The 139,195-nt window shown below is 40.7% G+C and overlaps 3 protein-coding genes and 1 long non-coding RNA gene across 7 annotated transcripts; 1 reads left to right on the top strand and 3 right to left on the bottom strand.

The window, feature by feature from the left end:
• Positions 1–3,820: 3,820 nt before the first annotated feature.
• cdkn1bb (cyclin dependent kinase inhibitor 1Bb) lies at positions 3,821–8,181 on the bottom strand. The gene is made up of 3 exons (XM_028035746.1): positions 7,172–8,181; positions 6,874–7,003; positions 3,821–5,347 (listed from the first exon to the last, which is right to left on the bottom strand). The coding sequence occupies exons 1-2, from the start codon at positions 7,638–7,640 to the stop codon at positions 6,888–6,890; spliced, it is 585 nt and encodes a 194-aa protein (XP_027891547.1). The 5' UTR covers positions 7,641–8,181; the 3' UTR covers positions 3,821–5,347; positions 6,874–6,887.
• A 526-nt stretch (positions 8,182–8,707) lies between these two features.
• Positions 8,708–16,547, bottom strand: yars2 (tyrosyl-tRNA synthetase 2, mitochondrial). The gene is made up of 5 exons (XM_028035656.1): positions 15,196–16,547; positions 12,263–12,430; positions 12,019–12,174; positions 10,523–10,693; positions 8,708–9,645 (listed from the first exon to the last, which is right to left on the bottom strand). Exons 1-5 carry the CDS (start codon positions 15,981–15,983, stop codon positions 9,486–9,488), a joined length of 1,443 nt encoding a protein of 480 aa, XP_027891457.1. The 5' UTR covers positions 15,984–16,547; the 3' UTR covers positions 8,708–9,485.
• A 116-nt stretch (positions 16,548–16,663) lies between these two features.
• pparab (peroxisome proliferator-activated receptor alpha b) lies at positions 16,664–92,534 on the bottom strand. 4 transcript variants are annotated; one of them, XM_028035668.1, is made up of 11 exons: positions 90,915–92,534; positions 90,645–90,725; positions 82,401–82,477; positions 69,805–69,904; positions 56,677–57,264; positions 37,254–37,502; positions 32,864–33,027; positions 29,560–29,698; positions 24,907–25,106; positions 22,321–22,774; positions 21,876–22,120 (listed from the first exon to the last, which is right to left on the bottom strand). In XM_028035668.1, exons 6-11 carry the CDS (start codon positions 37,459–37,461, stop codon positions 21,876–21,878), a joined length of 1,410 nt encoding a protein of 469 aa, XP_027891469.1. In that variant the 5' UTR covers positions 37,462–37,502; positions 56,677–57,264; positions 69,805–69,904; positions 82,401–82,477; positions 90,645–90,725; positions 90,915–92,534. The 4 variants fall into 4 exon arrangements, with proteins under 4 accessions (XP_027891486.1, XP_027891494.1, XP_027891469.1 ...); XM_028035676.1 differs by lacking the exons at positions 56,677–57,264; positions 69,805–69,904; positions 82,401–82,477; positions 90,645–90,725; positions 90,915–92,534 and adding an exon at positions 46,065–46,133; XM_028035685.1 differs by lacking the exons at positions 32,864–33,027; positions 56,677–57,264; positions 69,805–69,904; ... (1 more) ...; positions 90,645–90,725; positions 90,915–92,534 and having other exon boundaries at positions 16,664–22,120; positions 37,254–37,353.
• Positions 92,535–93,516: 982 nt separating this feature from the next.
• On the top strand, positions 93,517–98,314 carry LOC114155725 (uncharacterized). The gene is made up of 2 exons (XR_003597812.1): positions 93,517–93,942; positions 97,722–98,314. It is a non-coding gene; the product is annotated as an uncharacterized LOC114155725 (long non-coding RNA).
• Positions 98,315–139,195: the final 40,881 nt, after the last annotated feature.

Below are 139,195 nucleotides of genomic sequence, written 5' to 3' on the forward strand. Positions count from 1 at the left end.
TATTTAATTTTTAAACGTGTGATTTGCAATTATTGCATTTTATATAAGAGCCACAGGTCCACAATAGGAGAGTTGTAATAATATTTTGGGAATGTATGAATATAAACAATACTAAACAATACTTACAACAATATTTGAAAACAATGAAGTTGTAGTATTTCCTTATTGGAAGGGGTAGAATAACATGAAGCTACAGGCCAAGGGACATAACATTAACCTACCACCATCATTTATTATCATTAGTTCATCCATAGTTTATGTGCATTACTTGTAACTGTAATTTGCATTCGAGAAAGAGCTTTTATCCATAAATCCGGCCCTGCAAGGACACCAGCGACTGAAAACTGAAAAGTTTCGGCTGGGAAAAAGTTCCACATTTAGAGTCAGCTGTAGTTGCCATGCCAGGCCACTGTACGGCGCTGTGATTGTATCGTGTCACCGAACGCTCATGCGCGCTTGATCTTTAGCTTCCGCCTTTTATTGTAAATCACCTTCTTCCCGTTTTCCCCTTGCACCGAGAGAAGTGCTCCATGTAACACACATATTCCTTATCATCGATGGCGTTATGCTGAGCAGGTTAACGACGCACCTGCACGACGCAGCACATCCGCCATTGTTTTTGTTGTTATCTGCCCGCGCAGATAACAACACCATTCTGCGCATGTGCGCTTTCACACCTCTGGAAGTAGCTGCTTTCACACCTCAGAGGGTGTTAGAATAAGTGTCATTGTGACACCTGGTTTCAAAAAGTGTTTTAAATGCAGTTTTGTGACTTTTAAAATAAAAAGCTAGTAAATATAAAAATTACAGCCAAGTGTGTCTGGATCCAGCTCGAGGAGAAGAAGAAGAAGCGGAGGCAGAAAGAGGCGAGGCGCTTGCCGTCTCGTGCTTTGTCGGAGGCCGGGGTACCATGGGACTAGTAGTTCAATGACGTATGTTGTGGCTCGACAGGAAACTCAGGGAGGAACTTGTGGCTTTATATTAAGTGTCGGGGCGGTTAACAGGAAAAGATAACCTGTTTGTGTTGATGTAGCACGGAAGCGTGAACTCTTGGCACACGGAGGAAAACGGAGCAAGAGTTTAAACCGAGTGTCTGGCTGGAGTTTCCTAGAGTTCGGATCAGTGCGGGTTTGGTTTGGGCTGGCTGCGTTCAGGCTGTTGTCTCACAGTGGCCCGGTGCTGTGCGAACCGCTCGATTTAGGAAGTTGCATAAAACGAGTTGGCCGGCGAATGTCCCAGTAAGGCACCTGACGGGAATTAGCCGGGAATGATAAGGAATTGTATGAATTTGCAAGGCGAATCGAGTTGTGTGTGTAATCGTCATTCCAACTGTGTAGCAAGGGGAGAAAGTGAGTGGAATACATTCACAGAAACCAGGCTCAAAACAATGAGAGTTCAGCAAGTGTGGGAGTTATAAATATGAAGAAATAAAACAAGAGAGAGAGAGAGAGAGAAAACGCCTCAGAAAACGGGTCATGATTCATAAGCAAATTGGTCGGACTTTCACAAACAATGCAACGTTTTGTAAGCGTGTAAATTATTCCTGCAGTACTGCGAGATTACAGGCCGACCTGCTTTAGCCCAGAAGTAAACGCCCAGTTTGCACTTATGAAATAACAGGTTGTTGACTCGCATCTTGCGCGTATTTGTGCGCTGATCTTACGGGCAGAAATAAAATATGGCTGCGGCAAAGCGAAGCGGTCCGACGTGAAACACAACGACAGATTCGAGCGAACCCACTTCCGCTAACACCTGGAATAACAGTTTGTGGGGGAACATATTGACAGAAAGTTGAGTGGAAGGAAAATCTCCAGCAGAAAGGACTGCGAAGCGCTTTTTGCTAAGCTTCACAACGCTTGTTACTAGATATCACAACACCAACATAACCAGAGCAAACACCAAATACGTTGTGAAAGAAAGAGTGCCATATCAAAATATACTACCTTAAAGTTAAGTGGAAGGAAAAATGGTTGGCGTAAAATTGTGAACCAAAGCCAACCAGACACAGCCGCATAGCCTACAACTTTCGCCTTCCTTATGTTGAGCCACTTCTGTACCAGAGACGAGGCATTCCCGTTGCTTGAGGTCAAGTGGAAAGTGACTGTAGTCGCCATGTCATCGGCGGTTTGTCCCTCTGTGTTTTATCAAGTCCAAAGTCATATTTCTATGCACTTTATGCCTGACAAACTTCACCGAGATGCTGATTTCATTTTCCAGCACTTACACTGTCAAAAGTACCAATATCTACTTTAATGAGCCATTTATCACTGTGACTGACTGACGGCAAAACTGGTGAGACCCGAGTGCATATACTGTACAGAACATAGAAATACCAGTAATAAAATGTATTTTGTATAAATATCGTCACATTTAAATTTTTGAATCGAACTAATTGATGTTTTGCCCATTCTAAGCGGGTAATACTGATGCGAACTCAGCATTTCGGGCACAATGCCACAATATTTCCCTCCTTTACTTTATCACCTAGTCAGTCAGTCAGTCAGTCAATCAGTCAATCAGTCAGGCAGTCTGCTGTTTGGGCGGGGTGGAGGATTGTAGACGGGCCCTTTGTTTGAACAGAGGAGCCCCAGACACAACAGTGGCCAGCCCGGGCCCCTACACAATGGCCTTCGGCATAAAGGCCCACACACTGGGACAATGGGGCCCGAGCTCGGAGGTGGGGGCCGGGGGGAGGTTTGATGGAACGGCTGGGTTGAGGTTGTCCACCTGCACGCTTCGGGAACCGGACAGTCCCCACCGTTCCCGCCCGCCCACCCACACACACACACACAGAGAGACCACTTCCACCCCTCATAACACACCGGCGTTTAAGGATATGAATGGAAACAAGCTGCTGCAGGTGTCCTCCTGCCTGCGCTGGAGGCACGAGGAGGAGGCAGGGAAATTCTGCGCAGTGAAAACGTTTATTTGGGTTTTTACAGCCAAAGATGTGCAGTGACTGAAACTGAGACACTCGGCAGTCTGGTTTCAGACGGCAAGGGGCGGGAGATCAAAACAAGATGAAATCAAGACTCCACGTACAAAGTAATAAAATATATAAATATGTGTGTGTGTGCATTGTATTTCCTACATTTTACATTGGGGAAAAAAATATTTAAATGTATTTAAGTGCTAAAATACAATCATTTTATATAATATACAAATTTTATATAATATAATATACAATAGTACTCTTTAATTTCTCTCAAACACACACCTGCTTGTATTTCTATAGATTAGGGCATTGTACGGATTTCCATTCATTTGTGTCAAAAGCTAATTTACACTGTAACGGCTGTTAGGATTAGAATTAGACATACATTTTCCCTTTTTCTTTTAATAGACATGAATGTGTCCAGAATAAATATTGATTGAACCCAAAAAGTGACATTACACCACATTTGGATGATTAAACCAGAAAAGGACGTAAAGAAGGACTATAAACAACTACGCACAGTTAAGAACGTAATAAAAAATAAAATGTTTCCTGTCTATATTTTTCAGGCCAGATAAGTAATGTTTTCTAAACATAAATTCTTATTTTTTTAAGTAACTACTCCATGTGTAAGTTGCTGAACACTATTGGCTGCTCTCAGTGGTCTGCTTCTCTAAACTGCTCTCTCATTGGATGAACTGAGCGTCAATCATTCAGCCTCGACCCGCTGATTTTTCACCCAGCTGCTTAAAGAAAACAGCCCAAATGTTGTCTGAATGGTAAAAATGTTTTATGAAAATGTACATATAACTTTAATTCCTTTTTCCAACATAGAGAAGCTTTTTACACTCTGTAAAAAGTCAAAAAAAAAAAAAAAAGTCCAACTTTAGTTTTCTCTTTTATTGATTGCAACATCTTTTTATCCACACATTACAAAAATGCACAACAAATAACAGGCTCAGTCTGCAACCTTATAAGGGAAGAAAAAAAAAAAAATCTACCAAGTAAAATATGCTTTAACAAAATAAAAACAATTATAGTAACGTAAATGCCACTTTGGATAACCGTAATCAAGAACCCTTTTTTTTTTTAAAACTCTACATTAAAAAAAAAAAAATTCTTGACATAAATAAGTTAGTATAATTTCTCAGTGTTTTTTGTTTTGATTTTTTTTTTTTTTTTACAAAATATGTACAGATGTACATTGCAAAAAATAAAAAAATAAAAAAAAAATAAAAAATGTCTACACAATTACACAGGCGTGGCGACTGCATTTGTGGGACGAGCCGTTAATTCGTCAAATACAGGAGAAGCTTTGAGATCCTCACAGTTGCATCCTCAGCAGGTTTAAAATATCGGGGCAGGAGGGAGGCGGGGATTGGGAGAGAAGAAAAAAAATAAAATAAAGCGTCCAAGTTATCACAAAGAAATACAATGTGAAGTCATCTACATAAAAGCAACCATGTATTTGGTATTGTAGGAGATATAACCGCTTTCTAAAGTAAAAGCCCTTCCATCTGCGAAGCAGTAAGGCACATCAGGGTAGAGTCAACAAGTTTGCATGTCCTTCAGAAAATATCTCAGCTTGTCCAACGCACCTGAGGAGTGCAGAACTACAACAGGGAGGGGAAGGGTCCAAACAACTGTAAAAATCAAAAAATAAATACAATCTCCTCACTGATTTGTTTTTTTTTTTTAAAGTTTCCTCCTCTTAAAAGAGCTAAAGATTGTGGCCAAAAAGAAAAAAAAACAAAATTAAAAATTAATTGCGCTACATTTGTACCATTCTTCAATGTCAGGTTAGGAAAAATGACGGAGTGAAGTCACGCTGCAAAGAAACCGTAAGAAGCCATGATTTGGGTTTTTTTTTTTTTTTTTTTTAAAGTGTAGCAATTAGGGACCGTGTCAACTTCGCACGAGCAGAACGGCATTTCCAGAAAAACAAAGCAAAAAAAAAAAAAAAAAAAAGTCAAACTACACTGCAATTCTTCAAGTCAAATCAAATTTCACACTTTTAGCATAAAGGATTTGTTTTAAAAAATAATAATGTTTATTATGTGCTACATATGAAGAGCAATATATATTTATTTATTAATTTATATACACAGGTAGTAAAAAAAAATAAAAAATAAAGGAAAGAAAAAATAAGGAGCAAAAAAGGAAATGCAACCTAATTGCACACTGCTACATCGACTGCTGTTAGAGGCAGTAACATTTAACTGAGTGCCAAAAAACTTTAGTGTTTCTATTCAGTGCTTCAACAGCGTCCTCCCCAGTCTTCAGGAGAGCTGATATGTTTCTGATGCTGCGTAGATCCTCGTCCAAAAGGAGAAAGAAAAAAACAAAACAGAAAAAAGCCAACACTGAGGTCTCCCACGTTTAGGGAAAAACAAGGGGGAGGGGGCATCTTCTCTGTGGGGCGAGAACAAGGGAGAGAGAGAGAGAGAGAGAGAGAGAGAGAGAGAGAGAGAGAGAGAGAGAGAGAGAGAGGAAAAACATGCAAGTTAATACAACAGAACATTGTGTAACATTTTCTGTAACAACAAACAAAAAGAAAAAGAAGTCGAGTTTTTCCCCGAGGATGCGTTTCCTGATGTGAAAAAACTGTTTAGAGCCTCGAAGTGAAATAAAAATTATTATTATTTTTTGGTAAACATCATAAAGTATGTATTTTTTTTTTTTTTTCGTTTCTGTAGTTTTTATTTCTAGAAGCTACTTTTACATTTTAAGTCATATTTTGTGAGCCTCTCCATCAAGTGTTGTGTTTTTTTTTTTTTAGCTCATACAATTACGATGTAGGTTAAGCTTCCGATTTTAAAAATATATAGAAGAAAAAAAAAGTAAAGTCAGAAATTAATCTAAAAGAAATAATATATACACAAAATGTTAAGATAGCATTAAAAATTACACCTGGTGGAAGTCCTAAATTTCTTACCGCATTTATAAAAGATTACAAATTTCTTATTTAAAAGGAAAATAAAAAGGAGGGGCTGCACAGTGGCGCAGTTGGTAGCACTGTTGCCTTGCAGCAAGAAGGTCCTGGGTTCGATTCCCGGCCCGGGGTCTTTCTGCATGGAGTTTGCATGTTCTCCCTGTGCATGCGTGGGTTCTCTCCGGGTTCTCCAGCTTCCTCCCACAGTAAAAACATGACTGTCAGGTTAATTGGTTTCTCTAAACTCTCTCTAGGTGTGTGTGTCTCGTCTGTCTCTGTGTTGATGGATAATTTAAAAGAAATTCAAAAAATATTTTACCTGCTCTAGTTTCATTATTTTTTTGTTCTCTTCTTCAACGTGGTAAAAAATTTTTTTAAACCAGACCCTCTTCACTGAGACCCACTTGATTTTTGATTTCAGACCTGCGCTCTCTTCTCCCCCTGCAGGGATAGATGAGCGTGTGTGTGTGTGTGTGTGTGTGTGTGTGTGTGTGTGAGTGTTGTAACAGGCGTGTGCGTGTGTGTTTTTGCAGCTCTCGGCGAGACCAGCCCCTTTCCGTCCCTGCTCTGCTGTGAGGGCAGTGGCTGCTGACGTGTTACTACTACACTGTTGTTCAGCACTTGTTTACAGTTAAGTAGGAAACGAGCAGCACCGAAACACCTGCAGTTAAAGGGCTAAAAATAATGTCCAGCTCGGTTTTGTTTTCCTTTTTCTTGTTTTCACTCGCAACGTTTGTCTGTCTGGTGTTAATGGGGCAGATCGTTTATCGATAAAACTCTATGAGTCGGCGAAACGTTCCGTTTGGTTGTCCAAAAAATAAAAATAAAAATAAAAATTATTAATTGCAATTGAAATTTATAAAGTAAAAACAGTGTATTTTTTGCCACGGATAGAAAGGTGTTTTTGTTTTTTGGTTTGGTTTTTAAACCACGTTTACCTAATGTTCGTTTCTCTGATATCGTGTGTGATGAAAAAGGGGGGCAAAATATAATTTTATTTTCTTACCGTTTTTCTAGTCCTCACGTTTGCCTCCTGGGACTGGACTTTCTGGGTGTGTGTTCAACAGAGTGGCTCAGCGCTGGACAACTAACTTCATCTGGGCTGCTGCGTGACCTCTTACTCTGCGCCGTGGTGTCTGCGAAAAATATATATATTTTCTTAAATTATTATTTTTTTCATTTGACTACTTTCCACATTTATGCATTTATGAAAGTAATATGCCAACACCGTGAGCCGCAGGACTATCTGTTACACAGCAGCGAACTCGGGCTGAAAACAGGTTTAAAAAGAAGAAAAGTAGTACCGTGACACGGTCTCTTCCTCAGCCCGGTGCACTGCTCCGTACACTCAGTCAGTACGTCCGACATGCTCGAATCGCAGCTATGATTCCCGTTTAGATCCACATTGTTATTCCCAGAGCAGACGCCTTTCTCCCTCCGCGGGGGCCGCGCGTAGAAATCCGGGACCTGAGCGGGGTCCACTAGTTCCCATGTGAACCTGGCGTTAGGCAGCGGCTTGTCACTGGCAAAGTCGAAGCCCCACTTGGCGGACGCAGCCTCCTGCAGCTCCCGCATATGTCCCTTAAAATCCCTCTTCAACTCTTCGTGGTCCACCGAGCCGAAGAGGCTTCGGCAGGCTGGCGGCTTCGGGTGTTCCGTAACCCGGGGCTCCGTCCGTTCCAACGTCGGGCTTCCGTTTGAAAGTCGAACGTCAGACATTTTACCCCCTAAAACAGCTGAATCTTCGAGCAGCCAGGAGCGTCCGGTTTTCATAAGAAAAAAAAAAAAAAACACGTCGCCGGAGAGTGAGAGAGAAGAAGAAGAAAAAAAGATATAGAAAAAACAACAACAACAACGGGTATCTCCTCGTCACGGGGGAAAAGATCCGAAACAGGCGTGAAACGGCTTATGCCATGCGCATGTCGAGCTGGAGGCGCAAACGGCTTCTGCGGTGTTCTGACGCCGAAGATAGTCCCCGCGAATCATCAAAACAAGCTGCAGAGGAACCGAAGGAGCTCTTGTCAATTCCGTCCCGGACTGAGTGAAACTGCAGAGTAACCTCAGTACCCAATATGGCGATTCAGAGGCGTTGTGGGGACTGAGAGAAGGCTGGGCTCGGATGGAGGAGGGCCGGAGCATGTGATTGACACACAGGGCTATTTAAATCCCAGCGAGGCCGTTCATTCGCTGAACGCAGAGGCCACGCCCATTTCTTTCTATTTTTTTTGGTTGTTTTTTTAAAGCGCCAGCATCTTTAGGTAATCTGGGCCAACTTTGTAAATAAGCTTACATTTCGACACAATTTCAATCTTGATGAGCCGGGAGGTATTAATTAAAATATATTTAATTGTAAGACAGTTAACTAGTGTGTGTATGTTTTATGAACATTCTGTTTAGATTTGATCTGTAAAGATGCATTTTCAAATAGTTTTATTTCACAGTAAGCTGTTTTAAGTTATTGCTACGAAAACACTAAATAAATTACAAAGGAGATTGAGTATTACATACACTGCAAAATTAAATTTAATGTTACAACAACAGTGAAATGGCTGCTTTGAGTTTTGACAGCTGACTGAACTTTGGTAATTGCTAAAACTTGAAAGGTTTCCAGCTTGAGACAGAAAGCTGTGTAGTGGTCACTTGGTTCTGGTTTTGATGTTATTTGAATGACCTTTTCAGCTCCCCTTACTGATTAACTATAAGCCTGTAGCTGTTAGTTTCAAATTTGTTCCCCAAAAAAAAAATACATACGTATTCCATGATTATGGTACAGTTAATAGATCTAGGTTGCATTTTATATATGATAAACACTAAACATGATGCATAGAAAACCACATAAATTTGATAGTATCCTTGTTCTTTAATTTTGTGTGTATTCTTGCCTTTTTTTTTTGTTCTTTGCCAGTAACACACTTTGAAAGCACTTGATAAATGTATTATTAAATATTGGTGAATGTAAAATTGAAATTATAACCTGCAAAAACAAATACCAAAAACAGAGATGTAAAAAAAAAGAACGATCACATTTGCAGAAAAGCAAGAATTTCTTCTTAAACAACAATATTGGACAGGAAAAAAAAAAACAAGCTTATATAAACAGTATTTAAGTAAAACTTGTTTTTGAACTCATGAGATTGTTGTCTCCCAATGTGTGTAAGTTGTGCTACACTCTACAGAAGTAAAAAGAAGAAAAAAAAAATTAAACTGCAACAAAACAAATGCACCATAATTAAACAATTTTTAAAAACAATAATTTGCATAAAATAGGACCGTAAGCTTTTTGGGAGAAATGATGCAATTTAGTTTAGCGGTGAGCAGCTGTTTACTTGAAAGCTTACAGGAGGATAAATGGCCCATTAGGTTCTCTGTGGACGGCCACACAGGCAATGTCGCCCCCTAGTGTTCACTGCCCCAAAAGTCTGCTGCAGAGGTAAGTCAACAGAAAAAGATCTCTTTACCAAATGTTGTTTTAATAGCAAATCTTTAGATAAACAGCACATCTACATATACATGTATATATAACACTAAATGACCAGCCATTTATCGGTCCGTCAACATCTCCCACAGACTCTTCTCAAGTTTTTCCTCCTACCTTCCCTGTAAGTCAATGGGGCAGCCTCAGAGGCTGAGCCACTTGACGATGTGAAAGTTTTTCTTGCCCACTCTGAGCAGGGTGAGTCCATTAGACAGTATGTGGATGTTGGGGATGAGGACCTGCTCTGGTTTGTCTTCCCTTTTGTGGTTGATCCATACGGCTCCTTCTGAAATCATCCGATACCTGAACGCAAGCGATCACACGGTAAGATTCAGGTAACTACTTAAACTTGTATGCCTGATAAGCTACAACAGTCTGATCATTCAGTATATTCAGGTAGTCAGCGGACCTCATTCTTTGGGTTCATGATGTTGCTGGACCTACTAGACCCGATCAACTCCAGCAACTCTGGATCACTGCATTGCCCCTAAAGGCTGGTACAGTAGACACCAGCTCTCTTGGAAAGTGAAACTTTCTTCCCACTTAGCTTCACTGATTAAAAGTTTTCTTATGGCTAGACAGCAGTTCAGTTAAAATTCCTTGAGTGCTCTTACTTTCCCCATTAAACACGTCCCTGAGTCCTACTGTTCTTCCCATTATTTTCACCAAACATTTAGGTGATTGTCAGACACAATTGTTCAGGATTTTTTTTACCCCCCCAACCACATCTCTTCCTCGAAGACGATGGTTTCCCACTTTCCTTCCGGTGTTTATTTAGTCAAGCACTTTTTGACCAAAACTTTCAAGAAAATGCCATCAGCTCTGGCGTTTCCTCTACTTCACGCACGCCAGTGACCCTTCTAGTCTAAAACAGACCAACATCTTTTCCACAACGACTTGGTTAGTTAAGAAATTCTGGGTAAATACAACCAAAGCAAACCTGGGTGTGTGTAGCGCCAGTGGGAGAAATAACTCCTGATCTTTTACAAACGACAAAACTGAGATCCTACGACTAAAATCTGACGCCCATCCCAGTTGTGCTTCGTGAAGAAGAAAGTTGCACCCATTTTCTTCTTCAGAGCTTTCCCTTCAGTGGACCAGCTTCCCTAACTGCTGATAAAAAGCAACCCCACAAACAACAGCAGAGCTCTATTACAGTAGATGCCCATGAGGAACCTACCCCTTAGGCCCATCAGGGATGGCGCTGGCCTTACGGCAGACGTCTAGCACCGTGGTCCCCGGCTCCAAAAGCATTTCTTGGAAAGGAGCCTCCCTGAAGAGTTCCTGAAGCTCCTCGTCACTCATTTGCGCCAGCGCCTGAATGCTGCTGTGATACAACGCATTGGTACATCTGCAGGGACAAACAATACAGCGTTTAGACAGCTCCTCCAGGATTTTGCAAATCGTTTTGTGATTTACAGTTGTCAAAATCCCGTATTCTGTGGGGCTACTTTAGAAATATTTCCTCATTAAACCTCATCCAAAATCTACATAAAAGAAGAAAAATACATATACATTTATTGACCACGGACTATAACTTGACATCAGGCAAAGGTTGAGGCAGCAATGCAGCACAAGGAGAAGTTCAGCTAGACTTTTTCCTTGTCCGTCATTTTGGCCAACGAGATGAAAAGAAATTCCATTATAATTATTTTTACCAGTAAAATTTTTTTTATGTCAACATGTTCAGTTGCATTTAAATTTAATTTGGTTTAATTAATATTCATCAAGCTGAACAGAGAATCCACATTATGCCATCACACATCGGAAAAACTTCTTCCCAATCTGCGGGGACCTGAAGTGCTCGAGAGTAATCAGGGTTTTGATAATGATCCAAAAGATGAAACAAGTACTTAAGCCAAAGTTTTGAAATAAAAAAAAAAATTCAATTGGAGTCTTTTGACTGATTTAGTAACCAGTACTTGTTGACAATGTCTGGGCGTGGCGTGCGGTGGTGGCGGCGTAGTGGTTAGCGCGACCCACGTTTGGAGGCCTGGAGTCCTCAACGCGGCCGTCGCGGGTTCGATTCCCGGACCAGGCGATATTTGCCACATGGCCTCCCCCCTCTCCTGTCAGCCTACTTTCATATAAGGGACACTAGAGCCCACAAAAGACCCACTGGATGGGAGAAAAGGAAAAGAAAATGTCTGGGCGTCCGCAGCGAGCGGTCGGGTGTGTGAACTGTCATAATGACGGTTGGCCTTCAAATTTTTCCGTCACCGTTTAAAAATATGGATGATTAAGACGTTTTGAAGAGCAAATTTGTTTACAGAGACTTCAAAATCCATTTTATTTATGGTTTCAGGTTGTGTGTGTTGTTTTTTTTTAGTTTTGGGGTATTTAAAATGTCTTCCAGTCCCATTGTGGAGAGTTCTGTGCAAACCTAAAAGTTTGTAAGTCTTTGAGACTTGCATTATTATGCCATTATCAATACACTGTTCAAAAATTGTGTCAAAACAACATTACTGTTTATTACAATAATTATGACCAAACAAAATACGTTATTGCGACAGGTCCAGTCAAAGATGGAAAATGTTCCTATAACACGACCTGTGAGAAATGCTGTCACCTGCAGGTGGGAGTTAGAGGTCACCTAAACTGAATTTTTTTTGACCGTCTTTGGGGAAAATTTGGTGCAGCGCTTAAAAAGAAAAACCTCCGCGGACCAACTCTGACCTCTTGGCGCTCTCGAGGCCCTCCTTTCCGTGCACCAGTTTGGTCACCTCTGCAGCCAGTCGTTTGTGGGCGAGACGTTTGCTCGGATCCTCCCTCTGCTGCTCCATCAGCGTCTCCACCTCCACCAGGGGCAAAAAGGTAAACAGCTTCAAGTATCTGCAAAACGCCCGCACAATACACGTCAGCTTCCTTGTCGCTGCGATTCAGGGCTCAACAGAACCGGTGAGCGTTCTTCTCTGCGTACCGCTCCACGCTGGCATCTGGCTGTCGGAGGAAGAACTGGTAGAGCTGGAAGGGGGACGTCTTGTCTCTGTTGAGCCACACTGCGTTGCCGGCGGTTTTCCCCAGCTTGTCACCGGTGGTGCTGGTCACCAGCGGGATGGTCAGGCCATACACCTCCTCACCCTTTACTCTTAAAAAATAAATTATTTGAATGGTTACATGGGAGAATATGGTAAAACTTAATTGCAGAGCTGGTCATTACAAGAGATTGGGTCAAGCAGAAACATGGGGAGACGATTATTTCACTCTCCGCACAGTTAAAAATGATGTGGCGAAAGTGGTATCATAATATTTTAGAGTCAGATAACGTAAAAAAAAATAAAAATAATAATTCAAGTGTGAGGAAAAATTGACATATGAGATTTTCATTGCCTTTCTGTTTGGGATAAGTCATTTTTAACAAACACCTTCACACCTCAAACAAAATCATGCCTACTAAGACAGGAAGCAGTGGTACATATGGATGACGACGTAGCAGCTGGAAACATCTCATGGTAATGAAAGAGCGGATTGTTTTGACTAAAATAAAAAAAGGTTGTGGCCACTTGTTGGCAAAAGAGAGAGAAAAATGTACAGTCAGCACATCTGCTACAAAATTCAACAGCGCAGGAAACATCAATGATGTGTAGGCCTGTCGCGATAAACGATAAATCGTACGATAAATTAAAACTATCGATGTCATTTTAATTATCGGCATTATCGTCTCTTCCAGCCTTTTTCTCTTCCTGTTGATGACACTGAATGAAAAAAAGGCTCAACTCCGGTGCTCTCCACTGACCCTCCCTTCCTCATTTCCTCAGTGTAAAGCCCAGCGCACACAACACGATCTTACAGCTGTCGGCCGATTGTCGGCCCATTTTCAAAACCTGACAGATCAAACATTAGCCGACAGAAATCCTGGGTTTAACGGTTCGATCGGGTTCGTTCCTGCCGTGTGGTGTCCAACAATGGGCACAAAATAATGGCTACACGTCCAGTGAACTAATTTTAAAACCAGGTATTAATCAATGCTTTACTACAATCTACCTGCAATGCATGTAGCTAGTGTCAGCGTAAAGTCCTGACTGAATGAAAATCATTAGAACCTATTTACGTCACGTTAACGAAGAACAGCTGAAAAGTTACCGGGTTTATCATCTGCGGTAGCAATTTCGCTCCAACTCCTCCTCTTGTCATTTCTATAATCTTTGCATGTTGAATAAACATTAATGTTGTTTCCACGTCGGCTGGACTTCGGGTTGCGCCGTTTCAGCTGTTTGGGATTCCCCTCCGTAATTTCACCTCAGAAAGCTTGGAGGAGAATCCGCGCTTTCTGATTGGCTACCTGTCACATTCAACAGGCTGCGTTAAGCTCCCAGTCGGGGAAAAACCCTGATTTGGATCAGAGCGGCAACGACGATCTACCGTAACACACCACACAATCTTAGAAAGATCAACGTTTTAAGATTGTTGTAAGGGGAAAAATAGGAGCAAAAAATCATGTAGTGTGAACTATTGCATCAGGAAGTCGATGTGCCCATCTTCTCTATTTAAATCTAATTATTACTGAAGGGCAACATAGTATACAGACTTCATAATCTGCACTCTTTTGGTTGAAAGCAGTATTTATTTCCACTTTTACTTTATGTTGTTTAGTTTTTTTTTTCAAGTGCGTTTTTTGTTAATGGAGACTGAGAATCCATTTTATTTTCGTTTTTGGTTGTTTTGTTTATTTTGTTTATCAGTTCCAGTGTTAAGTGTTCTTTTGAAAATAAAGTGTATCTATCTTTGGCAGGAAATCGCATGCATTATTACGTCATTTCCATTAAATCAGTGTAAAAAGGTCTTCAAACAATATTATCGTTTATCGCAATAATTTTTGAGACAATTAATCGCTCAGCAAAATTTGCTATCGTGACAGGCCTAACGATGTGGAAGTAAACGGGTGAAAAAGAAAATCAAACAGGTCCTGAACAATGAAACAATTACGATCTTGTTTGGAAGCCAACAAACAGCCCAAACTTTAAGAATGAGGTTGGCTCAAGCTATAGATAGCTTGGTCAGGGAATAAACACTGAAGTGGACTACGGTTGTTGTTTGTGAGCATAAAGTTTATCAACCAGAAATAATTTTTAAAAAAAGCTTTCTTTTACAGTGATTTTTACTATTGCTCTCTGTCAGTACAAAATATCCACCGACGTCCATCGATTTCTCTCCAAACTGTCCTCGGTACATTCAGCTACAATTATTAGCTTCAGGTATGACTCCCCTTCCATCCACGTCATCAGCTTACAACATTTTAGGACTAAACTCTTTTGTGTACCTGTTGGTAGAATTACAGCCCTGAATGCTTAAGTGTACTTTTAAAAAAATGCTAAAGCATCTCATGATTAAAATGTAGAACTTTTTTAAAATGTGAGACTGGAACAACTGCTGAATAGGTAATTAGTCTACTTAGGCCATACAACGTGTTGTAGCTTGCCTGTGTAGATCAATGTAAAAATGCTGGTCAGAACTGGAGCACAAATGGAGAGATCCGTTTGAATGGTGCCAGAGGTTTGGGAAATCTACATGGGATGAATTACAGGCAGGTAAAACTGGTTTTGGATGTGAAAAGCTTTAAACTGATATAGAATTTAGAAATTTACTTCTCAGGAGGAAAAAAAATATAGCCATATAGTCTGTGTTAGAATGGCCCAGTCAAGGTCAAGGGCTGAATCCAATTGAGAACTTGTAGCTGGCCCCTAATTAGGTGATAATGAGCTGTGCCTCATTAAAGTTAGTTTCCACTTGTGAAACCTGCAACTAATTCTTTGGAGATCTTTGGATATCAAAAACACACAGCTAGGCATATTCGGTCATTTCTTATTCCGATTTCCAAATTCAGCCTGGAACAAAGCTGGAAGGGAGATTTACTTGTGAATGTACTCATGTCCGGACATCAAATTGCCCAGCTGGTCGGTGCCTCCGAGCTGAATCCTGCAGCCGTATATTTGGTGGAGGTGGTAGAAGTCATAAGCTTGGAACACCTGGTAGGTGAACTCTGTCAGGCTCATACCGTCTGCGCTCCTCAGCCGGGACTGCACGCTGTGGCGGCTGAGCATGGTCCCCATCCGGAAGTGCCTGCCGGTCTCGGACAGAAAGTCCACCACCCCCCGGCTCTTATACCAGCTCCGGTTGTTCAGCACGTTCACCGTGCCCAGCGGCCACGAGCGGTCGTGGAAAAGCGCCTCGTGGTTGATGAAAATCCTCTGAATGCTCTCCCGGATGCCGCGGGTGTTCTCCTCCACCACATCCGCGGACAGCCGCTCGCGCTCGCTCGTTTTCCCGCTCGGGTCCCCGATTTGCGCCGTGGCCCCTCCGAGCAGCGCGACGACGTTGTGCCCGGCGCTCCGGAAGTGCAGCAGGCCGATAATGGCGAGCAGGTTGCCCACATGGAGGCTGTCGGCCGTGGGGTCGAAGCCGCAGTATACAGTCTGAGGAGCGGACTGGAGCAGCCGGGGAAGCTGGTCCTGTGCCGCGTTTTCTGGGAAAGAATCCTTCAGAACACCGCGCTTGTGCAGCGAGAGGAGCAGTCCGCCGGGCGCAGCGGCGGAGCGGTGAAATTTAGACCCGGGTGTGAGGAAGAGACGCGCTCGTCTCAGGAGGCTACAGGACGCGTGTCGCGAAACACAACAGCAGAACCCGAGCATGGACACCGCCATGTTGGACAATGTGACGAGGAGGAGGAAGAGCGTCAGATAATTTGATAAATGTAGACTGCCCCCTGCTGGAGTGGTTCTGAATCAGAGTAACCGCGGACATGGCAGTGGCTGCTTATTTACTCGACCAAGGGTCAAGGTCATAATACTCGTCTGTCGTCATTTTGTGGGTCAGACTGGGAACTGCTGAATTAAAGAGGAAGTTCTGGATTTATGAAGTGGGATTCTATTAATAGATTCTCATTCAAATGTAAATTTTTTATTAGTATCAGTGTACTTTCATAGAAATGAGGATCAAGCATTTTTGTCTTTTTGTGGAAAATATTTAAGCTTTCATCTTCAAAGTTAACTTTTTGCATTTCCAAATGTTTTAAGCTCATGTCTTCCTCATAACACAAGGGTATTTATCTCTCTTCTGATTCTACTTTGTAGAATCTACTTCTGATTTATTTATTACAGATAAGAACTATACAAATCTACACACATATCTTTACCATATGCAAGCTACACTGGAGCCCAGCTTGGCCCCAGAGTTTCAGTCTAAGAAACTATTTGTCAGAGAAACCATTACTCTAAATTAACTGTAAAAGCTCAAATTTGGTGTTCAAAAGAAGAAGAAAGTAAAAAAAATAATATATTCAAACAGACTCAAGTTGTTCTTTCAGATGTCAACAAACAAGGTAGAGGATTTCAAAATCATTTTATTTATTTTTTTTAAATTCATTCAATGTCAATTTGCTTTTTTGCAAAGGACTAACTATGCATGACTAAATATTCAGTACATTCAAACATTTACAGTATTATTATCCAAGCCACAAAGCACACGGACAATGCATCCAAAGATGCTTTCTGTCTCTGAAGTAGACTAGAGCTGCAAAAATAAAGAAATAAACAAGTTGAAGGTCACAAAAAACCCTAATTCCTATGACTGCTGGCCCTGGAAAATAATAATCTGTATATACTGGAAAAGAAAAGAAAATATTAAAATTTTTCTGTATTGTTGCTTCTGTTCATGTGCTCTAGAGCAGAGCAGAACAGACTTACTGTATTAGATTGAATAAGAAAAACAGGGACGGAGAAATAGTACCTTTCTATATCCTGAGCTAGTGCAAAAAGGAAGACTAAGAATCCCTGATACAAGTTAAAAAGTCCCTTGTCAATTCTACATCAAACAAAATGCCCCCAAGAGTAAACCAACTTCACCTCTTGGGCCTTTTTGTAGTGTTTCATTCATTTTCAGTTTCGCTTTTAAAAACCCTTTTGAGCAAATCCTTCATTTTCATTGACTGACGATCAATTTCTGTTGAAAAAATCCGATCACACGACGCACCGTTCTATAGGTTTCCATTAGATCACATGAACAGGTCAGTGGTTTACAATTTTTCAATCACGCGAGTCTTCGACGTTGGCATGTAGACGTCCACACACACACACACACACACACACACACACACACACACACACACACACACACACACACATCAAGGCACATATTGTTGGTAGTTGATCGCCAAGCATGAGCTGCAAGGTGAAAAACTGAGCTGCGTTGGGAGAATTCTTTGCAATCCGAGACAAGATATACAGTTGAAGCCAGATATGTACATACTCTGAAAGAAATTTTTTTTTTCCCCTGTTTGACATTAAATCAGTTTTTTTCTGTTGTAAATCAGTTAAGATTACAAACATTATTTCCATTTGCTTAACTCTAGAATCACGAGTAAGATCTTTTTATTTGAGAAAAGTATTTGTTTCTTGAAATCCAAACTGTTTTCTTTGCCTTTATGCCACTGGGAGAAGACCAAGATGAGATTGTTTTTTGCTTTATAAGATTCTGATAAGTAATTCACAATATTTAAGTAAAGCCCTATCTGTGGATATATTTTAAGACAACACCTCAAACGCACTTCTTCCTTGTGTGACATCATTCTATGATTAAAAAAGAAAAAAAAAAAAAACAGGAAAAAGATTGTGATTGCCAACATATCTTGTAAATCCTTGGGTAGAATCTCCAGATGTACTATCTGCTTAAATAATTATATGAAGGCATAAACAACATCCAGCCGATATAGTCAAGGTAGGAGACGCATTTCCTAGAGACGAACGTGTTTTGGTATGAAAGATGCTAGCTGAAGCTGGTACGATTAAACAAGTCGATTGTGGGCTGAAAGGCCCCTCGGAGACGAAGAAACCATTACTTAAAATGCCAGATAATAGTTTGCAGATGAACTCAGGGATAAATACCTGCGGGTGACATGTTGATCTGTTGAAGCAAACATTGAAATGTTTGACCATAATGATCATTGCTACGTTTGGAGGCAAAAGTGGGATGAGAACACCATCCCAACTGTGAAGCACGGCGTTGGCAGTATTAGTTTGTGTGACTGTTTTGCTTCAGGAGGGACTGGGGCGCTTAACAGAAAAGATGACATAGTGAGAAAATAAAAACAATATGTGGAGATGCTGAAGTAAATATGGACAATGACAATCTCAGCATACCCACAAAATAAATGTGAAAAGTTACTTTTATTACGGTGGCCATCATAAAGCACTGATCTCGCTCCTACAGAAAGTTTGTGGGTAAATATGAAAATTCATACAGTTTTAAAGGCGACCGTCAAATACTAAAATGTATGCAAATGTCAGAATTTTAATAATTATTCTGGTATTTAGCAAGCAGAAATAATTTTGAGTAATCTTAACTGGCCTAAAACAGAAAAGTTTAGTTTGGTGAAATTAGTTTGAGGGATGTCAAAACAACGAGGCAAAAAGAAAAAAAAAATTAATTAACTGAAGGTTTATGGAAATATCTGGTTTCAACTCTGAGTGAGTAAGTTAGAGGCAGCTTGGAGGTTGGTAATCTATCCGTGGCAGAGCCCATGTTTGATTTAGTACAACATAGCAGCAAGTCTGGAGAGAAAAGTCAGACAGAAACGAGCTTGGAAAGCAATCTGTTCTAAATTTACATAACTGCATCATCTATACTCTGATAGCATTTGACGTGATGGCTAATTATGAGTGCATTTAGACTCTGATAGCAAACAGAGATTTAATCTGTCAAAAACAAACAAAACCAAAAAATTAAAAGACAAACCATTTTGCAGTTGAGGCTGCTAAGGAGCATTTGATATTGATAAAAAAAAATCTCTGTGCATATATTATCTCTATTTGTATTCTGATGTGCGACCTGAGAAAGCAGTATCAAAAGACACGCTATTTCAACGTATGATCAATACTATATCGTAGCTAAACATTAACAAGATATCTCCTTATCATTAAACTATAGTCAGAGACGACGGAGTCGAGCTTTTATCAATCACAAAACGTTATAAGCCGGAACAGTCCGAAGCCGCCTTCGGTTCAGGTCAAAAGGATTCGGTTCAGTTGCGAAATGACAAACAGCTGGAAGCAACAGTTTTGATGGTTTAAACCAAAGGAATGTCCCCAGCAGGGTTCAGATTTGTGGATATTCCGATCGCTATTTACACTTTCGACCCGTGCCACTTCTGAATAAAACGTCATCAGATATAGTCGTACGTACACGTGCTTAAGTATAAAAATATGATCTAATTCAAGTGAAAACAGAAACATTAAAGCAACACGAACACGCAGTGCACATTTTTTAAACGTAAAAGTCTTTAGCAAAATTAGGGATGTGCACAGTCCATTGCCATAATGTGACTTCAAGACTTAGCTTTTAGTAGGGGTAAATGGTAATGCAATTAGATATGTACAAACACAATGCGATGTCATTAGGGCATGAAAAAAAGATTTTAAAAAAACCCTCCCAAAAAACAATGACTATTCTGCAATAGTCAGAAAAAAGGTTCCACAAGATGAATCCAATTTATGTTACTTTTAAAGCACCAAAATAATTATAAGAGTAGTAGAGCTGCACATATGTTGAAAAGAGCTGTAAAATAGTCAAATAATTTGAGTTAAACCTTTGTGCATAATTGCTTTCCATACACCATGCATTTGAAGATTTCTTATACGACTGAAGAGAACCTGCTCTGATTGTTGGAGGTCTCCTAGTCAAAGCTGTTAGTCCAAATTCACTTTAAAGAAATAAAATGTCTACAAAACATCTTTTTGTCCTAGAAAACGTTGATGTAAAATCTTGTTGGAACTGCTTTATCCGACAGAAGCTACACAGAGATTAAAACTACTTACACAAATTTGAATTGTGACGAGCTGGAGGTAACTTTGCCTGTCCTCTTTAGTAAAATTACATCTCAGCAGTCAAAAGACACGCAATCCTCACCAAAAATTACGTTTTCTTTTTTAATCAAGGTACACTAAATAATTTCATGGTTATTTATAGGGGTGTTTTGTTTTTCTTGGGCGGATATTAAACAGATGATCATATGCTTCTCATATTATTCCGCATGTATGTTTTTATGTTACAAAATCCAAGTTGATATTTCCCTTCCTTCTGGTGTCTAAGCTAGCATGTTCTTCACATACAAATGGCTGGATGACAGCAAAATGCGAGAGTTGCCTTTTTATAAGCATGCATTGAGACATTGGGTTACAACTGGGACTGGATGATTTGTGGCTAAACCGCCGCCGATCGGGCTCCGGTCTTTTTCCGAACAGTAAACTCATACGGTAGCGCAACCAGGACAAGCCAACACTCTTTAAGCTAAGGTGAGTTAGCTAAAGGCTAAGTTTGAAATTAAGCGAAAGGAAACAACGTTTAGGAAATCTCAGAGTTGAGGTAAGGATCTACACTATGTAGGGAGTACGCAGAAAGATCGCTGTTTACACTTAATGCTAATCATGCTAATGGCTAAAACAAAGTTAAAATCAAGTTAAAATGTTAACTCTGTCATCATTTTGTCCTTCTTTGAGAATAATAGTAAAACTGATGTGATGGCATCTCTTCTATGAACATAAAAATCTATAAACAGTTGACAAAAAAAAAAAAAAAAAAAAATCGGTATTGGCAGGTTTTCAAAAATATGAAATAGCTTACAAACCGCTGAAAAACTGCTGATAAACTGATTGGGTGCATGTATAAAGACTACATTAAGCAAAAATGTGAAAACACAGAAAACAGGGGGAGGGAGGTGCTATGGCTGAGGCAATGTGACACAAAGTAAAAGAAAACATAAATCTCTATATTTAGGCGTGCTGCTGTTAAGATTCTAGTGCGGCTCAAGTTGGAGTCGGACCATAAACCACGAGCGTTCAGCGCGGGACGGAGTGTCAAACGTGCGTTTTTGTTAGGAAAACGGCTCAGACATTTGTGAACAAATCACAGAAAGTTTGTGCTTCCTCTGTGCAACAAGATGCATTTTCAAGTCAAAGCCCGGTAATCACAATTCAGCTTGCGATTGCGTTCGTACGTTTGGCGACTCCTGGGATGTGTCCGGTTGTATGAAGAAGAACATGGAAGGCTTTGAAGCAGCAGGATTGTTTTAAACCCAAATAGCTTCTTCAGTCGCTGCCAGGTCGAGGTGGTTTAATTGATGCTGACATTATATGGCTCTTTAACTTCAGTATAAAAACCTCTTTTCGAAACGCACAACTGCAATCATTAAGTTCCGTCTTCCCTCCTTTTCAGGGCTCACCGTAGGTTAAAAGCCGAGTTTGGTCAGAAATGCTACACAGATTTCTACAAAGTGGCTTTGATCAGACGGTGTTTCACATCTGATCCAGTTCTTTTTTTTTTCTGTCTTAGAAGGTTCCAAGCAAAGGAGTGGTGAGAAGCCAGACCAACCGAAGGAACCGTCCGCCAGAGAAGGGTTCCTTCAAGCTGACCGGAAGCCACAAGCGAATTCCGCCGCGTCGGAGACGACACGGCTCAAAGTGGTTGAACCCTAGCTTAACGGAGAGCTCCGTGTCTTCTCTGAACGGTTTTGTTTCTGTTCGTCGGCCGGTTGCTGCAGTCCCTCAGTACATATCTCTATAGATCTCCTGTAGGAGCGGGTGCAGGGACGTGTCCTCCGTCTTTTTGATCTCCTGCACCAGCTGCGCGTGCTCCGTGACCAGCTGCCGGAGGTCGGCCAGTTTCTGCAGCAGTTTGGGGAACAGGAAGGTGTCGTCGGGGTGGTTGGCCAGCAGGTGGAGCTGGAGGACGTGGACGATGCTCTCCTGCATCACCTCTATGTGCGACACGTTCACCAGGCCCGGTCGGTCTGAGGGCAGAGGGAGTCAGAGGAGACGTCATGATTGTCTCTTTCAATTAAAAATAAAATCCAGGGTTCAATTTCTCAGAAAATAATGTGATACGGATGAGTGAAAAGGAATGAATCACTGTGTGTGTGGTGAATCTGTGTAACGTACGGTCATAAGGCGCAGAACAAACCCAACTGTTCAAATTTCCCTTTAGCCTTACCTCCACAGCAGATGATGGCCGCGACAAACAGCGCCATGTCGCTGTCGTCCAGCTCCAGCGCGTTGAACTTCATGGCAAACTGGAACTTGGGCTCCATCATGTCGCTGAACGGCCGCCGCAGGCTCTTGAGAAACTCCCGGGTGATGAACCCCGAGCCGTACGCCACGAGGAGGCCGTCTTTGTTCATGCTGGAGGCGAGCATGGCGAAGAGCGCTTCGTACACGCCGTACTTCAGGAGCGTCACCTGGTCGTTCAGGTCCAGGCTCGAGAAGCCCGGCACGGACTTCGCGAACTCGGTGAGCTCCGTGACGGTTTCCACCGACGTGCACTGGCAGCAGTGGAAAATCCGAACCTCGGCCTCTCTGTCCTTGAGGGCCCCCGCCGAGCCGACCATCTTGGCCACCAGCGTTTGCTCCGCCAGCTGCAGCGTCTCCATGTCGTGAATCACAAACGGCTGCAAAGGGAGAGCCGAAAGTTCACTCGGTTATTATCGTTTAATCGTGATTAATCGGTTGTTGAAATTTAGTAATCGATTAATAATTAACTGGAGTATATAATCTCTAAAAATGGCCATTTGCTGACAGAACAACACTGTTAGAGCAGTAATTAATCCAAAACTGTACAAAAATATATACATTTTCCATTTAAGATGAAAAACCTTTGTCTATAAAAATGTTCTACCCAGAACATTATCATTTTCCCCCTAATCCAAAATTCTGTATTCTTTTGCTATCCATTGATTAATCAAAAAAAAAAAAAAAAAAAGATTAGTAAGCAGTATTTTTAGCTGCCAATGCATCCATTGCTACAAATGACCTAGCATGCACTAAATGAATGTTGTTACTGCATTTTAGGCAATATATATATATTTTTTAAATCAAATAATTGAATTGTTTGCATATTTGGATCTGTTGTTGTATGTAAAAAAAAAAGTGGCTAAACGAAAAACCTGCAGAATGTGGCACTTCTTTTATCTGATTAATCGATTAATCGTCAGAATAAGCAATAGAATGCAGTCCTAATGACAATACGTTCAAACTGAAATGCGGCCGTCTTTACAGTGCGTATGGTTCAGAGCTAACAGGTAGCTGACGAACATGGAAAATGCTGACTCGGCACAAACACTGGACTGTTTATACATAATTTCTAGTAAGGCAAAAGTCAGAACCCTCAGTCCTTATTGATACGTTGAAAATTACTGTCCTGGGCTCATTTATGTGGACGATCGTCTAAATCCCCTCACAACAAACAGAAGAGCTTTGAAGGCAGAACTAAACATCAACTTGAAAAGTAAAATTGTAGCCAGTTGTTAAAAAAAAAAAAATGATGTAAAGAGGGAGAGGGACCGTCTTTACATCCCTCCTCTAGTGGAAGCAGAGAGGAAAAGCCAAGCGCTGATGCGGGGCTACACCTGCTGCTGAAGAACTCGGGGTGATGAAGGCTGATTTAACAGAAGGCCAAAGGAGACAAGGGGAAAGTATGCACACATCTCCATCCCCCAATTACTGCCTCGCACCTACAGTCTTTATGCAGGCAGAGAGGGAAGACGGAGAAAATGCAACAAAGTTCCAGCAGACCTGAAATGAAATGGCCACAGCTGAGTAGAAAGACATTTACAACTTTGGCCTGTGCCGCTATTTACAGAAATGATGTTCCAGGACGTAATGGGCGTTCTTTGGTTCTATTTAAGCTTCGCAGCTGTTTGCGTAGCATACCAGCATTTTATGCTAGTTCAAAACAACGCGCGCCTATGAAACGAGGGGAAAATTTCAGGGGCTCACCAGACATTTTGATCCCCAAAGGCTCCGAGTAACATCTACTGTATGTTTGAACACGGATGGAGACTCGCCCTGTCCTTCCCGACCCATTTTACGCCCACAAACATCCATCTGAGGAGTTTTCAACCAGCTCTGGGCTTTGGCTTCTAGCCTGAATTCAACCACTTTTTCCCCACTTCAATGAACAAAGAAGAAAAAAAAAAGGGAACGTTTGTAGAGACCACCCAGAGAGAAAGTCCGTTTTGTCATTTCTTGTGGTATAAAAGATACTTTACAAACTCAAATTTAAGACATTTTAAGACCTCGTTAAGACTAATGCGAATTAAATTTAAGACACGTATCCACGTGAAAGTGAACAAACTTTGTCTAGCTAACTGGTGATAAATTTCCATTTACCCATGATAGGCAAAAATGCTAGCTAGCTAGCTAGGAAGGCTATGTTAGCAGTCATACGCAATGAAGGTGTCTGTGAGTGACTCAAACGTTTGCCGGACAGAAAAGTCCAGAGAGAAAAAGAAGAAAAAAAACATACCATATATGAAATTAAGACAACATTTAAGACTTGTGATTAACATATGTAAGGCCAACTTACTTTTTAAAAATAACTTTAAGGCCTTAATTTAAGATACGTTAAATTGAAGGCATTTTATGGATGCGTGGACACCTTGTATCACACCCAGACGATTCTTTGATTGCAGATTTCTACAGTTGTCCGAAATCATTTCTTTAGGGAGAAACTACCGTAATCGATGTTTCCTGTGCAGTCAACGCCTTTCACTCACCAACCCACCACTTTAAATTAACGTACAGGGTTGCTGGTCTTTCCGGTGAGTATGGTCCGAGCCTTGGCCTTGTTCATGCTGAAGTTCTTCAGGTAGGCCTCGTATATCTGCCTGGCCAGCGTCTTCTGGTCAGCGAGCTGGGGGTTCACCACCTCCCTCTCCCCCGTCACCATCTCCGCCTTGAGCTTCAGCTTCTCCGACTGGGGCATCCTGCCAAATCGAATGGCTGCGGAGAGTGGATTTAGAGACAGACGGAGGTTATTTTACTGTTTTTAGCCTCAAAACGCATTTTAAAAAAACCAGTAGATGGTCTAAAGATGTTTGAATCTGATGACAGTAAGAACGTAGTAACAGAGACTTTGAATCATGAATGCTAAATAATCAGACAAAATTAAAAGCGGTCTGTTTTGTTTCAGTGTCGCTTTTCTGCACATTGACGCTCTGCATGAGTTCAGGTGTGAAACTGCTTTATTTGTTTGGTACGTGTTCGTAGTGAACCGACATACCGGGTGTTTTCGGTATAAATACGTGTTACTGCTACATCCCAACTGATGATTGTCTGAAACTTGAAATTGAAGCAGTCATATAGTGTAAAAGACAGCTGTACCGGATACTGACCAAACACATGTAAACTTCTGAATTTGAGGGACGAATTCAGAAGAGATAATTGTCTAAAAAATGATCTCGCTCAGTTTTCTGGCATTTAGCGAGTAGAAATAATTTTGGAAATTCAAACTAATCCAAAACAAAGAAAATTTTGGTCCGATTTCACTTCAGACGGTGAGAAAAAAAATGTGCTTGTGTCGTTTTATTCAGTGAACATAAATATCTGGTTTCAACCGTTTAAAAATGCCGTTTTAGCAACAGGTTTTTAAAGTGTTTCTAAACACTGAGCAGATTTTTTTTTTTATCTTTCCATTTTATATTTTAGTTATTTATGTTTTTTGATGTGCTCCAAGTCTTCGAGGTTAGAACGCTTCCTTTCAGTCATCGTAATCTTTAGGAGCCTCCTTAAAAAATTGCTTCCAGGCAGAAGATTATAGAAAATTAACAATTTTAATCACAGATATAATTGACAATTTTAGCAGTAGTGGTAAGAATAGATCATTTTTAGGTAAATCACTTTATTTCCCCTCTTTTTTAACCTTTAAACAGTGTTCGTGTCGAAATCTTGTATTTTCACACAATAAAATATCCTTGTAACCTTGTAAAGTAATGAATAAAGGCGGCACAAAATAAAGTGGGCTTCCTTTGAGTTAAACACACTTCTACTGATCCCTTATGAAAGTGCGATGGCATCTCTCAGACAGGTTGATCCCATTTAGCTAATAATGGTGATTAGAGGTCACCTGTCTTTCACCCCCACCTCTGTGGTTTAACCCTATAAGAACCTAATGCAGCATATAAGTCTCTCTTTACCCATGTTGAGACGGGTGTCTCAGGTTTTAATGGATTTGATGAGGCCAAGCTGTTGACCACGTATGGATAAACAAACACACATACACCCGCATATCTCCCTGAGAACACACAGCGTTCAGCTGCACCCTGCCTTTATTGTACCATAAAGCCATAAAGGAGGACCTGATCTCTCTGTTGACCCGCCTCATGTTTGAGTACAGAGTGGGACCGAGCCGGGACGCGACTCCCGACCCAGATAACGACACCGGGGATGGGGAGGCCTCGTTTTATTACCGCTCACAAAGCGAGATCACCTGAAGGCGCTTGGAAAGGAGCCGAGTCTAATCAAGATGTGGACAAGTGATTGGTATTAAGCCCACTCCCGGCGAGCCGACATGAGCAGATGAAGCGTGTGAGGGGGGAGCGGGTAAGGAAGCTAGACGCCGTATTGGTTCTGTCCAATCGTCCGTTTCAGCAGCGGTCCGTCTCGTTAGCGGCCGAGACGCGGGGTATTGTTGTTACCCACATTTGCGATGTGAAAAAACATGTTGGTCTAAAATGGCCTTTTATTCTATTAGCATAATCTCCCAAAACAAATCAGCGTTTCCCCCGCCGTCCTTCATCAGACAGACACTTGGGCCTTTGATGAGCCTCGTTTATATTTTCTAGCTCTGACTGCAGACATGGCAACGTTAAGAGAGAAGGCATTCCCTCGAATCAACTTACTGATTTATGAAGATCGGCACTTACTTTCTTTACCGTCTTTCCCATTTTGAGGAGTCACCAATAGAAATGGGAATCTATGCCACGTATTTAATTAAATTCAATCCAAAAAGACCTTACTAATCCCAGAAGGAAATCAAATGTTGTTGTAACTCATATTCTACAGCTTCCTTCAAAGAGAGAGTTATAGATGCCGATGGATCTCCTGTAGCAGTCTGTATTACAGCGGTTTTGAAGAAGCCTCTGAATGAAGACGCTCTGTTGTTGAGTCGTCCGACAGTTTGCTGATGATGAGTTTGTTTTTGCACAGTGCCCTGTGGGATCCCCCCAAAAAACCAAAAACTCTTGGCTTATAAATGAACTTTCTCGAAACAACAACAACAACCACCGAATTAGAAAACTATAGTTTGCTTTTAAAGAACGCTTCTGTTATGATCATTTAGAAGGGATTCCTAATTTTGCAGAGGGACGTCAAGTTTTCATGCAACACAGAGATTCAACTGTGGAATCAATCAGTAGTCGATGTAAAATTAGCTGCATGTGCCGAGGACAGAATCAGTTCGCTCTCATCTAAAATGTCTTTCCCCTCTGGTTACATTCATGAAACTTTATACACAGGCTGCAAGCAGGACCACAGCTGACTCAAATACTACTACAAGTTGCAGAGTATTAAAATATCATCATTTGCCGGCAACATTTACCAGAAGCTCCTGCTTTTGATTCCCCCCCCAATCCTAAACAGTGACTGACTGCACTTTCGGAGGATAAAAATGTACTTTTATAAGCCTTTCTGTCGCAGTGCCAATACCAACAGGTATAATAAAAATAAAAAAACGAGTAATCAGCAGTAGAGTGCAATACACCAGGAGGTGACAACAGGGACGGGAGCTGAGGAACGACCGGTGAAATGCTGGGAAAAGATACAGTTTGTTGCCAGTGATGACGACTGATGTACTTTCCGAGTTAACGCCTCGCGCTCGGTCAGATATGATGTTTTACAAAGTCGCTACTATGATGACAAACTTTTAATAACAAACTCTGGCTTTCAAAAACTCGGGACGTTGCACAAAATGTTGCAATTTTATTTTCAATTCGAAGGTTAAGGAGATAAATTACAATTATTATTACAATTGTTGGATTCAGCAACGTAAGGTGTTAAACACTCCAGTGTAATAGCAGGACACGTCTACATTAATGATTATTTTTATTTTTTTAAACATAATATGTACTTTTTTTAAGCTTCAAAAATCCTGCCTGGCAGCTCTGTATCCAAGCATTTTTATAGAAAGTTGAGTGGAGAGAAAAAGTGTACAAAAAGGTGTGCAAGCACTTCATGCTTCCCTCTGCTGACAAACCTGGTAGTGATTCCACTTTCCAGCAGGACTTTAGGTCTGAACATGCTGCAGATATTACCAACACCCGCCTTAATCGCCATGGGAACATTGTGACAAAGCAGAGAGGATGAATGTTGAACTTCCAGAGCGTCTTCAGCAGAACCACAGACTAACCACATCTACACCACACTGAGAATTCACAATATGTCGCAAAGGTGTCATCATTGCAATATCAGTGTGTGATGGTGTGTTTGGAGTGCGACGACAGCACAGCAACTTTTCGGACTAAAAATGTGCATTGGCCAAAATCGGAAACATAAGGAAAGACGTTTTAAATTGGTATCAAACGTTTGTGCAGCAGAAATGTCTTTTTTGCCGCCATCATTTTAAAGATATTAATAAATGTTTCCAGAGGTCATCAAAGGTCAACCAGCCCCGACACCTTTACGAAATCAAAGACTCCGTGGTGTCGGTCAACTTTGCTACGTCTGTGCGGTAAAGTTTTTTGTTTGTGCCGTTATAATTTTTAAGATTTTACAAAACAAAAAAAAGAGTTGTCAGAGGTCACCAGAGGTCAACTCGCCCATCCATCCGCCCATCCATCCATCCATCCATCCATTTTCCGTACACCCTTGTCCCTAGTGAGGCCTACGAATGTTTCGGGCGAGAGGCGGGGTCACCCTGGACACATTGCCAGTCTGTCGCAGGGCTTTAACATTATAATAAATCATCTGTTGCATGTTTGTGCAGCTGATAGACCTTTGATGACCTCTGGAAACATTTATTTACATCATTAAAATGTTAGCGACACAAACGAAAACTTTCTCCTGTTCCAACCGGCGGAAATGTGGCACTAAAGTTTGACACCGATTTCTTTTCATTTGTGGAAGGCGTAGCTGTGAGCTATAAAAATCAGTCAAAAGAAATAAAGTCCTGAAATATATCGCTTGTGTATATTATATATATATATATATTTTATAATATACGAGTTTCATTTGAACTGTTATAAAACTATAAGATGGTTGAGGTTACCAAGGTGCACAGCTTTACAACTATAACATTAAACTGCTTTTAACTACTGTTCATGCTTGTAGAGGGCTGTTAAAGTTTCCATGGCAACAGCACAACAGCCCCAGCCTGCTCAGTTCTCTTAGCCGGGTTAGTGTGTTTAGTTTTCTGCATTGTGTTGGCATTGCCCAAACATGTACCGTCTGCAGGACTCACCGTTGTGGGACATGCCCACGGCCAGGCACTTCTGGAAGCGGCAGTATTGGCACTTATTGCGGTTCTTTTTTTGGATCTTGCAGCGACGCTCACATCTGTCGTACTCCAGCTTCAGACGGATGGTCCGCCGAAAGAAACCCTGCAGGAAAACAGACCCAAAGCAGAAACGAGAAATATGTAGATATATTGTTTTTAAATTCGAAGAGTGAATTCATGTTTGGACTGGAGAGAGAAAAAAAATGTTTTTTTAAATCAAGCAGACCTCGAGAAAGCAAATTCCTCGCAACGTTTTGAAAGAAACACTTTTGCAAGAGGAGTTACTTTTATGTGAGTTGTAACAGAAAACACTGTTTCTAAGCGAGGTTTTCCTGAGTTACATCACCTTGAAAAGAGAAACTTTTCACTCAGTGGAGAGCAGATGAAACATTTATGTGTTTGGAAAATGGAAAATAAGTCAACCTCACCAAACAAAACGGTTATCTTGTCCTCAATATTCACAAAGCAACATTGAACTGGTTCAATGGATCACATTAAATCCATTTTAGTCACGGGTGACACCAACGCGCTAAGGCCCAGAAACGGACAGAAAGCGAGAGGTTACCCCGGGTTACCGAGACATTCGACCAGCGTGTTCAGCCCACGTTGAATGACTTTCCCCCACTAACCCCGGCGGGTGACATGCGAACCCAGACTGACACAAGACAAAGGCGCCGGGGCAGTACTTCGGCCCCGCCCCTAGAAGACGGCGAGAAAACGCTGCTCGTGTCAGGTGTCATAACCGGTCGGTGTGCTGACATCACAGGGGGTCGCATTTCTCCGCTGCGGTCAAAAAACCAAACCAGGGGCGTCTATTTGTGGGACCGCCGGCTCGTTTTACACAGGAATGTTCTTCCTGCAGATGTCAAACTTTCACCTACCTACCGGCTGTGTGCAGAAGCGCTAGTAGAAGTTGGAGTGAAGCGGGCAGGCCCAAATCTCTTGGACCACTTCAGCTTTTTAATTTGTTTTTTTTTTTTTTTTTTGCATTTTTGTCACAATCGACCCAAAACGTCAGTGTTTAGTTGAGATTTTTTATGAGAAGGAAACAGCAGGTGGTGCTAAATGGCCCAAGTCAAAGTCCAAATGACGATTTGTGGCGAGTCTTGAAATCGAATGTTAACGATCGAGCTCCGTTCAATCTGATCAAGTTTGAACAATTTTACAAAGAAGAAGCAACTTGAAGCTGATTATGTGGGAAAGGGTGGCTTTAAAAAGTGTCGACTTGTAGCGGTAAATGTAGAGGCATTCCACACTTAAAAGATCTGAAAAATAATTTAAAAAATAATCTGAAAACCAGTTATTCTTTACCTCAGACTATAAGACTTTACCTTGCATTGGTCTGTGAGATAAAAATCCCGTTAAAAAACTAACATTTGTGATGTTTGCACATGCTTTTCTATTGCTTATAATTACAAATCTGCATGAAATCAGGGCTTCAATCAAACCTGCCTGTCAGATGAAACTGTTTGACCTGCAGTTGTAAGTTTAAAACCCTAAAGAAAGAAGGTTTTCTGACTGATCTGACTCAGCCCGGGTATCGGCTGATGGAAAAAGAAGGCGTGTGGGTTTATTTAGCAACAAAACAATGTCATGTCAATGATTGTTAGACGTCGCTGAAGGTTTGGTGTGCACAAACAAGCCACAGAGTGACGGTTTGGTTAAGATCAACTGCACTTCTGCCTTTGCTGGCTTTGATCAGGTCAGGTTTACTTCAGCAAAGCGAAGGTGTTGTTGCTTCTGCAGCGTCACACAAACATATTTCCTACACGTGACTTTCTACTATAGGAAGAGGTTAACGTGATCAAGTTGACCTATGGCTTCTGTGATAAGCTGTTTTACAACACGAAAACACACATGCTCACGCCTACACACACCCACACACACGCATTCCTTGCACACCTCTTGAACATTTTCCACAATAAGAAACTTTAGTTTATTGTAATGGGTGTAGAGTGATACAAATACATCTTTTTAAACTGTTTTTATATATAAATTTCATCAGTGCTTTGCAGAAACTGAACAGAACAACTGCAAGTAATTTTTGGAATTTATAGATGGAAGTTTATCCCCCATTTTACATTGTAATGTAAATGACGCCCAGTCAGATTGGATGAGAAGTCTGTCGGAACATCAGTTTTCAAGTCTTGCCACAAACTCATCTCAGAGTGATGGAGGCAGTGGTTCCCAAATTGTGGGGAGCAGTATGGATGAATTAAAAAAACAAAAAACAAAACCAGTTAGTTTGTTTTGTTACAACCTGAAGTGTGAAATAAATTCAGTGGAGTTTGAAAACAAAATATGTGTATAGGTTTATGTCTGCTTGAACGACGTGTGTGCCGATGTGTTGATTTCTTTTTTTCTTTGTTGGGAAGGATTTTATTTAATCCACTGGGGGGCCCAGAAGAAAATCTTTGGGAACCACTGGGTAGAAATATAGACCAAAGGTCTGCAACCTTTATAATTCAATAAGATATTTTTGGCCTTAATCTGGTAAAGTAAAACCTATTTAGAGCCACACATATTACCTTACCTTTTTGACAAAAGACCTAATTTTTGACTACTATCATAGGGAATTTGTCATAGTTAAAGAACCATAATTTTATTCATATTTTTAGGTTTTAAAATAAAGAAAAACCAAACTTTTGCAAAAAGGATTATGCATTTATTACATAATTTGGGATTACGGCATTTGTTTCAAGTTTTGTAGAAAAAGAAAAAGAGAAATTGCGAAAATGTTGTGGAAATATATTGCAATTATTCCACGAAACATAAACCCCGCTGCTAATCGCTAATGCCAGCATTCGTCTGTATTTGTCTATATTCACACATATTAGTTGTAAATAGTTATAAAGATCCCTTTTATTAACTGACACATTTCACATAGAAACCTGAACACAAAACCGTCTCACTGAAACTAAAGCTCTAAAAGACTGAACGATTTCTTATTGTTGTCCTTTGTTTTCTCTCAGAAATAGCCCTGGGTCGTTCTTCAGCGAGACTAGTGAACAATTAACTGAAAGATTAGCGAGCGAGTCCAAGTGAAGCTGAGCCCGATATTTTAGAAGTTGCATCAACACACGAGTCACAGGACAGGACACGGCAGAGCGGTCGATAACGCTCTGCTATTCAGCTTTCCTAATGTTCTTTGTCGCTTCATTGGGTTTGATCATTTAGCAAAAAAACAAAAAAAAACAAAGAGGAAGTTCAGTCAGGACTCAGTTTCTAATGTTTCACTAACGTCTTCGCTAACGATGCAGTGACTCACCTTGCAGCCCTCGCAGGCGTGAACGCCGTAGTGGTAACCCGAGGCCCGGTCAGAACACACGCGGCACTCCAGATTGAGCGAAGAGGAGGAGGACAAGAGCTCCTCCTGGGTGGGAGCCATCCCGCAAACAACGGAGGACGGGCTGGACGCCGGTGTCAAAGCGTCTGCAAAACACACAAACAGTGACTGTGGCGCTGCACCGCAGCTTTGACAACAAATGTTTTTAAAAAAAAAAAAAAAAAAGTGGGAGAGAAACTGATTTCTAAAAGACGATATATCCAAAGTAGGACAGAAACGATTTAGTGATGAATCGATTACTGATGTAGAAGTCAACTAATTTAATAATAGATTAATCATTAACGGGAGCATACAGTCGGAAAAAAGGCTATTTGCTAAAAAAAACCCAACAAAAATTCATAGCAGAAATTAAGCGAAAATTGTGCAAAACAGAATTTAATTGTTTATTTGCGTCTAATATATTTCTAACTTGGTGTAAAACGGCTTAAGTGGTTAAAAGTAACATCTGAAGAATTTTTTATTTGATTAAATCGATTAACCATCATGATAACCGATAGAGTAATCGCTTACTAAAATAACCGTTAGCTGCAGCCATAAATATTTCAGTTGAAATAAAAAAAAAAGAGCAGAAAAGGAAAGAGCAACAGTCTGCAAAAAGTTAACATTGCTTTTGATTTTGTTGGTAATCTGTAGAAATCGGCCAATCATACTGAAGCTCAATCAGCCTGATAAAAAACCCAAAGAGTAAGATCTTTAGCAGGTAACAGGAAGGCTGAAGAGTGTACAGCAAAGTTGCTCTGTTTTATCGTTTAGCTCTTTAGGAAAGTCTGATTTCAGAAAAGCGGGCCACGCAAACAATATTTACATAAACACTAACATAAAGACGCTACGAACAGTTTACAATTTAAACTCTGTAATGTCTACGTATGTTTTAAAACAGCAAAAGTGTTTTACAGTGTGTGATGTCAACTGTGCTCCTAATATAAAATAGGGCTGAAACGTTTAATCGGATTATCCATCCATCCATTTTCTGTTCACCTTTGTCCCTAATGGGGTCGGGAGGGTTGCTGGTGCCTATCTCCAGCTACGTTCCGGGCGGGAGGCGGGGTTCACCCTGGACAGGTCGCCAGTCTGTCGCAGGGCAACACAAAGACATACAGGACAAACAACCATGCACACACACACTCACACCTAGGGAGAATTTAGATAGACCAATTAACCTAACAGTCATGTTTTTGGACTGTGGGAGGAAGCCGGAGTACCCGGAGAGAACCCACGCATGCACAGGGAGAACATGCAAACTCCATGCAGAAAGACCCCGGGCCGGGAATCGAACCCAGGACCTTCTTGCTGCAAGGCAACAGTGCTACCAACTGCGCCACTGAGCAGCCCTTAATCGGATTAACAGCGATTAATTGTGATGAATTAATTATTGAAATAGCTGTCAGCTCATTTTTATAATCGATTAATTGTTAACCAGAGAATATAGACTCAAAAGAAGACGATTTACTGAAAGAATAACATAATCAGAGCAAAACATTACATAAACATTTTGCAAGCAAGATAAAAACTCTTCTTTGTCTGTAAATATGTTCTACCCAGAACTGATTCTGTGAAAAGGTTCACCGAGTTCAAATTCTGTAAAGAAACTAAATCTATCAAGCACCCTTTGATATTGAAATATTAATCAGTTAATCCAAAAAACAGCCAATAGATTAGCGCTACACTGTACTGATGTTAAGACAAGCAGGAAAGGCTGAGCTTTTCGCATGCCGACGTTGATTTCTTTAGCCACAAACACGCAAAAAGAAATACCAGGTTACTGCGTTTCAGGCAATAAAATGCTCATTTTCGTATTTGAAAAAGGATTTGAAGGATTTGTTTGGTTGCATCATTTAATACATTTCTAATATTGCATATAAAAAGGGGACTAAATGGTTAAATGAAAAATCGTCATCATGTACCAATTTTTTTTTTATCCAATTAATCGTCAGAATAATCAATTACCACAATTGTTAGAGTAATTATTTATTCCACATTACAGTACAACTGACTAATGTTCCCAAATTTTCTCATTTTGTACTTCTAAAAGAGAAATTGGCTAAATCTGTATCAGCAGGTCACAGCAAATTAAATAAAAAGAAACCCCACAAAACTGCCCAAAGCAACTCCATATGAAACAATATTTAACATGACAATCGTGTTTTTGCCTTAATCCACAGACAAACGTCACTACACCCAGTACATTAATTCAGTAATAACCTCAAAATATTTTGAAACAAACAAACAAAAAAAACTATTTCCACTTTAGTGAAAGCATTTGCTGTTCTGTTCTACCAGAAAAAAAAACAAAAAACTGTGAAACTCAAAGATTATTGACCTCTTTCCCCCAAACAAAGAAACTTTGTTCCATGATAGCAACTATTTATACTGAGATCTCAGCATGCTAGCTGCAACAGCCATTACAGTGTTAAACAGAGAGCAGCGATCATCAAGTCACAGGACTTTACCGTGGGTTGCCAAAAACACTCATCTATTTGCACCGCCTGAGAGGAACGTGGTTGGCAGAGTCTCCTCGGTGCCCATAAAGCACCGGCGAAGTGGTGCAAATCAGTAGCTCTAAGTCAAGCCACATGAGTTTAGGTGAGTGCTGCCAGGCTGGGGATAAGCAGCATTTGGCAGCGGCCTGCGTTCCAGCCTTGTGCAAATCCACATGTTTCATCTGAGCGAGGACATGGAGAACACACCAGCTCCGATCCTTCACCGTCTCTCCACAGATACATCATAAAAGCTGCCGAACCCCCTCCCGGTGACTCTTCCATGACCTCACCGGCATTTCTGCCATTGCTTCCACCGTCTCCACTGCGTTGGCTGGCCTGCGCTGACCTTACACCTGCAGTGTGCCGACAACTTTTTTCTACAGATTCGCCAGACTTCCGACGTCTTTTAGTAGGGAAACGCAGCAGCGAAGGGGATGTTTCCTGAGAGATTGTGCAGGGTGGCAGAGGAATGTGTGAATTCCTCACAGAAGAAGGGGGAGGAAGAAAGAGTAAGAGATGAGAAAGGAAGCTGTGAGCACAGGAGAGAGAAGGCACACAACAGGAACGAGGGGGACTGGGCCAGGAGAGCGACTCATTGGGTGATTCAGAAAAAAGACTGCAGTTAATCTAAACCCTTTTTGCTAACAGGCATTAAGATGTAGGTCAGTAGAAGAGGCTGAGCAAGAAAAAATAATGGACTGGGAACGAATTGTAGTGCAATCTTAATATAGATTGCACTACTGGTGCGTGTTTTCCCTGAGGTAAATCAACTTTAAGACTTTTTAAAACCTTACAAATGCCTGAGTGACATTTTTTAAAAAACTATAAATACAAGGGCTTTCTACAATCAGTGTAGTGCCAAGTTTACATTTTTTTATTTATTTATTTTTTTAATGAACCTAGGCTCATATGGGTTGACAACAGAAGTGAGCCAGTGGTGAAAACGAGCTTGTATAGGTAGATATGCTAACAAGTGGGCTAGCGACGCGAGATAAGAAAGTTGAAAATGTCAACCTTTTTTTTTTTTTTCCACTGTCGATGCTATTGGGTCACATGAGTGGCGTCGGCTTTTACCTGTCGCAGTCGTTCGTCGTCTCTCGGACGTTGAGCCTATTATGGAGCACCTATGATGGAGCTAGCTCTTCTAGCTAGCTAACTATTGAGGGTGGGGATATTAGCCACTGACGGCAGACTCAATCGCTTCAAAACACACAACGCAATGAAGATGTCGGGACACGACTCAAAACTTTTCCCTGACAGCACAGTTCCATGAGAAAAAAGGAAAAAAAACTACATAAGATTAAATAGTCCTGATTAATTTAAGACCTGTGATTAATGTATTTAAGGCCAGTTATTTTATTGAAAGTAAAACATTTTAAAGCCTTAAGTTTAGATACATGAACTTAAAACTTTTTAAGAATGCCGCCCTGTTCTATGAACATTTAATTGGCATAGATAAGGGAAAAATGGGGAACATTTTAAAAAACTGCTGTTTCAATAATGTTATCAAAAATATTACAAGGGACCAGAACAAGGGCCATTTATACCCCTTGAACAAGCCCACAACCATGTTTTTTGTGTATTTTAATTGGATTTGACCAACCAACTCAAAGTAGTGCATAATTGTGAAACTGTGAAAAAGAAGAATGCATGTTTTTTTTAGTATAAAAATAAAAACCTAAAGAGATGCTAAAGCCATGGGAAGTCCCGTTTGCATTTTTTCACCTCCCGTGTAGGTATGAAAAAGGTGCTAAGGTCAGAAGAGAGGAATATTGAACTTCTTGACCATCGTGCAAAAACGTAAGTGTGGAGGACTCTTCTGCTTGCGTTACCTAGGATACTGGAACCTTCAGACCCATTGTGGGAGGATTGGTATTCTGGGACGTCGAGGGAGCTGAGGGCATCCTCGTCAATGGATGAGGGAATGTCCTGAAGCGCCTCCATGCTGCCCATGAAATCGTCATCACCACACAGGGGACCATCCAGCACCGAATCCTCCAGCGGAGACGGGGGCTGGTAGTGGCTCTCTATGTCGACCATTGTGATGGAGGAGCGTGCTGGTGGCGCCGTCACACATGAGACTAAAGGCCAGAAATCAGAAGAGAGGAGAAAGAAAGATTATTCAGACAGATAAGACTAAAACATACTGGCACGTACACCAATGATGATGTATTCGATGTTTATTTTCGCCATCTCATGGGATTGTGGGATTTTCTCTTTGTCTTGCAGGACAATTTTATACCTGGAAAAATAGAGGAAGGGAATTTCTTTTCTTTTCACATCTTGAATTTTTCTAGATAAAGTTAGATGAATTCCTGTGTGGTAATGTGATAGAAAGTCACCTGCACATTAAATCCAGTCAACAACGTACTCACTACCAATCATACAACAGCCAAATGTTATTTGTATTATAGCAAATAGGAAACCAATGGGAACAACAGCAACAACAGCAAATCAGTCACCTAACAGCCATGGAAACCACACTGCATTGTCGATGGACGACGAGGTGAAGACGGTTCGTTGACAATGCGCCGTCATTGTCAACGCCAGTAGCTACAAATCAGACTAGCTCAAGAACATTGCATGGGGAACTACATAGAATAGGTTTTCATGGCCAAGCATCTGTAGCGAAGGCTTAAATCACCAAGAGCAATGAAAAATCAATCTTGCTTTGCATGACGCCATTGGACTTTACAGCAGTGGGAGACGTACTCTCTCTCTCAATTGCCTCTCTGTCTGGCAATCAAATGGACGAGTCTACGAGACAGACCTTCCTCGTCCAACATCAGTGTCTGGCTTCACAAATGCAACTCTGGAAAACAAATCATAAATTCCTATCAAAACAAGCCTAAACCTTGTGGGAAGGCGTCCAAAAAGAGTTGAAGCTGTTACAGCTATAAAGAGTCGGCTAACATCATATAAAACACTACCTGGGTTTTCTCCAGTGTGTTATAAGCCTGGTGGGCCACCAGGCTTTACTTGCATCCCCACTAGGCCAAGCATTGTTTGTTTGTTTTAGATGGAGTTTTTAATACAAAGTGACAGTGAAGATGGGTTCAGTTAAGTTTATAGCTGATGCATTACACTGGGCACGAGGGGGATGCGCACCAATCGTCCCTGCCCATTGGCCTCGCACGCTATTATTTCCAGATTATGATGCCTGCCCGTGAACCTCTGAACTTTTGTAACTTTTAACATTTCTTTTGTACAAAAACGCAGTGGGCCGCTGGTGGACTGCCTTAGCGTCCCTACCACCTGGCTTGGTAGGTTTTATGGGGGAAATTCTGCCTATGGAGTAAGAATGGGATGTCACTCAATTTCATTTGGGTGTGAAGGTAAGTGACCAATATCTTTATCAGCATTAACGGCACAGAGTATTGCATTTTTATCTACAAGTGCTCATGAACTAATACCGTACTGGTTAATTCAGCCCTAGTGAGTAAGACACCAAATGGTGATGAACCTGAATCGGCAGAGCACAGAGAAATCTAATCTGCATTATTAGTATCATATAATGGTTTTATACTTCTGTAAGATGTTCAATCTATGTATAAGATCTACACAGTGAAGTGTGTCAAAGCATAGACAACAGACAGAATGAGGAACTGATGCATAATGCACTAAGACTTTGTATACCAGAACATAATACCATTTCTTAAATGTTAATAAATATAACCAATGATGAATGACATCATGCGCTGTGGTACTTCCCATTTTAATATGACACTATGACTGTATTTAGGTATACATGTCACTGGCCCAGTGACATGTATACTGCGACATCGGTTTGACGAGACTTGATAGGTTGGTATGTTTAGCTGACGAACTCTGCCGAACAGCTCGACGTGAAGATGGAGAGAGCTACAGAGAGCACTGGACATCCATGAAGAAGTGGCAGCAGGAATACTCCGTAGATAAATAAGTGTAGCCCCTAAACATTTGCTTGTTAGTCTTAAGTTATCCATTTTCATCAGACACTGCAAAGAAAATCAAATGAGAGAAGTGTGAAACCAAAAGATGTTGTTAAAATTACTGTCTGTCATGTCACCACGTTTAGATGAACCTTAGCTTGTCCTGTAATTTGTCGCAGTTCAAATTTATTTCCTCTTTTATCCACAATTGAGCTGTTGTCCTCATTTTTTCCCTTTCCCTCCACCTCCGTCTTTTTTTACTTTTAAGCACTTATGGGGAACAGTGGCAAAGCATGAAACTGCTCTCACATATTCAGCATTTCTGTGAAAGTCGGGCGCTGGCGGCAGACGGCTGAGATTTCATAAAGGAGCGAGTGTACCGGTTGACGGGATTTCTCCTGACTAATTCCTTCCTTCCCCACTATCCTAATGATTACCAAGCTTTATGAGCGAGTTGGGTTTCTAGCCCAAATAGGTCCAGGAGACATAATAAATTTAATATTTAATGCATCATATTTATAAGTGTGTCAATGAGCAAGCGTTCGCGGTTGTGTAAAAAAAAAAAAAGTTTACCTTTTCGCACAAATTGTCCGGTGGACATTCGCTTTGAGTCCGCCTCGAGCAGGCGCAGTCCTCCGAAGGAAGCATGTCCGAGTATGTTGGAGGCAACATGAAACTGCTACTGCGCATGTTACGCAACAGGTCGTTGCTAGGTAACCAAAGAGCGAGTGATTGACGCCATAGAGATGAAACGCATCATTATCGTTTTATTGCCCAGCCCTCTCTGCCGGTACTTCTTCAAGGGACGAAAAATAAAGAGTTTTGACTAAAATTCATAAATATAACTGTCCATTAATAATCAACTGATTGGGACGAGACAAATAAATAAACATTTTTTCACATTACCACAGCAAACTTCGATTCATTCAATTTTATTGGAATTTTATGTGACAAAATGCAAAAGGACAACTAGCTTTTATCGCCATGTGTCACAGCGGGGATGTTTCACCGCATGAAACATCGGCAGTATCAGATAAAAGAGCATTGAATAGAAATCCATGCCAAAAATAAATAAATACAAAAAATAAATAGGAAGTAAACAAAGGAGTAAGTAATGGGCCATCACATAGTGATGTGAAATTGAAAAAACTTTAAGGGGTATGAAAATGTTGTTTCATAATAACCGTTTTCACCTGAAAATTTATACAAAACACATGTTCATAACTGAACTCATGACACCTCCCACCACCTGATAACAGACCAAGCTAGCCTCATGTTTCCACCAACATGCAGAGGAATGTAAACACACACAGAGCAGATTAGCTGGAGTCCGGAGAGGTTTAGTTGATGTGGTTTGAAGACAGACACACATATGGAGAGGAATGTCATCCAATGTCATTTAGTAGCAGGACAGTGAGTGATTGGTTAAGGTTGCATAAAGGTTTTTGCCTAACAGATTTACATGTTTGTGCCAACTAAGCCAAGACTGCTAAGGGATGCAGTGCTCACTGATTAGCTTAGAATTTGACAAAGAGTAGGCACGACTCCAACAAATACATCGAGTGAGTTCAAAACCAGAGGTGAGAGGCTTGATTTGGCACACTTAAAGAATAATTGACCAATTATCAATTCTGGAATCATGTATAGAAAAAAAAATACTCACAAAGGCCTGTGGATGGTTTACTGTACAACAGGTTAAACTTTGAATTGGCAGTCTAAACCGATAATCATATCGCTGTCCGTGCAAGCAAAGGCTAAATTTGATGGGTTTCTATGTATAGCCCACACAATATTCATCTACAGACGAAACAGGACAGCTTTTAAACTCTACTACAGATAGAAGTAGTCATAGTGTGACACTGGCATGAAGACAGCTGCTTGGTTCCCCAGCACAAAGAGACACAAACTAGCTCAAAATGTGAATGTGGACCTTTAGGAAAGTAAACGTCTTCAACAAGGATTGCACCCTCAGTTTAAAGAGTAATTGTAGATCACTTTAAATCTCTACAGATGGCCATATGTCTAGAGAGGTTGATGATTATAGATTATTTCATCATCTCCAAGAACTGATGAATTTAAGGCACTTTGGTAACGCCGTAATTCTGAACTTCTGTCACCGGCGTTTGCTCGTGTTTTTTCTTCAAAAAACGAGCACTATTCAACTCAAATAAATACTACTCACTTCAGGTATATTGCTGAAATGTTCTTGAGATTGAGAAATAAAAACAATGCTGACACTGTTGCATATGTTTTTGATGTGAAGTTTGTAAAACCCTAAAAGGCGATGCACCCTTCCGATTCTTGACTTTCTTGATTCATCGACTTGAGTTGAATCAAAGTATTTACTCAACGCTAAACATCCACGCACGTAATGCACACCGGCATATTTAAAGTGTGAGCTTCCCCCGTGAACACAGTCATTCCACCCTGGGCAAAGACAACCTATTTTGGCAAACGAGAAGCGATAAAAGGCGCGTCGGGAAGTACAACCATCTTACCTTAGTTAATCAAAGAGTTTCACGTTTTCTATCCAGCGTTAAATCCCTGACTGCATGACGTCTACATGCTTAGAAGAGCTTGTACAATGCTTCATTGTCGGTCCATATGTCTGACTGCATGAAGGGGCCACAAGTTAATGTTCAATCCATCTATCTTGTGGCCTGAGTCCCACCAAGCCTGTGAGAGGAAGGACCCCGAGGGACAAAACAGAAGGAAGAGGGGCCGATAGGGCTGTCCATGTGTCTGAAGAGTCCACAGTATGAGTTCAGTCTGGACAGTAAACATTCAACCCAAGCCTTATCACTTCACTTTGATATACTGGCAAGCAGGCCCTTTTATCGTTATGGAGACTGAGCAAAGTACAGCCAGGGTAATTGACACTTGGCTTTATTATGTGTGGGGTGTTTTTTATGGGGTTTTTTTGTGGCAAATGAGCCACAATACAAAAAAGAGATGATAGAATCCTTTCAATAGGAAATGTATGGTTTAAACACACGGCGAAGAGCTGATATTACACTTGAAGACCCCATGCTTGTTAGTTATAATATGAACTACATGTATTTTACTTTTAAGGACTCAAAATGGAAGTTATTTGATGCTGAGGAATCAGTGTAACGATGGGTATACTTTAATGCCCCCCTGGCCAAGTTGGTGCCTTATTCCTGTCTTGAAGTGTTTAGTGACAGAGGCTTCAGGAGCCGCCACTCACAACATGAGCTACATTTCTTGCGTAAAGCCGCTCCTTCACCAGCGTGGTCAGAAGTTTCTCACCTGGTTTGATGAGGAAAATAGCAGTGGTGCTACCAAGTGGGTTTCATTTTGAAATGAAGTTCTCAAAGTCGGGAGGAAAGTGGAAAAGTGTCCTCGGCGAAAAGCCTTCACTGAATCACTGTATGGAAATGCTCTTTTTATTTTCCTGCAAAACTTGTAACTTGTTCACACCGATAAAGGAACCAATACCTGCTTTAGTGAAAAACACTATCCCGGTTCTTAATTGGCCAGCTGTTCTAATCGAAAACCCCTTAGAGAAGCAATGCAGTGTTGAGTCCAGGAAGATTAGAGCCACAAGACCCGACAATGCAGACAGTAAAGGCTGTCATAAAACCAACCTGGGCTTCCTTAACATCTCAACACTGCAACAGACCACACTGATGCAGCAAAGGGACCAAATATTACGCCCAGCACATACTTTTATGTTGCATCTTGCACAATTTCCTTTTTTTGTTAAACTAATTTTGCCTTTATATTACTTGTAAACCAAACTCGTCACAAAGAACATAAAACAAAATTTAAGAAGTGCATCCCTCTGTGAGTGACGAATGGAAATAAAATGAATAATTCTTTTACCAAATTACGGAATTGATTTATCTTCTAATAATATCCCAGTTTATGGACCACCATTTAACACTTGGGACAATTGAAATGATGTGAGAAAAGTTTTCAAAAACTTCTACCAACACTTCAAAGATGCATCAAAAATGATGCATTTGAATTGTGACAATTATGTCACGTCAAGCCTCGCCTGCCACATAAATCAACAAGCTGGTTTTAACTAGCGTCCAACACGTGTTTTCGAAGTGCTAGCTGAGAGTAGCGGTCTTATTGCCTGTCAATATGACCTGCATCCACCGCCGCCCTCAGCGGAGAAATAAACAGAGTTACATAAACGCCCCCACCCCACCAACCTCACCGCCGGTGGACCCTGACCTCTGCGCTGACAACGTGTTCACTGCCCGAAATGTTCTCACCAGTGGGGTGAGCGTACAAGCTGACTGGGCTGTCAGAGGACAGGCCGCGGTGTGACCGTGTCAGGTTACCTGAGGGGTCTGCGGTGACCTGCCCGTCGCTCCCCTCCGTTGCCACCCACTCCCTCCCCCCCAACGCCGCCTGTTTATAGCACATCATTACGTGGTGGAAAGTTGGCCTGCGTGTGCCACTGTTGTGGACTCACAACAGCAGATGAATGAAAATCTCAGATTGCCGTTATCAAGAGTAGGAAATTGTTTTGGAGCAGCAGCCGGCCCAGACCGTAGGGGTTTGTTTTTGGGGAAGCGGGCAAAGTGTTTCAATAAAGAGCAAATAAAGTGGGAAATGTGGCAGGAAGACAGAGCTGGTCAACAATCTCAGCTCAGACTTACAGCGACAGACATTTGTTTACAGAGACGTCACAAATTCATTTGATTTGTTGTTTCTGTTGTTTTATTTATTTATTTTGGATGTTTAAGATCTCTTTCAGTTTCACGTTTTAATGTTCATTAGAATTGAAAGATTAATGACCTTTGAGAATGTGTTCTTGCTTTATTATACCATTAACGCCACGTTACTTGGAAATGGTCTCGAATCAGCAATATTCTCGCTTACCGCAATAACCCATCCATCCATCCATCCATCCATCTTCTTCCGCTTATCCGAGGTCGGGTCGCGGGGGTAGCAGCTTCAGAAGGGAGGCCCAGACTTCCCTCTCCCCAGCCACTTCTTCCAGTTCCTCCGGGGGAATCCCGAGGCGTTCCCAGGCCAGCCGAGAGACATAGTCCCTCCAGCGTGTCCTGGGTCTTCCCCGGGGCCTCCTCCCGGTGGGACGTGCCCGGAACACCTCACCAGGGAGGCGTCCAGGAGGCATCCTGACCAGATGCCCAAGCCACCTCAACTGGCTCCTCTCGATGTGAAGGAGCAGCAGCTCTACTCTGAGTCCCTCCCGGATGACTGAGCTTCTCACCCTATCTCTAAGGGAGAGCCCAGCCACCCTACGGAGAAAACCCATTTCGGCCGCTTGTATCCGCAATCTCGTTCTTTCGGTCATGACCCAAAGCTCATGACCATAGATGAGGGTGGGAACGTAGATCGACCGGTAAATCGAGAGCTTCGCTTTTTGGCTCAGCTCTCTCTTCACCACGACGGACCGGTACAGCGCCCGCTTGACAGCAGACGCTGCGCCAATCCGCCTGTCGATCTCCCGCTCCCTTCTTCCCCCATTCGTGAACAAGATCCCGAGATACTTAAACTCCTCCACTTGGGGCAGGACACCCCCCCTGACCCGGAGAAGGCACTCTACCCTTTTCCGGCTCAAGACCATGGCCTCGGATTTGGAGGCACTGACCGCAATAACCTCTGGGACAATTTATCGTCCAGCAAAATGTGTTTCAGTGACGAGCCTAATTATTACAGACAGGGACAAAATAAATGTTTAGGTTTTACAAAAAGAGTAGAGATTTAATAAACCTCAAATTGTGTTTGAAATACTTTTTAACGATCTTTTGATGACTGAAATGTTCCCAGTCTCTAAAAAATTTTTCATTTACCACTATTTAACAAACTCCAATTTGACTAAGTGGAGATATTACAAACAATAGAAAACTTGTTTGGGACGCAAACGTCTCAAGGTCATGGCAGAGAACTTTTATACCAGCTGATGCCTGGCCTTGCTATGTGCAATTACTAGCAGTAAGATTACAGAACAATCCTGCTACAAATCTACCCTCATTAACACTTTCCCCTAGTTTAATATCAAAATAAGTACCTACTTAAAAACTGAGAACTTGTGAAAGTGAAGAAAAAAAACTATTTCCTTCCAAGAAAACAGTTTGGGTTGAAGAGATGGAAAGCTACTGATGCACTCGTGTAATTTAGCCAGAGCAGCTAGCAGGAATCTTGGGCCCCATGACAAAAAATTAAAGTGGCCCCCCCTTCGCAGCTGTTGTTACTATTTCTTGAGTCTATCTGACCCATCAGAAGAGACACAATTTTAAAGGATTGCAACAGCCTTGCTTTCTTTGGTCCAATACTGATAACTAGCACAATATTTACTGCTAGTGAATTTAAATGCAACAGTATGCATACAGTATGCAAGTAGGTTGCTTAATTTTTAATTAGTTTTAGCGTCTCTCCCCACCAGCAACAGTCATAGGCAACATGCAAAATAAACATAAAGCAATCCAGACTTCTCAAAACTGATATGCATTTTGTTCAAGCAGCAGAAATATAACTTTAACAAAAAAGTATGTTTTCTCCATATTTGTTAAAAAGTTGTCAGCATGTTATGTAGGACTATCTGGACTGACAGGAGGCTATTTTTTAAATGATCTTTTTATAAAGATAATAATTTCTGTCAGTAATAAATATATTTTTGTTGTTGTGTAATCCTAAAAAGAGCAGAAAGACAGAAGAAGAAAAAAATCCACATAGCCTCTCTGGAATGATGCTAACTAGGTTGTCATTGAACAGAGCGTTGCTCACCTTTTTCACTGGGACAGGGGGAGCAAGAGGGAGTTATGCTGGTATCAGAGCTGCTGCTCACTGACTCACCTGTTGTTACGTGGAATAAAAAGTACAGGGACAAGTTAAACATATGAATATGTTGGTAGATTTGTTCCTTCATTCATTAAATGAATGGAGGCAAACAGTAGTCTGTAGCTAAGCTAACTATGCTAAATGGATGATAATCTCACACAGTCTACCCACCTCTCAGAGAAAAACGGGGTTACAGATTGAGGATAGAGAACGTTCCTTTTCTCTCTCCTTCTCTCTGTTTTTTTGAAAACCTGACTATCATTTTTCTTAGCAGCATAGAAACAGCCAAACTAGTTCTTGTCTCCTACTGACTGCTGCTGAACACCGTCACGTCACGCGCGCTGAGCAGGAACGAACCATTTTGTGCAGATCCAGGGGGGGTTCAGGGAAATATAGACGTGTGCTCTTTGGTCTGGGATGGGAAAATTATATTTTACTGCTAAAAAAAAATATTTTAAAAACATGATATTAATATTAATTTTGTTATTAACAGGGCCCTCGATTTTTTTCTATTTCTAGAAACCCCCCCCCACCCAAACAAATTTCCAGGGGTCCTTGGAATTGTCCTAACTTTTCAGCTCCGGGCAGCTAGCATAGCAACCGCATGTTTGATTGAGGAAATGGGGACAAAATGCAAACAAATGTGTGCAAAAACAACAAATACAACATTTCCTACTAAACCTTATGAACAGGTACTAGAAAACCTGTTACTTTTTTTTCTGAAATGTAGGGGGGTTTTTTAGACAAAAAAAGTCTGCAGTAGATAAGACAAAAAAAGTAAGAGTAAATTTGTGCCAAAAAAAGAAGACATTTTTAGATTAATTGCAGAAATTTTCTGAGTTTCAAAAGTTGAGCACTTTCAAATTTTGATGGAAATATACTCCATTTCCCCCCCCCATCTACAATTACCCTAATACGCTGTCATAAGTTTAAGCTAGTTAAAATGTCCTTAAAAAATTAGCTTTCCCACGAGACACATTTTTCTAATTCCTAAAACTAACATGGCTGTCGCTGCTATTTATTACAACAATAAAAACTCCATACTTGACTCCAGTTTTCTCCCCTGCTCTTTGCAGATGTTTCACCAGATGTTCAGTTAAAAAAAAAAAAAAAAAAAAAAACTCCCAACATTTTAGTTCTGAGCCAAGTGCTGTCTGCCTTTTGCAACTTTCTATTTATTTTTTTTCCAACTCATTTCCAAATCAGTCCGGAGGATCAAGCAGACCACCACTACAAAAAGTCCCAAAGTTCATCCAAGTTATAAACGTCCGAGTGAAGAAATCGCTGCGAGCTTTATCACTTCACAGATGTGGGGCTAAAGTAACAAGACTGGAAGGAAGAATTGCACATATGTCACAAAACTGACAAAAAAACTGACTCCTATTACCTTTAAACCAACACATTTCAGCTATAAAAACTATTTAAGTTGAAGAGATGAAACAGCAATAAAAAAAAGACAACGACACAACAATAAATCAATGACTTCAGGAGGGTTTTGGGTGACAAAACAGGTTAAAAAAAAGAAGAAGAAAGAAACAGGGGCTCCTAAATTTCACAAACCAGTAAGGAATTTCCTGCACCGCTGAACAACAGAGTACGAAGTGGCCTGATTGGTCCGATCTCTAAAACAAAGACAGGAACAACATGAAGCAGAGAGAGAGATTTGTCCTCTCAAAGACAGCTGTGTGTATCTTGTTTCATTTTCCAGCGTGACGCTGGAGCACCGAGTTCCCCCTATCGGGCTGCCAAACCGGCCCACGTGTTCGCGGAGAGGCATGCAGCACACGGGCTTGGTGACGGAAAAGCACTAATTTGCCACCCAGCTAAGTTCACAGAGTACAACAAAAGGCCCAAATGTTCCTGCACACTAAAAAGAAAAGGGGCTCGAAACAGAAGCTGCCGTTAGCGTGTTCTTTCACGAAGCGGCTGCAGGCCAAAGGGACAAATCTGCTGACTCAACTGGAAAGCAGAACTCACATTTCAGATCAGAAACGTCATTTCACTCAATCGCTGGTCTGCGTTTTATAACGTCATTGTCAAAGTTAAATTATTGACGCGTTACAAACTTATGCACATTTGTGACTTTCTTATCACGGACTAGAATGGGTTAGAATGCGTTAGACCAACACAAAGTGGTGCAAAGATTTTTTGAGGTGGAGGAAAATAGATGGGTTAGGTTTTTATGGATAAAAATCTGAAATGTGTGGCATGCATTTGTGTCCAGCATCCCTGTGCTTGCAAAAGAATGATGTTGATATGTCACAGCGGGCCTGGTGTCCTTGGGAGGTTCTTCTCCTAGTAGCCACATAAAAATTGTCAACTTAAAGGACTCAAATTGAACTTCCAAAAAATAAGAGTTTAAAAAGAATTAAACTTTTGTCCTCAAAAATGCAAAAGAAATTAGTGATTTCTTTTTATTTGACTGCTCGACAATAAACTAAATAATACATTTTAAATAATCAGAAAAGTTGTTTGATTTTTGCCGAAAACAGCGACTTTTGTAAATCATTGTGCATCAACAACATATGACAAGACAAACTAAGGTGCATAGAAAAAAAAAAAAAGACAGAAAACTTCTAACATTTTCTGAGTCTACTGTTCTCAACTGTCTTGGTATAAAAGGGCCAAACAAAAACCACTCGGCGGAGTTCAAATTCAATTCGATTCAAAAATACTTAAATTAATTCAAAAGGGAAATTAAATTTTGCCCTAACTCATAGCAAGCATCTTTAGAGAGCTGCTGTGGATGGTGATGTTGTGGGGCAGTAAGGTATCTCCAGTAGCAGTCAGATTTGCAACGACTTTAAAGGAGCCTCTGACTGAAGAATGTTGCTGTCTGACAGTCTTATTCCTGTCATAGCAACGGCTCAATTTGCCCCAAAGTGTCCGTCAATTTACCATCCGTTTCCATTTTGGATAAACTCTTTGCCACAAACTTAAGCCATTTTTTCAACAGAGTCCGGTTTTGTGAAAGGCAGCATCAGAAACAAACAAACCAAAAAGTAAAAAAAAGCTCTCTATTATTTTCTATAAAACAATCAACATGAGCCATTTATTGTCACGGCCGATGCTGCTGAATGCGGTACTCTGTCTTTGTTTTTGAATCGGTTCTGTTCAGGAGAATCATTACATCTGATCAAAAAAAAGTCCAGCAATCTGTCCTACATTGAGTGTCAAAGGTAAAACGTGACGTTCGTCAATTGAGGAAGAACTTCCTCTTAGTAGCATCTGCAGCTCCTTCAGAGTTACCATCAACATTTGCTTCTCTCATTGAATGGCCTACTGTTACGAGGTTCTGATAGGAGTTGATATGTATTATTTTAAAAAATGTACCACAGATCAAGCTAGGACAGTTTCCACAGGTTAACTAACTCAGTGGGCTATGTACTATATGCAACAAATGTGGGTGCTACATTAGCGGGAGCGCCAAAACGACGGTGGAAAAATTATTTCTAGTCAGTATTTTCCATATTTAACAGCTTTTTTGGGGAGGGTGGGAATATAATGCAACCACATACATCTCAAAAAGTGCATAATTGCTCCCCTGAACTGATTCCCACTCAACTATTACACCAGTAAAAGCAAAACCCGTTTGAAAATGTAGCTTACATACTGCATCCCTTCCTGATTATTAACCCAGACAATCTCCTGTTCAGAGCTGCTTACTGTAAGTCTGGCTGCAGGGCCACAATCCTGTCCAAGTCAGAGGGACTTTACCATGAGGAAGGCTCAGAGGGGGGTTGGGCCGGCCAGGGCGGGTCAGACGAAGGTCAAAGCTGGCCGATGTCGGGTACGAGTTGGAAAACAAAAGGATCAGAGAGGTGAGCACAAGCAGCCCCGGGGTGTTTTGGTAAGAGAGAAAATGTTCTCTGCTTCTGTGTGTTAGCACAGGTTCAGAGTGTGTACACACCTCTGGTGAAAAGACTGAATTTATTTTTTAAGTAAAAGCGGCGCCTCTTTGAACTACTATGGTGCTAAAATATACAAAACAAATAGACTTGACTATGGTGTTTCTGACATTTGCTCATTTGCATCTTTAAAAAAAAAGAAAAGAAAAGATCCAGGTCTTGCTAACATCTCCAAATGTCGTTGGAGGGGTCGGATCAAACCCGAATTAAAGTTTGATTCAGAGTCCCGAAAGTAAAAGTTTGTTACTAAGACAACAATAAATAGCGGCGCAGGATCATCACACCCCCAGTGAAGCAAGGCGGTGGCAGCATCATGATCTGAGGCTACCGTTACTTTGAAACTTATCTTTTATGTTACACTTTATCAAACAACAGTTAACATATGCAATGTCTAGTCGTTGACATTTTTGGCAGTATGTTCCTGTCTCTCACATTCCAATTTGCAATCCTCTGTCTATTTTTCAGAAGACAGAAAAAAAATTATATATATATGTAAATATATATATACAGCTTTAATCAAAAATTTGGTAACAGAAAAAAAAATGTCGTCACCTTCCTATAATAATGATGTCATTTCTGCCAAAAGTGACTTTGGCAGAAAATCAGTTTGGGCAAAACAATAAAAAAATAAAAGAAAATAAAAACCCCCAACTTATGCCATTAATTTAGGAAGGTGACGATATCCAAATGTTTATTTTCAAAGAGGATCCGATTGGTTTCATATAGTTCAACCAGAGTTTCTCACATTTATTCAAGTCAACTCTAAAGAAAGAAGCTGGTGTCTCCATGAAATGAATATTATGAACCACGTCCCTCTGAGACTTCTTTGTAACTAAAATTAATCAAATCAACCAATATGTTCAGTTAAGCTGGACTGGATACATTTCCCATTAAAAACTCAATTATGAAAATATTCATCTTTTTTTTTTTTTAATGTTGCATCGTAAAGACCTGAATTTTTTGTCCACTTTAGAGCCCTCGTAGAAGGAGAAGATGATGTTAATGAAGATTGTTCTGTGTGTGCCGTCCATGCAAGTGCGATCAAACTCATCCTAATCTAATCTATTCCAGGCATGTGGGCGTGGCTTCAACAAGTCCTCAGACCTCGTCTTTGCACTTACTCTTCACATCAACAAAAGCTTCCAGCGTTAAAACCTCAATCAACAAAAAATAACAGGAATTTCTGCTGCCGTCACTCATTCTGCTCACGTTTCTGTAACCGGGACAGATGGTGAACCCTCGAATGTGTTCGCCCGGGGTGGAGAACCGGAAAGTCCAGTTTGAGGAGCCCGGCTGGGGCAGCTGTGCTTTATACCGTGTTCTCATCTACGCTCTCCCTGGAGGAGGATTGCAGGGGCAGAGCTGGATGCCTGTCTGAAGGCAAAGCTGCCGAGAAATATTCGGCAGAAGCTGTTGAAGAAGAAAAATGCGACGACGGTCGCCGTAGGGTGAAAATAACGAGGCAGTAACGTCTGCGCAGTGTTTTGAGACTACGTGCTCACATTTTTCTTTTCTTCTGGTTATTTGGGAGATCAATAAGTTCATTATTTTCAACCGAGGTGTAAAGTTAAAAAACAAAACAAAAGAGAAACCTTTTTCTTTTTTCACATCAGTGTGACGTTTGTCCTGCAGAATTCAACAACACACAAATTTGAGGGAAAAATTGTATGGTCACCCCTCAGGTCACATATTTTTATATTTACCATTAGCCACTTAAATTTCAGGATGAAAATCTCTTAAACCAGTTATTGCCATGAAATGTTTCCCATTTCCACGACCTCCATGAACTTTATGCCACATCACGCGTTTCCAACTCATCCTGTTCGTACAATTTCAACGTAACAATATGGAGCACAATCAGAAACTGAAGACTTTGCTGTTCGTGATTCTCAAACCAGTCGTCAACTGGAAGGAGATGAAGATGAGTGACAGACTGAGACAATCGTCTTAACGGTTAGCATTAGCTTAAACGAATTGTTTTCTGGGTTTAGCGTTTTAACATTCGCATCTGAAAATTATTTTATTTGTTCAGCGGTTTAGCGTTCGATTTTGCCGGTTGTTTTAAGCACTTAGATTCTACTAAATATTTTATGTGTTTAGCGGTTTAGCGTTAGCTTCCGCAAATTGTTTTACGTATTTAGGGCCATTAGCGTTAGCGTCTGCTAATGGTTGTGCGAGTTACGTGATTTTAGCTTTAGCAGAGCATTCTACTGTAATAGATATTGGCAGTTTTAGTGCCAAAAATAAATTTCCCTTGACGACCATGTCGGCCATATTGAATGTTTTAGTGGCTAACTGTATATTCTTCTTTTCCTTTTCAAAAAAAAAGCAAGCTCCTGGGAACCCAGATAGTTTCTTGTATCTACATGTGAAAGAATTTGTTGAAATATTCAATTATCTGCTGTACTTTAAAAAAAAATGTATTAAAAGAACGTTAGATTCAACTTTCTAGCATGAAGTTCAGGAGCCAAAGCTGACGGCTGTTTGAAAGTTTACTTGGCGAAACCCAGTAACTCCGCATCCTCATGATACCGCCACCATTTCTCGGTGACCAGGATGTCACGCGACTAAAAACCCATACGCTACGGTTCGGTTTCGTCCAATCACAACACTTTCTCCTTCTCTCCAGGTTCTGGGAGACATTACACAAGCCTGAGTGTTTTCTTTGGAAGAAAAGGCTTCTGTATTGCAACCTTCACCCCTTCACCTAGACATATGCAGCAGACAGGAGAGTGTTGTGTCACGGAGAACCCAATCCACCTCCTACAGCAGCGCCTCATGACAACCTCCCTAAAAGCTTTTTTGCAAGATTGCTTTGGAAGTTTATGTAATGTCGCTGTTGTCCAACTTTTCTCTCCGGTTATTGTGCCATCATGGTATATAAATAATGCTCTGCAGGCCGGTAGGGAGTGATTGTGAAAGCCAGTTGGATTCCCAGTGGGCTTTTTTTTGTCATAAAGCATCGATGTAAAAGTCAAGTTGGAGACTGAGCCGCTTCCTTCTGTGATTAAAAAAAAAAAAAAAGGAGCAGCCAAACGATTGCGCTGCAGCTCCGACCCTCATGTGCGAACGATCAGCATCCAAGAGGAGCCTGAAGAGAGGTATGAATAAAAAAAATTTTAAAAAAGGGAGAGTGTTCACACCAAACTACTGCACTTTTTCTAATAAAGGCTCAGATATGGTGAGTTAAATGGTAAACTGTGTAGTGGTGTCACAATTTTCTGCCACAAGGGCCAAAATCACAGACTTATAAAACTTTTTTTTTTGGATTAAATAGAATAATTCGTGAGAAATGGCTTTCGTCAAATATGAAAGAAAAACCCTACAACCGCTAAAATCTCACGCCATCTCAGTTTGGTTCACACTTTGTGAAGAAGAAAGTTACGTTCAGGGTCTTCTTCAGAGGTTTTTGAGTCGTTCCCTTCAGCGGTTGTCGGCGCGGCGCCACCAGAGGCGAGGGGAGTGCACTGCTTTCTCAAAGGGCTTCGATCGTTTTGACAATTATTCCCTCTGGTTTTGGAAGCTTCTGAGAGGATTTTTCTGCTCTTACTAGATTAGTTATGATGCGTAACCATGGCAAGTGTTTTTTTTGTTGTTTTTCTTAATGCAGCTCATTCCCTAACCCTATTAACATCCCTAATATTCAAATTATACCTGAATTACGACCCCAAATCCAATCATTTCATTTAGATGTGTTTGATTCCTTTGGGTGTCACTCTAAACTACGACTTTAGCTAAAGGAAGCTGCACTAACTCAGAATAAAGAGTTTCAACGTAGTGGAAATAAGGAAGTCACAATGTTGAAAATAAATCAGAAGGTGCTTTGACAAAGTATTTTTGGCAAACAGTTTAATTCATCAATCTTCTTTTTTGAACTATTTCACATTTTAAAAAAAAAACAAACTTGATAGCACAAAGACGTCGTCCAACATGACGATGTTGAATCTAAACTAATCAGACTTTAGTAAAATAAAAGGAGAACCTTTTTTTAGCTTATGCCCGCTACTATTGTAGTCCAGGGCTCTGAATTGATACTGTTAGGACACACGGTAAAGTCTGATGGTTGCTTAGACACAAAACAGCCCCCCAAAAATTTAAAATAATAATTTTTAAAAATCACAAAAGTGTGAACAAAAAAAAATCTTTCAAAACTGCCAGTAAAACGTCCAGGAAACAAAAAATAAACAAGTTTCACGTCTCACCTTCTGCCGTAACGCCACCTACTCGGTTATCACTGGTTAGTTAAAAATAAACAGAATTTGACCTTAGTACTTGATCGGGGCTTGGTTCGGAGATTCTGTCACATTTCCAGGACAGTAAACGTGTTTGGTTTAATAACAGCAGAGAACAGAAAGGAAGAAAAAAAAAAAACAACAACCAACCAATAAATAACGCCACCTCTTTAATAGATGACACAAGTCCAAATGGATTTCTAACAACGCTCAGTTTTAGACAAGGTGATCTTTGAAACGCAGGCCGACACAACGCCAGCATGGAGTCTGACTTTCAGACTACGCAAACCTCATGGGACTAAATGTAAAGAACATTTCTGATTTCTGAGTTGAAGCTGATCTACCGTCTTATTTCTAAGTATATTTCAGTATTTAGTTCGTCTATTTCTTACATTTCATGTAAGTTTTGCGACTTCATTTTTACTTGGACCCTTCTGTCAGTTTCCATTTTATGTGAAATGTAATCATAAATTGAACTGAATTTTATATCCCGTCTCTGTACTATTTGTTTGTACTACTTACTGGTCGCCGTTTACATGTTTGCTTCTTCGCTACTAGCCTGCGGAGAACCGGCTGTGCAACATTCAGTTCTATGAAAGGCTGTAAGCTAATTATGTTTATTATGTTTAATTGGACGTCAGGGTGAAAAACATTGTCAGAGCTTTTTTTTCTTCTTCTTCTTCTTGAAAACGGGGCATGGGTATAGAAAAAACATATTAATATTCAATTTATTGGCAAAATGTCTCTCTAATAACTTCCATTCGATCTAAAAATTTAATTGCGGCTGGTCGCAACTGAAAAAGTATACGGACTTTCTCCCTCCACTTATCGTGCATTAATGCAGCACTCTGTAAACAAACAGCTTCTTCAGAAATTAGTTTTGTTTTTCTTCTCGTTTGTCCCACTTGTCGGCCGTGCTCAAACCTGTATGCGATTGCTTGTTTGCGACCAACACAAGAAGGGTTTTCCTTCCACTCAACTTTACAGCACAGCACAGGGTGTCAGAAACTGTCTGGTGGACCAAGGCAGCACTGCTTTCAGCGATTACAAAAAATAACAGAAAAAAACCCCTAACATTTCTGCAATAAAAATCTGTTTGTTGTTACTCTTCAGCAGTACTGCATTTTTCTGAGACATTTAGTTTTTTGGGGGGGGGGTTTCTATGGTGGAAGATAGCAAGTAATCCCCTGAAATCTATTTTTGTGTTTAATGAATATGTTCGAACGTATACGCAACTGCATGTACTTTCTGTAATTCAGTCCTTTGAAGGACTGAATTACAGAAAGTACTTTTTTTTAAAAAAGATGTGCAAATGTATTGCACCTGAATGTGTCAGAGATGAACACGAGTGACTTAAGAGAGAAAGTTGGGTCGGTCTTAGGGTTATGAAGGCGTTGCCAACCAGAAGCTACACATTAACCAGCGTTATTCCCAAGGATTTTATTTATTTTCTTTAGATTAGTCATCGCTTGTCACCGTTCCTCAGGACCAAAAGTGGAAAAACAGACATTAAGGTGGTAAAAAGTAAACACAGAAATGTCGAAAACGCGAGTACACGTGCAAAACAACAACAAAAAAAAAAACACCAACAAAATTTCCACCTGATGTAACGTGTGAGTTTTGAAAACATCTTCCACCTGCCGTTACCTAAAGCACAGATCAATCTTTTTCAAGGTAAACGCCACTTTTGTTTCCCCCCCCCAAAAGGAAATAAAGTCAAACCAAACAAAACCAGCATGTGACCTGATTTTCTTGAAACTAAAACAAAACAAAAAGTGTATCAAAGTACAAGCTGATTACGGACAGAAAGATAAAGAACTCCGAGCTTTGGATCAAGAGAAACAACATTTTCAAACCTTAATTGACAATTAAGGCTGATGGAGGAACAGAAATTTCATGGCACCTTTTGTTTTCCTGTCCAGTTTACAGGAGTTTTCTCTGCTGTATGAATGTGTGAATTTAAACAGCGTTTTGGTTCCTCTTGCTTCATTGCAACAGTTAGTTGCTCTGTTTTTAACAGACATCCACAGACTGTTGAGCAGAGCAACAATAAGCCTGTAAACAGTGTTTGCGGTGATTGTTTGGCTCTATAACCAACAGCTTGGATCACAGAGTGTCGTGCCTATTGATGAGCAAGCTGCGCAGGCGCACTGAGCAGAACCTGTTTAGCCTAGAGCTGCAACATTAATGCCATTTGCTTTCAGGTTCCTGCAGCAGCAGGGATTTTTTTTTTTTTTTTTGGTTTGTTTTTTATTTGGCAAAGTGCAGAAGTCAGAGCCGGACGAACTGGCAAGTCGATCGGTGCATTTGTTTGGTGTGCAACCAAAATAATAAATAAATAAATTCCCTAAGTTGATGGAAGCGTCTTAGCTCCTGCAGGAGGAGGGCGGACTGATTGGATAAAATGTGGATTTGTACCTTAGAGCGGACAGCGCGGTCCAACGCAGCCATCATCCCCTGGGTTGGAAAACCTCGCTAGGCTCACGCGGGGTCGTTGAGTGGAGAAGTAGAAGAAGAAGAAGAAGAAGAAGAAGAGGACGAGGGAGGTGAAGGGGGCGGGGGAGGCCACTGTCCCTGACGCCGGTCACGTCCCACGTTTTCTCCCCGTTGTGCCGCCGCTGCCTCTCCTGTCAAAGACCCCCCAACACATCCACGCGCAGCAGAGACATGGTGCTCCCACCCCGCCGGAAGTGGCGTCACGAGTGACGGCGCGCCAGGGAAAGACGAGAAAACACACACACACACACGCGCACACACACCCCTCCGTCGACACACCTACAGTTTCAGCGAATGGGAGGAGAGCAGCTGCTTCCTTTGTGAAGGACGCCCCCTAACCACGAAGACGAGCCACTGACGAACCCGCCGCTCGCTGCGGGGATCCTGGGTTCACTGCTCAGCAAGGAGGGCTGCACAACAGCAGGCGTTTAACCAACTGCACAAGGAGCCATGAACACTTTAGAGCGCAGGCAGAGAGAGAAGCCTCCATGTCCGACTGCGTGAATTTGTCTGGAGGAAGATGAAGCCGGAAGTCAGTTGGCCAAAAAAAAACAAACAACAAAAAACTATAAAGAACCAACTACATAAAGATGTCATTTAAAATCCAAGCTTTAGCAGTTTAAAAAAAAAATTATTTTTTTTGATTGAGTAATTGGATGAAATTATCCAATGACTCCAAAACAACCTTTTCTTTTTTTTTTTTTTTTTTTGTCATTAGGTTGGATGTGCTTCTTTTCACGATTCCCAGCGCCATCAGCCTACAGATACAAACTTAAGAAAATTAAAGATTTTAATAGCAATTTATACAAATATAAACATTCTTTAAAATATATTGCAATATTTTTGGGGTATTCTCTCTCTCTCTCTCTTTTTTAAGAAAAACGAAATAAAGTGATGGTTGAAACGTAATAACACATTTTTTACAGTAGATATTTATCAGAAATTATTAGCTACTTTTTTTTTTTCTTCCAAAAGATTATGTAACATTTGTGGCCCTAAACAGGTTTTATTTAGCTGGACCGAGGGCCGCGGATCCCTGCGCGCCTTTCAGCTGTCAGTTTAAATTTATTCTCCTCTCCGGGATAAATTCGGCAGGTTGGTTTAGGTTTCAGCTACAGGCGGAGCAAAAAGGACACATTGTGCAACCTAAAACCGATCTTCTAGTTGTGGGCTGTCTTTCCTTTCCTCTCTTTGAACAAACGTCAGAGAACTCGGGCCTCTAACCTGCAGAGCTGTAGAAATGTTGAAATGGCTCCAGTGAAGTCACTTTTCCAGATGCCTTTGGCAGGAGGCACTGAGATTCATGTGTTGAGATAATCAGTCTGCAGGTCTGCTGTTCTTGTGTAAAAAAAAAAAAAAAAAAAATCTGGACAAAGTCATAGCCGGAGAGTTAATTCCTCTCCACTCTGGCAGCAGAGCCAGATTATGAGGACTTCCAGTCAAACTGTTGCAATGAGCTGCCTCCTAATGAAGCGGCCCTGATTTCTCAACTCAGACCAGATGCTGACAGTGCAGCCCCGCCTGTCAGTCTGTCCGGCCGTGTGACCTCACTGCGTCCCCTCTCTGAGCTCCATGCTCTGTGTTGTGGCTGCTGGCCTGACGTTTGGCACGAAGCCATCAGACTGACGGTTCAGAGTGAACGCAGAGAATCTGCTCTTAAACCTGCAGTATGTAACTTATATTAACATTATGTACACATATGTATATATATATATATATATATATAACATATTATATATTTATTAAAGCTGCCACTAAGTCAGCACAGAATATATTATGAGACGGATCATCTGTGAAAAAAATCTCCTCTGCCTTCCTCTGTGGTTCTACTGCCATCTGCAGAAATACACAACTCAGTCAGAAACAACCAATCAGAGCAAGGGGGAGGGCCTTAACGCTGTCAATCACCGTTGTGCATGTATTTCTCCCTTGCCGTTACATTACAGCTACTTCGCCACACTGGACACCCCGTAGCTACTCAGGCCAGTTTTTTTTCTTTCAGAAATAGTCTTTGAAAATAGCTCAATATAAGTTTGAGGAATTATTATTATTATTATTAGTTAGCATGTCCACTGACGATGGCGGATAAAGTTTCCTATAGCGGTATGCCGTTTCTCCACCATTACCACACTTTTCAGCGCGTACATCAGCATGATTGGCAGCACTGAGACCCTTCCTCCGTCTCTGATTGGCTGTTTTCTGACTGACTACTTATGAACTCTGTGACCTTTGAGATGCATCTGAGGTCGCCTCAGGAGGTCGCCTTACTCTTCAGTCTCTTTCTGCATCGATCATTTCCTCGTCTGCAGCCCAGAATCCGTTTATGAGTTTAACACACCATATGCAAACTTTCAGTCGTTACGTCCAACTTCTGTCTGGTTATTGGTTTTCTTCTTTTTGTCTTGACGTCTGTTGTTTGTTTTATTGCGTTTCTGCTGCCACTCACCTGTTTACTCGTCCTCCTCCTGCATCGTGTTCGTCTCTCTGTTCGTTTATCACCGGGTTAAATTCTCTCCTTGGTTATCAAATCTGTAGCAGCCAGATTTTCTGGTTTTCTGTTTCAGGATCAATAAATGTTATACATGCCGTCCGTTGGTCGACTTCCTTGCTCGTTCAGCCCTTCCCTGAGTTTATCCAGACCAACCAGGCATAGCATTATGACCAGACATGTCGAGATGACTGGGTCAGAGTAGCTCCAAAACTGCAAGTCTTGTTCTGCATTCGAAAGTTTTGGAATGTAGGGCATCTAAACGGGCATCTTTCCTGAACATGTGTAGTTCTCCAAAATTGTCATTTTGGAATTAAAGTTCACTTAGCTTAAAAGACCCTTTTAAAGCAAAGTAAAAAAATAACCCGACATCATGGCAGTCATTTAAATTTCTGACTTTTTGGGAGCAAGTGTCAGTCTAAAAAATTTACTTTCAAGACTGTTATATATTTTTTGGTTTTGATTTATTCATATGATATATATATATATATATATATATATATATTTGGTGGACTATGATTTGTCAATACTTTTCAATCCTGAACCATTTGCAGAGGAATGCATTTTGCTAAGCTAAGCCACTAAATCATAACTGTTACACATATGAAAACGAATCAGAAAATCCCACCAAAGCTCAAGAAACGTACAACTGTTCTATTAAAATCTGTTTATATTTTGTAAGGTGAACAAATGAAGGTGATGTGGTGTGAAGGAAACAACACAGCATTTCACACAATGTTCAATTCAAATTCAAAAAACTCTATTAACCTTAACGGGAAATGAAACGTTGTAACTTACATTACACAGCTTTCCTAAATGAACTGACGTAGATGCTAATGCTGCTGATAGGGTCTCCTGTAGCAGTCTGTTTCACAACGGTGCCTCTGACTGAACACATTGTTGTGTAATACGGTGATTTTCAAAGAGGTTTTGGGTGAAAATCTGATGCTTCCCTCGGGTCCTGTCGCAGATTATACCTTTTAACCACTTTGAACTACTTTTTGTCATCCAGTTCACTTCATTTTTGAGGTGCATGTTTGCCGCAGAGAAGGAAAAAATAAACAGAAGAATGAAGAAACGAAAGACTTCCAAAACTCTGGAGGGAGACGGAGTTTTATAAGTGAAACGTTACAGAGAATTTATGGCCGGTTTCGATTATCAGTCAGGCATCAACACGTTTACGCTGCGTGAATAATTTCCCCAGCCGGTGGATGTTTGTCAGTTTTGGAGCGAATCGCCACACGGCGTCCTTTCTGAAAAGTGAAACGTGATTAGCATCTGTTGGCCTTTGTATTTTAGTGCTCTTCCAAACCGTTCCCGTAGTTTCTGCCCCTGAGGGGAGCGCTGCTGTTTACCTTACGATCCTCCTCAAGATTACTTGAAGAATGAATTGAAATAAAGCCAGAATAAGATCAAGCTGGGAGATGAACAGCGTCGTCTGGTTTCAATCTCTCACTTCAGTTCACTAAAAGGAGGGATGTTTTTTTTGTGTTTTTTGAAACACTTGTTCTGTCTCCTTCTGCACTCAAAGACCTTCTTCTTCTTCTTCTTCTTCTTCTTTTGCCAGCGATTAAATATTTTGCAACATCATCGGGGGGAATAAACGTCTCAGTTGTGCTCCATCTCAGGGTTCGCTGTGCGTTTCCAGGCAGTTTTTGAGCTTATGACGAGCGGCGAGGCGGAGCGACCTGCGAACAGGGTCTCCTGTTAGCCTGGTCGATGATGATGATGATGATTTCAATCATTTCTCACTCACAAATGAAGAAACTGTGCATCTCCTTCCAGCGGTTGTACCTCACCTCATCAGTAAATCCTTTTCAATAAATTTTGATTGCAATCCTGCAGACGATTTTAAAGATTTATGAAAAAATATTCTATTCTTCTGGTTAATATTTCTCCATCCCAACTTTTTTTTTTTTTTTTTTCTGGATGTGTTCAGGTGCTTGAATGTGGTAGCAGCAAAACAAAGGTTAAACAAAATGTCTAAAGTGTTAAAGTATTGTTTTTTTGTTGTTGTTTTTTTACAGATCGCATGTATTTGTAAGACACCATACATCAGTTACAGCTGAAAGGATGTCAAGATGGCGTCCTCTCGGACATTATGGAACATTTGAAAAAAAAATGTAATTTCATTAAAAACAACGAACTGTAAGGAATATGAAACTCCTCGCTTTTGTTGCCAAGCATAAATGTTGCGGAAACAAAAGTCTATTCAACATTATGGTTTCTCTGTCGCATTTTCACGAGCAAACTGTTCCCTAAATAACAATACAAAGTTCAGTGAAACAGCATGAAACTCATCCTCAACCATGTTAATAAAAAATAAATTAAAAACTCACGTAGACGTTTACACAGATCTTTGTCTATTTTTAATTTTATTTGATTTTTTTTACATTTTAAAAATATTTATTCCGGTTACACTTTATTTGACGGAGTGTCCATAAGACTGACACAGCACCTGTCATGAACATGAACGAGTCTTTATGAATGTCTGTGACTGTTGTCGGGAAGTGTCATTCGGTAAGTAGTGACACTTTTAAAGAAAAGTTGCTCTAAAAGTCCATTAAAAGTGCCAACTTTGCATTATTTTGTAAATTATGACACTTTGATGCAAATTTGGCACTTCTAGTGAACTTTCAGTGCAACTTTTAGAGCAACTTTGCATTAAAAGTGTCTTTACTTACCGAATGACACTTCCTGACAACAGTCATAAAGACTCTTTCAGGTGCTATGTCATGCTTATGACAGCGTCATGTCCGCCAAATAAAGTGTTACCTTTATTTCTAACTTCATAAATATCTCGGTTTGAAACTCATCCTGATTTACGTTCTCAGTTTGGATTTTCTGGCACTTTTCCTGCCACTGCTGATCTTTGGAGTAGAACAGAAAACAGGCTTTAGTGTCCTGCAAAAAGGGAAATGATCAGCCATCAGGCATAAAGATTTACATAAGAAAAGTTCTTAAAGTGATAAAAACAATATTTATAACATAAACAATGACAACAATGTAACAAGGCGGCCTTTTGCGGCTGGATTTCAGAGTGAGGATGAAATTCACAGTAAGTGAATTTTGGAGTTTTACGTTGTAAAACGCCAGTCAGGAAAGGTGATTCTCAACTGCGTGACAAAGAAAGTGCCGTGTCAAGAAAGAGTTACGGTTCTTAACGCACGGTAGCAGAGATATCAGCTGCACTGCATCCATTTTCTCAATCTTTGCAGCGCTTGGAAAAACATCAAGACTTGTGAGGATACGGCTTGTTGCACCACTCCTGCCGAGGGCAGACAGTCCGCATGCAGTAATAATCTCTGGTCAAGACCGACTGTCTGGACAGCAGCTGCTTTCATAATTAAGGGAGACCTCAGAGAGCTTTCCACATCCAGATGATATAGGGACAGCTGCACCCCTCCTCCCTCTCCATCCACTCGGCTTGCTTGCAACACATCTCTGCCTGAGCTGAACCTGAGAGCAATCAGGCAAAAAAAATAAAAATTCTGGAGAAGCAGCATATGAGAAGAAGTCATGATTGGTTTTGAAAGGAGAGATCGCCGAACTGCAGGGATTTTCCAGAAACTGCTGCAGCAGACTGACTCACACCAAGGCAGTTAAAAACAAAAAAGTGCAAAAAAAAAAAAAAAAAAAAAAAAAACTAAATAAAGACAGTGGACGGCTGTCAATGTGTCAACCGTTTGGACGTCTTCCTCTGTCCTAATCCTTAAATTATTTTGAGCATGTGGAGGGTCACTGCAGGTCACAGTGTGAACCGGGTTCAGCAGAGACGCTTCTGCTGCCCACTGGTGGTGCCAAGGATACCGACTGCTTAAGTTGACCCCTTTGAGTACTTTTTCCAACAAACAAGACCTTTATTAATAATCAAGAAGGAAACCCAATGACTGACATGTCACTCAAACAACAACAAAAGTTAATTGAGTATTATTATTTTTTTGGTTATCACATTTCATAGGGATAAGAAAATTTGCATATTTGAACATATCACAGCATTAAAGAGTCTAAAATCTTATAATTACAGAAAATGTCCAACTTTTGTTCTAGTTTCTAGTGCAAATACCTTAGTGGACTTAAAATAAGACAAGCTTGACATACAAGTGAATCTTCAGCAAGATATAGGAGCTTGTTTCAAATAAATAATTCCTTAAAAAGTGCAAGTTCCACTGGTAGGTTATTTTATTTATAACAATCTGCTTAACTTAACCACTTAGCTAATTTTACACACAGTATTAAGAATATGTAAGAAATGCAAATAAATAATACTCCTTTTTTCTAAATAAGAAAACTCAACATTTTATTGCCTAACATGCACTAACAGAGCATTCTTTTAGTGTATGATTCATCATTTATAGCAAAGGATGCATCTGCAGCTAAAAATAATAAATATTTAAATAAACCCTTTCTGCTTCACTTAACACCAGTACAGTGTATGCCTGATTTTTTTTTTTATTATTAAAAATGATTAATAAATCATTTTTAATAATAAAATGGTACTTCATAGGAGAATTTTACAGAATTGAGGTGAAGCAAAAACTACGAACACTTGAGGCATTCTGGGTAGAAATCATTTGCTGACAAAATAAAGTGCAAAATGTATAGATTCTTTGCACAGCTTTGGCTTAATTACTGCTCTAACAGTGTTGCTTTTCCAGCGAATAGCCAATTAATTGATTACTGATTACTAATGAATCGCTTATCATGACAAATAATCGTTTCATCACGATAAATCAGATTGTTTCATTCCTATATTCATTCAAGATTTTAAAAAACTCCATGGGTGACCTTAACTGATTATCCTCTAGGTGGTGCTCTTGCCATGTATACGGAAGTGAACCGGTCTTGGAAGGTGATGATGGCACTGAAGTTATACTTTGCATATATTAACTGGTTCGTATAAACGCACTTGGTGTTTTTAACTGGCATGTCGTCGTGGCCGAACATTTCTGGGAGCAGCGTGTCAAACCGCGCTCGTCTCTCTCTGCTCTGCTGGTTTATTTCGACCTGCCCACACAGAGGCTTCAGTCCTATCCACTTACATTCAATCAATAGCACTTCTCTGTTTCTACAGCTCTGACATCATAGAGGCGTTCAAGAAGAAGAAGAAGAAAGAAGAAGCAGCACTGCTGTGGAGATTACTCTCTTCGATTTCCAGGCAGAAAGAAAAACCCTGGTCTCATTATTAAATTGTGACTCATGTATTTCATATTGAGTATCGAGTGCATTTCATTAGTTCCTCGCCGTACAAAGAGGGGAAGAGAAGAAGAGCACATCCCAAGGTGGACTTCTCGGAGCGACGAGGCAGGAGAGGAGGTCATGGATGGAGGATGGCCTTTAGAGATGCAGCCCCAGAGGCCGGATGCACACTGAGTCTTTGTTTCACACGGTTTCAGCGGCTCGGCTCCCTCCGCTCTATCGCCGTGGCTCAGGCTCAAATCGATTCAATATGGTCGCTGGTGGGTTGGTGATGAGGGGCGGGAGGAGGACAGCTCTACGGAGGGTGCAGCACTCACGCAAAACACACCCAGGACCGGTCTAGACACAAAAGCAGAATGCAAACTTCACGCTCCGCTAGCAGCGGTGTGGTGTTAAATAAATCCTCTCGTTGCATCAGATCCTTAAGGAGATTGCGCAACTTTCTCAGCTTGTACAAATGAGCTCAAAGGGAAGGATTAAAAATAAAAAAAAATTTAAAAGTGTATTTTTAAGTGTTTATCTCTGACCCAAAGGTTATTTGAGCGATAAGTGAAAGAAGACGGGGTGAACGAGGGCTCAACCTTGATACGAGATATGGGGCTGCGCTCTCAGACGGTGAGGCAGGTGTGATGCCAAACTTGGCCCAACACCGTCTGGCAGCCGCCTCGCTATCTATGCGTGCGAGAGAGAGAGTGTGTATTTATGTGAGGCACTGGCCAGAGGGACAACGAACACTGTAACCCTCATCTGCTGTCATATGAATCACGCTGGAGCCCGGGAGGTGAGACTGGGCCGAGGCTAATGTTTCCATCTGCTCTGCTGGAAGGTTTTAGGACACGACTTGGCTGCTGCTTCGTGTCTGAACTGGATCGGGGTCGTATCCTGACTTACCCCCACATCTTCTCAACAGTTCTATACAGTCCAGGGTGTTTTAAAGTGAGGCTGTGTTAAAAGATTTCCACCTAAGTTGTGATAACCTACCTTCATTTACTGCAAATCCAGATCCGGTAGTTCTGGAGGCTGAAGCTAATGGCCAAGATGAAAGCAGACTTCCACTGGACCGAATAATGTCGTAAAGCAAACACGATTTTACAAAGTTTTTAACCACCATTACATTTGCAGTAGGTGGTTATTTACAAGGAATGGTGGGGTGGATCACTGACAGGAAATTGAAGTTGGAGGCGGTGCGCCACTAATGATCTTCCTATGTAGAAAAAAAAATGCAATGAGAGCGAAACACTTGACGCATTTGCCAAAAAATTTAATTAAAGCAACTTACAACGCAATTAAATTCCCTCTGCTGAAACCGCAACGTCTTCGCTTTTTCTGATGTAAATAATATCAGAAACTTCTTGTACTAAGGATAATGTACTAAGGGTTTCCAGTCCAAGTTACTGTTTTACAGAAAAGGCAAAGCAGTGTAAAAGTACATAAAATAGCCTTCCTTATACAACATTACTTGCATTTACATATTTTCACTGTTTCTGTAACCAGAAACACAAACTGTTTTGTTTCTGGGTTTAGCCAACAGCAGTGCCGGGTGGCTCGTGGCACGTTAAGAGCAGGTGCACCACGAATGGAGACAAAGAGCGTTTGCTACACAACTTCCCGCTACAACGCAAAGTCTTTACAAGAAAACCCAACACTTACCCTTCTTTATACTATAAATTTACTCTGAGCAGACCAGACGTTTTAGACGTCTCAGTGTTTGTTTGACACAGGAAGATCATCAGTGGCGCACCGACTCCAACTGACATTAACAGCCCAATGCAATGTGAAAAGGCTTAAAAGGTTTAAAAAAAAAAGTTTCACATGATGTCTTCTCTGATTAATCATTACCTTTTTAAGCTAGTTGTTAACTTCAGGCTGCAGGTTAGCATAGTGAACCGTGTATAACATGTTCATAGTATGTGTTTAAGGTTCGGTTTCAACGTTTACGTTATGTTTAAGGCGAGAGAGCAAATTTGTTTCATTATAAAGGCTGAAAATGAATTAAGAACTGGATGGACAGCTAATCTAGATTTATATCAAATTAAGAAGAAATTAGGAAGTTACCTCGCCTAAAAACCCTGAACTTAACCTTCAGGCAAGGTACTTTTAGTTGCATAGCACAATTTCAACATTAATTCAAAGTGCTTAAACATTATATTGACATGGCAAAGTAAGTGGAAAACGATGACGGGTTAAACACAGACCAGAGTATACGACGTTCCAGTTATTATTGATCAAAGGCAGCTCTAAACAAAATTGTTTTTAGCCTTGATTTAAAGAGAACTCGGTGTTTCATCAGTTTTCCGGTAGTTTATTCCAGATTAGTGGAACATTTAAGGAATGTTATGGATGATGCATGACAAGAGGAGCTTTAATGTCAGCAGTAGTTTAGAAATCCATCTTGTACACACTTGTGCATGTAGGGTCACATGAGATCTGTTGCCATTGGGCGAGAGAGGTGCAACTATGCACAAACACCCACAGTTTAGAGAGACTAACTAACCTAAGAGTCCCTGCCTAGATTTGAACTCAGGACATTTTTGCTGCAAAGCTACGGCGCCATCAACTGCTCCACCGTGTAGCCCTGGCTTAAAAACCATTACCAGCAACACACAACAGTGAATGTTAAATAAGCACACAGAGCACCTGAGATTTATTATCTATTTTCTTTTTATTTTGGGTCGTAACAAAAAGTTGAAAAAAAAAATATCTTTAACCTGCTGCTACCTTTGCACTGCTGACAATCAAAAGCTGCTCTCCAAGAATAGGCGGCTCAGTGACTCAAACTGGTTGGGTTTGTTGGTTTCTGTATGGTGTAGGATTGCTGCCCTTCGGGGAAGGCAGTAGGTTGTATAGTTATCTCCTGATTGGGCAAAATCACTACCCTGAAACCACACAACCTACTACCTCACCCCGTACGAACATCAGAAAAGGCCCTACGTGTTTGCCACTGAACTCAGCGATTTCTAACAAACGTGTGTTCTCTCAGCAACAGGAAACCGACATCCTCAAACGGTCTTTTTGTGACGCTTTGATTTCTATATTTCACATATCACAAAAGTAGTGGTGAAGGAACAGTTTTACACACTGCAGAGGAAGACAAAAGGTAAAATTGCAACGATTGTCTAAAACAAGAGCTTAAACTTGAGAGCAAAACCACCAAAAGTTACTACAAACCGTTTGCAACTAAGGTTCAAATTCCGCGTCCCGGTTAGATCCTGTGTCCAGTCTGTCCGTAAGCTTGTCATTTCCGGCGTTGAGCCGGTTTCAGAGTTCTCCGGCGCTGGTGTCTGACGACATTACAGCCACTTCAGGAAAGACAGTAAGTTGTATAGTTATCTGACAGAAAGGGTGTGACCCCTAAAACTATACAACCTACTACCTCACCCCAAAGGACAGTCTTGATGTAAAAAAAAACAACAACAAAAAAAACAAAACAAAAATAAAAAGACAAAAAAACCCCACAGCTTTCTCTCCTTCGCTCTGCTCCCGCCTGAGTTCATGCCTGTAATCCGCTTCGACACACCTCGCTGAATGCAAAGCAGCAGTTATGATTCACAGAAACACAAACACGCGCGGCGCTCTCCTCTGGGACACCGCGCCGTGAAAGGAGCCTGTGTGTGGAGAGCACAATGTGACAACTGGGTCTTGGAGTTCATGGCTCAGGCCTGAAGGGGAATTCAAATGATCGGACTGGGGCACCCATTTCCCAAACAAATTGCATGGGCAAAGATATTTTCACATTCAAATGCAGCCTGTAGGTAACTTGTATGCTGCAGGCGTAATTGGAACTAACAGGTTTAACCACAAAAGTATGACAATGTGCTGCTACATTTAATCAGCATTACCTCCTGATTGTCCCACTTTGAGTTTACGTATAAAAAGTCGGTGGAGCTGATTTAAATCACAATTAAATCAAATCAACACAAGATGATTGAGAATGTTTTAAATATATTCATACCTGCTGTCATGTCGCAAACACAAACCTCAATGGACTGATGATATTTTGTGTGATAGATCCACATAAAGTAGCGTGTAATTAAGGAAAATTAAGGAAATTAATTCATGATTTTTACAAATAAAAAACCTAGTGGTGTGATGTTAGCATGACTTTACTCCAATACCTCTTAAAATGTTCTTTTTAAAAGTCACTTAAGTCCATTTAAATATTTACCAAATGAACAATTATTAGTTTGTAATTTGATTGTGAACAGATATTTTATTAGCTTGTTAATTTCTTAATTGCTCACGTTGCCGTGTTTGTAATTTTAGTCGTTTTGTTTAATTGAAACAGGTCCGTCTTGTAAATGAGATTTTGGATCTCAATGAGACGACCTGTAGAAACAAAGGTAAAAAAACCCCAACAAAAAACAAAAACATTTAAATAAAACTATAAGAAGTGCTGTTTGTACACAAGCCACATGTGGAAAAAGAAGCTCTGGTTTGATGAGAACAAAACTGAACGTTTTCCACTGTAAAACACGGCTGTGGGGGTATCATGCTGTGGGCGAGCCAGTTCTCCAGCAAGAACAGGCCTAAGGCAGAGCCGTGCACAGTTGTGAAGTAAAACCTCAGTCCAGGTTGGATGGAGAGCAATTTTGAAGTCTTGTCACAGATTCTCATATGGTTTTAGGTCTGGCCTTTGACTAGGCCATTCACATGAATATGCAATAATGGAAATCATTCCGTTGTAGTTCCATCTATCGTAGGACCAACTTTGACCAACTTTCTTGTCGTTGCTGAAGAAAAGTGTCCCCACAGCATCACGGAGCCACTGCCGCGTTTCACAGTGGGGATGGTGAGGTCGGGGAGATGTGTAGGATTAATTTACCGCTTTGGATACAAAAATAAGCTCACTACTGGGTTCACCTGACCACAGGACAACGTTTTCACGGCGCCCCCTGCAGGGCAGGTGGCAAACTGCAAAACAACGATGGCTGCATTTACGCTGAGATTAAATTACACACAGATGGGCTCCATTTATTTACTAAGTGGCACTAATTGGTGGTTCAACGCAAATGCACACCACACTTTTCAGATTTTTATTTGTAAAGAAAACCAAGAGTCATGCATCTTTCTTTGTATCATTTCAGGAGTCGCTATAATAAAAACACATTAAAGTTTGTGTTTGTAACACAACGAAAGGTGTGAACGGTCAGGAGGTGCGAACACGTCTGCGAGGCGTTGTCGGAGCGGCGCAACATGCACAATGCTCTGTAGGGTTTCTTGTTTCCTGAGCTGTTTTTCTTTGTTTCCAAGACAAGAAGAGCGTGAACATTACTGAGAGTGGCTGAGCCCAACAAAGCGCTCATCCCGGTCCACATGTGTGGAACACAGGGCCACAGCTGCTGCTTTCTGTTAATGCTTCTCACCTGCTCCGTAACATGCGGCGAGGAGCACCGACGGGGGCGAACGGGGTCGGCTGGCCTCCCGCCCCGTCACGGTGTCAGTAGCACATCAGGTAGTCTTCACCTAAAAAAATTAATAAAAAAAAAAGAGGGAAGAAAAACCCAAGAGGGAAAATCCGTTACTTCTGTAACAAAGGAAAAGGCGAAATATTTCAACATGATGACTTTTAGATTTGACGTCTGTGAGATCAATTACAAACACCCCAGAGGTTGTCAGCTCATACATGGGGGTCGAGTGGGGGAAGTGTGATTTGTTTTTTCTTTCTTTCTTTCTTAGGAGTGAACATACTTTTCAACTTTCCTCGCAGCCCGATTGATTTTAATTTTTTATTCTTTTGTGGTAAGAAAGATCAGGCATGGCCGATATCCTATATGCTGCTTGACAAACACCACGGCATTCTCCGTGTTTACTCTCCGCACAAACACACCGCCAAACAAAAAGTCACGCGAGGGCGGCCTCGGCCGGCACGTACTCCTGGAGAACTAGTACCTATATGCGAGGGAACAAACGTACAGCACAGCACGTTTACGGAACGGTATGTCTTGAGCCGAGAGGCCCCATTGTGTCTGCTCAGTGGCGAGCCTGAGCCTCCCTGCATTATTCAACGGCGCCTTACTTACACCATAGCATTGTGGATTGTAAGTATGCACAAGCACAGACCCGTAGAGACACAAAAGGAGCGTGCTGATACTCTGCAGATGGAGATAAGCTGACAGGGGACGAATGGAAACACAGAGTACGCGCACACTTAAAAATAAATCAACAGGAGACGGGGATCCGTTTCAAGATCTTGCTGCTAATTCACGATATGTGTTGATCTACTAACTATAGTATAAATAGAAGAGCTGATAGTTTAAGGAGGTGAGATGCAAATGTTATTTAGACTGTAACGAGCGCAGCACACTGCACAATAAGTGCGTTAGGCGGCCACGCCCTGCTTCGCTTCTATCAGTTGCACATCCCAGATGATCTGCACCTGACTCACCCTGCGGTTACAACGAGCACCAAAATGGAGCTGGAAGATGCTAAACAGAAGCTAGAAGCAGGAGGAGTTACACCGCTTAATCAAATTAAGCTCTACAATTGAAAGCAGTAAACGTTTATTTAACATAGTATGTATGGCTTACTTTGGCCCTCTAATTAAAGTTAATCAGTCGGGTCAGATCAGGTTCGGCTGGATGTTTTAGGCCCAATCTAAACTCTAACTAGAATTCTTGCTTGGTTTTCTATGTGCTGTATGTATTGAAGGCTTATTGTTATTGGCTCTGGCCATAAATCTAAACTCTAAATCTACTTTGAAAATTTAATTTAAAAAAGTAAACAAAGAAATTGGCATAGTTTTTCTGAAAAAGGTTTTAGAACCTGCCGATATCCTGCTTCAGCAGATGCAACAAGAATCATCCGTTGGCCGGAATATGTCAATTATTAGCTTGAGCGGCTAAATAAAAAAAATCCAACATCGGCTCCAATCAGTGAATAGACCGTACTAGAGCTGCACGATATATTCAATTGAAATCATCATCGCAATATCAGCATGTGTAATATTCCAAAGTAATGAATTCATAAAATGTATCCCAACAATATTTATGACCAGTTGAACTCCTCATCGCTGTCCATTCCAGACAGAAAATATAGGTTTACTACAACCTATATCATTCCTGAAATATCTAAAAACAAATTTGCAAATTCATGTTTTTCTAATATCATGAAGACTTGCGCCATGTTGCGTTCTTCAGCGTGGATGCTGTCACTGAGGTAGCTACTTTCAGTGTCGGTAATTATTGCAAGATGTCATTGCTATATTCTTTGCTTTATTTCTTAATAAAATAATAATCAAAATGCATTTTGACTCGTTCTTGATTGACTCAGTGTTTCACCTTAGATAAGACTTATTTATTTCCTTAACAATAATTTTTCCTGAATGCCAAAGTTAATGGCGAGTCCAAAAGGGGCAAAGACCATAGTTGACTATCGACCAACTTAAAACAACTCTGATCTATAGTATGAAACATTAGTTCAAACAGATGGCATTTTGTGCACCTTTATAGTTTTATAAAATCTTTATAGTTTTATAAAGGTGCACCACTAAACATTGGACATTGCAATTTTTTGGCTGATTGCTGTATACGACCTTTAAAAAGTCTTACCTGCCAATTCCGATTTTGGCCAGTACCAATTTTTTCTGTCTGAAAAGTTGCTAAATATAGCAAGAAGTTTCTGAGTTGTTAACTGCAAACATGCAGACATGACCTGGTGGACCGGTCCATCAGTCAACCCTCTCTTACAGCAAAGCAAAACAGGTCAGTGGTGGATTTTTAGACTTTTGCCAAATTAGATAAGATTGGTGGATAACATCGATTTCACATTTAGTTATCGGCTGATCACCAATCTCTCAAAATTAAGGGAATCTTAGCTAATTTATCGCCTGGTGCACCTCTACTTATTTACAATCATAATTGCGCTTATTTTTTTTTTACAGGAAATTGAAGTAGGAGACAGTGCATTGCCAATGAACTTCCAGTGCGAAAACATCTACGGAAGTCTGAACATGCAACAGTTTGTGGTCCAAGTAATTACCTAATGTAAAAGCATTGCAGGGTAAAATAAAGGTAAAAATTATACAATTTACGTTTACTGTTTACCCCACTGTTAAATCAGACAATTACTTAAACTAAAAACATGTTACAAGTAAAATCATTGTTGATGCACTACTTTCTGTCTTCATTTCCTGTGCAAATAATCATCGACACGGCAAACGTGATGACTGCTTACAGGTTCATAAAACCACCCTTAGACCCTCTTGAATTATCTTTAACCTCTTGGTCCAACCTCTCTGGATTTACACACTAAATGAGGACGCCAAGAGAGTCGCCTACTTCAACTATTGTGAGCTATTGTGCCACTCGATGCATAAATGGTTTGGGCTCTAAGTAAGGAATCTCTGCTAGAAAAATGTAAATCACGTTTGAGTCCTGTAAAACGCTCAGCGACATGTGGCCCTGACTTCATAAGGCAGGGTCAAGGCGCACTCCTCCCAGTCTGCTGACTGGACATACTTCAGTCTAATATAGTTTATGGCTGCAGGGTCCTGGCCAGCTGAGTGCATGTTCAGAAAAGCTACTGCTTTCAAGTGAAGCCAGGTCTTATACTGCAGTGACAGAGAGACATTCACACCTACACGCAGCAGAGGACACGAGCGCCCACACGCTTTTTCACCCGAACGTTGTCCACCTTACAAAGTTCAGCCTTCTCAGAAGTGTGCAATCGCGGCAAAGCATTCCCTTCAGCTGTGCCACCGACACGCCGCTTCCATCGGCTCCTCGGAGGCTCTGCGGTGCAAAATGTCTTGCTTTCCACACCTCACCGTCTCGTAATGTCACACGAACGCATGAGCAACTAAACAAAGTCAACAGACGGGCTTCGCGAGGACACGGTTTCAAGACAGGCGTCCACTCGCAGCGGCTCGGCGACCCCCCCCCCCCCGAGGGAGCCAGGCACAACATGATCTTTGTTTACGTCATCTTATTTTCACAACGACGTTTGCAGCAAAAAAAAAAAGAAAGAAAAAAGCGCACACTGCCTAAAAAGTCGCTGCAATTCAATCACACTTGAGTCTTGAGTGCCTCGGCGCCGATCAATCAATACCCGAGCATAGTTTGACTGAAGTGACAGTGGAGGTGGAGTGCTGTAACCCTGTAACCTGATCTGTGGGCTCTCAAATCTCTGTGGTCAGTGGGTGTAAGGACTGTTCAGGAAAAAAACAGGTCCTTGTACAATCTGTGACCACTCTTTGCATGTATCTGGTTATGATTTAAGCCATCCTGATTAGATCAGTTGTCCAGTTGAACTGCAGATTTGTAGTTGTGTTCATATTGAGTCGTACATCTAGGGCAAATTTGCTAAATTGTGCAAAGTTCAGCAGGTTTTGCACACTCTATTCCCACTTTTTATCCTTGAAGTATTTTACATTTTCTCAGGTTGCAACCACAAACATGGTTTGAATTTTTTTATTATTAATATATTTTTTTAATACATTTGTATTTATCGTAATATACTCTGACTCCCCCAGACATTAGAAAGAGCTTACTAGGGCTGCAGCCCAGGGCCAAAATTCTTGGAGAACCCACAGATTTTTTTTTTTTTTTTTTGATAAATGTATGTTTAGCAAACATTGTACTTTATACAATACTAATAGGCCCATATCAGGCGAGATGCAGTGGCGGCTCCAGCTAAGCTAAGCATTTTACTGAGGATGCTATGACTGATTTTTTTCTCCCTATAGTTATCAACACACACGCATCAGTATTGTTATTTTAATCAGATTGATTTGCATTTATTTGACGCTTAGACGTCAGCACAAAGCCTTCAGCCATTAGCAAGATTACTTCCAGATAATATTACATTGTTTAGGTTAAAACAGCATTCATGACAAAGGGGATAGACAAAGGAAAAAGGAGAGCATTGGCTTGAACATCCATCGTGGTGGAGACATGGATTTAAACATATTTATTTTTTTGAATTAACTTGTGTTTATTTAATTGCCTAATTAACCGCTACAGGGCTTGATTTGACTATCACTATTATGATAAAAACATGTTATGCTTACTACCGGTTATCTTTGAGCTGACTAACATGGTAGTTTGGTATCATAAACACTGTCAATATTGCTGAATATTGTTATCACCTAGATAAGAGACGTACACTTTCTGACAAATTGCGACCGCCGATTGGTCAGTTGCTGACAAATACCCTGGAATGATTGGGGGAGGATGGCTCCAGGTCTGCATGTGGGCGGAGCCGGCATCATGTCAACTGTTTCCTGGAAGTGATAGTATGCATAGACAAAGTTTAAATCCTCTTGTGGGATGTGTTTTTAATTTTTACTCAGTATATAATAATTTCTTTGTATTTTGCATCTTTTGATAAAAATGCCGCAACAACTACATATAGGTAATGTTAAATCAGATAAAAATAATAAATGCAATATTTTCTGGGGGTGCTATGACTTTTCCAGGGGGGGCTATAGCACCCCCTAACGCCGCCACTGGCGAGTTGCATAAGCATTTTTGGATTTTTATGGATATAAACAAAACTTGCATATTTGAAAATTGTAAAGTCATGGTAAATTTGTTTGGGAACAACAAGGAGCCACAAGTCAGGGAACGTATGAAACCCACAAAGCATCGCTTCATAGCAGCTGATATATTACTTAATAATGTACTGTAATTTGAATTGGCAAAATATTTTGTCCTCAGTGGATAGGGCACCAAAACTGGCCCACATCCTTGTAAATCGGGCCCTGCTGACACTCCTAAACAAATCAAGTGCCTTTTACAAAAGTCTCCATACTTTTTGATTCCATGTTTTTCCAGAATAAAATTTCCTCTGCAGACTTTTATACACCTGAAATCTATATCTGAAAGTTTAATTTCAAAACATTCGCACAGAACTGTGTTCAAATTAAAGACTGAATTGGAACAAAGTACACAAAGTAAATCAGTGTATAATTTAATCTCTATAAATCCAGCTGCTCTGCGAAGGACTCACAGGTTTGAATGTGAGCGCCCTATCCGACTCTGGTGTGGTTTGAATGCATATGTGGAGCCAAGCAGACAGGAAACTGTCGCAAACGCAGGAAGCAGACTATAACGCAGTGCATTATGGGTAAATGTGACCAAAACAAATGAACGAGTTTAGCGCTAGTGTGCGGAATGGCTCGAGATCTTTTCCCAACAGCAAAAGAGAAATTGAATAATCACTGAAATCTGACGGCACTCTATTTCTATGTAGATTTCTCGAAGAAGAAAGTTGCGCTCATGTCTTCTTCAGAGGTTTTAATGTTGTTTCCCTCAGTGGTTCTTGGTGCAGCGCCACCACAGGCAAGATGGGAAACAGGTTTTTTAATTAGTTTGGAGCGTTTGACACAACGCAGTGTGAAAATGTAACAGAGGTTGCAATCAAACCGAGTCTACCAACCAGATGTGAAAACACTCTTACATTTAAATTTGGGGATTTAAAGCCTGTCCATTGTGGTTGCTTTTAACAACTTCTGTATTACATTAGTTCTTCTATTTATTTGGAAAACAAATAAGTAATGCTCCTTTCATAATGTAAGGGATTTGGTTTCTGCCTGCTTTAGACAAAAGATGTCTGAGCGAGGATGGGAGGAATCCAGATAGCAATGGCAGGGGCATTTATAAAGTGAAGCATGGTTACTGTGTACCCCCCCCCCCCCCCGCCTCTGCCCAGACCCCCCCATCTATTTATACCAAGGCCAAGGGGCAGGCAGCAGGAGGAGGCAGGATAGGAGCTGGGGGGTGGAGGGGTGGTGTGGAGGGTGTGGGCAGGTTCTGTTACACATGCCAGGGGCAATGGCTGGGGCAAGCCGCAGGGGGATTCTGCTCAAAGTCAGACAGGCTGACCTCCCTGTCACCTTTGCATGAGGCAGATATTATGCTTGCAAACCATGTGTGAGCGTGTGTGATATACAGAACAAGAGTTTTTTACGGGAGCACGCGCGCCGGTCCGATTGTGCGTTGCAGCTTCACCTGCGCGCCTAAGCTCGGGTTTCGCCTGCGAGTTCGTCGCTGCCGATCAACATGTGTCCTGACGTGTGTGACAGAGCGAGGCAGCGAGCGCGCGCATGAGCTCGTAACGCTGTTTGTGTGTTTGCCTGTCAGGATAAACTGTCCCCTGGTGATTTAGCTCTCCACTCCGCCCCCGGCAGAGCCATAAAAACATGCCAGGAGAAGAGGGCGGGGATTAGGCAGACTTAGCTGATCCCTAGCCTTGCAGCCCCATCTTTTAGTGTAAAAATGTGACCCTAATCATTGTAATGACAGGGTGAGCAGCAGGGGTTTGCTCAGACCACTCTGTCCAACCTTGCCAGCTGCCTCTCATTTCTCACACATGCAGTATTTTGACATTACGTGCGCAGAGGAGCAGAAAGGGTTTTGCATGCGCACAGGCGGGAGACTCAGTTCTGCAAAGAAGCGGCTTTGTTTAGGTTTAGACATCACATTTTGGAAGACATTGCTTCAGGGGAGACTTAGAAACTTATTTTTGTGAACTGCATCCTTCAGTGCGAGAACCAGAAGGAAGCTGCGATTCTTGTGTTCTGCGTTAACACCAGGGGTGCATTCACACCAGCCCTGTTTAGCTTAGTAATTGAACTCTAGTTCGTTTGTCTACAAAGTCCGGTTCATTTTGGGAGTAATCATAATCAAACTCTGACGTGGACCAAAAAAGCAAACTCCGATCCGACTAAAAACTAAGGTCTCTGTTTGATTAATGTGAAATCTGGTGTGGTTCGAAAGCAGGACCATCGTAAAGGGAATTCTGGGTAAAAACAACCAAAACAAACAAGCAAATGTAGCGCCAGAGGAACAAATGGCTGATGGTGTTTTACCAAAGACAATAGTGAATTTCTATTACAGCTACAATCTGACTATACTCCATTTTTGTTGAAAAGAAGCTTAGCTCATGTCTTCTTCTGAGGTTTTTGTGTTTCCCTCAGTAGGTTCTTAGTGCAGTGCCATCAGAGGCAACACGGTAAGGAGTTTGGTTCGTGCATCATGAAAGAGAATCGCAGCAGCTGAAAATGTAACAAATGTTGAAACTTTGGTCCCCAATCAACTGGAGTCTACCGGACTATGAGGTGTGAAAACACACTGAAGCCACACAGGAGCCTGAAAGTAAATGTAAAACCTAGTAGGGGGAAAGGTTTTCCTTTGCTAGGGAAGGAAAACCTGTCACAGGATGCAAAATACTTGACTGAGGTGGAGGTTCACATTCTAGTAAGACAGCAACCAAGAACATACAGCCAAGCTTGAACGGAATGGTTTGGAATCAAAGCTTGCTAATGCTCTGAAATGGCCTAGCCAAAGCCTGGACCTAAACCAAAGCCAGGGACTGTGAGAAAACTGAAACTGTTGCTCACAGATGCTTTTTGTTCAAGTTTTGACCAAATAAATCAGTCTTTTGATGAACAAACAAAACCAGGTGTCTCTTTTCCTCCACATTTATAAACTTTTTAACATCCATTGTCTTCATGTCAGCAGTCATCTACATTTGTTTTTTTGCATATTTCAGCACTGATGTTGGAGAGCCGCGTGCCGTGAGCCGCCTGTTGGGTCTCTGGCCATTACCACAGGTTTATAGTCCTTTTGCTTCACCCAGCCTACAGGCATCTCTCTCCCTTCACCTTAACCAGCGCCTCATCAGGCTGCATCTGTTGCCAGCTATATTTAGATTGGGACACATGGATTTAAACTCCGACTTACAGATGAGAGGGAGAGACGCGTAACCTTTGAGAGGTTGTTTCTTCCAGGCAACAGCGGAGTTAAGTCAGCAGTTCTAGCTGAAAGCTGCAGCCGTAAATATAGCCCAGTTAGCCGCAGATAGAACCGAAAACACGGATTTGGCAGCGGTTATTAGCGAATGTGCAGTTTTTTTGCGACAGCTGCCAGAGTGAAAGCGAGCGTACAGTAATGTTCTCCGATAAGGAGACATGGAATCGGGGGGAAAAAAACAAAACTGTGATGCGTTTCTGTGGCTTCGAATCTCCCCCTCTTCAAGTGGAGGCCACATTTCTGCCTAAAAGCGCTTTGAGCACGCCGCGGCGCTCGCACCGCACTCAGCGTGTGATATGTGACCATGCTGCACGGCCATCTGCTCTATATAACCATAAACAAACGCGGGCCGGCCAGCTCCGCCATATCACTTCCAAGAGGTCTAGGCTGTCTAAATGTATTCATGCTTTAGTCTCTGGGTAGATGGTGGAGCGATATGCCCCAGAAACCGACAATGCTTATGCAATGGCATTTAATAATTCATTCCACAAACACAATATGGATGCCGCTCTGTCCCATATGCAAACACATGAGCAGATTAAGGAGGGAGCAGCCAAAGGGGACAGAGTGCATGCTGCACTGTTAACGGAGCTCCTGACTGACTGGCTGCCTGTCGCAATGAGAGATCGTCTGTGACAGGCCTAAATAGGCTGCCTATATCTGACGAGGAGGAATGAGCAGGGGGGATTTCTGCAATGTTCTGCAGCTAGACTCTAAGTTAGAGTCTAAATTTGAGACAGTGTGGACGTATTTATACATATGGCATAACTTCGAGCCTCGCAAATGTATTCGCACCCCGTGAACTTTGCCGTGTTGCGGCTGCAAACTTCGGCGTACTTGGATGGGATATGAATGCGACAGGCACAGAACGGTGCATAAAAAAAAGGTGTGGGCTGTAAAGAGAAAAAATCTCAAAAGGTGCAGACAGCATTCAGCCCTTTTACTCCGATGTGCTGAAATAAAATCCACCAGTTGCCTTTTGATCGCCTAATTTGTAAAGAAGAGTCTAGCTTTGTGTAGTTTCTAGTGCAAATATCTTGAAATAGAGGAAAACGAACATTTTGAGCGAGGTTGAAGGGTTTATTTTAAGTCAATAATTACATAAAATCAGTTAACAGGCAGATTTTTTTTCCACTTAGAGCAAGACATTTTCCCCCATGTTGTAAGTGAAAATTCTGCTAGTGGAAAGTGGAACTAGTATTTTTTTTTTTTAAATCTATTTTTAAATATTATTGACTCAAAACAAGTTTCTATAACTTTATTTCAATGTGTAACTTAAGATATTTTCACTAGAAACTAATAGGAAAAAAAACACTTGGTAAGATTTCGTGTTTTATGAATGCAACTATTGTTAAAAGAAAGCCATCAGAAGACATTCTGCTGTTATAACGTGGGAAAAGATGCTCTGTTTAGATGAGACTAAACCAATATTTTTGGCATACATGGAAAACTGTATTTGTGGGAAAAACACTGAGAAATTGTGGAGGAAGCATCATGGTTTTGAGAAATGTTTTTGTATTTTTTCTTTGCCAGGAAGTTTCAAATCAGATTGGATTGAAATCAGATCAGGAGTCTTGAAACAATATTTTAAAAACTGATGTCCATCAATCGACCTCCATCCGATCTGAGTGAGCTCAAGCTGCTCTGCAAAGGAAAAATGGGTAAAAGTTTCAAACTCCGGATAGAAGACTAGCTTGTTTGCTCTAAATTGCGTAAAAAGTGAAAACAAAGCAATCAACTAGCCTGGTCAGCTAGAGTAAATCTGAATTATACTGATTCAGATTTATCATGATAGAGTTCAAATTAGCAAAACAATAAAGACCTTATCTAATTGTACTAATTCATTTGCTTTTATCAGATAAAAAGAGCAATGAGAAGTTAAAAAAAAAAGCCTCATCAGACACGTCTAGATATCTGGTATCTGTGGTCTTAAGGGTCAGATGAGAGGAGGATCTTCATAACATCTGCACATGAAATCAAATGCCTGGCGCATACAGGACTCCAGATAGTTGATGTAGGTTGCGAGGCGGGGCCGGGGCCGGGGTCGGGAGGGTTACCGAGTTCATGTGATGCAGCCACAGCAACAGCAGTGTCCGCTCAGGCTGAAAACAGGTATAAGGGCAGGCAACGTGTGTTTATTTAGAGAATCACGAGCAAACAAGTCGAAGGAGAACATGGGCAAATAACGCACGGCGGACGGGTGGTGCGAAGCAGCTTTGTGTCATGTGATAAAGAACAGCTGACGGAGGTCCACCCTGGGCCAGCTTTTTGGACAAAAAGAGTTGCTTTTTTTCCCTCTAGTCAGCCAGAACAGAAGTGAAACAACTCTCCGTAAGAAACAAACAAAAAAGAAAAAGAGAGAGACGGTTAACGCTCTGACGCTGCGCTTCCTGCGACTCCTCTCCGTTTATTTTAATTCGCTCCTCAACCCGGCGTCCAGTTGCAGCCTCTTTTCCTCCGCTCCTCTCCGTCCCTCTCGTCCAACTACCTGACTACTTTGGCAGCGATCGCACAAAATGGCGGTGAGGGGAGCCGAGTGCTGGAAGGCACAAGAGTGGAAGCCATTTTCTCACAGATCCGGGCCCGGGCACAGAGAGAGAGGACTTTCACTGTACGCCTGGCGGACGGTAAAGATTAGCCTGAAAGCGTTTTACCGTGAAGATTATGTTTGTTTGGGTTTCTTAATGTACTCCACTAATAAGCCACTGGGACCTGCTCGGGTTTCTTAAAAATGGAATAAAGCCACAACGTCCAGACGTTATGATTTTAATCTGACACAAGCGCACAAAGAGAAAGGAAGAAACAGTAAACAAAGCCATGAGACGCCATGTGCATAACAAATGAAAGATAGACAAAATTGTATCGCTGACATTATCTGAATAAATAAAATACAAAACAAAACAACAGGGATACATTTTGATAAATTTCAATTTATCCTGCCTAGAGGTGCACCGATCAGTCAACCAGAGATGGGGGAGCAGCTGCAACTCAAACATCAGCAGTCAAATCATGTTACTTTAAATATTTTCACACCTGATAGTCGACTGGGTTTGATTCTAGACTTTGTTCGATTGGGATAAAAATTGCAACATCTGTTATCGCCTGGTGCGGTTCGCTTTCACGCTTCACTATGTCACATGAACCAAATCCTTTGAAAAACCTGTTCAGCCCCCTCACCTGTGGTGGCGCTGCACCAAAACGCACTGAAGGAAACAACACAAAGACCTCAGCAGAAGACATGAGCGCAACTTCCTTACTTGCAAAACGTAAACAAAAATGGAGTAGCATCAGATTTTAGCTGATTTAGAATTGCTCTAAATCTTGCACAAGCCATCATTTTGGTCGTATTTACCCAGGATGCCTTGCGTCATAGTCCATTCCCTACTTTTGGAGCGGTTTCGGCTTTCACATAAGTGTTCACTTCAACCGCACAGAGACGTGGGCTTTTAGGTGGAGGAGAGTTTATGTTTTTGGTCCGTATCAGAGTTCAATTGCGCATTCACGCCTCATAAAACAAACTGGGCTTTCCATGCAAACAACCTGGACTTTAATTAAAGCGAACTGAACAGGGCTGGTGTGAATGCACCCTTATTCTCATGCAACGCTTATGCAGATGTTGGACTCACCTTGGCATGCCAGATGCTTAAAACTAAAATTGAAACTGTCAGCATGACCTACTTTCTGATTAACTAGGCTAATAGCTTTCTGTCCCTTTAGGGCTTCATGTAAATTATTGAAATTTCATTCCCAGATGGTCTACTGATCCTTAAATATATATGTGACAAAAATATGCTGTGAAAACAAGGCAAAAGTAACATGCCCCACTACAACACAGTTGAACTCCACGGCTTTTATCCCAATATACATGCTCTATTCAGAGAAGGATTGCAGCAAAATATGTAGACTTAACGTTCCACAAAATGTTCCTCAAGACGAAGGTAACATATTTCTCAATACTGCAGAATCCAAGATGAGATCAGATAAATGCTTTGACACGGTAATGCAAATTAATTCATTTGATTATGTGCTGAATTCCAAACATTTCCTGTTTTGTGTTTCAGGCTTTGGGGGTGAGAAAATGTGGATTCGCCACATAAGATATAAACAAAAAGCTAAACAGTTGGTATTGGCCAGGAACTGCCTGACTGGTGCATCTCTAATCCAAACTATACAATGAATCAAATTTATAGCACCATAAAGATACTTACAATGCTGCCTTTGACTTCCCACAACGTCACTTGTTGGTCAAATATTAGCGCCAGAGGCTAGAACGCCATCCCACAACCTGCAAGAGGGAGAGAGAAAAATCAAATGAGAGCTCGCAGTGCAAAAAAAAGATGCTAAAAAAACCAAGAAGTATGAGCAGAAATCTGATCGGCACAACGATGTGTTAGAGAGTCTACGGGCAGGAGCGGAGGGGCTGCGGGGTCTTCTTCTTCGTGGCCTGTTTACTAATAAGCTCGCCCCACAGCTTGGCCCGGCCGTGGAACCTCATTAGCCGAACACGCAACACGCCGCACTCTCTTAGCTGGCCCCCGTGTGCCACTGTCGGCGCCGTATGCTCTCCTGACACCAACCGGTCCCGGCCTTGGCCTTGCCCAGAATCACCCACTCGCTGGATAGACGCGCACGCGCAACTGGCACACTCGGTTCGCTGAAAGCCCGCGGTGTCATGTGCGTGGGCGAAGCAGAGCATCTGCGTGTACTTGTGAGCATAATAACTGCCTCACTGGACATACAGCACACCATGACCCGGTTTGCACATCGCGGACCACGTGCAGGCCTGCGCGGCGTTAACGTACACGGCGATCTCGTGCGCGGAGAGCCAACACGGCCGTGTGGAGGTGGAGCGTCATGAGAAACAGCAGAGCTGGTTAGTCATCCATCTGAATCTCAGGCTGCAGAAGACAACCACCACAAAAAAAAAAGAGCGTGATGGAGGACAAAACGAGACACTAGCACCGTCCTCCAGCAGACCCAAGGAGGACCCCCTTCCCCCTGCCAATTAAAAGGCTCCACTCGTTTTTTTGGCAGCTGCCAACCGGTGATAATTCTGTACAAGGACGCTAATCTCTGCGCGGGACATTGCTGGGGACCCGTCCCTTTAAATTTTGTCTCTTAACATTTTGTAATTACAGGCACCGGCTTGGAGCGCTGCCAGCGCATGTTTGTGTGCTCATGAGTAACCCAACTCCTCCAGCCCGTGGAGGGGAGATTCATGTCCGATCTGTGCGCTCACTGTGAGTGTGGGTGTGCTGTTTTTATGTGCATGCATGTTGGTGACTCACGGAGCCTGGTTTGCGTACGAGCAAAGGGAATAATCTGCAGTATTTTTGGTTTGTGTATCACAGGGTACGGTACAAAAGCATAGATTACATCACCTTGGAAAAGGACTTGCACCCCTTGACCCGTTCTCTATTACAATCACAAGTTGCTGCACTTTTATGGTACTTTTTGTGACAGGCTGACACAAAGTAGAGCACAATTGTAAAACAGCAGGAAAAGTTTTTGACCAGTTTTTTGTTTGAGTGTGTTTTAGGCCAACTCCACCCATAGCTGGATATTTGACAAAACCCATACAGTTTTATGAATTTCGTCCACATGAAAACTCTGCTTAAATTCACTAATAATTCATCAAAGTGGAGATTTGAGAAAATACAGAAAAACAAAGATTTAGGATCCCGCACATTACAGTCTGCGATAAATAATGCACCAACATATTCACATAATTGAATTGCTTACCCTTGTATCTTATTGACTTTATATTCTAATAAGCAGTTTAAAAGTAGCTCAGCCTATACATCTATCTATTCACACAAATGAACTTCCTGCTGCCATGTTGGATTCCTAACAGGAAGTTGTTGCACTGAAGCAATCTGATTGGCTGACACAGGTTTTAGCTTTGCGCTCAACTGCCCCCTATGGGTTTGATGCGTTTACAACAACGCTCATGTGCAATTTGCATGAGTTTATGAAAAAAAAAAACCAAAAAAACCTTTCTGGCAACAAGACTTTAACCAGTTCACAGAGACTTTTTTTGACCACGTCTTTGCAAAATGACTCAAGTAGTCAGACAGGATGAAGAACGTGTTTGGAACATCAGATACCAAGTTTTGCTACAGATCCATATGAATTTATCCAACATATGGAAAGGACGTGAGCTAAACCACGATGTGTTACTGATGTTTCTGGGGCCAAATATGACTGTTTAGCTCAGAGGTATTCAATCCACACATTTCCCTCTATAGCATGTTAAAATTTGTAGAAAGTAATGTAAAAATATATATTACTGGTGCTCTTCGTTTCATTCTGTTACAAAAAATTCTTAAATAAAACCATTAAAAACTGCTAGAATGTGCATTTGTTATTATATCTATATGTAAAAGCTCTTAATCATTTCAACCAGTTTTTAAGAGCCACTGTGTAAAATCCAAAGAGCCACAGGTTGCAGAGCCCTGCTTTACGCCCTCCACAGTGGGTCAACCTTAACATTTGCCAAAAGTGATATAGAACTGAGCAGTGTTTTTCAACAAAAGGATAATGACAAATATCACTATTAGCAGTATGTTTATGCTATATTTGCATAGCATTTAAAAAATAACACAGCATAAAAATAACAGCAATAAGAAATAATGTTGCGTTGGCTTCTCTTTTTGTCATTAGGCTGAAAACTTTATTTTAAATGTTTTTTTTAATGTTTTCATTCACTTGTAGAATTATTTAACCGTTAAAACTAATGAAGTTGATGAGTAACAGTTCTGAAAGATCATGGTGGTTTTGTTTCTCTAGTAAAATGTTACTTAATCAGAATGAGGGTAAACATGTCTATTTGCATTGTGAAGGTTGTTGACCCCTGACCTAAGCCATTCATCACAGCCCTGTCCTCTGTCCCAGCTTCAAGATTTTTGCAGCCTCTTCAACTAGTTCTTTGTATCAACAGCCACCTATCTTTTCCATCAACTCTGCTTGCCTGGCTTCCTGCAGTGCTGGTTTTCTGTTACACACTTGAGGGTCAACATCACCTTCCAAATGATAAAAACAAACATTCAAAAAGGCCAACAATTAACAACAACTGGAGTACTTTACAGCCCACAAATGCTCCACAAGAGCAGAAGAATGTGTTCTCTTTCCCAGAGGTGCACAAACAAAATTACATCATTCGAAACCCAAGTTTTGGAGTTCTTCCAGCTTTTTCTTGATGCATGTTCTGAGCAGAACGGGTTTCTTGTTTGATGTCAGAGAAGTATGAAGGTGGGGTGTTCAGTGAGAAGGACCAATAAAGAGAGGGGAAGCTATTTTAATTATTTGAGCTTTTATTTTTTTATTTTTTAACAAATTTATGCTGATCCCAAAACCCTAGATTTAGACTTTCATGACCCCTCAGTATAAACATTAACACACACCGTCTTAGCACACTGCAGAAGATAACATCCACAGCTTTCTTGATTTCTGCTCTTGGGGCTGCAGACAATCAGCCGGAGCCAAAACTAAAGGAGCCAAAACTACTGGAGCGCTGAGTTACACGGTGGAAATCAGTGAAAAGCCACTATAACAATGAGCTGCAATAGCAAAGCCAAAACTTGTGCATTTCTCCAATAGTAGCCAAGATCATTTAGTTCTTTGCTGATGAACTAGTAACAGAATGATGGAGTCGAAATGAACCGGGCAGGGTGGGGGGCAGCGGTTAAACAGTATTTTCATAGCTGAGGAGTTGCAGGCGAGCCTTTTCAACACTTCCAATTTTACCTTCATGTGGAAATATGTTGCTGATTTTGCAATTTTTCTCCCTCTAACTAAATTGCCTTGGCGACAACGGAGGCCAAGGAGCTGGGGAAATATACGAGTTCTGGAAGAGAGAGGAGTTGAGCGGGTGCAGCTCGGGTTTTATCTGGAATATCGCTTTCGCTGGCAGGTACATAAAGCAAGTATCTGTCCCGGCGACGAGCGCTGAGAGGCGCAGACCTGTGACGTTACAGATCACGCGCATCTGAAAACAAACAATCATCATAAGGGCAGAGAAGCGGCTTGATTAGAAGTCCCAAACATTGCTTAAAGGTGGAGTCTTTATGAAGTGGGTCACATATTCAGCACAAATTTGAGAAGGGGTGAAATAGCAACAACACAAAAAAGCCTCGACCTCTCTTAAGTGAAGGAGGCCATGATGCAAAGCAGCCATTTGAAAGTCACACAGGTCTAGTTTCAGAGCGTATGCAGGAAAAGAGGAATAGGTATGGGGAAGGAAAATCCACATCATCCGTCACCCCGAAACTCTCCCCCAGTCCAATATTATGTCATTATGGCCGCGCGGACCGTCTCTGCGGAGTTACTGCGGTTTTCAGGATAAATTACATGTGACACTCCCAGCTGGCATCCTGATTAACACGAGGGGAATAAAACAGCCAATCCCCCAGCAGCCACTGGGGCTAATGGCTTCCATGTATGGGTTAAAAGCAAAAACAAAAAACGAAGCATAGCCAGCATTTATGAAAAAGTCAAACCAATGTTTAAAATCCTCGTGTTATCCTCTGAAATAACTTAGCCGTCGAGCATAAAAGCGAAGATGGAGTGCTTTGTTAGTCCGTTGGCGTGTGGAGCGCCTCGGCCTCGCCGTCCTGCCTCCCTCCCCTCCATTCAGACCGGGCCGGCACTACATCAGGAGCGGCCTCGTGCGAGTTTGTGCCGCAGCCTTTAGTGGCCACTGTAGATCCACTCATCTGCTCTCCCCATGTTCCCAGTGCAGGAGGGAAGGAAAGGGAGAGGGAGCCTGGTTAGTCGCCGCCATGCAGACCTGATCAGAGTTCAATCTAAAGCTGTTCGAACTTTAGCTTCATAGTGGGGTTTAACAATCTCTAATTTAAAATTTTTTTTTATTACATCAGATGTAGCAGCTTCTATGCAACAAAACAGAAAGGTATCAAAAGGTTTTGCAGAATGGTTCCGGTTTTAGGCCTTCAATTTTAGGCTTTTCTCCCCTGCTAGCTTAATTGTGTATTCTCTTTTTCTGAATCCAGATGTACAAATGGGATCTTTCAAATACATATTTTATTCTTATTTTACTCAAGTTCAATAACCGCATGCAAAAATTACCCATTTTATGTTACTTCTGGATAATTATTCATCATTTGCAACAAAGGCGCGTCATTAAAAGTCAAATTAATTAAATAGTGATAAAAATCTAATCAGAAACTCACAACTACATGCAGTTTCTTAGTTTTTGTTCTGCATTACTTCTTATTAAAGTGAAGAAGTAAAGAAAAAAAAACCCAGAATCTTTGTTAGCATGTCAAAATTCACACATTTAAACAATGTGTTGATTGGGCCCCCTGTTCACAACTTCGCTCTGGATTTGATATTAGGCAAATTGAATGCAGCGAACTCATAAAGGAGTTCGCTGCACAATCATCCCACTTTGTCCATTAAACCAACAGAGCAAAGCAATGGCGGCTTGTTTCTGTCTGAGGCGCTGGTTCGAACACACTGGCAGAAACGCACAGCAGCTATGCCACACGTGACCTTTCCGAGACACACCAATCTGTAATGCTCTGGAAATGAAATTTGTCTTTTATTTCAACCTCCTGAGTGAATTTGTGTTCCCCCCCATTAGTTTCAGCACATTTGAATCCGGAATCAACATTATTGTCTAATTAATTATTCGTGCTGTGAGACCATATCTATTTGAAGAAGCTCTTTTCTTTATCATTCTTTGCTCTCAAAACATAATTTAGGTGGTAAAAAAGTGAGGATATAAATTAAACCATTCACACTCTGATAGATAAATATTAGAAACATTTCACAACAGAAATATATTCATCTTATGGACGTACTGTATGTGTGTATGTACATATATGTGTGTATATATATATATATACACTGCTCAAAAAAATAAAGGGAACACTTAAACAGGTGTTTAACACTTAAAGTGTTCCCTTTATTTTTTTGAGCAGTATATATAAAAAAATCCACAATGACATAATTACATAAGTTTTTTCTAAAAAGAAAAAGAAAATCCCAGCAACGAGCCTCTAATCATTTTGCAATCCAATCGACCTTCACACACACACACACGCCCACCCCTCCACACACACACACACACACACACACCCACACACACACACACACACACACAAACACACACACCCACACACACACAGCAAAAGACACGCACTCTCCCAAACAAATATCTCCAACGTGAATAAGACTAAAGGAATCTCAGCAAAAATAAAAAAAATTCTTTTAAATTATGCACCTGGTGAAAACTATATCTGCATTTAAAAATATACTGTAACCCCCCCCCAAAAAAAACAACAAAACAACAAAAATTAAAACAAGAATCCGCTAACTGTTACGATTGGTTAAATTAAAAAACAGAAAAACGTTGTAGCGTGACTCAGAAATGTGACTTGACAGAATTAAGTGAACGACAAGAAGCTAAAGATAAGCAATTTTAATTCATGTCGATCTTCAGGAACTTTTTATTTGTTTTATTCTTTTCGCTCAGTCCTATTCGTTTTGTTACATTTGGATAATTATTGGGGTTTTTTTTATTTCATAATGTTTGTTTTCTGCAAATGGCACATTCTAAAAAAAAACACAAATTTATGCACAACTCCATCTCAAGTTCAAGGTTAAAGTCGACCTCAAGTTCAAGTTCAACCACAAAAATAGCCCTTGAATTTCTGTCTATTTTTTGCATTGTGTGTGCTGTGTAATACAAAAAAATGCTTATTTAAAATTCCCAAATAATTATAAGGACCTGTTGCAACCTGGGAAAACCATTCTGCGGATTTAAGAAAGAAAAAACGTAAAATGGCCGACACATGAAGCACTGGATTCAGACCCTGAAACGGCGCAAATAGAAGAAAAATGTTTACTTTCTTTAAAAAAAAATAAGCGTCTAGTTGTTTTAAAAGAAACAACTAATAGTTAGCATTAACACAACCAGCCAATCAAGGGGAAATACTCACTATTGCACATAAGAGTTTGCCTGTGAACTTGTGTTTTGTGCGTGCGCCGCCGTCGCGTGCGTATTCCTAGCTGTGATTAATCCGAAGTCAGCTTTTGTGCGAGAAAAAAAACAGAAATGCGTCTCCGTCGGCTCTGTCGAAGCCGTCCTCGTACTCAGGTGGACTCTGACAAAAGAGGCGCCTCAGCACCCTGCCATCTGCCTCTCTACATGCAACCCTCGACTGGAATCCTGCCATCCACTGCCAAAAAAGGCCCGAGGGGTGGAGAGCCGCCATGCTCTGCCAGCCCGAGATGTCTGCCCACTTCAGCAGGAGCTAGCACTGAAATGCATTTAACTCGACCGCACGTACAAAGAGCTTCAATCATCCCCCCAAAAAAGCCCCGAGTGACGTCACAGTCAGGTTTGTCCTTCAAGAATGCCCTCTTCTGTTTGGCAGCACGACAACTTGGGAGCTCGTTAGAGAATCACAGAGCAGGAATGGGCGGATAGAGACGATTCGATGAATAGAAACGATGCAGGGATATATAAAAAAATATTTAAAAAATTTCTTTGACATTTTGGCCCATTTAGATCTATTAATCGACTTACAAACCAGGTGGGATAGGTAATAAAGCCACAATTTAGATTTTAAGTGTATTTGTTTGTTTTTGCAAAACAAAATTCAGCAAAAAATATGTCGCGTTCAAATTAGCATAATGTACACTTTACAAAAAATCTGCAAAAATTATCTTTTAAATTTATTTTTGCGTTGCAGTTGCTTACTAAAAAATAAATACTTGCATTTATTAAAAAAATTTAAACGGAGTAATCAGTTTCAGCGTGATTTTGCTGAATCTGAGACATAAATACAATTTCTTCTTGCATTCAAAAACACAGATAAGGATCTACCAATCAACCCAACTCAACCTACCTATCCACACACACTCCCACGCACCCCCACACACACACCCCTACACACACAAGTCTGGTGTTTATGTGATCGATATACAGATATTTTCATTATAGAGCAAATTTTAGTAAATATTCTGATAAACATTTCGCGCCAAAGAGCCGGAAACGGACCGAACCGATCAGTACATTATGTCCTTCTCTGCATCCGAAGCTCGAACCACATCCCTCGAATGAAATTCCTCCACAACTACGGCCCTCCGCTTATTCACTGATTCCCACAAAGTGCAATCCAAGAGCCACTGATTACTTTTGCTTGCTCACTGCTATTTCCCCCCCCCAAAAAAATGCAGTAATTTAGTTTCAGAACCCCAAAAAATAATAATTCAGAGTGAAAATCTTCTCAGCTCTACGTTGGTTTTTTGTCTGTTTTAAAGTTTCAGATGGAAATGGGCCCGCAAGAGTTAAGAAAGTTTGAATTGAATAAAATTTTTTTGTAAAAAAAAAAAAAGCATCTAAACTTCGCTTTTGCAAAAAGAACTGGTGTCGAAACTCTGCAAGAATATGTGCGTGAAATAAAAATAAAATAAATACTCACAGACTCCAGAGAGCGAGGAGGCGAATGTTTGTTCTGGTGATGAATTTCCCTCCAGCTCTCCTCGTCGTAGATCCGTACCTCCTGTTAAGAAGAGGAGAGAGCCATGAGCTCCGGTTCAGAGCTACTTCAGGTACCAAGTGATCCCCCCTGCCCAGGAGCCCCTCTGCCCCTTCCATCAGACTGTCCCATTTCCAGCTCAGCCTTCAGTTCCGGCTGCAGATCTTGGGGTCAGTCCCACCTTCGAGCCTCGGCTGCCACCCCTCCACCCACCTTAGCGATAGCTAGCCCGTCTCCTCTCCGGCGGACGGTCCGGTCTGGGCCAGCGGCGCGAGGCCCGACACAACGAGAGGCCGCCACGCGGTGGTCCGCGGGGCTCCGGCTCAGCCCTGTCCGCCCCGTTTAACAAGTCTTTCCGTGAGGAATGTTAGCAAACAGGCACACGGCATGTCTGATGCATGCAAATGGCACAGGCGCTCCAAATCCCAGCCTCGGCATGAATAATGCAGCTTTTCCGTACGCCGCTCTCCCCTCATCACGCCCTGAATCTGATGCCTTCACTCCGAATCAGAAAAGTGTCAAAGTGTTTAGTTTGCTGCTGAAACATTTAGTTTCAACAGCGCACACACACAGAAATACACAATCACAGGGGAACAATTTGTACATGCAAGGGGGCGCAACGTGCAAACACCAGATATTCCGATGCAACTATTCAAAGATTGTTTTCCGACTCGGAACGTTTCCCTCTGCTGTTGAGTTTAAAATTTTCTTTTGTCTGGAGTTGGCACCTGTCCCAGAAAGCGCTTCGGCTCAGCTCTCCACTCGTTCCCTTTCAGTCAGTGTGAGGAGGGGAGAGAGAGAGATAGACGGACAGAGAGAGAGAGAGAGGGGGAGAGACGAACGGCAAGACACAGGAAGGAAACAAGAGGGGGGCAAAAAGCGGAGCGAAAAAACAAACACGGTACGGAAGTTCATGCGGGTCAAAAGTGGCGATGGCGGACGGGTGTTTAGGAACACTGAAACGTGCAACAGCCGCCTTCCGGCCACACAGGCCGCGTTCTCCTCACTGCCATCCACGGTGTGGTCATCCAGACCGCAAGCGTACCGCAGGCAGGTTACCCGAAATGGCGTCCCGGCTCTCCCATCCAGCGGAGAAATTTCATCCCTCGTGCCCCCCTCCCTGCCCTCTGGTCCCCACGCACCCGGCCACCGAAAAGGAAGAAGATTTAAAAAAAAAATAAAATCCATCCAAAAGAAAACCAGAAGAAGCGAATGAATTCGACACAAAAACCGTAAGCGGAGAGGAGGGGGAAAAAAATCCCCAACAAAGTTAGAATATTTTGTTCTTTTTCAGTAAAAAAAAAAAAAGAAATTAAACAGCAAAAGAAAATCCGAAGATGGACGCAAAAAAATCTATGCGCAAAAGTCAGAGAAAAGGGCCCTGGAATATCAACTTGTTGCCAGGTTTTGCAGAACTGCTGCTGTGCAGCTAGTTGGAAGCAGAGGGTTAAAATCCAGCTAGTAGTGAGTGGAAAAAAAAGGAAAAAAAAAAGCAGCTCCGTCTATGGAGGGGCGGGCTGTGTGGAGGCCCTGACTGTAGAAATAGCAGCACTTTTTTCCCTCTCTCTCTCTTTTCCCCTCGCAGAGCTTCAGTCTCCCCCTTGCGTGAGGCTGGAGCAGAAAGAGGGGAGCAAACGAAACGGGGAAGAAGAAAGACAGGAGGTTAGGGGGGGTGAAAAAGAGACAGAGAGAGAGAGAGGAGATGGTGAACGCGTAGTGAAGAGGGGGGGTGTTGCTGATGATGAAATAGAAGGCGTAGCGGAGCGCGAGAAGCCGTCACTTTTTCATCACATGTCCAACACGGCGAGGAACTGTATTTGAATTGAGGAGGAGGTAGGAAGGGAGGGGGGAGAGAGAGAGAGCGAGAGAGAAAAGAGAGAGAGATCTGAATGTGGGAGGGATAGAGGTGGAGAAACAACTCTCCAACAGCGCGCAGGCGCAGTAGCTCCCGCTCCCACTGGGCTCCTCCATACAGTACCTCCGCCTTACTGTACATCAACTAGTGAAGGGGGGAAAAAAAAGAAAAAGCAAGGAACATAAATAAAAGGAGGGGAAGAGAAAAAAAGACACACAGCTGAAAGGAAATCTGTGAAATATGCAACGTTTCTTCTGAGAGCTCGTTAAATTATTAACTTGCTGTTTCGCTACGGTGCAGTTCATGTCGCTTAAAAAAAACCCACACACACGCACGCGCACACACCGATGGGAGGGCCTCGCTCGTACTTTTCCTGGCAGGAAAAACAAACACGTGAAGCAGACCGAGCGAACGAACGAACGGATTCACAGGATGGAGGACAAAAAGAAAAAGAGAGAAAAAATAACAGAAGAGCAAGCATGGAGAGTGTTAATTTCAGTAACGTGGCCGGGAGCCTCCTCCTTTTCATAAACACTCCCCCCCTCCACACACACACACGCCCACACACACACACACACACACACACACACACACACACACACACACACACACACCCTCTGTCGCAAAGCTTGAACCCTTGAAACCTGTTCTGGCACAAACCATTAATAGTTTTGATTTATTTTTCCGTTATTTCGCGCAGAGACTTTTTTTCCCCAGCTGCCCTGTCGCCTACCAAAGCTTAAAAAGTTTATAGAAAATTAACCGAATCGTGTTTCTCTCTCGCTCTCTCTTTAGAGAAAGAGATGCTGGTCTGCCCCTTCTGAAACAGAAGACCAGGTTTGCTTAAATGGATTTCATGTTCTGATTTACATGAAGTGTTGGTGAGGCGCAGGAAGGAGCAGAAAAAGGGGGGGAGCGCTCGGGCTGCTTCCACCATCTTAGATTGTATTGATTATTCTTTGCTCTCATGCTAGCCCTCCCTCCTCTCTTCTTCTTCTGCTTCTTTTCCCTGCCACCTTCTCTCCGCGATCAGCTTCTTCTCCCCGTTTTGTGGCAGATTACTGTAACGCTATTGTACAACAACTTCCTGCCTCTTTTGGCTCCGCTTCTAAAAAACACTGAGAAAAGGGCAGAGCTCGTGGGCTCAAACTTTTTTCTTCTCCTTCTTCTTCCCCCCCTCTCCTTTCCCTTCGGCCTCAAACCAGAGCAGCTTCTATACGGAGAGGAAAAAGGACATGTTAAAAAAAAAACAACCAAAAAACAGAGAGAGTCTGTTACAGAGGAACTATTCTGATTTCATTTCTGCTTTCTAAACTGCTGGCTCGGGGAGTTGAGGAGGGCGAGCGGGGACTAGCAGAGACAATGGGAGGAAAAAAAAAAGAAAAGGTGGGGGTTCAACTTTTTCTTACTCTTTTTACACTGTGAAAACTTTCTATGTCGGTGTTTGGAGGGCGCCGAGCTCTTTGGAGGGGCTTGAGGAGGTTTTTCAAACATGGCTGCTACTGTTTTGCAAAAAAAAAAAAAGAAAAAAGAGGGGGTTGCTGGCATCTGCGCACACCCACCGCCTCTGGTTTTCCTCCGGTTCTCATTTCTTACTACGAAAATCCCAACGTCTCCCTTTGCTCTTCTTGTTTGCTCAGTCTCTCTCTGCGATTGCACACCGGGGCCGAACGGGAGGCGAATGGGCTGTTTTGTTTTTGAAAGAAAACGTTGCAGTTTGTTTTTGGGGGGTTTTTTCCCCGTCCTCTCCCCCTTCGAGCTCGGTTCGGGCTCCCGACGCCGGCACCGGCTATGTACCCAGCTTGTAGAGAAAAGAGCCCGGTTCCACGTCACATCTCGCCATGTGTTTTAGCCAATTGAAAAACCTGTGACTTCATTATGGCCTTGATGTATAAAGCTGTCATGTGTGCATATGTTGGGGAACTTCATTTGAAGGAGGAGGGAAAAATGAAATGAAGTGAAAAGAGGGATGATGAAAGAGAATATGCCTGAAAAACTCCAGGATTAATTGATGGCGGCTTACAGGGGAAAACTTTGTGGGTGTTTTGCTCCGTGTGCAGGCTTGCACTTTGCAGCAGCGTGAAGTTCATCTGAGGATACAGTTTTGGGTTTTGGTGCGGTGCCAGCTCCTACCGCGGAGCTCCTTTTACTTTGCCCCTCTGATGCTCATCCAAGTTATTTATTATGCCCAATTTAGACATCTTTAATTTATCATAATCGCATAATCCCAGAGAATAGAGCAGATTTTTTTTTTCTTTTCAGAGGAATTAAGGAGTCCAATTAAGACTTTTTTTTTTTTTTTTTTTGCAATTTTCAGTTTTTATAGTTACTTTTTCGCTTTTTGCCTTGGAAGTGAAATTTTTGGAGAAGTCAAACAAATGAAAATGCTCGGCAAAGAAAACCTAAAACTAAAGATGGGAGTTGCTTCTTTTACAAATAAATAAACAATCCACCAATCACATTTACCTGATATTACAACATAAAACAAGATGGCAGACAAAGCTGTGAAACACCCCGCAATTTATCTCCAATATTCTAGTAAAAAAATATAATTTACTCCCCCCAATAAAATAAAGTAAATCTGCACAAATCTAATTATTCCATGTCTTTATAGATAAAGGAAAAGAATATTATAAATATTGAAAATGTAAAAATAAAAAAATAGGCATTTTAAATAACCATTTTTAGAAAAAAATAATTTGTACAAAAAATACAACTTGTGAACAGACTATTAGCTCGTTGTTAGTCTTTATTTTCCTCACTTTTCCATCAGGGAGAAAACGCCAAACACACATTTAAGTGAAATAAACGATATTTTTCAGACACAGGTCAGAAAGGTTCAGATATCTTTCTGGTAACGCAAAGAAAAAAAAAAGCCCTGCCCAGGAGACGATAAGAGACCCACAACAAACATCATCTGCATTTCTAATTTTAAACGAAACATCACAACGCCATCGGAGGGGAAACAGGAAGTGGTCAGCGTCTAAACGTCACGCGCTGATCGGAGAACTTCTCCTAACCGACTCACTCAGGACGGGATGAAAGCTAACCACAAGCATCCCTTCTGACGCCGGGGTCCACAATATACTTTCTAGGAACAAGAGTGCGTAGTGTGTGTGTGTGTGTGGGTGTGTGTGTGTGTGTGTGTGTGAGAGGTGGTCTCAGTTAAGCCCTGCACGTGTCTAAACAACTTCTCTATTACGCTTGAGACCTTTGGGGGCACTCCCCCATCGAGCGGGGAACAAAGGCCGTGACCCCGGGGTCAAAAGTGTTACATGGGAGGCTAAGCGGGCCCATTCACTTCTCCGCCGCTGTTTGCTTTAAGAAGGTAAAGATTACGAACACATTAACTATTACCGATTAGGGAGCAAGCGGGAGGGGGGGATCCCTCGTGGGAGCTAGGTCCCAGGGCAGCACATCACATCCTATTAACACAGCCTGACCTTTGACCCCGGCTCGTCACCCATAGGCAGTCGACTGTGACCGTCAGTTTCTGCTCTCTGAGTCCGAGACATTCAGAATACCTGTTTGTATTCAGGCCTGAAAAACTCCAGGGACGCAAATGAGCGGAGGGAAAGAAAATTTAAAAAAATAAAATACATAAAAGCAGCTTTCGAACACTGCAGGTTTCTGTGCACACAGGAGAGGAGCGTTTGGTGCCATCACTGCTCTGTGTTTGCATCGGTACTGCGCTCTGGTTTCGGCTTGGACCTCAGGCCCGTTTGTCTCCGTGCGCTCACTCACATGACGTCGGGTTTTCAGCGCCGTCCGATCGGAGAAGTCGTACAAATCGTGCAGGAAAGCACAGGCTTCACGAAATGGTTGCATGTGCAGCAAAAGCTCCCGAAACACAAAATGGAGGAGACGAAGCATGCGCAGGAGGGGGATTCTATATATGTATTATATTTTATATAATGGTAATATAGCGCTCCGTGAAAGGGATAAGGAGCAGATCCTTCTTGATCCGGATTTCTGATTGCATCCGAACATTATTTTTTAACCCTGTGAGTCCAGACAGCACAGCTCTTTCCCAGCCAATACTGCTGAGAGTTTTAAAAACACACTTTTTTTGTTTTATTTTTTTAATATATATTTTGCTTCTGATTAAATCTTCTAGTTTTTGTTTCGGGTAAACTGTGGAGAAAAGGACTTCCAGAACATAAATTCAAATTTAAGAAGCCTGTGTCCCTATTTTAAAACAGGTACTTCATTATTATATGTAAAATTATAAAACATTAGCAAAAAAAAAAAAAGAAAAAGTAGTAAAATATTAGATTTTGTCTTACATATATAATCCTCTTTGGACTTTTCTTTTGTTTTTGACTGAATAATAGAAAAGTAATCAGGGAAAAGTACATACTGTATCATTTTAATGTATAAGAAAAGAGATATAGAAACATGTGAAATATACATTTTATTTTACCATGACACACAAAAATCACTTTTCCCCATTAATTAACTATACTTGAATGTGTAAGACAAGCCTATTATGTAAAAAGTGTGATTCTAATTTTGTTTAAGAAAATAAGCAAAAATGTCGTCGTTTTTTTCCCTCTCAGTGCACAATTCAGTCTTTAAAAAAATAATGTACTCCTTTGTCTATAAAAAAAAAACAAAAAACAAGGTCAGTTAAATAACATTTAATTTGTTTTATTTATGACAAAAAATGCAATAATTATTGTTGGAAATTATGCTTATTGAAGTGACAAATCTTTGATTTCATTTAAAGAACAAACGGCATAACACACAACCATTTCTACTTTTTAGAAGAATTTTAGTTAAAAGTTTCTATTATACTTTTACAATATAAACCGTTTTCCACTTCCTAATTTTACCTAATTTAAAACTTAAATTAACCTCATTTATTCTCAGTAAGGATTTTAGAAACCTCACATTAATTTTTCTCCTATAATTTCAGTTAAAAAAAAAAACAAAACTTTTGTCGAGTGTGAAAATGCAGGAAAAAAAAAATTGTGCTGTAACCCTCTTGGCTAGTTTCAACTTTAAGAATCCAGAAAAAAACCCCACATTTTCAAGATTTCTGCTTACTGGATAATTTGCAAATGAATTAATCTTAAAAAAAAAAAAAAAAAAGAAGACGAAGAAGAGAGGCAGAGCAAAAGAGCAGAAATAAACTCACTTTGTTGTCTTTTCCTTCCCCACAGGATTTCAAAAGAACCCGAGGAGGAAGAGGAGCAGAGGAGAGGCTGGAGACGGAGGACCTGCTCGACAGCAGAGCTCAGAGTGGACAACCCTGCCTGGGAGGGACGCGCCCTCACTGAAGCCACCGACTACTTTTGGCAGCCCCCCTCAGGAGCCGGCCACATTGTGCCGGACCGGCACCGCGTTCAAGCGTCAGGCTCAACGTGACGCAGTTCAGGCAGCAGATCCACATGAGTGTCGCCAATGTCTCATTTAGAAGCGTTAATAAAGACAATTTAAACACGAATTAACGCGTTCCTCTGACGCAGAGGAGATCGAAATTGTTTTTACAATCAAGCACAAAGTTTTGTGAATTTTTTATTTATTTACTGTGACTCAGCAAGGGGATAGCGCAATTTAAACACGTTACTACAAAGATTTGAAACAAAAATGTAAGACATAATCTACAGTTTTAATTTAAAAGAGGAAAGCAATAACATTCCTACTGCTGGTAAAATAAAACAAGGAGGATTATAGCTAAAAGGATTACATTCCTTTAATCTTTTGTATGTTGACACTTGGTAACTTAAATAAATGCTTGCTATGTAGAAAATCACTCATTTTTAATGCTCTGCTTTGTATAGGGTCACAAGAATAACAATCAGAATTTAGCTGGTTATTTAATTAATTATTTAATTAACTTTTTGGGTATTTTTTTTTACCCCGGTGAGATCATTGAGAACTAGTTCTCATTTACATTGCCAACAAAAGCAAATGTCTTCAGGTCTGAAATGGTTTTACCTTAATCGGAGTAAGTCTGTGTTTTTTGTCGCCAGACAACTTTGCCTTTTTTATTATGTGAGGAAACAGTGTAGTGGCTTTCTTTCAGCCGGCTGATTATAAGTGTGTAGCAACAGGTGGGGGAGGGGGCAGCGCTACATTACTCCACACGGCGTATGGACAGGTAAAACTTTGGGCTCGTCGGTGTTTTCTCTGGAATCTGGTTAAAATGAATTTTAAGCAACAGGAAGAGTAGAAACTTTTTAAACCTTGGTTCAGGTCGACATGGTAACCAGACCAGGTAAGAAGCTCAGAACCTTCTGACGTTCCCATGAAGGACAAGACAATTTTAGGTGAATTTGAAAGCGTTTCTTGTTGTTAAGGCTGTGCATCCACATGGATTCAGCATCTTGGGAAATCAGAATTTAAAAAAAAAAGCTTAAAGTATCGGTTCTCCTCGTGAGTCCAGGTATGCTGTATATATGTATATATCTATAGATCTACTGTATATAGATATATACATATCTGTAGATATATATACATATATATATATACATATACAGCATACCTGGACTCACGAGGAGAACCGATACTTTAAGCAACCTTGAGTTTTTTGTTTTATCCTCCCGGATGAGTGAGGCAGGGTTAGGGTTAGGGTTAGAGGTCCAACAGCACCGCCTCAACACCGCGTTTTGTTATCTCACACACCCTGAACCCGCATCCCTCTGCCTGGCCGAGAATGTGTCAAATGTGCGCCCTAATGCGCTTTATCCTTTTCATAAACACTGCTGCCGCTCCCGGTGCTTCCTCCGGGGCAGAGCCACTGACCGAGCCAGAACCCGAATCCCTTCACGCTCCCTTCCTCAGCACGACGCTTCAACCAAAAAAAACCCCCAAACTATTAAAGCAGGTATTTCACGGAGAACAATAAAAAGCAGCGAATTGTGTTTCTAAACTTCTGCACTGTAAAAAAAAAAAAAAAAGTAAATGCATTAGGATCCCTTAGAGCAGGTTACACTGATGTGAAAGTGTCGTCGCCTGTAAAGCACTGATTAGGGTGAGTTCATGCTGGGATGACAGACTGATGGGTGTGATGTTATTTCCAGTAGGATATTTATCTACGTGGGAGAAGAGCTGAGATTTACAGGACAGCTGCAAAAACAGAGTTTGCACTCCAAGAGCAATTTCAGTAGTGCTCTCAGTTTCTGCAAAAAATAAAACATTTAAAGCAGATCTTACATAAGTTCAAAGTGTTTTTGCTGCAGAGTCATGTCTAAATTTACATTTTACTCTTTATTGTTAGCATTTTACATTGCATGCTAGCACTAACAGCTACAGTTATATTTTGTAAAGCTATTGAACTGCAAAGATGAGCCAAAATGTAGATTCATTTCTACCATTTTTAAGCTTTTAACTGTAAATAAATACTCATAAATACCGGCTGGAATTGTGTAAGAATCTGGATTATCTGCACTTTCCATAAATGAGGCAGCGGCCTGCATGAGTTTTTCATACCATAGTGAAATTATTTAGTAATCCATTTGAAACAGAACAGCAAAAATTATCTGAGGGCTGTTAAATTAACTGTTTATTATAAAAGCCTCACTATTACTTTGCTTTTGACGCACAGACCTTAACAAAAATAATCATATAATTAGTAGTAGATTTCAGTTCATTATTTCATTTTTTTAAATTAATTTGGAATCATTTTGGTTCTTTTCCAATTAAAAATTCAAGAGAAAAGAAGAAAGGGCCCGGTCTTTAAACATGCACCCAAAGTGAATATTACCCACTGTGTTGCTGTGCTTTTCACAGAGCGACACAAGTACAACAAGCTGATACCAGCCGGTTAATTTGTTAGTCCATCAGCTCAGGTCACTTAGCAGACCTAATTACCTGTAGTTTCCCCCCCAACTGTAGTTTCAAAGAGTGATGGATGACACTCCTTTGGACTACACACCATTAAAATACATTTTATAATTGCCTCGCCAGTCAGTCTAACATAATGGGTGTGTGAAGAGGGCAGGGGCCTGACTCTGAGGAAACATACAGCGGTTTCATTGAATCGTGGTAATTACACACAAAGTTAGAACTACAAAAACAGATCCAATCGTCTAATGGCTTTTATTTAAAACAGAACAGTGACAATTATTCCTCCTACGGCAAAGAAAAACAAAAACAAACATTTCATTTTCACAACTATGATGTCGGATAGTTATCCTTGGCAAATTATATCTGAAAAGATAAATTATTTTGTACCCCAAACACTTAGCAACCACAAATCTGTTGCATGTAGGAATTAAAATCTAATAAGTAGATTTGCTAGTATTCAAGAGTTTATTGAGTAGAGCAAATCTTTGAAAAGCCCCAAATGTGTCTGCTTTGAGTGTGAGAGACGTGTATTATCCCTCTTTCTGCCAGCTTACCGGCAGTGCGCAGCGTCAGGTGGGAGCACTGTGTGAGACTCTGCTCTCTACACAGCAGGAGACGCTTCGTCTCACTCCGTTAACTGTTTCTGGCACCTCGTTGAGACGGATTTCAGTCTCGCCGAGTTGTATGACAGAATATTTTAGTGGATGTAAAAACGACAGCTTTTTAAAAGCACAGTAAACCAGACCAGTAGATCAGATCGTTTCCTCAAAACTTGAGTTTAAACTCTAATTTTCAATCTTGGGGGGTGCAAATCGAAAACACATCGCAGGAAAACCTTTTTCTAGAAGGTGAAAGCGGGCCAATAAAATATGGGCTTGTACTTTAGCAAACTAATGTCTAATAATCCCCTGTTTTAGCAACAATGTAAATATGAATTAGTTGTCAGTCATATTCAGTAGGAGAGGGCGATATGGACTTAAAGTTTTACTGCAATATGTTGCGGTAGCATTGCGATAATGATAAAAGCGTCAATAAGAACTATCTATTACTACTTTTTTGGGTCACTGCGTGGCTTTGACTGCATGACACAACAATTCTAACCCCACAAACACAAATACTGCTCTTGAGAAACACACCCATTTGTAGTTTGTTTCTCTCCCTCAATCAACCTGTTGAGAAGCGCCGCATCAAATGCCAACTTCAGCTCTTAAAGACAACACAACTAAAATTATTAGCAAATATATTTACGATTACATGCCAGTCGCAAAAACCCAGAGACTTTGCAGAATGGTACTAATAAATAATAGACAACATATGTAAAGTTAAGCATTTGGATGATTTATAAGATGATTCAGCATCAGCTGACTGTGAACCATAAGCAAGCTGGTTCATATTGGGCCGGTTACAGCAACGGCAGGTTCAGAGTTTGGACAACTCACTCTACTGGATGAACAAAATCATAACACAAGTTTACTCTAAGCGTACTTAATGTGGAGATATGTATACATCTACCTTGGAACAAACAGAGGTTTTGTACTCCCACACAAAAACACAAAACCCTGATAAGTATTTTTGGTCCAGATGTTACTTCAAATATAAATAAAATAAAACTAACCTACAAGTTAGTTTTCATCAAGATATTTTGTCTTGTTTTAGTTCAATAATTTACAAAGTACTTGTTTCACTCAGATTATTTCACTTCTAACACATTTTCCTGTGTTATACGTAAAATAACCTGCTAGAGGAACTAGTACTTCTTCTAATCAATATTGAGGATTTTGTGTTTTTACAGTGCAAACTGTTACTTTGGGGTGGGTCCAAACCTCACCAAGCCCCTGTCATCCACATAAAGGGTCTGAGAGCTGACAGCTCTTAGATAGCGTTGTTACTGTTTATATCAACAGTAACAACGCTATCTGGAAGTGTCTGGAAATTAATTTCATGAACTTTAAGATGTGTATTCCACACTTGTTGTGGTTGAAGTACTGAAAGGTCTTAAGTTAAAACGCCCCAGAATATGAGTGATACTGACTATCGTCTAGCCCAGGGGTGGGCAACTCCAGGCCTCGAGGGCCGGTCTCCTGCAACTTTTAGATGCATCTCCACTTCAACACACCTGAGTCAAATAATGAGGTCATTAGCAGGACTCTGGAGAACTTGACTGCACTTAGGAGGTGATTCAGCTATTGGATTCAAGTGTGTTGGACCAGGGAGACATCTAAGAGTTGCAGGACACCGGCCCTCGAGGACCAGGATTGCCCACCCCTGGCAAAGGTGTTGACAGAGTGCGGGAAGCTGCGGCCTGGCGACCCCTGACCTTTCACACTGGCTCAGAGAGGCAGAGGGTCAGGCAGAGGACATGGAGTTGGAAGAGGGAAGTGAATTCTATCCTTCCGTTCCTCCGCAGTCCTGTGTGCATCGACAGCAAGATGAGCTGGAAGCTGTTCCAAAATCCACACTCGTTTGGCTGGGAGAAAAGCACCGAGCCCGGGTGCGTTTCAAAGGAAGTGCTGAGGAAAGCAGTTTTTTTTTTTTTTTTTTTTTTTGCACCACCAACCCCTAAACTTGACCGAGTGTGTGTTTGCCTGCTGCTGTGCCGTTTGGGCCATCCCGACCCAACTCAATATCCCTCCGCACCAATATCTGTCATCTGACGGGGCCAATATGGCTGGCAGCCCACTTGTTTCCCCCTTCTGACGGGGGAGAATTCTACCTCGTCTCGTCTTATTGTAGCGCTCGACAATATTTTATCATCGTCCCCGCACCTCGTAAATATTAGTGTCTCTGCAGAGCTGCGAAGGATTGAGAGGTTGGAAGGCAAAAAGCAGAGCCTTCACTCTTGCACTGCCTTCAGTTGAGTCGGTGACTGTGGAGGCGACAACCTGCCGGTGACAAAGGCTAAAGACCCCTGAAAATGCCACAGATTGGAAGAGAAACTGCAAAAAATGAGAGCGCATTCATTTTTCAGAACGCCAGATGCTACAGCACACCGGCGCCTGGCAAGTAGGGGCGCGGAAGGAGCCCGAAAGAGAGACTGAGAGCAGGCCTACGATAAAGAGGAAATGAAAAGGAGAACAGGGGATTTTGTGGCAGTAAGATCTGATGCCGGTCTCCGTTCCATAAAGTTCAACGTCGATGTGCGCAATTCTCTCTCTCTGCAGACGAGAAATCTGGCAGGGTGTGGGTCAGGGGAAAGGGCTGTGTCTAGTGTTGGGGGTGGGGTTGGACTGCTGGAGAGAGTGATCTTTTTTTTTTACAAGCGGGGTGAAAGGCGGATGGTCATGTGTGCAGAGGCTCATGACAAAAGGGCCTTTTATGTGCAGTGTATGCAGATAGAGGAGGCTCCTTTGTGCACAGATGGAGATCCCATGCCTGGGTCTGCCTGCGGTGCGAAGAGAAGGGAGGGCGGAGAGGATAGAAGAGTGTTGGTGAAGGGAGGAGAGGGGAGGGGAGGGAGGAGTGTCTCTGGCACTGAGTGCCATCACTGTGTCTGGTGGGGGATGGGGCACAGAAAAGGAGAACCGAGCCGTCCTGGTCCTACCAGGTTCGGCTGGGAGGAGGGGCTTCAAGCCTTGCTGAGAAGATACAGAAACGTGCAACCTGATAGCAGAATGGCACAAACCTCTAACAAGTGGATTGGGGGTCAGACATTGTTGGCGAGTAATCGCCTGCTAAAATCGGTGTTCGATTTTGGCAGGTTTGGAAAACGTGGTTCATCGCTGACAATGTGAGGTAGTTCAAAAGGGCACATACAGCAGCTCTCAAAAGTAAACACACCTCTGTTAAAAATGTTAAGCTTTCATACTATAAAAAGATGACTGTGATAAATTATTGTAAAACATTTTCTACATATAAAGTACGGGTGCAGCTATTGCAATTTTCTGACTGATCACCAATTACCGATCTCACCTGCTCTTTCAGATTTTGGCCAATGGCAATTTTTGGGGGGTTGTACTGTTGCTAAATATAGCGAGAAAGTCTCTGAGTTGGCAACAGTTTTGTGACTATTGTTAACTGCAAACGTGCAGACATGACCTGGTGGGCCGGTCTGTCAGTCAAACCTGTCTCACAGAAGAGAAAAGAGGACAGTGGTTTATTTTGAGACCTTTGCTGAGGTAGATAAGATCGGTTCCACATCTAAGTATCGGCCAATCACTGATCTCCCAAAATTAAAGAAATCAGCGCACCCCTAACATAAAGTGAAATCAATACTACACAAATCAAGTGAAAATCCAGAAATAATATTGCTGCACAGAAGTGTAAATCCTTACTTTGTTGATGTACCAGCATTCAGTCTCCTTGCCACCTGCTATCAATTATAATGAATCTGAATAAGCTGAAATAAAGTTCAGCTTGACATCTACCCTTTAGCAAAAGCCATAGTTTGTAGAGGTTACAAAAGACCAGAAGGACCTCATCATACAAAAGGCATAAACCTGAACATTTGGGCCCCAGTTCCATGAAGTATGAGTAACACAAGAACAACACTGCAAATCACCAAAAGGACACCAAGCCCACTGTGATATACACCGGTGGCAGCGTCACTCTCTGTGGTTACTTTACATCACATGGGTTTCTTCTTCTAGGTAGTTTCAAATGTCAGTTTTCTTTGGACCAACACCTTCAGGTGTCTGCTGGAAAGCTGAAGACAAAAAAAGGATTTCATTTTTCAGCATCCAAGCCAAAAATAAAAAGAGGATGACACTTTGTGAGATAAAAAAAGTTTTAGAATGGAAAAGGTAGAGTCCAGAACTGAATTTGACAGGAAATCCATGGGGTCACCTGAAGAAATCCGTGGACAAGAGCGAGATCGGGAGATCTTATGTAAGGTACAGCGGACAAATATTTCCTAGTAAAGATGAGCGATGTCAAGAGACTCCTACCTAAAAAGACCAAATGCTGAAACTGAATAAAAATGTGCTTTACCATGGCTGTCAGTAAAAGGTCTGGTTTCCCTAAGCGTCTGCTAGGTAAATTGTATATATTATTATCAAATATTTGTTGTTTCATGTGCCTTTATAATGTCCTTGTCTTATATGCCTTTATTTGTTTGGTTTCATCTTAGCATAAAGAAAGTTTTTGTGTTGTTGAATTACTTTGATTCTTTTCTCAGAAGGCCTCTCTGAGGAAGAGCAGAGAGAACCGTTTTCAACAGGATTATCGCTCAGCAGAAACCTAACATCCTTGACCTGTTAGATAGCTATAAAACCGTCACCGTGAAGATGTACAACTTGCTCTGTTCTACCATGTGTCTGGAACCGAATAATCTAGTGCAAGATAACATGTGTTTTAGTTAGTGCTTGTCATTAGCACTGCAACTAAGTGATGAAGTGTTTTGCCCCCACCCCTTTAGAGTTGCAGTGTTCTCTGTGATAGGGACTCCGAAAGTAATAAAAAAGAGAGGAGCGGACAAATGTGTTTTCAGAGCGGTTGGAGATTTGTGACTGGAAACACATCTCTGTCCGTTCTCCTTGCGAGATAAAAAGAATCTAACTCTCTTGTCTTTTCTGTGTTTGTTTAATTTGTCTTTAATAGGTGTCAAACCTGACAGCGTCTCTGAGTTTCCCTTAGATGGACTGGTGATCTGTTTACGGACTGGGATCAGTGTCCCCAGCCTCTTGCTCGATGGCGACTGGAGATATCTCCCCTCACACACATAGAACGGCGTGTTTAGATAATGAATTCAATATTCTAATTTTTACATCACAAAACCTGACATTAGTAGAGATGTGTACCACATTTTAGCAAGCAAGAGAAAAACAAAAGTCAAGTTCAATGTCAGACTTTCCCGGTTTGTTCCACACTCTTTTCTAAGTCCTTTTGCGGTGAATCATTGTTCTAAATGTTGTCCTTGTATTCTTTGAATTTATTTAGTCAAGTGACAAACATTTCAAAGGTTCCATCCTGGTGACCTTTCCACGTTGATCACTTATCAGAAACCTCCGAATATAATGGTGACACTGACAAACCAATGAGTCAGCAATATTGGGTCACCTGAAGAAAATGAGTTCAACAAAATTTATATAGAAAACTAACCGTCTTTGCAGTTTTAGAACCAAAGAAGATGTTTTAAAAAAATGCTAAGCTATGTCGACTGGAGAGTAACCAAGGATGGGTTTGACTTTTTGAAACAGGACTCCATCTAGGATAGACATAATTGGAGGCTAAACTTCAGCTATAAACTTCATTGCAACTATGTAAAAAACAAACAAAACTGGAATTCATGTTTTTCAAACTAAAATAAAATGGCAAACGAATAAATCCAGTTTCAAAGAGCATATAAGAAGTACAAGTGATCAGTTTTGTTTTGACAAATTCAAGTAAGTTACGGGAAGCTGCACTACCCAAAATGCTGCCACCCAAATAATGTACAAGTAATGGTAAGTTTCTCAATTCCAATTTAGCTAACCAAAATCAAGCTAACTACAGCTGGCCTCTGAAGTCAGGCATCCTGTAGATGAGAAATATCGATTTCTAATATCGAGTGACCTCACACCACAAGATTTACTTGAGCTCATTGATTACTGGTGGTTCAGTCCATCAAACAAGACAATATTTAGTTCACAAGCAAGACACAAGAAAAGATTTTGAGAAGAGGTGTCCCTCCCAGCAATATTGAAATAAAAAATCCCACCCTGGGAAGCAGTATTTTGATTTTCTATGAATGATATGTAAACAGTGAGTTCCACATCACACACAGAAGGCCTGCTCTATGTTAAATCATGGCTTCCTAGGAGTATGTTTCTGCACCAAAAGCTTTGCCACGGTAAGATTCATCATCATCTGAAACAAAACATCTGCAGAATGTGACAGTTTTTATTTGATTAAGCAATTAATCATCAGAATAAACGATTATTAAAATAATTGTTGATTGCAGCCCTACAACATTTAAGGAAGGATTTTCTTCTGTCGTTATTTCTAAGGTGTCAGGTGAATACTTGTGATCTAAAAAGCTGCCTTCTGGATTACAGAAATTTATAGTTTGCACAAACACATTTTAGTCACATAAATATGTGACTACACTATTAAATCTATTCCATTTGTTTCTTTGGCACTTCATGGTTTGCTGCCTTATAATTTATAGGTATAAGCACATTTTATTAAATTCTCTCAATATACACTGCACTTAAAAACTGCAGGCCAAGTGTCACCTATAGCATTCCATAATAAAAAAAACAAACATTTTAAAATCTAAACAGCAATAAATAAAAAAATTTCTGCTGTAACAATCCATTTTTAAAGTGTATGTTCAATTGAGAACTTTAGTTAAATCAGATTTGGTCTTTCAATCAACACCCTGCTAAAGCTTTCTGATTAAAATTAGCTTTGCCTATTTACGTTTAAGCTACTGCTACTCGGCAACCAGCGAGATAAAGCAGAATCGTCTTGACTAACTGGATGTCAGGTGGCCGTCATCGTACATCATCCTGAGAGAAGGTAAATGTGAGGATGAGTTTGATCCTACATGATTCACAAGCAGCAGCATTCAAGTTTCTGCTTGAATCTGCTGTTCTGATTTAACTTTTTCTTCACTTTGTTACAAGAGATCTTTCATTACTTATGGTAAAAACAAAGGTGACTGAGTGATTTGCATTTCAAACGCATAAAAATGATGTGGGCCTGGCATCTTACACTGTATTTTTCGTGTTCTGGTTCAGTTCAGTGATTCCCCAAATTTGACATATTTAACTTTATGTAACTGGTGTCCTGAAGAAGGCTATTTCAAAATGTGTGGCGTTTTTTCAAGACACTTATTTGTGTTTACAGGGCTTTGAATGTACAATCATCATCACACAGCGCCTAAGAACACTGCAAAGAAGTTGCAAATGCTTTTTTTAATCATCACTTTTACTGTTATAACAAATATCACAAAACATCATCACAAAATCTTAAGTTCCCTCTCTCAATTTCACACTTTTCATGCATTTAAGATGTCTGAAAGAGGACATCTTAACAGTGATTTTTGTGTTTGATTATGCTGAAAAATGCACAGGACTTCTTTATTTTTTGTAATCACAGAATCTTAACATAAATTCGCAGCAATAGGCATTTTTCATGAAGTATTCATTTGGACTCCTCTGGAATGTTCAGTGTCTTAAACTACAGTTTTAAAATGTCTTTAAATCTGTGCTAAAGTTTTATTTATGAATTTTTAAGACAAATTTTGTCCTCTTCAGGGTTTCCCCTTAAAAGACGACCATTAATGGGTCGTTTCTCAGCTGAAGCTCTGAGGCGACACCAGCCACAAGAAATTTTCTGCAATTTTCTGTTTTTTTTTTTCTTTTAAACTTATCTTTCCTGGAAAAGAAACAACCTTTTTACCGTGTGACCTCCTATACAGAGAAGGAAATGTAGTCTTAATGGCATTGGCCGGATATTCTGGGCTATTTTGTTACAAATTGGATTAAAGAGATGTCTTAAAATGATTTCTTGGGAGTTGATATCAGCGCTCTGTGTATTTCCTACAGTAGATACTGCTGAGAGTCGCCTGTGTAGCAAAACAGAGAAAACAAATTAAACTAATCAGCTGAATAGTTGGGTCGGTCCAAAATCGCATTTCTGTAATTTAAAAAAATAAAATAAAATCACAAATATAGTCCCTTAATTGATATTGTCTTTTTGAGGGAATTGCTGAATGGTTTAAACCCCACAGGAAATGGATAAAGTCTTTGGGTTTTGACTAGGCCAAGACTCTGGTGAATTCTCTGGATTGTTTTGAATTCATTGTCATGTTTCATTGTCCAGTTTAGCTTAAAATCCATGATCACCTTCTAAAACACAATAGAATCTAGTGTGGACCTTAATCCTGGCCCGGTCCTGCAGCTGCAAAGCATTCCCACACCATCACCCTTTCACTTCCATGCATTGCAGGTTTATTTTCTTGAATGTTGTATTTGGTTTATTCCTAACATGTAGGCCTGTCGCGATAAACAATAAATCAATTAATCGTACGATAAATTAAAACTATCGATGTCATTTTAATTATTTATCGTCTCTTCCGGCCTTTTTCTCTTTCTGTTGATGACACTGAATGAAAAAAGGCTCAACTCCGGTGCTCTCCACTGACTCTCCCTTCCTCATTTCCTTAGTGTAAAGCCCAGCGCACACGACACGATCTTAGAGCTGTCGGCCGATTGTCGGTCCATTTTCAAAACCTGACAGATCACACATTAGCCGACAGAAATCCTAGGTATAACGGTTCGATCGGGTTCGGTCCTGCCGTGTGGTGTCCAACAATGGGCACAAAATAATGGCTACAAGTCCAGTGAACTAATTTTAAAACCAGGCATTAATCAATGCTTTACTACAATCTACCTGCAATGCATGTGGCTAGTGTCAGCGTAAAGTCCTGACTGAATGAAAATCATTAGAACCTATTTAAAGTTACCGGGTTTATCAACTGCGGTACCAATTTCGCTCCAACTCCTCCCCTTGTCATTTCTGTATTCTTTGCATGAAATGTTGAATATTTCATGCAAAGAATAGAATATCTTGTATGCATTATGCAAATCTTTGCATAATCAGTGTATGCAAAGATTTGCATATTTCATGTTGTTTCCACATATCATCTCCAATGTCTGGACTTCGGGTTGCGCCGTATCAGCTGTTTGGGATCCCCTCCATAATTTCCCCTCACAAAGTACGGAGGAGAATCCGTGCTTTGTGATTGGCTACCTGTCACATTCAACAGGCTGCGTTAACGCTCCCAGTCGGGAAAACCCCTGATTTGGATCGGAGCTGCAACGGCGATCTACCATAACACAGTGGTCCCCAACCCCCGGAGATTGGCACCGGGCCGCGCAAGAAATAATTAAATACTTCCGTTTTATGTGTTGAGTCTGGAGGATCTTTTAGTTTGAAAATCCTTTAACCGGATTCTGTCGGTTATTGAGCCCACAAGCAGCAGAATGAGGAATGAGTTAGAAACAGCATTGGTGTCGATCGTCGAAGTCACACTTTCCATTATTGTTAGGTAAACACAGACTAAGACAGCCTTTCGCTGACTTGTAGGTTAAAAAATGTGTGTAAAAATGAGGCCAGAGTTAAAGGTTGTAATTTGTTGGTATGAAGATTACTTTTTAAATTATTATTATTATTATTTATTAACAAAACAATCTCAAACTAAACCAAACCCCACTTCAAAAATTTTTTTAAAAAAAAATCTGAAAATAACTTTAAAAAATGCAAGAAACATGCTGTGGTTGGCAGATCGTGCTTCGTTCAGTTAATCGTTATCCCGACTGATTATGTACATAAACTTCTTGCAAGAAGAAAAATGGTGTCAACAGCTGACGTTCTTGTGGGTCACCATGGAGACCTGTGTGCGGTACGTGGCATTCAGTTGTGAAAGAATTGTCCATAAGCTTGAGTCCATGTGGGAAATCAAAAGTAGCTTCACCACTTCACGTTTTTCAAGGTCAATCACATTGCAAACATTCTTGTGTCTTATAGAGATTTGATGTCACATTGTAGGGCATGAATATAAGATAAATGGAAAAGTTCAGGGATAAAGTTCCAGCATTAGGGTGAAAAAATAATATCCTAAGCTTTGGAGATCTAAAACAACACTGGGAAAGGTGAGCATTAATCAGAGAAGCAGCCAAGAGGCCCATGGTTACTCTGGAAGCGCTGCAGAGATCAAGAGCTCAGGAGGGAGAATCTATCACCAATACAACTATCAGCAGTAAACCCTGAATACATAGCTGAAAAAAGTCCTAAAAAGTTCTGTTTGCAGTCAGGGATCCATGTCACTTGCAAACTTGGGGAAAGGAAAAATTCTTGACAATCTACAAGGATGTTCAAGTGGTGTAAATGATTTTGTAAGTTTCTGTACATGTGGATCTTCTAAGCATCAACATGTTTCCATTCCAAGCCATTTTTTCCCTCACATGTTCCACTGTATGTAAAACAAAAACGTTGGGAAACATTGTTTTCAGTCGCTCTCAATCACATGGTTTAAAATTATTGTTTGACAAGCAGAAGTTTGCTATATTTCATGCTTGTTTCTTTAGTTTTATGCTCATTCAGATATTGAATGATTGAGTGTATTAATTAACTAAAATAAATACATACATTTATCTTTGCAGGATTTACTTTGAATCACTTGTTGGTAGAAATAATATCAACACAACGTACACTTTAGCTGAGCGACTCAGAAGACATACCGTAAAATAATGATGAGGCGCTGGGATGTAGAAAGCGCAAGGCAGACAAATGAATAATGGAGATGACAGTCAGTGGTAAAACTCTATCATGTTCGATAACCGCCTGTCTCAACTGACCTGTGAAATCTTTGAGACTGGAACAAATGCAAATAGCTCTGACTTGCTCGCACAAAAAAAAAAAAGAAGAAAAAAAAAAAAACTCCTGAAGGCTTTTCAAGTGAGCTTATTCTGACAATGGTGCAGTGCCCTGAGCGGGGTGAATGTACGGTCTGGGCCTTGAATGGTACAATGTGTGAGAGCCGCGAGGGGGGAAGCTGCGGAGCGAAGGCTCAGGGACCCCTCCGGCTGCCTACCACTGAGCAGAGCATCGGCTGCCAACACAATAGCAAAGCTGACCACCGCAACTCGCAATAACTGGAAAACACAAACGTAAAACGATGCAGTCACGGACTAATGTTTAATACATATGCAGTGTATAGCTAATGAAAATTGATGTCATGCATTTTCAAAACCAGATTAATTAGCACATAAAGCTGTTTTTAGGAAGGTGATTATGGAAAATGTACTTTTTGAGCTTCACATAATCTAATAGTGTTATTCTCTCATCAAACACACAATGTTACTTTGACTCTTTCATCCATGGTTGGAAAATCCTTTGAAGGGGCAGTACTATGGAGTGAAAATAGTGTCAAAAAGATTTGTGCGTGCGTAAAAAGATTTGTGCGTGCGTAACAGGATTTGTGCGTGCGTAAAAAGATTTGTGCGTGCGTAACAGGATTTGTGCGTGCGTGAAAAGATTTGTGCGTGCGTAACAGGATTTGTGCGTGCGTAAAAAGATTTGTGCGTGCGTAACAGGATTTGTAAACCTTAAAAATAAAATACATGTTGAAAAAGTACACACAAATCAACTGGTACGCACACACAAAACTGCAGTTACACACAAATCCGGTTACGAGTGCACAACTATTTTTGAGACTCATTTCACGCCTCGGTGGAAGCTCCAAGATTTGTGTGTAGATGGTGCGTTTACATGCTAGTAAAAGCTGGGACATCTGAGTTTTCTTCGGAACTGTTTCTTTTTTCCACAGTTCAATACATATTTCTCTCTTTACTTGTCTCGTGGCTTAGACATATTTTTGTGAGAGAAAAATACATATGTCATTACACCCACGACTACTTTTTAATACTATAAGATTGTTTATATATGAATCCGCATTTGGGACCTATTCAACTGTAATTACTTGGGTAAAAAATTCAACCACTAGGTGGCGGAAGTTTATTCCGCTCTGACTGGGAAAAGCCTTCATTCAAACTGAGAGAAGAAACAAGAGAATGGCGGGTCAGCCGAGTGATCATGTTCGTGGTTTACCGTCCGAAGTTAGTGGATGTTAAAATTTGCACGTTTTCCTGACCGTTGTAATGCGTATTTGTTAGATTATTTCAGATTACGTTTTACGTTTCAAGTAGTTCGACCCAAAGTTCTCGCCCTTCTATAGCAATAGCTCATGTCTACGTTAACTAAGCTACTATTAGCCCTCGATTAGCATCGGTCCAGTTTAAAACAGAATCTTCCTGGCCCATTACAGCCATGTCTACGTTTATCACCATGCTCAGCTATTTTTATGATGCCGACAATAATGTAGGCTTAGGTGACGTCTTTTATTATTTGAAGGATTCATCCCAGTTCTCCTCACTAATTGTAGTTTTTGATTTAAATTTTTTTTTAGTTCTGCTACAGACTTATGTTTCGTCTATCACCTGTATATTTTATATCTTACTGTAATCACTTAAGATTTACTCTTCTCTACATTTCTTCCTGGAATATGATGGTCATTGCTTTCGTACCAGAAATAAATACGTAGAACATCTCTTAACAAATGTACAAATGTATTCTATGCCATACATATACATCTGCACCGTTTTTTATATTAGATTCATGCAGATCATCAATATTTCAAATTTTGAAAATATAACCTCATCCAACACTGAAGCCTTTGTAAGCAGCTGAATATAAGTGTAGTAACTCGGCTGAATCTTTAAAATATTAATATTTCTGTTACTTCATTATGAGCAAACCACATTTCTCATTACTTCCATGTGATGACTTACATTTTTGGACAGATAATATGTTAAGTTGTGCTTCACATTAACTAAATTGTAATTGTAGCCATCTAGTGAAATTATATTTCTATTGTCCCCAAAAAGTGCTAATAATGTATGTGTTTTCCACATTTCAGTCAGTGTTCAATTTTTCACTTTATAAATTGCATAGTTGAAAAAGGACATATACAAATTAAATATGGAATATTTTATTAATTATCTGCCAGATAATTAATAAAATATAATTATAATAAATTATAATAAAAGACGTCACCTAAGCCTACATTATTGTCGGCATCATAAAAATAGCTGAGCATGGTGATAAACGTAGACATGGCTGTAATGGGCCAGGAAGATTCTGTTTTAAACTGGACCGATGCTAATCGAGGACTAATAGTAGCTTAGCTAACGTAGACATGAGCTATTGCTATAGAAGGGCGAGAACTTTGGGTCGAACTACTTGAAACGTAAAACGTAATCTGAAATAATCTAAAAAATACGCATTACAACGGTCAGGAAAACGTGCAAATTTTAACATCCACTAACTTCGGACGGTAAACCACGAACACGATCACTCGGCTGACCCGCCATCCTCTTGTTTCTTCTCTCAGTTTGAATGAAGGCTTTTCCCAGTCAGAGCGGAATAAACTTCCGCCACCTAGTGGTTGAATTTTTTACCCAAGTAATTACAGTTGAATAGGTCCCAAATGCGGATTCATATATAAACAATCTTATAGTATTAAAAAGTAGTCGTGGGTGTAATGACATATGTATTTTTCTCTCACAAAAATATGTCTAAGCCACGAGACAAGTAAAGAGAGAAATATGTATTGAACTGTGGAAAAAAGAAACAGTTCCGAAGAAAACTCAGATGTCCCAGCTTTTACTAGCATGTAAACGCACCATCTACACACAAATCTTGGAGCTTCCACCGAGGCGTGAAATGAGTCTCAAAAATAGTTGTGCACTCGTAACCGGATTTGTGTGTAACTGCAGTTTTGTGTGTGCGTACCAGGTGATTTGTGTGTACTTTTTCAACATGTATTTTATTTTTAAGGTTTACAAATCCTGTTACGCACGCACAAATCTTTTTACGCACGCACAAATCCTGTTACGCACGCACAAATCTTTTTACACACGCACAAATCTTTTTACACACGCACAAATCTTTTTACGCACGCACAAATCTTTTTGACACTATTTTCACTCCATACAGTACTGTGTGTTTTCAATGCATATGGTGCCATTTTATAAAAATGGCACCATATGACTAGAAATTGGGCATCTGTCTCTTTAAGAAGCTCCAGCTCTTTCTAATACTCTTCTGTAGGAAGTCACTCCTCTATTAACCCTTTAACAACGTTTTTACCAGCTTTTCACTGAGAAGTAGTTCGCATTTCGAGCTCAGCAGATGTTTGCTAATTGCAGCTGGGTAGTTTGAAGGAGCTGAATCTGGGAGTTGCAAGGGAGGGATGCTCTGTGAGGCGGAAGCTTGGAAACTGCAACTCTAACACCATTCAGCTGTTTTGCACCGCCTACTTACCCAAAGCTTAGCCTTGTCACTTCAGCACTCACTCTCAGAGCTCCTTCAGACTAGCGGCAGCAGTAATTAACAAACACCTGCTGGAATTGAGCATCTGCTGAGCTTCTAAGAACGATTATAAACGGCATCAATGGGTGGCACTGAGAAGCATTGTTGTTTTGATTTGCTAAAGTGAGTGTCTGGAAGGGTAGGAGGTTCTTAAAGAGACATAGGTCAATTTCAAAGTGCCAGACTTGACTATAAATTAATTTTTTTAAGTTAATTTTTTTACATACAGCATTTTATAACAACTGAAGTTACTTGATTGTGCTGTAAAATACATAAGGTCCTCCCTTTAAACTACTAAAATAGGATTGTCTTTAGTCTCATCTAGAGATCCACCAAACAGGCTGATACCAAACTTTGAGGTCTGACCTGATGATTAAAATTTCAGCTGACTGATTTTTTTTTTTTTTTCATGCTCCAGACTGTAACTCGTGTATGTTTGCTGGTTACTTCATAGATATAGATTTTAATTCAGCAGGAAAGGAAGATTATTCTGATCTGTGGATACTTTGCATCTCTAGTCTCTCTAGCGCAGGTACACATTTGGATCTAAAGAAAGGGCTTTTATATCCACAACAATCATTTGAAATGCACTTGAGGATACTCAAAATCAACATTACCCTTCGTTCATCCTGTGCAGTGCACAGAGTCATCGCTTCTCAAGTTTATGCATGAGCGAGGACGGTTTTGGCGATATCTCTTTAAAAAAGGGCCGGAACCCACAGCTGTGAGAGCCCTCTCACGTCCACTTTCAAACTTCATTTTTCAACTTTTTGAAAAGATCTTCAGAGGCACTCTATGGATGCTTGGAAGGCACTCTCATCAGCTTCCAAATTTCCCAGCACGCCATATTGCAGGGGGTAGCTTTGTTCCCAAAGTTAACTGAAAAGTTGCCCTCCCGAGCCTGACTCAAAGCCCTGCTGCCCTCTCGCTCACGCAAGTTTTTAGATGATAAATGATCGTGTGCAATCGTACTTTTATCTTAGACGTTTTATTGGCAGATCTCAATTTTCTGTGTCTGTTCTAGCTAGGGTTTTTATTAAAGAGTCTTGGACAGCTTTTGATGCTTTACTGAAATTTAAGCTGTGATAGGAAAAAACAAACAAACAAAAAAAACCAAAAACCTTTCCTTTCCATGACGCCTCATGAATTTGATTTTATCTGCTTTATTCAGCTTTCCGGAATCTGAAGCTAAATCACTGGAATTAGAGACACATTCAACAAATGTATGATCAAAGCCACTTAATAGCTTGAAATGGGACCCATTTTCTGTGATGAACAACTAAATTATACTTAATCCAATGCCATGGAAACAGCTCAGACCCTTTTTGCTTCAAAGTGGATACTTCAGCTGCACTGGCTGACATGCGAGGGACAGTGCAGGCTGCCTGCAGCATCTGGTGGACACCTACAAGACTGCAAGTCTTTGGAAGGTTTATGGGAGACTTCAAGAGTCGGATAAGACACTACAAAATGTGAGCCACGTGGTATTTATCTAGACCTCCAGAGCCATGTAGAGTATTTAACCTAAGCTCTCGGCAGTGGATGCAAAGCCAACATGAATTAAGGTGGTGATAAAATGTCAACAACAATGTGCTCAGCTCAAGAATAGTCTTGTATGGACTGCAAATGAAGTCCTGCCAAGAACTGTTGGGGTTCGTGAAATGACCGACACAGAGTCGACGAAGCAAAAGTGACGTCTGCTTTTTAAGTGTACCTCTTCTTCTCTTGTTGCCCAAACGGAGCTAGGAAAGACGTTGTCTGGCTGGCTGAGAACACTTACAGAAAGTACCGAGTAAGCCTTTGCTCGTTTTTTTAGTTTGAGTACTTAGTAAAAATAAGAAACCACGACAGATAAAAGATGCTCAGCATATAGACCAGGGGTGTCCAAAGTGGGTCCTGGAGGGCCGGCATTCTGCATGTTTAAGTTCTCTCCCTGGTTTAATGCACCTGAATCAAATGATGGCTCGTTAGAAGACCTAAAGGTTGTTGGTACCACCAGGGAGAGAACTAAAACGTGCAGGATGCCGGCCCTCGAGGACTGACTTTGGGCACCACTGATAAAGACTAGCTAATTTTTAGTTGCTAACATGGCTAAAGAAAGCAAATGCTTTGGAGTTCTAAACTAAAGGGTTATTTTAATGCAACATTTGACTATTTCTAATTAAAAATCTAAAACAATTTGGGTGGCCAAACCTGCACTAGATTATTTTATGTCTGTAGTGACGGGCACAATGTTTGTGACCTGATAATCTGGTTCAAGTTGTACATTGTTTGTTTTTAAAATAAAGTCAAAGATCAAATTATTGGACAAATTTTAGTGTACACCTTAATCAAGCAGCCAAATAAAAAAAATAAGATTTTCTCATGTGACTTGTCTATTTATATCTATTAAAATGAGGATAACTCAAAACTCAATGAGGATGCGATGAGATGCGTGAGATTTTCTCACATTACTTAGTTACATATTTTCTTCTCAATAGTTTCTTGCAAACTTATTTACTACTTGTTTCATCCCAATGATCTTGGCTATTTAAAATGTGTAAACAACTGAGTCAGTCCCATTTTACATAAGGAATATAAACTTTAAAATAGGTATACATACCTAGATATAGTTAAATAAATACACGTCCCCTGATGCGCTTGAATCCAATCAACATTCACGTTTTTACAGATTGGCAATAGAAAATATGCTTAAAATTGATGATGTAATCACTAGCCAAATTATTTAGCAACAAATTTATACTTTATTGTCACTGCATTCAACTTTTCTAGATGAAGAGTGTGCTTCAAAAAACACCCTGTACTTTCATTTTTCTTGCTGAGTAAAGTAGGGATGGTAGTCATTTTTATTAATTCTAATGAGGTTTTCTAATGATGGCTCTGACAGGTAAAGGCAATCCAAGCCCATCAGAACCAGAAAACATTTGAGTGTTGGATGCTCTTTCATTTACGAGAGCTAATCACTTAAAGTGAACCTGATCACAAAGGAACAGTCAGTGACACCAGAATAATTAGGCTGCACAAGTCTAATCCTTCACATAGCACTTAGGATGGTTTTAAAGGCCACAAGGGCAAACTGTAACGCTCCCCTCACTGTTAGGGTGAAATCTGGTCCATTTTGCAGTCACTTGGGTACAGGCCTGATTGCTAAAGATCAGGGAAAGTAATCCCTGGAGTCTGTCCACTAAACCAGCTCTGCCCCTGTAACCATGGCAGCAGACAGGTAGTGTCTGGGTCACAGGGCAAACATGACCAGACTACAGCAATGACTGTGCTGATCTAACACCAACCTGGAGTAAATTTTCATCCACTCATTTATGCGTAGCCTGTCATAAAAATGGAGCCTCGCATGCAAAACGCCGTCACACGACACTGCAATCAGCTGGAGCGCCGAGCTCATGAGGCACAGTTTTAGCCAGCAACCACTGGCACCTTATCAGCTCGCCAGCCAGATATAAGATATATAAATCAATAAACTTGATTTTAAGACATAATTTCTAACTTTTATGAACAATAGTCATGGAAAAAAAACAATACTATTTAATCACACATGGTCCAAATTATACATACAGGATAAAATGCATAAACATTCCAACAAACTACAGAGAAACTAAAGGGAGGGGAGGTCCTGAAATTGATATTTCTAATTGTTGTTTCACTCGCAGGAAACAGTCACTCAGCAGGATGCTGCCACTACCATGGTAGGTAGATGGTAGAGGTTTTGGTGCTCGTCTTGGTGCTTTAAGACAAACTTCATCATTTTAGTCAGTCTTTGTAACACAAGGGTTCCCCATAGGTCAAACCTTTTGACTACTCATAAAATGTGTGTCTAAAATACATGTGGTTTGTTCATGTGAGCAGCTGGAAATCTTGAACCGCTTTTGTTTGTTTTTTTCTCAAGGTGAGAGCAAAGGTGAGATGACGATCCAAAGCACACACCAAAATGTTTTTTTGGGATGGACAAAGCATGCCAACTTTCAAGTACTGGAAAGGCCCCAACAAAAACCCTAGCATAAATTTGGAGTAGTGTACGCAATAGTAGTACTATTTTAACATGCTTTTACTCAAGCAAAGGTAAAAAGAGGCATCCAATTATTCATGTAAAGGTATAAAAATAGTATTCGGCTTAAACGTTATTGATTGTAAAATCAGATTCAATATTTTACAACCTCATCAGAAAGACTAAAAATATCAAATTATGCACAAATGCTGATATTTTGATGACTAAAGTGAAAGCATTAATCCGAAAAAATAACTTAATTACAAAATAAAAACAAGTAAGGCAAATAGAAAACTTCTGGATCTAGCACTTATAAACGGTTATGTATTGTATATACGTTAGATAATAAAACAGGGTAGATTACTTCCAGTGACAATATATATTGTCTTCACCTGATCTAAAAATGGCACAAAAGGCTCAGCAGACAGTATAACATTAGAACAACAAAGCTAGCGTACAAGCAAGAAGACTCAATTCAACTGCATCTGATGTATTTTTGGTTAAAATGTTCTTCATTCAGTGAAGCTACTCAAAGTGAGTAGAGCATCCAGAAGTTTTACTCAATAAGAGTAGTAATACTTCATAATAACGTGGCCCAACTAAAAGCAAAAAGTAGGGTGCAGTTTTTCCAAAATGTTGCTCAAGTAAATGTAGCTACTAAATGCAACTAGTTGAGTAAATGCAACTAGTTACTAGACAAGAGTTACTAGACAACTCTGGACAGGACCTTGATCATGATCACAAATAATGTACTAAAAAAACATTTATTCAAATACTACTGGGGTGTATGTATATAATTGAGCCTGAATGTAAAACTTAAACCATGTACAGATGAGAAAAAAAAAAATATATATATATCTTAGAACATACGCATTCAATACCCCATAATCTACCAGTTTAAAACACACAAATTAATTCGATTCATATTGCAAAAATACAAACTGTCCAGTAGGATTTTTCTCTCCTAACTAAAACTGTCCAAAGAAATATGAAAAAAGAAGAAATGGTCAGCTCCGTCTTGCCCTTTTCGAGGGCATATCCTCCTGGCCTTTTCAGCTCTCCGTCTCTCTTTTCAGTTGCTATGAGACACTCAAGCTGAAGCCAAGGCTTCCACAATTCATTACTGGAGGAACAAAAGCCAAAGCACTGGACAAAGCAAGGCAGAGCAACTCAAACCAGCTCCCACTTAACACACACATCACACCTCTTAGTGGTGTGCTGACATACAAACGCCCGGTTCAAGACGACTCCTTTATTTGCCAGGTTCTTGACTTTTGTAGGTGGAGAAAACGCTCCAGACGTCAACAGGTTGAAGATCCTCATTACCTGGCTTTGCACGTATACTTTGAATGGGATTGAAAAGTCGACACCTGCTCGGCTAAACTGTGGTGAAACACGCAGCCTTTCAGATGTGCCAGACACTCAACCGGGCACCAAAAGGCAACACCATGCGCAGCATCACCTGTCTCTGGCTTTCCACCAGCTCTGCCTCGCCAAATCATGAAACATCTCTTTTCCCTGCAGCCAATCAGATCTCAATCGCTGGCTGTTCTCAAGCAAAGAACAAAAGGGGAAGACCAATGAATGATGGCCCTCCTCCTTCCTTCCCTCCCCTGCAGCCCCCCCACCACACCGCCCCACTAATATCCTACACACACGACGACAATCACTGTTTGAGAAATGCCAACAGACGGGGCAATCAGTCATTGTAATTAGGGCCGCTGCCGTTCCCAAGCCTTCATATTTCAGGCCGGAGCTGGAGGACGTAAGTAGCGAGTCGCCCCCCAACCCAAACCCCACAGCTGCCGCCCTGCCACAGCCCTCCGCCGGCTCGGCCCGGACCCCGGTGCAGGCCACTCCCTGCGATGAGGAGGGGGATGGAGGGGGTTGTGAAATTATAAGGGGAGCTGCCTGGCTGACTACATAATTACTGCCCCCCTTCCTCTCCCCCAGCACCCCAGTCCCACCGCTTCTTTCTTTCTTCTCACTGCATGGTAGAGTTTCTTTCTTCAAAACTGCACAAGAGCAGAAGCCTGGCCTCTGACAATTGCTTTCACAAAAAAGATGGCGCTGGTGGTCCTTATCTAAAAGTATTACATTAAAATTGCATTCACATTGGGTTGTTTTTTTTCCCAATGTGATTTTCTTTTAAGTTCACTGAAAGCACTAATCGAAGAACTCGCCTGTGCTTTTCTAGCTGTAGCTCTCTCTGGAGTCAACAGCTAAACAGGAAATTATCACGGTATTTCGAAGGGGTTTATTTTATTTGCTCACAGACAAGGACTCCGAATTTGGCTCGGTTCGCTGTATAGGACCTGAAGTTTTCTTGGCAGGGAACCGGAGGAGTGCAAGTTCAGCCAAAACAGACAATAAAGCAGAATGGAGGAACATGCCAAATTGCCGGGGCAATTCAGTGCAGAGGCTCATTTTTCCAAAATGATTCATGCTGGAAAGAAAAAGCATTGCCCTGTCCTTGGATGAACTCGGCACGCTCTCCATCGTTTTTTTTTTTTACATGGAAGCCGTGGAGAGAGGCGGGTGGGAGGGGTGAAGGTGGGGTGAATGAGGGCGACGACATTGCAGCAAGCTCGGTTGCACAGACATGCGTGTGTACGCGCATACACATGACCACATGGCCATTAAAGCGCATTCTTTGCCCACTGTGAAATTAGGTAATGTTCATAAAAGCCCACCAAATACCCCAAACAAACGCACACAAACACACACACACACAGCCTCTACTATAAAAAACGCAAAACATTTTACCGTCAGGAGGCTCGGGCGAAACAAAAAAACAAACAAACAAAAAAAAGGATTCACAAGTAGGAAAAGTAAGAGATGAGTGTAATTTTTTGTGACGAAAAAACATCAAAAACAAATGTTCCAAAACCTCAAAAACAAATGTTCCCCTGTTTGGTGAATCAGCCGTATGGTAGGTACAAAATATTGATGTCAAGTCAGTAGCAGTATCGGACTGACACTAGTGTCAATAGTGACACTACTAAAATCTGATAATTTCTTGAACTTGATCTAAAATAAAAAAATAAATAAATGATAGATTTTGGTTTGATTTATTCTCAAATGATAGTTGTTTGTACTTTATTTATTTTGGAGGGAAAAGAATTCGCTTTGCTTCTCGATTGTTTCTGTTTATCATAATATTTTGTTAGAGTGTTTTGCAGACACCTATAGACTTTGTCGAAATTCTGTCGCAGGTTTGAACAAAGTAATTCAGAGGAAACAAAAAAAAAAAGAACATAAACTGTCTTCGGAAGATTCCTACCTGAGTCCATCTGTGTGTGATTTAATCTCAGTCTGCATCCAGCTGTTCATTAAAGGCTTCAGAGGTTTTATTGGAGAGCATTAATGAACAACCAGCAGCATGGAGAGCGACGAACTCGACAGAGGGGTCACAGATAAAGTTGCAGTTGTGAGGCTTAGGTTATGATACCATATCCCAAACTTTCCCAAACCGGCCATCGAATCCAAACTGACAGTATCAAGAAAAGTGAGACTTAAAAAAAGAAGTAGCCAGGAAGTGCACGTCCACTTAGGAGGAGTTGCTGAAATCCAACGCTCAGGTGGAAGCATGCGACGACAGAACAGATATTAGAAGTAGGCTACAAAAATGTGTTTTTTTTTTTTTTTAATCAACGATAAGGCAAAAGTGAAGCTACATAAATGATATAAATTAAAGGTCCTATTTGGGCTGCACTATATATCGCAAACATATCGTCATCTACGGGTGGCTATTTATCGCATCGTTAATCATTTACGGTGAGAAATTTCATATCAAGATAAGGATTTTGATTTATCGTTGTCATTAAATTCCAATTACTGTTTTTTTAAAACCAAAACTGTCCTTATTGTTAGACACACAGTTTCAGTAAATATCAATAAATTAGAAAATATTATTAAATGCAGTTACTACGCTCAGCTTAATGACACAAATCATACTTCTTTATGAATCCTAGAGAAGCCTGTTACAAATGGGAATGTTTTTTAAGAGCGGTTTTTGTGTTTGTGGGGCTATAAATGCTGTTACCTAAAAAAGTAATGAATAGTTACTTCAAATATTGTTCCTATTTAGTACTATAACATATTGTCATAAAACGTTAGGTCCACGTCGCCCACCTCTACTGTCATCGCAATGTGGGTTTGTGCAATATTCATATTGCAAAGGACTGTTTGGAGTGGAGTTGGCTAATACTGTATATTCCAGTTATTGTGAACGTGCACATTACACGCTTATTTAATATTAAAGCTGGCTAATCAAAGCCTTATGTGAGCAGATGTTCTCACTGGACACAAGTGACACTGCATAAAATGCTAAAGGTCGCAGGCTGAAGCACAGATGAGGACAGACAAAAGATGCATGTTGAACAAGGCAATCTTGCCAGATGGGACCAAAATCACACTTTTAACCTTATGTGTGTTGGAAAACATAAACAGAAAGATCTACAATGGAATAGTTTGAAGCAAAGCATGTCCATATGTTTGAACGGCCTAGTCAAAGTCCAGACCAACAACCAATCGATATACAAGTCAAGACTTAAAAAAATAAATAAATAAAAATCGATGCTCACAGAAACTCCATTTAATCCAACTGAGTTATTATGCAATGCTGAAAATGATCATGACGGCATGTAAATAACAGCCGAGAGAAATATTATATTCTCAAAACTGCAAAATGTGTTTATTCTTTTTCACATCCCCATCATGCACCACTTTGAGTTACCTCATAAAATCACAGTACAATACACTGAAGCTTGTGGCTGTAACGTAATAAAATGGGGAAAAAAATCACTTTGAAAGATCCTGTATCTTTAAATAAATACACTAATAGTACATTTTTATATTCCAACACATTAAAATAGTAGCCAATTTTAAAATGAAGCAGGCATAAGTCCACAAAGCATGCAGCTTGCAACTCAGGACAGTGCAGCTCACTTTGCAAGTAAGCGCCACGTAGAACTCGGCAGTAAAATTAGATCATGCTAACATCAGGCATTAAGTTACATGGAAAGGATAAAAGCCATTTGCATGACATTGTCAGAGGCTTTAATGCACCCATAACTGCGCTGCTTGTAACGACAGCAGACATGCTGCTGTCGGAAATTTTCAGAGGTCGCTTTGTTGGAGCAAAAATAATTATCTTGAAATTGTCTTAATATGAGGAGGAGGTCAAGGGGATGCACAGAAAACCTGGCTACGTTGGCTCTGACCTCTGAAGACATGGCAGAGTGAAGTAATTTCACTCTCAGAGAAAAGTCATCATGCCAGTGTTTGTAATCTTGCTTTTCTGTCTCCTGCTTATTGTCAGAAATAAATATTTGTTGCCAGAATGTAATTAAAGTTGACTCAACGTTCCTCTGGTGAACTGGAGCCTCTCATTTTCGGTGCAGTTTGGAAAGCAAACGCAAAATCGCTGCAGAAAACGATGAGCATATGCCCGGAGGTAGGTGTGCTTCATCACCGGAGGAAAATCCACGTCGACCGAATCACTGCGGTAGATTACAGAGGCAATTCTATCGACTCCAGCAACAGTTAGACGCAAAAAAAAAGGACTAAATTTAGGACAAAACAGGTAGCCGATGCACTGGAATTTCACTTGAGGGTTTATTTCACACTGAACAGGATATTCCTTTATTTGAGAACTGTACCAGAAAAAAGTTCATAAATCTGTATTTTTATCTAGAGATGCATCAATCGGCCAGAGATCAGGTTGACTTTCTCTCGACTGGCTCCAATTTGAGATCAGCTGATCAAAAAAAAAGAGAGAGTTTTGTTGGTTTTTATTCACTAAATCCATCAAGCCTGGCTATTCCAGGGATGTTCGGTCAATAATAAATCAACCAATAACATGTACTTTATGCTATTTTTGTTTTTTGAATAAAGGTTACGCTCATCTGCAAAGTCTTGTAATTCCTCAATTTTTTGGTTGAATTTAAAATACTGTAGTTTTAGAAATTAATATGTAAGAACATATATGTTTTTTAAAAAATGGAATCAATCTAAATTGATTGAGAATCAAAAATCGGGGCAGCAGGTTATGCAGCGTTAATCCGGTCCTGACCTCGGGGCATTTGCTGAATGTTCTACCTAAATCTCTGCCTACAATTTCCTTACCTGGTTACATTTAATAAAGGTTACTAGTGCCACAAAATCTTTCAAAATTCTGCATTAGCCAGGAAAAGTGTGCTCGGTGCATCTTTTTTTTTTTTTTTTTTATCAGCAGGATGTCAGAATATATTTTTAATCACAGTTTCAGGTCACTCTGTACTCCATGGTTCCAGTGAAAACCCTGCAGGCTGCTGGTGCACAGTCACAGAGGAAGGTCAGTATTTTTTCTGGAGTGGTGCAGTCACTGCACTGAAATGCAATATTAAACATATTTCAAGTTTTAACTTCCTAACTAACAAAATTTTAAATATTTTTAAAAATTATGACCATTTGTATTTGGATGTTTAAAACTACAGAACACCTAAAAGCCCATAGCATAAAACTACAAAAAAAAAAGCAAATATTTCACATTTAAACAATGTAATCATTTTCAATACCAGACTTGTTCACAGGTCCTCCTAAACTTTAAAGATAAATTACTCTAAAAGTCATTGTCAAGTCGAGTTTCAAAGGCAGCCCCCCATTTGGCAAATCAATTTTCCAACAATAGCTCCTATCTTGTAAAAACGACATTTATGGGACAATTAAACTTTTTACAGGACTTTTCAAACCGAGTAAAACCACCGTGTTAAAAGTGAATGGAGGGATAAGAGAAAGTTGGAAGCGACTCACCATAACAAGGAACCATGTGCTGCTTGTCAGCTGAGTGTCCACGCGACGCGTCAGCCATGGCTGACAACGGCAAATTAAACAAAACTAGCAACAAACAAAAAAAGAGAGAGAAAGAAAAATATATATTTAAATTCCTACGCGCGTTGCGTACGTTTTTCTCCTCCTTTTTTTTTGTTGGTTCCCGCAGAGCATCCAGAAAGTAACTAGCAAAAAAAATAAAATAAAAAAATAAAAAAAATGTTTTCTTCCTGTAGAGAGCCAAAAAGGGAGCAGCGCGCGCGCGCGATCCTCCGGGCTCCAGGTAACCTGTGAGGTGGCGTGACGGCTCTGCAACGAGGACGGGGATTAGAGCAGCTCTCAGGGAAGGAAAGCTTCTCATCTGTTTCCATCCGCTGCGCACAAGGTCCTGAGAGTCTCCAAAGGGAGGGCTGCACGTATGGCGGATCTGACTCACTCCGCTGTGCGGAAAACTCCGGACTACCGCTTATTATCACAACGGAGCAGGGACTCTTTTTTTTTTTTTTTCTTTTTGCGTTTCATTCTCTCTGCATTGATTATCTTTGCTATGTGAGCATAATGATTGAAATTTGTGTTAAACAGCACCGATGCATACATCCCTATTTTACACTAATATTGTATAGAGTTAATACACAGACATTAGTTACTTTTCAAGGGTTTATTTATGTTACCGTTTTAATGATTATGGCTTACATAATGAAAACCTGCCATTAAATTAATTGTACAAGAAAAGTTCAAAACACATTTTGATTGTTGTAACGGATTTAACTCCTGTAATGTAAAACTACTTTTCTATGCAGAAAATAAAACTCTCCAGCCGAAAGGTTGCACAGGATGAAAATGGACAAACGTATCAGTCAGTTCTACAGCTCGAATTTTTTTGTATATAACCTGGCACAACGGAGACAGTCGTCAACAAATCTCTAAAAGCCTCATGTGCCTATCGCCATCATGGGCTGATGAAGACAGTCCTGAACTTTTGGTTCGGCTGCCAAGCTCTGTCGGAAAGTGAAATCTCCATTTCCATAATTTCCATGAATCTCCATTTCCGTCAGCAGAGGGAAGCAGGAAGTGCGATGACATTTTTAGATTGTTGGCTGTTCTGAGATAATAAAACACAGTGGACCAACACCAGAAGATGATTCAACCTCCCAAATCATTATTGACTGTGGAAGCTTAATATTGAACCTCTGGACTTTTTTTTTTTTTTTTTTCCACAGTCTTGAATGGACTTTGCTTCCACAATCCGCTCAAGGCTACAGTTAGCCTTGCTGCTTGTGTACCTTTTTTCTTCCACTCAATTTTCTATTAATCTCCTTGGATACAGCACTCTGTTAACAGTCACGTTCTTCAGAAAGTAGTGGGTTAAATGTATTACAGTCATTGACATTGGTGGATGTCAATGACTGTCATTGCCGTTTTTCTCATGATTGTGAAAACCACAACATAAAATTACTGTGTTAAAATGGTTTTATTGAACTTTTGTAGTGTTCAAATATTCCAAAATGTGAACACTATTTGGTTCTACATAAAACCTAAGTCAGATTATTCACAATTCTTAGCAATTAACCTTTTTAAATTTTTGTTCTTCTTTTTCTGTTTGCCCTTTGCCAACTTCCTAGTTTTGCCGTGGCACATGAATCACTCCATGTGATTCAATCTAAATAATGCATGATTTTCAAGTTTTGAACTGTGTAAATGAAAAGAAAAGAATTTTTTATTCTAATTTATTAAGACACAAAGCCCATGATAGAACACATTTGTAGTGTACATTTCAAATATTATAACTTATTACCGAAAATAAATTCATACAATTAGCCAATAACACAAAATCAATTAACTGTAAAACTAAATATGCTACTTGATTTATGTGAATGAATGAATCATTAATTTCACATCAGGTTTCTACCAATAGCCCTTTGAATATCCAAATAAGAAGAGATCTGAGATATACACTGCATATTTTTTAAATTGTTAAAAATATATTGTTGTAGCCATCCTGATGAGTTACTTACATGTGTAAACCCCTGTTGGTGTGGGGCCCTAAGCAGCTGCTTCTTATTCAAGCTCATAATCATATTTCTTGGTTTAAATTAATTCTATCTGGTGTTAATTTTACTATTTTCCTCCATTTTTCTGTTTTCTATATTATATTATTCAGCTGTTTGTTCAATAAAAGTGTATCAATAAATTTGAAAATATGATTAAATTCAGTCGCTGTGTGTATTTTTGCGATAGAAATCACACATTTTTATGTGACTGGTACACATCCTGGAGAAGCGATTCGCAAACAGAAATGTTTTTCAAGAGCAGACGTGGTGTTTGTGGGGCGACTATCGCCGTCATGCAGTCACAGCCATATAGTCACCTAAAAAAGCAGTAATAAATAGTTCTTATCAATAATGCCACAAAATATTGCAATAAAACTTTAAGTAATAGACCATTTACCATATTAAGCTGCAGTTGAGGTTCTTCAAATGAGCTGTTATAATTTCTTATTAAATAATGTTGGATTTTACAAAAGGCACAGCAAGACCAAAGCAATGCAAACTCGGCTGCTGGCCAGGAAAACTTGTCTCAAAGCATAGATCTCAAAAGTTTAATAAACTCGTAGTTACAGTAAAAAGACTGATGTTGAAATCATTTAGAATCTACAAAAGTGTTCGTGTTCTCTACAGTTTATTTTCTGCTATTTAGTTATCAAATCAGATGAAATAGAAATGAGGCCCAAATCATATTCCACGCGATCTTGGGCTGACTGTCAAAAGAGAGTGGATGTATACGGATGTACGTATATGGCAAATGGAAATGCAGCTATTTAGAGCAAGACTGAAACCAGTCTCAGACATGCTCGAACAATATGAGAAATGCTTCGACAAGGGCAGCAGGTACATCTTTTACCACAGTTCTTTCAAACACGAAATGAATCTTTTCAGCAGATTTTCATTTCCAATGGAATAAGTAAAAAACTCTCTGACTCATTTGTCAGCGCTGCGGTACCAAGAGGCCTCTGTGCAGTATTATCCTCTTAAGTGGGAAAGCAGTTCAGCCTGCAGTGCTTCAGACAGACTGAGTGGCCTTAGAGATGTTTGAATTTGAGCTTTCATTCTGTTCGCCTCCTTCTTGCTATATCTGAAGTGCCACCTGTTGGCTGAACTCCTCTCAAATACCTGAATTTGAGGGACCAGACATGGGCAGCGCTGCACTTCTTACCCTGCAGAATACGACTTTTCTCAACCACTAGTTTTCTTCCCCCCCTCTGGAGACAGGCCAATGGGCTTCAAAACATCATCAACAACAACAAATAACAATAAAGAGACCATGTTTTCATTGAGATGACTTTTCTGATCAATTTGATTCCCATTGCGTTGCGAAGGCATGACCCTGTTGAACCCATGCTGCATAGAGACAAGGGTAATGAGATTATCTGTGCATGAGTGTGAGAGTTGTTTGTGACGCGTCCTCTCCAGATTGTGTGTCTGTGTGTGTGTGTGTGCCCGCAGTCTTTCAGGCTCAGCAGGCTCATGTGACAATATCTGCAGTTAAAGAGTGGAAGGATTACTGGTGGGGTCGCCGGGTTCACACTGAGCTGTCTGTTCGGTGCAAAAAGTAAAAAGCAATGAGCTTCTGCCAAAAGAAAATTACATTAAATGTCAAGGATTTCTAACTATTACTGGGAGGAATGCCTGGTTAGTTTAATTTTAAAATACACACTTGGCACCGAGTTGTAATAGCCTCACTCCATAACTTGGACTGCAGAAGTTTTTCTTTAGTTTCTGGAAAAGAAAACACAGTAACATGATTCACCTTGTAGGTCACATACTCCAGGTGGCGTTGGACAGAAGACTATAAGTTTAATCACACATGTTCAGCACCAAGGTTTCCACTGTATGATAACCTTGAGTAAAAGTAGCCTGGTTTTACTATTTAATTTTGCTTACACTAAATTTAAAAGGTGTAAGAAAAAATTTTTAATTGAAAAAGATTGTCCAATTGTCCATAATGTCTCAATTACAGTTAAGCATATTTATTATAGGCATTTACAATTTTGGCATCTATAACATAGATTTGGGATTATTTAGGATTTTTATACATACATATAAGCAAAAATATTGGCTAGATGCTAAATGATCAAATCTCTAAGATTTGAAATAACTCAATTTACTTTTATTGCAGTCAGAAAATACCCGTGTGAAAATAAGATTTCACACGGGTTTGTTCGAGTACAATAGGGTGTCAGAGCAAGTAAAAAAGAAGAAAATAAAGATTTTAAAAAAAACTAAGAGACATACAGAGTTCTAAAAATGAGAGATATTGATTATTACAGTACTAATAATGTGATCTGCAACATTTAACTTGTTGACTAGATTAATAAAACTTTAGCTGTTTAACTAGCTTTAATGTCAAAGCTAGCCATCTGTCAAGACAATTGACTTGGTCCAGTCAATTATTTAAACACTACTTGTTGGTAAGCAAGAGAAACGTCCAGCGGCCATCTTTTAGCTAGCTGACCAGAAAGTGGAAAGCAACAAGTTGGCGAGGGGCCATCTATACAACAGAAGAAAACTGGTAACTCAAGTCATAGGACGTCATGATTGAAGATGTTTGCTGGTTTGAAACTGAGGTAACCCAATGAAGCCTCGTAGAATGCAACACTCTGGATTTAGAAGTCATACTCAAATAAATGTGCTTATAGCAAAAGATAAAATAAGTTTGTACAGTTTGATAGTTCTCAGAGTATAACAAGCTGATGCTAGCTTGATAATTTTATGTTAACTGGCCTCTCAACTCTGTCATTTTTAAAAGAACTGATGGCGTTTTTACATTTCCAAGCCACTTTTTCATTATTTGAAATTCATTTCACAGTTTATTTTGTCTTTCAATGGAAAAGTCTTGTAGCCTTTTTTCATCCAGCTCTAGCTGATCTGAACTCTGCCATTTTGAAAGCATTTCTAAACCTTGCTACACCTCAATACAGCAAATTAGTTAACTCTGTACGTAATGTGTTTAATCAATCATCCACAGAGGTATCAGACAACAAATCTATATTTTACATGATGATTTAGTCCAGAAAAAGTCGAATGTGTTCCCGGGGTATCCTGGATCTTCATTGCACGCCATCATGTGTATCGGTTTCTGGCTTGCGAATCCACGCAGACCACCAAATCAGGCTTCAAAAGATTGAAAGACGAACGTTTTCTCTCTTAACAGCCATCCATCGGGCGGCTCCACGCGTCACAAGAGAACGCAAACAAAGACACGGCTATTATTCTGCCTGTCAAATCAAAGGGCTGCTGTCAGTTTCTGTGTGAAACTGTTTAGACCAGACTTCTGCTAGCTTTCAGGACAGTGATGAATCATCAGAGCAGGACTGTCACATCTTGTGCCATCAATGGGCATCATTCCCTATGATTTCTGCCGGGTTCCTACACACTCTGGAAGCGTGTGTGTGTGTTGGGGAAAGGGGAGACGAGGGAATCTTCAGCATTTCCATGTATGGATGAGTACTGGAAATGAAAACAAGAATGGAAAAATATGTTTTCATTATTTTGTCCTTATTCCAATGTTTAATAAATGTTGTACCTTCTGTTTGGTTCTTCCTTCTGTCCTTGCTTCCTCCCTTCTTCTTTCCTTCACCTTTACCCTTATGTCTTTCCTTGCTATATTTCTACCTTACTTTCTTTTTTCTTTGTGTCCTTCCTTGTCACTTAATTGTACTTCTTTTCCTGTTCTATCTTCATTCCTTCCTTCTTCTTGATTCCCTATTTTTCCTTGATAGTGTCCCACATTCACTCCTTCCCTTCCTTATGCTTAGTAATCCTTCCTTTCTTTCTTCCACGTTTTTAAATCTTTCCAAACTGATCTCCTTCATTTCCTTTCCTCCTAACATTGTTCTTTTTTCCTTCCATCCTTTAACATGTTCTTCCATTTTCCTTCCTTCCTCATGTCTTCCTTGTGTCCTTTGTCCTTCCCAGTCTTTCCTTCCTTCCTTTTGTTCCTCATCAGCTTATCATCTTACGACAACATGACATTGAGTGTTCAGACCTTTTTCTCCATCACGACCAAATTCTGACCCATTTCAAAGTTCTTCTAATTTTTCAAACTTTTCAAAACTTTAGAAACTTTTGTACATTTAAATTACTGTAAATGTCAGCTGAATACTGAATTCTTAAGCAGTAAAAACTTTACGCATTGCTTTTGTTGACCTGCTAAACAATCCCAGAATTGTAACTATGAAAAGTTATGTTTTATTAACAAATAAAACGAAATCATCTCCACCATAGTTGCAGAACTATTATTATTATTTTTATTTTTACAATAGTGTGATTCTGCTTCTTTACCAAGATTCCTACTTTCCGAGTTGGGAATAATTAAAATTTTAGGCAAAAGATTACGGCTCCCTCATCTCGCTGCTTCACCCTGAAATCAATCCGGTTTGCCAAAACCCCACCAGAAGCCGGAGTGCGGAGGTCACCTGGGATTCTGCTGAGATATTTTTGCTCAAACGCTCCTTGACCTCTGACTGTCTCGAGGCACTTTGCCCTCTACGACCTTACTTATTTGTAAACAGCATGTTTTCTGAATGTCTCCTACACTCACTGCCTGTCTGTAAGTCAGCCTGATTTACACAAGGAGACCGTTCTACGCCTTCCTGTCATTTCGCCATTCTTCGGAGTAAGGATGGCCCATTTAATGTGGGATCAGAAAACAACGTTTAGCTTTGCACAGAGCGTAAATTAAACACCAAAATGAGCAATGGTGGATAAACAACTTCAAGGTAATGTTTGGAACTCGACCGCCAGCATCACCACAAAACGTGGTGTAAACTGCTGCATAAAATCCAACAAGATTGTAAACCAAAAGAACTGGCATTACGGCCATGACTAGCTTTCTCCTGTTCTCGCCCACGCTGGTCTGTTCACTTTCGGAGCTCCTTAGGAAAACATGTGCATCAAGTTCCCAGCAGGATTTCCCGGGTTTCACCCTGTCAATGACAGACTCAATAATGACTCAATGCGTCTGGATTTGTAACCTACGAAGGGGCTTTAGAAAAAGTCCGAGACAATGGCAACTGAGGCAAAGATACAGAGCCCTCAGCCTAAACAAAATGCCATTGTTCACGTTTTGTTTTTTTCTGTTTTTTCCACAGTTAGACCATGGGGGCTGGGTGCTCGGCATCCCCTCTCTCTCTCGCCTCCCCACCCACCCAGTGAGGCTCCCACCGCCCTCGTGTGGTGTACTGTCCCGGTCTGAGTGTCGCTAGTAGCGCAAGCAATTAGGAAGGCTGCCTCTCGGTTTCTGCAGCTCCGCAGTGGGAGCCCTTTCTTGAAATGCACTCCTCATTCGGAGTCCAGACAGCAGCTGATGAGGGATTATCTGCTTGCTGTGGCATGGCATACTCCCCCGCCATTATCGTGAATTAGTTCAGTTCGCGGCAATATGCCGCCCCGACCTGCCACTACCTTTCCCATGGTTTCACCATTAACACTGCGGTAGCGTGTTAGAAGTTTACCAGTTTTACGTGTTGCACTTGTTGTTTGCTTTGTTATCGCGCAACATGTGGAAGAGTGATCTTTAATCGGTGGCAGATTCCCCCCAAAAATTGTGCTTTCAATTATTTACTTGCTGTATTTATTCAACAGATTGCTTTTGCTCTTAATGTTTTATGGGTCCATTAATGTGCATGCACTCAAGAAGACCTACGATAAACCCCTGAGAGCAGGTCAAAATGTATTTTTCTTCTTATTGACTACAGATCTTGGATTTTTTTATTTTATTTGTCATTTTCCAAACTTCTTTAATGGAAATATAAAATTTGCAAACTTAAAGAAAAGTGATTAATGGTTTTCAATCAATTTCAGTCATTAAAAACCTGAGAAATTAGTTGCTATATCATGACAAAAAATGTTTGTATGCTTCTCAATAATCAATGAAAGAAATCTTGATTTCAGAAGTCAAACCTTTCTTGTAGGTGCTGATCAGCTATTGGCACATTTCCACAAATATTTAGATGCTGCATCTTTAGTGATGAGCTCCAAGTCTTTGGAATTGGAAAGCCTTTTGGGCATCACCCTCATCTTTGGCTAGGCCACTCCAAAACACTTACAGTCAGAAGTAACATATTGGTATAATTTTAAAAAATCATTCAACTGTAATCTGTCAGCAGTGTAAACAATTTTAGGCTAAATTGTACCAAGACATGGTCAGTGAGCATTAATCAGAGAAGCAGCCAAAGTGCTGATGGTAACTCTGAAGCAAGATCCACAGAGCTTGGGTGGGAGAAATGGTCAACAATGAAAGTATTAGTCACAGCACTTCATAAATCTTTGCATAACAATGTCAAGATAAAAACCATTGTTGAACGAAAGCCTTATGATTAAAGTTTGCAAAAGCCAGGCAGGCAGGGGACACAGGGCAAATGTGACACTTTTAGATGTGTTCTTGCTCCTACACACTTGAATTAAATAGCAAAGCTGCCTCATTAGCATCCAGTCCAGCTCCACATATCTTTGCTATTGAGCTAAAATTGGAGCCAGGTGTCCTGAAGCAGAGAGACATTTGAAGGTTGCAGGACATTGGCCCTTGAGGACTGAAGTTTGAGGCCTCAACAGTTTTAACATTTTAAGTACCTTAGTGTTCATCTGAAGAGTAAACTGGACAGGAGACACCACATTGATGTTCTTTACAGGAAGGATACGAGTAGTTTCTATCTGCTAAAGCAGTGGTGCCCAAAGTCGGTCCTTGAGGGCCGGCATCCTGCATGTTTTAGTTCTCTCACTGGTGGTAGTAGTAACCTCCTCAGCTTGTCAGTGTTCTTCTTAGACCTTCTAATGACCCATCATTTGGTCCAGGTGCGCTAAACCAGGGAGAGAACTAAAACATCCAGGATGCCAGTCCTCGAGGACCCACTTTGGACCTCAAGGACCTGCTGTGCTAAAGAGACTGGGAGAGATATTTCTTGAGGTGTTGTGTGAGAAAGCATAACCCTTTGTTCTCATCCTGGTTTATTTACAAAACAGCTCTTGAGCTGTTTTGACTTTGTGGAATTGGCCTTTTTCTAAGACATAGCTCATTAGAGCAGCAGCTTATCTAAACCCCAGGGGAAGCGGTCAGATAAGCTCACCAGAAAGGCCAGCTTGACCCTATGGATGTCCCCTTGACCCAGTGCAATGTGGTGAAAACATAAGGACACTAAAATAATTTCACCATTGGAAAATGACTTCCACACCATTCACGAAGCAGACAGACTGCATCCTAGATGTACAAAGAAGCACCATCATACATCCTTCCTTTTAGCAGCTGCTACTTTATAACCATCACTGCTCTCAACAAACTCCATGAGTTTTCATCCCTGCTGCTATTTACAGATTTTTTCTATTGCTTGTAAATTGTCTGTTGTTTTTATGCACAAATACAGTATGCATGCATGTTGCATATAAACAAAAATCATCTTATATCTTAATATGAACATACACATTTTAATAACTGCACAGCATTTTTTATTATACTGTATAAATTTGCCCCTACCGTATAGTCTATCATTCTTACAGTTTATGTTTTTGCCTTTGTGTGTATTATGCTCCGACTTGCCTGTCACTTTGCTGTTGCTACATCTGACTTTCCCTACTGAAGGACAATAAAAATTATTTCTATTATCTCTTCTGTCTTTCAGTAAGATAATGGTGAAAAACACAAAGGCAGAACTAATATGGACCGGTTTAGTGCCCTCGGGCAATATTGACATATTGCTGATCTGTATGCAAGACTGGCTTTGGGTTGTTGGGTGAAATCACTTTATTTCTTTATAAAGAAGACTAGACTAAAACACACTATTTAACCTGGAACGTAGAAGAACAAAGATGGGGAATGAATATTAATTTGCCTTGCACTGAGCTAGAAGTATCAGTGACTGTGTTGCAGCCATCTTGGACCTTGTGTGAGGAAGCATAACCCTTTGTTCTCATCCTGGTTTATTTACAGTTGCTCTCAAATTACAACAGAGGAAATGTGTTAATTACTCAGACTAAAAGATGTTTTTGAAAACTCCCTTCAATTGCTTGATGAAATCCAATTCTCTTCCGCCGAGAAAGTTGGTGATTAACCCCTTTCGCTGGCCAAATAAACTGATGAACTTTTAAATCGTGCAGCAAGGGTCGCATAAATTGCCAGCTTTTTTTTTTATTTTTTTTTTTACTTATTTGCAAATCTTTATTTGATTAAAGGGTTGAGTAGGAAATTGCTGCCGTTTCCTCACTTTATCAGAAAGTAAAATGATCGGCCCTCTCTTCCGAAGCTGGTACAAGTTAAAATCGTAATGCTCTGTGGGAACATTGGCTTGGAAACCCTCAAGGAAGCTATTTTCTTAGAACTCCAAAAACATTTCCAGTTGAATAATTTATCTTTCATCGGGCATATCTTGTTCTGGGGGCTTGCATACTTAAGTAAAGCTGAGTGTTTATTAAATGAGCACCAGTGTTTGGAGAGGAACACTATACCTTACTGAGTGGTGCATTAACATTGGTTGAGCTGATGTCCAAAAGCGCCCACACTAATACCATTTCTGTCGTACACAACCAGCTAATGCCAAGAGACTGGAGAAGTGAAAAGGAGCAGCAGGCCTTTTCGGTACGTGAAAAGGATTTGCTGACGATCTATATGCTAATCTTATCTCTTTGAATGTTAACTGATCCGTTCATCACACTGTTTACGCAGTCGCAATCTCTTATTCATCACTTGCGTTTCCACTGAAGCAAACTGAGGAAAATATAAATCCTAAATCCCTCTTGGTAAAGTGATACTTTTCAACAATAACATGAATTATATTCGGACACAAATCCATTCATTAGTGCTAGTGCTTAGTTTGGAGCTTGTTACAGAAGATACGACTGAGGTTTAAGCAGTGGCGGCTGGCCAGTAGGGGGCGCTTGGGCGCCGCCCCCTTTAAATTGTTTAGATAATAAATGATTTCTATTCTGAACTGCAAAATACTTAGAAATGTATTTATTCATACTGTGTGTCCAATAGACATGTTAGAATTTATTAAAATAGTAAATACATAATTCTAATTGCTCACATTGTGCACACTTCCTATGTGCAGGGCGCCGTCCTAATGAGAGTGTATGTAGGCGCATCAACTTTTGGCAAGCAGGTGATCTGAGGCTGACTTTTAATTGGTTGTTTAAGGTTTTCCACAGGGCGCAGCCCTCTGCGTCCCGGACACACCCATTCTGTTGTGTCATTACTGGTAGAGCGTCAGTACTGCCTAATTTTTTTTAAAACATTGTGTGATTGGACAATCCCCGATTCGAATCATTAGCGCAGCTGCAGTTCGTTAGGTCGATTCACGTTTACGTTTGCATTAAGCAATGCATTTTACTGCTTTCCGTGTTTGCTATTTCAAAGTTCTGGCACGGAGGCAATGTGGACAACAACTGGGGTAAGAGACTTAAAACATCTTTCAGAAAAATGCAAACGGCACGAAAACAGCCGCAGCCACCTAGACAATGCAATGAAGCTAAGTTTTTGGGGGAAACTTAGCATAGCTGAAAGGTGCTTTTCAACTCTGAAAAGAATCAAGACTTTTCTGAGAAACTCAATGACTCAGGACAGGCTGAATGCATTGGCCATGTTGTCAATGGAGAAAAGACTAGTCACAGAGATGACTGACTTTAACAAGAATGTAATTGAGAAATTTGCAGGGCAGAAGGAAAGGAGGGCAAAATTCATGTTCAAATAGTGCTATTTTTTAAGATTTGTTTTGTTTGTTTTTCATTTGTTTGTTTGTGTGCGCCCCCCTCAGTTTTTTTAGCACCAGCCGCTACTGGGTTTAAGACTCTTGACTGCTAATCAGAAATACACGGCAAAACAAAAATATCTTGGTAAAGTTGTGTTACAATGCAATCCAACATCACTAACCAAATCACTCACTGTTTTGACAGAAAGTAGATTTGTCCAGGGCAAATACCTTCCTAGCAGATGTAGTAAAGTAATAGCAATAGTCAAATAGTCATGATGTTCATGCTGCTGATTGTGGGTGATTGAATAATTAATTGAAAGTAGCAGAAAGTCAGTCAGGCCTTCAAACAGGTGGCCCTTATGTAAGGATGAAGGCAGCAAATGTTCTACCTGATGGTTAAAGTTCATTCCTTTCAGAAAGTCTCATTAAAACAGGTAGCTCTAAACAGCGTTCGGAAGAACAGCGTGCTTTGAAGGTTCGCAGTTAAAATGACCTAAAATGCTTTAAATAAAAACCAACTTTAGGATGATCAAAGAAGTTGTGCACTAATTAGTGAGTACTGAGACGATTGCTAGACACCCGTGTGACAAGAAGCTCCAATAAACTCCCATTGTTGAAAAAGAAAGGATGAGCTCAATTAGTCAAACAACATACCAACTATTTTAGATATTATGAACTGATGGAAGTACAAATGTTTTTGAGTCTAGGGGCTGAAGACAGTTTGCCAGATGCCTCCCTCAGATAAGACATTCAAGCCATAGTACACTATAAAGCATGGTGATAAGGAACTGTTTTTCATACTGTGGCGTCAAACATGACTATCACATACCATGGGATCAAGGAATACCTTTGAAAACATCAAATATTTTGAAGAGATCATCATGTTTAAGAGGAAATGGCTGTCAAATTTGCAAAAGACAATGACCGAAAACAGACCACAAAGTGAGGAGCGTCATTGTTTCAGACCAACAAGATCAATCTCATGGTGGTTCTATGACAAATCCCTGGACCTTAACTCAATGGAAAACCTGTAGGTTGTCTTCAAGCATGGTTTTGTTGAGGCAAAACCAAAAAATGTAGGGGAATTGTTGAAGGTAGTTCAGTCATCCTGGGTTGGAAAGCCTGTTCACAGGAGCCAGAAGTTGCTGGACACACAGATGTGAAACAGGTCTGATAAACTCGTGTTTATACAGCTAAATATGAGCTCAATGATTAACAGGAAACCAAATCAAAAAGATGAGAAAACTTTTAAGGCCTTTGTTTAGGCTGAATTTGAACGTGAATTATAGGCTGAAAACTCCAATTCTGTTTGGGTATTCAGGGCTAAACACAGACAAAGCCTGACATATCCATGAGAAGATAATCATGAATATTTGTGAATTTTCTTTCACAATATACACAAGCAGCCGTATTTAGAATCAGTTTCTAACAGAAATCTC

This window comes from Xiphophorus couchianus, chromosome 2 (genome assembly GCF_001444195.1).
Source record: "Xiphophorus couchianus chromosome 2, X_couchianus-1.0, whole genome shotgun sequence".
Classification (NCBI taxonomy): Eukaryota; Metazoa; Chordata; class Actinopteri; order Cyprinodontiformes; family Poeciliidae; genus Xiphophorus; species Xiphophorus couchianus.

Bases quoted from the DNA above. Each gene is read 5' to 3' on its own strand.
- cdkn1bb (XM_028035746.1), bottom strand. From the start codon at position 7,640: ATGAAAACCGGACGCTCCTGGCTGCTCGAAGATTCAGCTGTTTTAGGG. The intron at 7,004-7,171 runs GTACTACTTTTC...TATTTTTCGCAG, and splicing joins GAGGAAGAGACCGTGTCACG to ACACCACGGCGCAGAGTAAG.
- yars2 (XM_028035656.1), bottom strand. From the start codon at position 15,983: ATGGCGGTGTCCATGCTCGGGTTCTGCTGTTGTGTTTCGCGACACGCG. The intron at 12,175-12,262 runs GTACGCAGAGAA...GGCGTTTTGCAG, and splicing joins CCAGATGCCAGCGTGGAGCG to ATACTTGAAGCTGTTTACCT. The intron at 9,646-10,522 runs GTAGGTTCCTCA...GCTTGCGTTCAG, and splicing joins ATCCCTGATGGGCCTAAGGG to GTATCGGATGATTTCAGAAG.
- pparab (XM_028035668.1), bottom strand. From the start codon at position 37,461: ATGGTCGACATAGAGAGCCACTACCAGCCCCCGTCTCCGCTGGAGGAT. The intron at 33,028-37,253 runs GTAACGCAAGCA...TGTGTTTTGCAG, and splicing joins TGAAGGTTCCAGTATCCTAG to ACGCTTTGACACCGGCGTCC. The intron at 29,699-32,863 runs GTGAGTCACTGC...GTTTTCCTGCAG, and splicing joins ACGCCTGCGAGGGCTGCAAG to GGTTTCTTTCGGCGGACCAT.